This window comes from Schistocerca serialis, chromosome 3, assembly GCF_023864345.2.
Source record: "Schistocerca serialis cubense isolate TAMUIC-IGC-003099 chromosome 3, iqSchSeri2.2, whole genome shotgun sequence".
NCBI classification, from domain to species: domain Eukaryota; kingdom Metazoa; phylum Arthropoda; class Insecta; order Orthoptera; family Acrididae; genus Schistocerca; species Schistocerca serialis.
In genome coordinates, this window is record NC_064640.1 from 941,289,820 (window position 1) to 941,433,998 (window position 144,179).

Sequence of the window (144,179 nt, forward strand, 5' to 3'; positions counted from 1 at the left end):
CTGGAACTGCGTGACCGCCACGGTCGCAGGTTCGCATCCTGCCTCGCGCATGGATGTATCTGATGTCCTTACGTTAGTTAGGTTTAAGTAGTTCTAAGTTCTAGGGGACTGATGACCACAGATGTTAAGTCCCATAGTGCTCAGAGCCATTTGAACCATTTTGACTTCCTGACACTTAAATCTATACTAGATGTTAACAAATTTCTCTTCTTCAGAAACGCTTTCCTTGCCATTGCCAGTCTACTTTTTATATCCTCTCTACTTCGACCATCATCAGTTATTTTGCTTCCCAAATAGCAAAACTCTTTTACTACTTTAAGTGTCTCATTTCCTAATCTAATTCCCTCAGCATCACCCGACTTAATTCCACTACTATCCATTATCCTCGTTTTTCTTTTGTTAATGTTCATCTTATATCCTCCTTTCAAAACACTGCAGAATATTAAATGTATCTTGGTAAAAATCCTGCCGCCTTGCAATGTAAACACATAATATGCTGACGGTAAAAAAAAATCGCAGCACCTAGAAGGACTTGTGCGACATAAACGAAAGCTGGTAGGCGTTGTACCGTCTCCTGGCCAGTCGTCATAAAAAGCGTGTGATGGAATTTTTTCCGTGTGTGTAAGACCAGTTAACATGTATCGACATGGTGCCACGCACACGGCGAAAGAGAAATAATTTAAACACGAATAAGCATGACCAAGAGAATCAATAAAGTAAGACTGTGTAAACATTTCACGAATGTATTATGTGTGTATGTAGAACATTCATAATCATTTGACGTTGTAAGCATTTTTTAACTTTGAATCCATGACATATTATTATCTTTGAAAATCGTATTCTTGTTAAATGAATTAATGATTATGATCTGTGCCTCAGATAAAAAGGACAATTCAGTACATGTATAAATAGTAAAAAGCATTGTAATAATCTCTCTGTTCTCTTTGGGTTTCGTTACGAGTAACACTAGCGTGTTAAGCAACTGTATATGCTGGCCGTGAGTCTTTTGTTCATGAAGCTTGAGATCCGCCATTAGGCGAGTTGTGTAAAAAGGTGTGTAAAATTAATGCATTTTTGTTTGAATATATAGAGTTCGAGGAAATATGTTTTTAAAATAATTTGTAAAAGTTGCCAGCCATTCGTCCCGTAAATAATTTAGACATTTTCAGCATTTAATTTAGCGGAAGCCGCTGTATCAATCTGCGAGGGCAACGGCCTCAGACGCGGCACATTTAAAAAATATTTATTTCAGGCATCGCAGTCGCCTCGCCGGTAACGAGAGGTAACATAATAATATTTAACTTTTTCTTACAGCTTCCAGCAGTGCCGGCAGACTATATTATGTTATTCAGTGCGTTTCTCAGTTTGATTTGGAAGGTACTGTGCGACATGTTCTATGCGGGCACAAAAATATAACGAATAACTGTGTTATGACTTTATCATTTGCACATTTTGTGGCAAGGTCTGCTCTGTGAAACTAAATAAATATTTTACATTTTTTTCCCTGAGATTAAGAGAACGCGGGCTAGCCGCGCGCCTATTCTAATTAACAGTATTCAAAAATCCACTGCATAACGTAACCAACATTCAGTGCTGTAACGATCATTTGAATTTCATTACTGACTTTTCTGAATACTATGCAAGGTAGTGAGTTCAGATACAGTTTTCTTTCTTTCTTGATTACGTTACAGTAGCAAGTGAATGTTCCCTACATGATTATCCAGAGCAGATGTGGAAAAGGAATAATTTGAATGTGATTTGAGACTTTCTCGGCGTATTCCATTCGTGAAATCTTCTCGGGTGATCAGCCGAGTAAAGGCGTCGTCTTCTCGCAACGTTTCGAAGGGTTTCGTACCCATCATCTTCGCTTCGCTTGAAGATGATGGGTACGAAACCCTTCGAAACGTTGCGAGAAGACGACGCCTTTACTCGGCTGATCACCCGAGAAGATTTCACGAAAGGAATAATTTGATCCATTGTGGGCCACATTTATGATAAAAGTGTTTATTCCCTCTCCCACTCCATATCTGAACTTAACATATGTGTGCTAGTGTGACTCATACAGCCAAAGTGAAATATTTATTCAACATTACTCAAAGTTACTTGCTTTTATGAAGAAAGAATTACTAAGTAAAGACAGTGTAATAACATTGAATCAAAACCATAGCAACTTGTTACAAATAATTTTGTGTACTGCCATCAGCTCTCAGTTTCAGTTTTATATCAGTCTGAACATTGCAAGTGCAAACTTTAATATCGTAAAGCAAAGTTACTAGTTACCATGTACCAACTTACTTGCTGCTACACATATTTAACCATATCTAAATAAATAAAACCACAAGCCGAATAAAATTAACTCCAGTAGTAAAAAAGTGAGAGGTGGAGTAAGGGAGACGGAACAGCGTCTTTAGAAGATGTCTACTCCAGTTTCTCGCCAATTGTATAAGAGTGACGCTAGTAGCACCACTATGAGAATGCAAATCAAATTTGCTATAAATACACGGTGTAACGGTCATAAGCGTTAGTTACCTTTGAGATTGGAAATGTTGAGTCAATGTTAGTCAATAATGCCTTTAAGGTGTCAAAGACACCATTGGCCACACATCACTGAGTTTGAATGAAGTGGTGTAATATGGTATTTAGAAGCTGGATGCTCCTTCTGCTATATTGGAGAAAGACTTGGTGGAAATGTAGGCACCGTACATGACTGCTGACAGCGGTGGTAACGTGAATGTGAGGTCGCTAGAATTCCGGGCTCTGGATGGCCATCTGCCTCTACCGAGAGGGAAGAGCACAGTGTTCGGCGTATGGCTCTGTCATAGCATGCAGCAATCTGAGCAGCAGTTGGCACCGCTTTGGCACAACTAAATGTTACAAATCGGTTACTTCAAGGAGGTCTCCTAGCCAGGTACCCTGCACCGTACATTTCTCGGACACCAAACCACCGTCATTTGCAACTTTTGTGGTGTCAGGCGAGAGCTCATTGGAGGGCAGGATGCAGGTCTGTTGCGTTTTCCGATGAAAGGTGCTTCTGCCTCGGTGTCAGTGATGACGGTGTGTTGTTTAGGAGGTGGCCAGGTGAGGGCCTGCAACCAAGCTGTCTGTGTGCTAGACACACATGGCCTACACCGGGAGCTGTGGTCTGGGGTGCGATTTCGTATGACAGCAGGAGCGCTATCGCAATTATTCCACGCAAATTCGTACGTCAATCTGATGATTCGATCTGTTGTGCTGACATTCATGAACAACATTCCAGGAGTTTTATTCGAACAGGATAACGCTAGCCCGTATACTGCTGTTGGAACCCAACATACTCTACAGAGTGTCGACATGTTGCCTTGGCCTGCTCGATCACCAGATCTGGCTCCAATCGAGCACGTATGGGACGTCATCGGACGACAACTCCAGCATTAACCGTCTCTGTATTGACCGACCAAGTGCTACAGGCATGAAATTCCATCCCACAAACTGACATCTGGCACATGGACAACACAATGCATGCACGTTTGCATGCTTGCATCAACATTCTGGCGGTTACACCGGTTATTAATGTACCAGCTTTTCACACTTGCAATGGCTTATCTCCCGCTTACATTAACATGTTATCTTGCAATGTTAATCACCTAAATATGTCACCCAGACAAAATTAGTTATTATTTGGTGTTGCAATTTTTTCTCATTAGTCTATAAATGGTACGGGTAATTAAATAAAATAAATAGTACAAAGAAAATGAAACGATCGTGTGGCACTGATGGCCGGGAGACCCATCTGGGGAAGTACGTCCGCCGGGTGCAAGTCTTATTTCAGGTGACGCCACACAGGGCAACAGGCATGGTGGTGATGATGATGAGAACACAACACCCAGTCCACGAGCGGAAAAAAATCTTTAACCCAACCGGGAATCGAACTCGGCCCACTACATAGGAGGCAAACACATTTCCACACACCTAAGCAGGATGACATAATATTACATATTCTGTATGATGCAAGATGAAGGTTACTGATTACAAATAATTACATGAGTGACAGTTCACCAAGCATGTACAATGTGTCCTGGTAGAATCAATGTTTTGTAAATCGTATCATATTCTTGTCCCTGTGGCACTAAGATGGTTCAGGGTTCTCCATCCTATGGTCCACTTCTGTTCTGAGCCGAGATGTAGCTTCTCTGAAGGTTTCATCACCTGCCGACCATTTCACCTGATCGCTGAATATGTTGATGTTGTGAGAAGGCTCTTTCTGGATCAGACTCTTTCTTGCTAGCAGGTGACTGGCGCGTTCAGAATGAGTTCGTCGGTGGCCTCCAGTTCAGTTGGAATTTCCATTCTCATCGATGGTGGTGCTATTACATATGACTACTATTTGTCGTTTTCGCTTTTCTTAAGCACCTTGCGATGTTGCCTTAGGTCTCGCTTAATAGAATGTTCACCAGTTTCCCACGCGGAGAGCAACGCTACACTTGGGAAGCACGTTCTACTACCTCAGAGTGTAGTGCGAGAGCACCTGTTCTTAGGGTGGAGATGCAGGGTGACAATTATTGAACTATATGGAAAAAAAGTAAATTAGCTACCAACTACGGCGTGCACACACTTTATCCAACATCTAAATGTCACTACAGATATTCAGATTAAGGTTATGACATGTTCGATATGCCTGCCATCATTGGCGATGATGTGGCGCAGATGAATAACGAAATTCTGCATGACCCGCTGCAGTGTCGAAACATCAATGCTATAAATGACCTCCTGAAGGCTTTTTTCAGCTCAGCAATGGTTTTGGGGTTATTGCTATACATCTTGTCTTGAATATAGCCCCATAAAAAGGAGTCGCATGTGTTCAGATTCGTGGAACATGGCAGCGAATCGCGGCCCATGCCAGTGGCCTCTGTGTTCCCCAGAGCCAGAATGCGGTCCCCTAAGTGCTCCTTCAAGACATGAAATACTCTTCTGCTTCGGTGGTGTCGAGCTCCGTCTTTGCATGAACCACATCTTGTCGATATCAGGATCACTTTGGATAATGAGGATGAAATCATCTTCCAGAACCTTCACGTACCTTTCAGTAGTCACTGTGCCATCAAGGAATATCGCACAGATTATTCCGTGTCTGGACATTACACACCACACAGTCACCCGTGTAGGGTGAAGAGACTTCTCGATCGGAAAATGCGGATTCTCAGTCCCCTAATTGCTCCAATTCTAATTATTAACGAATCCAAACAAATGACAGTGGGCTTCGTCGCTTGCTTTTATACAATGTGGCTGAGCTGCACCGAGGTACCTAGCGTGCAGGTGATGTCCCACACCCCGTAAGTATTCTTTAGAAACGCGTAATTCGAAACTGCGAAGAGGTGATGATAACATAATTCTTTGTTTGCTATCGGTTTCCATAATCAGTTCATCTTCAGACATCGTAAAATTATTTACAATAGCATACTTAGCAACATTCTTACTGTGGCATCACATAAAATAAAAAGTCATCCTCTGTCACTGTTGACAACACAAAATACAATGAAGTGGGATAGCTATATGAAAATAGAGGAGAACCTCGATTATTCGACCTTCAATTAGCCGACTTCTCATATTATTCGACCATGTGTCCATACCATTCGTCTGCGCTCCGAGCCTTACAGAATGAAAGCGTTATTGCTCAATTTTACTCCTGTCACAATAGATGTCGGTCTGAGTCACGCTCCTCATGCATGCTCAGTTGGGATTAAGATGTTTAAGGTGTTCTAAATGGCTAAAAGTAGCTACAAAAGGGGAAAGAAAACTTGTTGTGTGCACAAGTAAAGAGAAACTACGTGACTTGACAAAGGTGAGTCATGTACTAGGTTAGACGCTGAAATGGGTGTTGTGGTGTCGACTATTAAAGGTTTTAAAAGGAATCGAAAAGATTTGAAGCTTTTTTGTGAACTGTAGATGGTGAAAATGCTTTAAAAACTAGAAAACTATTGAAAAAAATCAAAACTTGAGCTCTCACATAAAGCTGTGTTGGTTTGGCTTTGTCAGGACAGACGTAAATGGACCCTACTATCAGGCGCCTTTATAAAAGGAAACGCTGTTCATTTGCACCAAAAACTGCGTGGTGGAGCCGTAGTCCAAGCAAGTAAAGATTGATTTCACAGGTGGAAAAGAAGACACGACGTTAGGCAAGTTGCTATTACAGTTGAAAAACGTTCTAATGTGTGTGTGTGTGAATTTCTAAGGGACCAAACACCCATGCCCGAGGGAGGACTCCGGCGGCAGGAGCCGCGCAGTCCGTGACATGGCGCCCCAAACCGCACGGCCACTCCGCGCGGCGGAAAAAAAAATTCTGATGATGATGATGCAAGTTCTGAGTTTGTTGGAAAACTGAAAAAAATAATCTCAGAAAATAAATTGTTAGCTAATCAGTTATACAACATGGTCGAGACTGGACTAAACTATAAAATATAAAACACCCCCTCAAAAACAGTCACACGAACCAGCAAGAAACAGGCTGACCATCGCAACACGCAGCAACACAAGCGTTGTTTGTATTCGGCAGATCTAAGAAACCAAGAACGTTCAAATACATAAACACGGCGACACTTCCTGTTTATTACAATGCTAAAAAAGGTAATGAATGGTAATTTGTTTAAAGAATAGCGTTTTGATGCGTTTGTTCCGCTTGTTGAAAAATACTTAAAAACAATAAACATAACACCCTTCGAATTTTTATTGCTAGACAACGCCCCAAGCCACCCCTCAGTGTCTGTACTTCAACAAAGTGACATGAAAGTTACGTTTTTGTTCCCCCACATAACTTCAGTAATCCAACCAATAAATAAGAGTGTTACGGAGTAGTCAATTCGTTTTTACAGAAGGAAATACGTCAGTGCTTTGTTAGAGAAACCAGAAGACAACTGTGTTTTTTTTTAGGCAATGAAAAGTCTCAACGTAAAAGATGCAGTTTACGCACTCTCTCAAGCTTGGGAAGAACTTAATAAAACCACTATAAAAATCATGGATAAAGTTTTTTCTAGACTAAACAAAGAACAGAATCTTCAGAATCTAATGACTCAGAGGCTGCAGCTTTAGTCGCTGATTTGCAAACCCTTAAAATGGTATCCAGCATATTGACGTAGAGGAATGAGTAGCAGAAGCTGGTGTTGCTGCTGTTGCCAATGAAGAACTTAAAAATGATTAGGTAATCGACCATGCTTTGCAGCAGCATAATGTTGAATAAGAGGAGTCAGATAATGTAGAAAAGGAAGGAGACGAAGAATCAGACACTTTGCAGGAAAGCATGCGCTGGAGACCGCCCTCAAATATGTACATCAATCGCTACAGCTACGAACGTATTGTGGGCAAAAAAGTGGCGTGATGCAGCCACAAAATCAAAAACATTACACTTCTTAAAACAGATTTTCCGTTCAAAAAATTTTCTGTTTCCCTTTCATTTGGTATGTCATGTACTGTAGGAACCAATTGACGAGCAGGTTCCATGGTCATGGAACGAGTCAGTACAAAGAATAATAATAGATTTAAAAAACCTATATGAATCCTATGTAGACATAAGTTTAAACAAACATAATCAACAACGTAACACAGGAATTAGCTGAATTGTTTTAATCGTCCAGTAGTTCTTCGACAGAGCAGAAGGAGTTAACCATGGAGAAACTCTTCTGTTTATACTTAAAAGTGCGTGGATTACTGCTAAGAGTTTCGAATTCTTCTGGTAGTTTATTAAAAATGGATGCAGCGGAAAACTGCACGCCTTTCTACACAAGAGTCAAGGATGTGCGTTCCACCCCCGACTGGATTTGTGCATACTATTAACTGAGTGAAAGCTGCTAACTCTTCAGAATAAGCTGTTATTGGTAAGACCAAACGACATCAAAGAAAATATATATTGAGAGGACAACGTCAGAATTCCCAGACTACTGAACAGGGATCGAAGAGAGGTTCGCGAACTTACACGACATAATGCTCGAGCTGCCCATTTCTGATCCAAAAATACCGTTTCTGAACCAGAAGAGTTACCTCCAAAAATAATACGATACGCCATAAGCGAATGAAAACAAGGAAAGCAGACTACTTTTCGTGTTGAACTATCACTTATTTCTGATACTGTTCTCATGGTAAATAAAGCAACAATTTGTTTCTGAACAAGATTGTGAACATGGGCTTTCCACGACCGCTTACTATCTGAACGCCTATGAATTTGAAGTGTCCACTTTCATTAATCATATGCCCATTCTGTGTAATCAAAATGTGTGTGTGTGTCCTTTCGTATGTAAAAGGAAACGAATGTGGACAAAGTTAGGAAAATTGTTATTACCAGTGAATAGGAAACCTAAAAAACGACACTCTTGCACTCACTACCTCCTCACTCACATTCACTCTCACAATCATTCTATCGCATATGGCTTATTCACTCACACAATCACTCTATCGCACACGCATTAAGACAACGGAGATGCTACATCTGGGATTAGTAAACCACAGAAGACCTAAAAGAACGGCACAGGGAAATGTGACCGACTGACTACTTTCAAAAAATATGGGAGAGCCAGTGACCCCGTTAAGAAGTTGAATACTTTATGCTCTATGTGATGAAATGCGTGGACGGTTCTTTTGAAAAATTTACAACATTCTTCAGGGTGAGCCGCTAACTATTGCCATCTAGAATAATTCCGAAAGTATGATAGAAGCTGAAAAGTTTGTGGGACAAAAGTTGCATGGGACAACTAGGATCATATTATGACGTTGGTTTTTTGTTGCTACGTGGGGTCGCTTTAGAGATATGAAGGTCAACTTTGTTTCTTTAATTGCGATGCTGTAGTTTGGTAATTATTTTCTGATAGCGGCTATCAAGACAGATCCAATGATGTGTAACAGTAAAGTCTTTGAAGGTCAACGAAGGTCAAAAAGGTGGCATGAGCGTCCATTTATAGAAGGTGTTCGAAGTGATGACCATTGCTATCAATGCAGTGCTGCTATCTTCTTATCATAGATCGGGTGGTATTCCTTATCACATCGGCATTTATCGAAGCACATGCTCTAACAGGTGTAGCTGGAACGTCTTTATAAACAATGTCTTTTACGAGTCCCCACAAGAAAAACTCCAGAGGCGTCGAGTCTGGCGAAAGAGGCGGACACGAAACATCCCCTTCGCGTCCAACCAACTATTTGGGAATTGTCTCTGCAACTCATTTCTACCCATCAGCGAAAAATGTGCCGGACACGCATCGTGTTGATACCATATTCTTTTCCTTGTACCTAATGGTATTTCATCCAATAACAGACCTAATGTTTCTTGCAGGAATGTGGTGTACTTCCTACCATTAAGATTTTCTTCGATGAAATAGGGGCCTACAATTCTGTCCTCCAGAAACCCACACCATACATTCACCGACCATTGTTTTTGGTGTGCAACTTGCCACAGCCAACATGGATCTTCAGTTACCCAATAATGTATGTTAGGCAAATTAACATTTCCATGGTACGTGAATATAGCCTCGTCAGTAAATAAAATCAAATTAATAAATGTGTCATTCCTCTGAATGTTAAGCTGAGTTCATCGGTTGAATTCAATGCGACTCATACAGTCCTACCAGTTAATTCTTGGTGGAGACTGATATGGTAAGGATGATATTTATGGCTATGCAGAATACGCGTGGCTCATGCCAGAATCCCTTGCGATTTGACGCGAACTAACACAAGGACCTCGAACCACATAGGCAAGAGTTCCAATTTCCATTTTCTCATTATTAACTTTCCTTTGCCGGATATGTTTCCGATGCGTTAAAGATCCAGTTGTTCTCAGTTTATTATTCACATATTTACATGTACGACGTGTAGGATGAGTACGTCAGGATATCTTTCAGCGTATATGTCTCTAGCTATCACTGAATTTCGTTGGCATTCTCCGTAAATGAGAAGCATATCGACTTGTTCTTCGAAGGAATACATCATTCACATTCGCTTGATTCGACGATACTAGTCTTACCGTTCCTATTAGTGTTCTATTACGAAACCGTCGAATGGTGTTTACGTGTCAATGGCACGTTAGAGGGATATGCCGTATTCGGTTAATATTTACTATTTGCACGATATACGAGAGAGAATTATCGGAGCATGTGCTTCGGTAAGAACCGAAGTGATAAAGAATACCACTCAATCCATGATAAGAAGATTGCAGCACTGCATTGATACCAATGGCCATCACTTCGAACACCTTCTGTATATGGACGTTCATGCCACCTTTTTGACCTTCGTTGACCTTCAAAGACCTTACTGTTACACATCATTGGATTCGTCTCGATAGCCGCTATCAGAAAATAACTGCCAAACTACAGCATTGCAATTAAAGAAACAAAGCTGACCTTCATATCTCTAAAGTGACCCCACCTAGCAACAAAAAACCAACGGCATATTATGATCCTCGTTGTCCCATGCAACTTTTGTCCCACAACTTTTCAGCTTCTATCATGCTTTCGGAGTTATTCTAGATCGCAATAGTTAGTCACTCACCCTGTAGAACGGCGTAAATTTTTCAAAAGAACCGTCCACATATTTCATCACAACGGAAACGTTATTGACCACAGGATGTGGTACGTTACTCTGATTACTGTAGTTGATAGAGATAAGCCAGGTGGACTAACCACACAAGGCCTCTTATGATTTTGGGTGGTCCGCAGCTCGTGGTAGTGCGGTAGCGTTCTCGCTTCCCACGCCCGGGTTCCCGGGTTCGATTCCCGGCGGTGTCTGGGATTTTCTCTGCCTCGTGATGACTGGGTGTTGTGTGATGTCCATAGGTTAGTTAGGTTTAAGTAGTTCTAAGTTCTAGGGGACTGATGACCATAGATGTTAAGTCCCATAGTGCTCAGAGCCATTTGAACCATTTTGATTTTGGGTGTCAATACTGCCCAACGGCCTACTCCACGTCTGGGAGTTAAAATATGTCATTTCGGCTTATTGGTGTTCCCAGAAACACCTAGAGATGAAAGTCCACCCATACAGAGCACCACTAGCCTGAGTAAACCTTGTACAACTGAGGTGCGGCAGGTTACCTGCTAGTGCCTGCTCCTCTTCAACAGCCATGCATCTCATCAGCGCGCAGCACACCATGAGACTGAGGGTTTTGTTTATAGTTTTACCATCCTCGCGATCTGGACAGTTAAGCCCGTCCACTGTTACACGCAACGTTCCACCGTCGCGCCACACCGAGTTCGCTGAAGCATGCCCAGAGCTTACAGTAACAGAGAACTGCCAAGGCTCATAATTCTCCAGCTCAGGAGCCCCGGGGTCGCCAAACCCATACCCAGCAAACGAGTGTTAGAGACTGTAAACGCTGAGTCTTACTATGATTCAGTATCAATTTATTTTCTACAAGCCATGGATTTGAACTACGATATTTGATACTGTGTCAGTATTACGTACAGTATCCTCCACTACCAAGCTGGTGTCATCAGTAAACAGAAGTATTTCTGAATGATTGATAATACTAGAAGACGTATCATTTATATAGATAAGAAGCTCTAGCGGTCCCAGGACCAACTACTGGGGACCCGAATCTACCTTTGCCCAACTGGAACACGTCATTTAGAGCTCTCTAAACGACCTGTTTCATTCTCTTCCGATTATACGAAATTTTTGGCTTTCCGACCACCAAGTGGTCCCAAAAGTGATGTTCAATAGAGTTTTACTGAACACAGAGGACGGTAGTATCTCGTACACAAACTATAAAAGGGCAGTTCATTGATGGAGGTGTCATTTGTGTTCAGGTGATTGATATGAAAAGGTTTCCAACTTGACTATGGTTGCGCGACAGGAATTAACAGACTTTGAACTAGTTGGAGCTAGATGCATCGAATACTCCATTTCGGAAATCCTTAGAGAATTAAATATTCCAGGATCCACAGCGTCAAGAGTGTGCCTAGAATACCAAATTTCTGGCATTACCTCTCACCATAGCCAACGCAGTGGCCGACGACATTCACTTAAAGACAGAGAGCAGCGGCGTTTGTGTAGCGTTGTCACGGCTAAAAGACAAGCGACATTGCGTGAAATAAACGCAGAAGTCAAAGTGGGACGTGTGGCGAAAGCATCCGTTAGGACATGCGGGAATAATGCCGTTAATGGACCATGGCAGCAGACGACCGACGCGAGTGTCTTCGTTAACAGAATGACATCGCCTGCAGTGCCTCTCCTGGGCGCGTGACTATATCATTTGGATCCTAGGACCCTAGACGACTGGCAAATCGTGGCCTTGTCAGATGGGTCAAGATTTCAGCTAGTAACAACTGATGGTAGGTGGCGAGTGTGGCGCATACCCCACAAAGCCATAGACTCCAGTTGTCACCTGTCAGTGTGCAAGCTGGTGGTGGCCCCATAATGGCGTGGGCTGTGTTTACATGGAATGGACTGGGTCCTCTGGTCCACCTGAACCGACCAATAGCTGCACGTGGCTTTCAAACCCCAGAAGTCCACTGCAAGATTTATTATTGAATGACCAAACTGCCTGCCTGTTTGCAACTCCAGAAAAATACTATTCGAAGAGAGCCACTATAAAGATCGCACATGCATTAACAATATACATGCTTTCATCAATGCCTCCTCATGCTGATAACTTCCTGTCGTCCCATTAACATTACGTCTTGCATGAAAAAGCAACATTAATTTCTACCCTTTAGTACAGAGAAAAGTGAGAGAGTGACCCGTCCTTTCTGTCTAAGTAGTTTTTTAGATCACACTCTGCTGACACGTTGCCAGATCGTTTTGAGCAGGAGAATAGTGCACCTTAGGACAGTGTTTTATGTTTCCCCTTTCTTCTATGCCGTAAGTAGAATCAGATGTACAGAAAGGAGTCGTGTACAGTGCCCCTTATTTGTGGACGAGTCTACTGTTTTCTGTTCCTAAACTTATGGTGTAGAGATTAGAGGAGTGAGCTGTGAATAAGGCTTTTCAGTTTTTGGCTGATAAGTGTGAGTGTATTCATTTTAATCGGTTTCATTATATTTTAAATTTAGCTGACCTCATCGTTCTATGTTTTAAAGTCTCAGTGAGGTTTCTGTGCCTCATTTTTGTCTCTAAATTGTCGTAGTTGCAAAACCTAAGAAATCTGAAAGCCAGAATCCTGAATGCACTGAGTATCATAAAGTTCCTTATCCACAGGTCCTGAGGAGCGGACAGGACACGTCTGCTCCAACTTTATAGGGGTTACGTGCATTCAAGGCTAGCCTATGGGTGCACAGTGTATGGATCAGCGTGGCCTTCTTACCTGAAGATCACTTACGCTATCCACCATGAGGGGAATAGGCTGGCCACAGGTGCTTATAGGACCAGCCTCATAATCAGACTGTGTACTAAGACTGGTGAACCGCCACCTACAATCAGATGGCATTTCCTCATAGTACGTCAGGCATGTAAGTACCTCACAGCTCCGAATCCACCCGCATGCTATACTGTTGCTCGTCCGCCTCTGGAACACGTTTTCTCCAATCGTCCACGAGCAACAAAGCCGTTTGTGAGCCGCATTCGGCGCGTGCTGTAGCCACTTGGTGTGGAGCAAGTACAACCCCAAATTCAGGGTTTTAACCGTCTGCCACCCTAAGAACTGCAGAGGCCCAGTGCAGCATAGGAGAGGCTGCACTTTTGCATATGTTTTTAATACAATATTTAAAGACATTTTAACTGAGCTTACAACTCTGCAGCTGTCTTTATGGATGGGTCGAAACAGGGGTCTCCGTTTGTTGGTCTGTTGTTTTCCCTGATTGTTTCCTCAACGTCTGACTAACTCAAGACTTTACTGTCTTTGATGGGGAATTATATACGATCTAGAAGGCACTGGAGCATATGAGATGTGATTCGAGTACTAAGTGCCTTGTCGGCTCCGAATCCCTTAGTGCCCCGCAGCCTCTGCAATGCTTGTATCCAACTGATAATGTAGTTCAGGACATTCAGGGTGCCCTGCTCCGACTACAACGGCTGAGGATGGGAGTGTCCTTTTGCTGGGTTGGGTAACGGAGCACATTGGTATTGCGGGGAATCGAAGGGTGGATGTAGCAGCCAAGGAGGCGTGTAGCGATCCTCGTCTAGTTCAGTGTGCCATTCTCCTCTACGCTCTCGTCTCGCTGTTGAGGAACAGCGTCATGTGTCGATTGCTAGATGACTGGCTGGATGTGACAGACAATAAGCTCCGTCTAGTAAAGCCCATAATGCGGTCGTGGCGTACCTCCTTCCAGCCACGTCGATGGGACGAGGTCCCTCTTACTCATCTTCACATAGCCACAGGTCTATGACGCATGGCTTCTGGCTCTGGTGAGAAGAAACTCCAATGTGTGATGCTCGTGGCATACAAATCACTATGCACCACATTTTATTAGATCTGGATCTGGATCCGGATCTGGATCTTGATCTGTATCTGGCAGTTTTAGAATAGCAACTCGAATGTGTGCATCTGACACGTTTTGAGTAATTGCATCAAGTAACATAACATCACGGGTACTTAATCTATAGGAACACCTGAGGCTGCAATCTTTGTAAGCCCACTAAGTGCAGCGATCTACTGTTTTAAAGACTGATCTGGCTGCTTCTTAAGACAGAAAAACTTAAATCGCCCTGCAGTAATGCCAGTTTGAACATCATAATGTTTCTCTGGCTTACGGATGAGGTCTCCGTTAAGGAATTTCTTGAGACGGGAGTCTGAGCACAACTTGAGACAGAGTCTATACATGTTGGCTCCTATTGTGGGCAGTAAATAAGCAATACGAGCCATGCTTTTAGTGTTGCAAGCTGTGAAGTGGGCTTCCAGTTGCTTGCGATATACAGGCAAGTCCTCTGCTTTCGCATTAAACTGGCGAAACTTGTGAGCAGCAACCGGTTGTGATGCTGCCTCTTGGGACAACAACGCCGTCACTGTTGAACGCTGAGCAGCAGTCGTTCAATCTGCTCCGAATGAAACTGAACAACAAACATTTCCCGCGATGTGGAGGGCAGTCTGAGACATAGTTAAACGCTTTGTTGGATACAATAAACAAAGGCGCAAATGAATGCTGCTGTAAGTAGCGGTTCTTAGTGAGCCACATGGAAGCGTGAGAAAGACTATTCACTGAAACTTGCATCCTTCAGGTGGCCACTATGCGGCGGACGGAAAACTCGGAAAGATCAACCCCGTCATCATAGTGGCGTATTTGAGCAAGTCTCGTTCAGGAGGAGGCTGAGCAGATACTACCACACGCACATAAATTATCAGTATTTTTTTCGTAAATAGTTAACTTTGGAAACATATAGTGTTCACACAGACGACATGAAACTGATTGTGTCGCTGACATTTATAACATATAGCACTTCATTGCAGAATGATGGTTCCACAACAGAGTTGAATCCTTTAACTGACGTAAGGTTGAGAATAACTGTTCTGCAAACACTCAATCGGATCTGTACTACGACGATAGTGTCGTCGTAAGCAATAACTGGAGTTGGTCGCTGATTACATAGAGAATGTGCTGAGTGTCACTGTGCTCGGACATTAATAACTTTCCGACTGCAGCAGTGCAACGAAACACTTCGGGCGTGTCCAAACCGATGTTGCAGCGTTTGGAGGCGACTGTCTTTACTTGTGGTGCCATCTTGTGGTATCAACTTTTCCATACGACCTCGTTCTGCGGACAGCACCACTTGTACAGGGAAAGCTCTCACTAGAATCGTGAACGGGCCACGCTTCATTTCATAAATCCACTGTCCAGTCACATTACTGTGACCACCTGTCAGAAGCCTGAAGCGTGGACCGCTGAGAGAAGTTCAGGAAGAGCGTCAATGAGGTTCTGGAAGTTACAGACAGGGATGTGGAGCCATGCTGACTCAAGCGCCGTGGCCAGCTGCGCGCGGCTTCTCAGTTGAGGATCCTTGGCGCGAAAAGCCCAATCGAGGTAGTCATTCATATTCTCAATTTGAGTTTAAATCCGGAGAGTTTGGTGGGCAGGGGAGTATGATGAACTCATCTTGGTGCTTTTCGATCTGCACACGTACACTGAGAGCTCTGTGATACGTTACACCGTCCTGCAGGTTATGGTGGTCGTGGTCCCGAATAATAGATGCATACTTGTGTTGATCCATTGTGCCCTTCAGAATGACGAGGTCGTCCATCGAATACTACGAAAACGTTCGCCAGAGTATAACGCTACCTCCTCTGGCCGAGACTTTTCCTACGATTACTGCAGAGTGTTTGCTTTCAGAGATTTTACGCCGTACACGCCAACTGCTGTCTGTCCGATGGAGTATAAAATGCGATTCATCTGAAAAGGCCACCTATCGCCACTCAGTGGACGTCCAATTGTATTGGCGCCCGAATTCCAGCCTTTATCGCCGATGAGCAGCAGTCGAAATGGGTGCACGAACCAGACGCCTGCTGCGGAGGCCCACATGCAGCAGACACCTTGTTGGTAGCCCCTTGGTTCACCCGGGCGAAAAGTTGCTCAACAGTTGCACGTCTGTTCGCCATACATATATCCACAGCCATTGTTCACCTCTGTCATCTATGGCCCGTGGTGCACCACTTTTGCCGCAGTGCCGGTTTTAGGTAACGCCACTTTGCCATGAGTAGTATACTGTAACCACGGCGGCATGCGAACCGTTTACAAACCTAACCATTTTGGAAATGCTTCCTCCCTTGGCCCGAAAGACAATCACGATGCCCTATTAGACGTCAGATAAATCACTCTATTTCCGATTTACAACAATGATTGCACCGTATGTCCCGTCTCCCCGACACATTTTGTACACCCTCCACTGCTAGTGTTGCCACCTTTCGTCTGTGAGTGGTTATTGCACATTTACGTCGAACATAGCGGTGGTTACGTTAATGTGATTGGACTGTGTATTTCTTGTGATATTTTCTGTGTGTTCTTACACTAATATTTTGTTGTTCTTCATATTACAGAACTAATGAAATAAAAACGGTTCAGATGGCTCTGAGCAATATGGGACTTAACATCTGAGGTCATCAGTCCCCTAGAATTTAGAACTACACACTTCCATGCCCGAGGCAGGATTCGAACCTGCGACCGTAGTAGTAGCGCGATTCCAGACTGTAGCGCCTACAACCGCTCGGTCACACCGGCCGGCAGCTAATGGAATACAGTTAATAATGGGTAATACAGATTTCATTATAATGTATCAAAGCTCTCTATTCCGGTCTAACAGGAATACTACAAATGGACGAAGCTTTTAGTAAATCTATTAAACTCTCCTCAATGCTAGGGATATGTTGGTTCTTCCGTTGCTGTAGAAACATTATCAACCTTACGTAGCAACTTGTGCGGGGGGTGGGGACGGGAGGGAATTGACTTTCTTTGGTGTGGATATTGAACGGTGTGGGAGGAGTCTGTAGCTCGTGGTCTGGTGGCTAGCGTTACTGCCTCTGGATCACAGGGTCCCGTGTTCGATTCCCGGCCGGGTTGGGGATTTTTCTCTGCCCGGGGACTGGGTGGTTGTGTTGTCATCATCATTCGTGACAATGGCTGGATTGGATTGAGTAAAAACTCCACTGTGTAAAAATTGGGACTTCGTACGGGCGTTGATGATCGCGCAATTGAGCGCCCCACGAACCAAACATAATCATCGGTGTAGGAGGAGAAATATTTCATTATGGATTGCACGTGTTTTTTCCAGAAACTTGCATGACGAAGGGAGTTGTAAGAAAAGGCCATAGTTTTATTTCCACCCAAGACGTCTCTCTGGAAATATTACAGACGGCAGTGAAGGAGAAGGAGGAGGAGGAGGAGGAGGAGGAGGAAGTTAGAGTTTAACGTCCCGTCGACAACGGGGTCATCAGAGACGGAGCACAAACTCGGGTTGGGGAGGGATGAATAAGGAAATCGGCCGTGCTCTTTAAGAGGAACCATTCCGCCATTTGCTTCAAGCGATTTACGGAAATCACGGAAAACCTAAATCAGGATGGCCGCACACGGATTTGATCCGTCGTCCTCTCAAATGTGAGTCCAGTGTGCTAACCACAGCACTTTCTCTCTCGGTGACAGCAATGGATACCAATAGATTACCACATACAGGGTGGTCAAAACCAGTCTAGAAAGCTAGTAAGGGTGTTGCAAGTAGGTTGTCCTGAGAAATAAATATTAAGAAAAGAAATTCGACACGTTGCGTCGTTTCAGCGTTAATCTGCATTGATCTTAGCCCATCAGGACGGTACGCGCGCTAATTCAAGCGGCCCACCAAAGACAGTGTCGCCAAAGGTGTTCTTCGTTTCATTTCCTAAAACCGACCGTGAGAGCGATACAAAAATTGGACACGGGACTTTAGCAAGGGTCGAACCCGAGTCAGAGGTTGAGCAGTCTCGTCATCCGCTAATTTCAAATCTAATTAACTCGGAAACAGTGCAACGTATCGATTTTTTTTCCTTAACGGTTATTCTAAGCAAAATCTACCCCGCAACATCCTTACCAGCTTTTCAGACCATTTCTGACCATCTCACTGTGTAGAGACGTAACGAAGCACTGAACAAATTTACTGTAATGGAATTAGTTTCACTGGACCACGCCAAAGCTATGATGTAACGATATGATCTTGGAAGTATCTTGTTCAATATAACGGGAGCGGGAGTGAGAAAGAAAAATAGACGACAGTTTCTGGAGAAGTTCGCAGTATAAGTGCGACGCCAGAACGTGAAGTAGAAGACAGACATGAGCGTCTTAAAACGACGAGAGCCAGCCTCAGCAGTAAGGGTGCAAGATTTATCGGGGCAGTCGTAGCTGCGTCTTGATGAAGGGGCATTTCCGAAGCAAGCCGGCAGTGTGGCCTTGATGTCCGCTGTTTCCTGCCATCATTTGTATCAGCTGGCGAGCGGAAGTCATCAAGGCGAGCCTCCGCCGCGCGGATCTCACAAATCGTAACCTGATCGCAGGCTCGCTCTTACTACTACCTTTCTCGTCTTTCGGTGGTGGAAGGGTCGAAATAAATTTTGCGCTGACTCATGAAAGTGTTAGGCATCCGTTACAGTACGGCTCTCCCTCACAAACTTACATCAGTAAGAGTTACGGCTGATGCAAACAAAAAACACTATTCATAACAACTAAAGGTCCTTGAAGATGTCTTGTGTATGCTGTTCTGCAGACTCAGCAAGTTCTGTGAAATGCATACCACTGCAATAATAATACATCAGAGCTGCTTTTTTAATACCTTTTTTACCACTAACGGTTTCGAGCGATGGCTCATTCTGAAGCGGTATCGTAAAGGATCTTAAATCTTGTCTTTCATTTTTTTTAAAAAATACTTTATTTAATACAACACAAGATAATTACACAAATGCAAAACAAAGGTAATGATACAATAGTTTAAAACAACAACCTTGATAATCATACACAATAACCCACCACCTTATTTAATTAGTGGGTCCTTTTATCATACAATAACAAAAGCAGCTTATACTTGGTTGGTTACTGGCACAGGCTATGGACAAGGTTAATCCATCTTGTTAACTACACTAGACTACACTGAGACTAATCTACCCTGCAGCGTTACAGTTGTGCCAGATGATCTACAAACCTACTTTTAAGGCCTGCTCACCGAGCTAATCCCAGTGAGCTTGCCCCTGGCACTGGGCTGGCCATCTACTTAAAAAATCGCTGCAGTCCGTACCTGTGTTAATAGTGTTAGTGTTCTAATTTTTACGTTATTACTAGTATAACTACTTTCTAAAATCTAGTGCGAAATTTCAAGGTCGGGGATGATACACCTGCCTTTCTGGTCCTACAGCACGGCGGGCTCCGGTCGTGAGAGCGGCCGGCCAGTTCCGCGCTCGGCTGCATTTGCAGGTGTACCTGTGTCTAGATCGGCTTATCTCTGGTCTCTAACTATTTTGGTTCCCGATAAAATCCCTCGTAATCTACTTTCGTTTGTATAATGTAGCCTTTCCCAACGATTACTAATGACGAAAAGCTGTCACGTTTCCAGCTGGATGGCCGCGGTAAAATACTGCGACGTTTCGAAGAGTGGCAAATTCATCATATTGTGACGGATTGTCGAGAGATTTTTTTATCGCTTTTATTTTTACTTTTATTGTTTATAAATTTAATTTTTTTAAATTTTTTTTTATTTTTATGGTTGGGGTACAGCGTCACAGGTGGCTCTCGGTCTTACTGTCCCGATGTAAAGGTAAAATTTTGCCATCCTACAATGACATCATTCCAATGATATTATCGGATTGCGCGCTGAAGATGTGGCGTTGGGACCTGAAGTCCGTACCACCTTCCATTGGTGGAAGTTCAAGGTAGCAGGCAGTAGGGAACACAGTTACATAGGTACTGAGATTGGTGGTCGTATTATGGACGTCAAATATAGAGTGGTCGTATCAAGACTGACACTTTATTAGTGACCGTAACAGGGTTATCCGTTAGCCATGGTCCGAATCTGATTTCTCGAGTATGGTAAGAGGAACAGGGTGGCGGTGCCAGTGCCGTTGCGGATACCATAATATTAATATATTTATACTAGCCGTGGGCCTCCCCGCACCTGGCTATGGGTGGCTGGTTGCAGCCCGGCTGGCAGGCGGGAGGGGGGGGGGGGTGGGGTAGGCGGTTACAGTGGTGAGGGTAGGGGGTTTTCCAGAGGCTGTGCTCTCTTCTCTGTCTGGTCATTCCGGATGCGTCTTGCGCGTTGGCCGGTGCTGTGCGTGATCTCGCCGTATTGTCGCTACTGTGGGACTTCATACCTCACTAAATTTGTATCCTGCGTCCCTACTGTCCAGATAGTTATGAATTGTTATTTCTATGGATTCCATTACGATGCTGTCCCAGTAGACAGTTGCTCGTCATAGTGCATTGACGCTCTGAAAGTCGAAGGTGTGATGTTCCCTGCTGCTGTGCTCTGCTATCGTTGATTGTTCTATGTACCCCAGTCACAGGCCTATATGTCTGATGCGTTTCATGCAGCATTTCGAAACGATTTATTGGTGGCCACATTCGCAGACGACTCTGTATATCCCAGTTTAAGTGGGTCTTTCGCAGAGCCAAGGTACTATTTGTCTTACGATTATGCCATAGGTGGTAAATCATTGGAAGCGGTAACGACCGTAAAATACTTAGGAGTTACTATCCGGAGCGATCTGAAGTGGAATGATCACATAAAACAAATAGTGGGAAAAGCAGGCGCCAGGTTGAGATTCATAGGAAGAATTCTAAGAAAATGTGACTCATCGACGAAAGAAGTAGCTTACAAAACGCTTGTTCGTCCGATTCTTGAGTATTGCTCATCAGTATGGGACCCTTACCAGGTTGGATTAATAGAAGAGATAGACATGATCCAGCGAAAAGCAGCGCGATTCGTCATGGGGACATTTAGTCAGCGCGAGAGCGTTACGGAGATGCTGAACAAGCTCCAGTGGCGGACACTTCAAGAAAGGCGTTACGCAATACGGAGAGGTTTACTATCGAAATTACGAGAGAGCACATTCCGGGAAGAGATGGGCAACATATTACTACCGCCCACATATATCTCGCGTAACGATCACAACGAAAAGATCCGAGAAATTAGAGCAAATACGGAGACTTACAAGCAGTCGTTCTTCCCACGCACAATTCGTGAATGGAACAGGGAAGGGGGGATCAGATAGTGGTACAATAAGTACCCTCCGCCACACACCGTAAGGTGGCTCGCGGAGTATAAATGTAGATGTAGATGTAGATGTAGATGTAGGTGGTCGGTAAACGGTTTTTACGTTGTGTTTTTAAAATAGCCTCAGAAATTTGGCTGAGAGCGGTCCCAGGTACGGAAAGAAAGCGAATTCTTGTCTTCTTCCTCCTCTTCCCGCCTTACTCCATATTTTCGCTTCTTAAATACCCCATTAACCTGTGCTTCACTGCGGAACACTTCGTTCAGGTATCGTAGTTCTCCTGGGAGACTTTCTCTATCACAGATAAGGGGCACCCTATGTACTTAGCACTGCCTGCCGTTGCTGTGTGTTGTGTGCATCACCTTCGTATATACTGTATGGCCTTGTGAACCATCTGCCACCTGAAAACCAAAGTGCTTACGGACATTCGATTAAAATGGATGACCTGCTGGTGGACTTCAACATTACGGCACTGTTTACGAAAGTATCTCTCCAAGATTCCTTGGCGTTACTGACTCAACATTTCGAGGCGTAAATTGTCAAACTCTTTGAACATGTACTTACAACAATCTGCTTCAAGTGCGAGGTATAGTTTTATTAACAGTCGGATGAAATGGTGATGATATCTCCACTGGCTTCTGGGATAGGAAATTTGCACATGGAACGCTTAGATGAGATGGCTCTTCAAACGGTTCGCCATAAACCCAAACGCTTGTTCCGCCATGTCGACGAACCTATCGTAGACAGGCGCTTCATCAGTTTCTGGACTACCTCTACAGCACTCTTCAAAATATTGCAGTCAGTCTGAAAATAGAATAGTTTTCTCCCCCTTTGCTGAACATACTGCTAAAAAAAGACGCACCCAGAATGCCGAAACTGTGATGCAAACACAGCCTCCGGCACAGGTGCAACCCCCATCGCTCATCCACCTTACCTCCCCATTCCCCGGCGACACAGCAACCAAGGAGGGGAGGCACACCGTTAGTATAAATACACTACTGACCATTAAAATTGCTACACCAAGAGGAAATGCAGATGATAATCGGGTATTCATTGGACAAATATATTATACTAGAACTGACATGTCAATACATTTTCACGCAATTTGGGTGCATAGATCCTGAGAAATCAGTACCCAGAACAACCACCTCTGGCCGTAATAGCGGCCTTGATACGCCTGGGCATTCAGTCAAACAGAGCCTGGATGGCGTGTACAAGTACAGCTGCCCATTCAGCTTCAACACGATACCACAGTTCATCAAGAGTAGTGACTGGCGTATTGTGACGAGCCAGTTGCTCGGCCACCATTGACCAGACGTTTTCAATTGGTGAGAGATCTGGAGAATGTGCTGGCCAGGGCAGCAGAAGAAACATTTTCTGTATCCAGGCAACGCCTGTCAACTGCTGTTTGTGTATGAGAAATCGGTTGGAAACTTTCCCCATGTCAGTACGTTGTAGGTGTCGCCACCGGCGCCAACCTTGTGTGACTGCTCTGAAAAGCTAATTATTGGCATATCACAGCATCGTCTTCCTGTCGGTTAAATTTCGCGTCTTTGGCATGTCATCTTCGTGGGGTAGCAATTTTAATGGCCAGAAGCGTATAAGACCTCTGCAGTATCTCGAAATTTCGTCAGAAGATGATGAATATGACCATTTGTTTTGTCATATTGATATCATTACTTGTAACAGTCATGCAAAAACACACGCCTCAGAACACGACGTATTGCGATTGCTGCATCCAGTGATGATGCCGGGTTCATCTTCGTCTGCGCATCTGTCTGCCCTGTCTTCAACGGAAGCAGAAACGATTTTCAACGTGATGTTTGTTTGTGGTGCTCCAGACGTCGTCGCACAGCCGTGAATATACTCGTCTTGCTGCAAACAAAGCCAGTTCCTAACTCAATGCACGTGACGTGGATTATACGATCTGTCACGGCCGAGTGAACAATATTCGGGTCCTCTCGAGCACTAGTTTCTAGTTTGGTGGGGCCGTTGAGAACTTGCATTACGATGAGTGTGGCTCTCCTGAACTCATCGATCCATAGTCGGATGACGTTCATGGTATCCCGAGCATTGATAGCAGCAACATAGCGGATCAGTTTAGCTGTGGTCTCGATATGCCACGCTCCTACAGCTGTCGAATTCCGAGATATGTTGGAAGTCGTCTCTCCCACTTACAGGAGATACAATGAAGCGCCAAAGAAACTGGTATAAGAATGCGTATTCAAATACAGAGACATGTAAACAGGCAGAATACGGCGCTGCCGTCGGCAACGCATGTATACGACAGCAACTGTCTGGCGCAGTTGTTAAATCGGTTACTGCTGTTATAATGACAGATTTAAGTGAGTCTGAACGTGGTGTTATAGTCGGCGCACGAGCGATGGGACACAGCATCTCCAAGGCAGTGACGAAGTGGGGCTTTTCCCGTGCGACCCTTTCACGAGTGTACCATGAGTGTCAGGAATCCGGTAAACATCAAATCTTCGACATCGCTTCGGACGGAAAAAGATCCTGCAAGAACGAGACCAACGACGACTGAAGAGAATTGTTCAGCGTGACAGAAGTGCAACCCTACCGCAAATTCCTGCGGGTTTCAATACTGGGCCATCAACAAGCGCAAGCGGACCATTCAGCGAAACATCGTCGGTATGGGCCCTCGGAGTCGAATGCCCACTCGTGTACGATTGATGACTGCACGACACTAAGCTTTATGCCTCGCCTGAACCTGTCAACACCGACATTGGACTATTGATGACTGGAAACATGTTGCCTGGTCGGACGGGTCTCGTTTCAAATTTTATCGAGCGACTGGACGTGCACAAGTATGGAGACAACTTCATGAGTCCATGGACCCTGTATGTCTGCAGGGGACTGTTCAAGTTGGTGGAGGCTCTGTAATGGTGTGGTGCGTGTGCAGATGGAGTGATGTGGGACCCCTGATACCTCTAGATACGACTCTGACAGGTGACACGTACGTAAGCATCCTGTTCGATCACCTTCATTCATTCATGTCGATTCTGCATTCCGCCGGACTTGGGCAATTCTAGCTGGACAATGCGACACCTCACACTTCCTGAACTGGTACAGCATGGCTTCTGGAACTGTCTTCTGAGTTTAAACACTTACGCTGGCCACCGAACTCTCCGGAAATGAACATCATTGAGCATAGTTTTATCTTGGAACTCTTCCGTGTGGTCCGTGTTTGCATAGAAAAACATCAATATCAGAAACTGAGTCCCCCTTGATGCAAAACACTCTGTTATCCGTTTATTCTCCCAAACTAGTTTCGGCGACAAATATCACTATCATCAGTGAATTTTTTAAATATAAAACATGCAGAAAATAGTATGGTTATATAAATACAGTGGCACATTATTACATTTTTAATATTCGTTTTTTGAAACATAGTTTTCTGTGGATACTTTCATACTTCCTTATTTATTGTATGTTACAGCATGTTTTTGAGATTTATTATGACTGTTTGCGACATATTTTCTGTGCGCTTTTTTCTGTTGCCATTTGCAACTGTGTGAGCGGCTGTTAGTAAACAAATTACTAAAAGGTGAACTTCGTATGTCAGCAATATACACTTGGGGTTGCGGTAGTGTTGTGGAATACAGTTATTTGGTGTGTAATGAGCTGTTACTTAGCTATTCGTGTACTCACGTTCGTTGGATGGTATGTAGCTGATTCTATACACATACCATTCGCATTCTCCATGATTATACTTCATTTTGTGCAGAAGTCCATGCGATCCTGAAAGCACTGGAACAGATAAATTGTCTCCAGGACAGACAGTTTGTCATCTGTTCTGGTTCCCTTAGTACCCGAAGGCTTTGCCTACAGTCGTTGCGGCACAAGCAAAGAAAATGGTCCAGTTAATACACGACCAACTATGAGTTTATGTATATTAATAATCAGGCAAATCTGCCATGGAGGCTTGCAAGGAACATGACGTTACACTCTAAGCCAGTCCCTGCAGGTTGTCAATTCGCTGGTTTGCTGGCTCATCGCTTTTATTCCAGCGCCCAGCCAAACGTAGCTGCGCAACTAAATGCTGTATTATTTTAGATTTTATATCTGCCTTAGTGTTTCGATCTGACGACGTGATGTTCGTTTTGTGTGTGTGTGTGTGTGTGTGTGTGTGTGTGTGTGTGTGTGTGCGCCGGCCGAAGTGGCCGTGCGGTTAAAGGCCCTGCAGTCTGGAACCGCAAGACCGCTACGGTCGCAGGTTCGAATCCTGCCTCGGGCATGGATGTTTGTGATGTCCTTAGGTTAGTTAGGTTTAACTAGTTCTAAGTTTTAGGGGACTAATAACCTCAGCAGTTGAGTCCCATAGTGCTCAGAGCCATTTGAACCATTTTTTGTGTGTGGGAGCGCGCGCGCGCTCCATATTTCAGAATGGGTTTATGTTTTTATTTGCAGTACCCCTTTTGAATTATTAAACGCCTTTTATGCACACTCGTCTCATTAAATTTTAGTATGAGTGCGAAAGACCTTGCTGTCTTATGCTGACACCACCATATCATATACATAATCATGTGAAAAGATTTTTTTAAACAAATTCTTTGTGAATGCAAAGACTTGCCCCAAAATACGATACCATAAGCGTGGAATGAAATAAGCAAAGTAAACAATATTTCGCGTATTACCTGAATTCAGAAACTGAATTATCACCACGTTAACTTAGCCATTTTAGTTGTTGGTAAGCAGCGTGAGTACGGATTATATTACTTTAAGAAATGTAGCAACCACCCATTTTATATATTTTTTTATTTGTACCAATACGCGTTTCGGTCTTTCATCCCTATTCAGTTGGCGTAATGCATATTTAATCTTCAGTTACTACATCGCTACAGCTGCCCTTTGAAACTTAACAGTTCGTTTAACTACTGCTCTTCGCGAGTTGCAGGCTTATATTAATGATATATTATATGTTACACGTACTTACATTCTATTCTGCTTATTGTTGCTCCAGTATTTCGCAGTTGCAATCGTGGTACAAACACTTCTTCCTTGCATATTGCACAAAAACAGAGCAGTATTCGCAGTGTTGCCGACAAACAAGTTTGTTTACGTTTTTAAATCTAAACAAGAACAATAAATCTAAACAAGAACAGTTAACCAATTAGAGTACCCAACCTGTTTGCATCTATCATTTCATTCGTTTTTTTAATTTTTTAAATATGTTTCAAAACGAGATGTGTCCACTAGTCCGCAGCTCGTGGTCGTGCGGTAGCGCTCTCGCTTCCCCCGCCCGGGTTCCCGGGTTCGATTCCCGGCGGGGTCAGGGATTTTCCCTGCCTCGTGATGACTGGGTGTTCTGTGGCGTCCTTAGGTTAGTTAGGTTTAAGTAGTTCTAAGTTCTAGGCGACTGATGACCATAGATGTTAAGTCCCATAGTGCTCAGAACCATTTGAACCAATTTTTTGTATCCACTACTACACCTCTCTTAAATGAACATCCTAAATGCACTTTCAAATGTGTGGACATGGGTATTCCTAGGAAATTACATACTAACATAAATCAGAAATAGGTTTCTCTGGCCAATAATGGATGGCAGTCAAAAATGACTTAAGTCTAACGATCCAACCAATCTGAGAAACAATATTTTTAATTTTATCATATACTATGCGTCACTGTTTTTTCCGTGCTGAGGATACGAACGAATGACTATAGATATCCGTAAGTGGACGCTGTTACAGCCTAGTAGCAAGGAAATTTTCTTCAACTGGGAAAAGTGAAACTTATTCTAGCTCGTTCTGTTGCTTAAAATGTTTCGTTTTCATTGAATTGTACTACAGAGTTCTTCATCTATTCGTAAACGTTCAAGACCAAATAACAGATAGCAGTCTATTTGTATTCATAGATTATGTTAACAATTTTTTGTGCCAATAGTTCATTTTTCAATGATAAATCTTTTAATTACACTTAGATAATAAGAGGAAACGGTGTTTTTAAGTGGAAGTTTTTTCCCGACGAGAACTCAGTGTTTCAGTCACTAATATTAATACTTTTACAGGGAAACGAGGCGGCCGCTGCACTGGTGTGTAAAACTTAAGGACGAAAGCAGAATTCACTAGATGTGTCACTGCCAACTAACGTAGTTCGACGAAACTTGGACCATACATAGAAAATACTGCAACAGTATAGTACAGAAGGCAACTTAAAGAAATGCGCAACGAGGCGAACAGAAATGATACTTTTACTTAAAGACAACTATTACACTGAAGTCATCGGGATTTATCATGGTCCCCTAGACATTGCAACAGGTGGAACATGGTTGCTAATAGGGTGTGTGATCAGTAAGGAAGTCAGTGCATCCTCTGCAACGTGTTCCCATGGTGGTCACAAGGTTAGTAAGGAGTGCCTGTGGTACGGCGTTCCACTCCTCCACTAGGGTGCTGGAGGGACGTTGGTGCATATGGACGCGCTGCAATACTTGTCCCAAACGCATCCCACACATTCTCGTTGGGATATAAGTCGGAGGAACCGGCAGGTCGGTTTATTTGCCGAATATCCTCTTCTTGCAATAGCTCCTGCACTTGTACGGTTCGATGCGGTCACGTATTGTCATCCACAAAAATGAAGTCAGAATCGAATGCACTGATGAGAGCATCGTTTTCAAAGGTTTCGAGGTCAGTGTGTCTATGCAACATTATGCCTCCCCATACCATAACACCTGGACCAGCAAAACGATTACCTTCGACAATGTTCGTGGGTCCATTACATGCCCTCATATGGCGAGAGATAGGAATAATTAATGTATCCAGGAACTTTATCGAAATGGATCATTTTGGTGGTCCAAGTACAACCGCACCATATAGTGCACGTGCGGTAGATTTTGGACGAGAGGATATTCGGTGAATAGACTGCCCTGTCCGTTCCCGCCGACTTAAAGGAGGTTGGACGAAAATATGGACACTCCGTGAGAAATGCATCCTTAAACAACATAAGTGCAGATGCTAGCCAAGCTTTGGGGTTGCTCTGTTGTATTTGACCACTACTGGCACCTGCGCAGCGTCCTCAGTACGTTGCAAATGTCACTCGTGGTCAGAACAGAGCTCTGTGGAGCTGTGAGCGCGTTATGTCGGAGATAAACGAATTTGAACGTAGGTAAATTGTTCATGTGAGCATGATGGGCACTTCCGTAACCAAGGTAGCCGATATGTTTGGTATTACAATAGCCGCCATATCGAAGATTTATACTGCATGAAAGGAAAGCGAGAAACATCATCCGCTATGTCATCACAGTGCGGACGAAAGTGTATGTTATGTGATCGTGACTGACGGTTATTGAACAAAACTATGACGAAAAATAAGAGGACGACAGTTGAAAGAGCCACTGCCCAATAGAATGACGTACTCGTGAAACCTGTGAGCACCAGAACAACATGAAGAGAGCTCCATAAGCGGGGAATAGCATGGCGACGTGGAATTCCAAAATCACTCATCAGTGATGCAAACGCCCGTAGCAGGAAAACTTGGCTTCGAGGCCATAAAACTTGCGCTATGGAGCAATGGACGACTGTCATGAGGTCGGATGAGTCTTGTTTCCACTATTTTCAACTTGTGGCCGAGTTTACGTCCCAAAAGTGAAACTTGACAGAGTTCGTTGACGATTTGGCAGCTATATCGCGGTATTCCAAGGGGCCCATGGTTGCAATGCAAGGTCGCATTACTGCCAAGGATTTCCAGCCCTTGGTACAATGTTCGTTTCTCAATGGTGGTGTTGTGTTCCAAGACCACAGAGCCTCTGTCCACACAACGAGCACGAGAAAGAACTGCCGCATCTCCCCTAGTCACGACAGTCACCAGATCCCAATATTATTGAGACATCGTGTTCCACTTTGGACAGCAGGGTGCATGATCGCTATACAGCTCCATAATCCGTCACCTGAACTTATAACACTCCTGTCCGCTACTGCTATACCATAACCTTAAAGTTGGAGGCAGGTCGTGAAATAAAAACTATCTTGTTAAAGTAATTATGGTATAAAGCAACAGAACAGTGTTACCCTCTGAGAGGAATTTTGTTATGTCGACCGTGTTGTACCTAACGGAAATAAAAGTCAGAATTACGTAAATATTTAAACAGTAATGAACAATATTTTACCTATCTACACTGTTCTAAGAGTAAGGAAAACGGTCGCCAGCCTAATTAGGCAAGAGAATTATTGACATTCTTGTTTATGAAAATAAGTATGAGTAACTTCAACGGACAATCACAACCTATATTTTGCCATACACGAGTCTGGCACCTGCATTTGTTCACGTTAAAGAAAATGCTAACATTTATAAGATAACATGGCTATTTGCATAATGGCAACAGAAAACGACATATACGTTTGCCTTCAAGGCTTGTTGAAACTGACTCGTCTCAATAATATTACTATCAATATTCACTGTAGAATCATAAAATAGGCATAGGTTCAATATTACTTTTCAAATATTTTCCTATCTTACAAAAAAAAATTGTAAATTTTGTAAATGTAGTTCACCGCAAAATTATGAACTGGTCATAAGTTAAGTCTCTCTCTCGCACCTAAATACTTTTATATTTAGAATGAAAGTTCAATGTATTTCACTAACAAAAAATTTCTCACTGAATTTTGAATAAGTTACTGTTTTCATAGATAGTGGTCTTTCTATTAATTGTTATTTAGCATGAGCACAATAGACAAACTATAAATCCTTTTATAACATTAATATGTACTTTTAATACACAAGTGGAGCCCAATATTGTACAGAAGTTCACTTGAATAGGAAGAGTAATTGAAACTGGCTATAATTAAGTATCTTTGTGCAACTTAACTATTTTTATTGGAGGGGGGGCCCTTAATCTTGACCACTGTAACAGAGCATACAAAACACACTTTCAATACACTAAAGAAACGAGGTATTAGTTCTCAACTCTTACTGCAGTAAAACACAACTTGACATATCTGTAAGAAACTGACTCACCTTTTGCGATTTGCAACAAGCAGCAATGTGATCATTTATTAAGCAAAACTTTACCATCCTCAGTTTTAAGAACTTTTAATTTTGAAATTGGCAACATCATATTAATAAGCAGTTTTAATAGAAAAATTATTTTCAGCAAGCATCATGTACTTTAGCTCACTCTCTTGCCAAATTAACTTTAACTTTCTTTCAATAAAGGACACTCGGTAAGCACTTTAGCGTGGGAGGGACCCTAAGTGGATATGTCACTGAGGATAAATCACGGTAGGTACAAGAGTTCAGTTAAATTTTACCTTGTATTTGAGTACACTAAACATCCAATGCGCTGATCCTTCACTGTACATTATTATAGTGTTCCATTACAGTGATTGCATGTTGGTAAGTGGATTTGCAGGTAGAATTGCTGAACTCTGTCATTTCTTAGTGGCGATGATAAACATCAATTTCAGAATAGCTCCAGCTCTTTATCCATCCATCCGAGGCATTGGAAAGCGCCAGGAAAAGCCTCTCTCAGAACTAACACAATACACAACTTTTACATGAATAGTTGACAGTTTGGTAGCTCGTCCCCGACTGACTCTCAACTCCACCTTTTCTACCTAGGCAAAACACAATTTGCGCGTGCTACACAGTTCCGTTTCCGAGGGGAACCACAACACCTTTTGCATATGAAATAATTAAGAACCATAAGTGAGGATCAGCAATTACACAACAACAGCCAAACATTTTAAATAAAACAGAACCTTTGCACATATTGACATTTCTATAAAAAAAATTATTTAAACAAATTCCAAATATATACAGTAAGTTTTGTCTCCCTCCAATTGGGACAAAATTTAAATGACAGATACACTACATTGCATAGAATCAAAGCATGACATCAAAGCTTTAACAAAGAAAGGTGTATACAATTTTGTGTTATCGATTCAAACACATTTACAGAAGCTCAACGTTGTAACATTAAATAAAACAAATGGCAAAATAAATCAGTAGAGCATTAGAGCTATGGTGTTACAAACTTACCTCTGTTTTGCAGAAAGAAAGGTAAACGTACCCTTTAAACACATACATTCATTCCAAGAATATTGGAAGCTGTTTTGAATGCCAACGGTTTCCTACGTCTAAGTAGACATGTTAATAGGCTGTATTTTAGTGTTCCCATGTATTTGTCCACCTCCTGTAAATCACCTCAGGCATGTCTGGGATCTGTTGGGAAGACGTATTGCAGCACATGTACATGCGCCAACGAACAACTAGAAGTTGTCAGCACTGTAGGAGGTGGAATATAACGCTCCAACACAAGAACTCCTTGCCAATCTTGTGGCCGGCTTGGGAGCACATTGCAGTGTACGCACTGTGGACCATGGTGGTCTCACAATCTATTAGCCGGCCGTTGTGGCCGACTGGTTATAGGCGCTTCAGTCTGGAACTGCGCGACCACTACGGTCGCAGGTTCGAATCCTGCCTCAGGCATGGATGTGCGTGACGTCCTTAGGTTAGTTAGGTTTAAGTAGTTCTAAGTTCTAAGTGACTGATGACCTCAGATGTTAAGTCCTATAGTGTTCAGAGCTATTTGAACCATTTTCACACCCTATTAGCATCCCCGTCCCACCTTTTGTGAGGTCCAGGGGACCATAATAAACGGTGGCTGCAGTATAATTATTGTCTTTGAATAAAAGTGACATTTCTGTTCGTCTCATTGCTTATGTCTGTCAGTTATCTTCTGTACTATACTGTAGCAGTTCTTTCTATATATGATCAAAGTTACATCGGGCAATTTTACTTCGCAGTGACACATAATGCGTAAGTTCGGTTTGTCCTGAACTTCGCACACCAGTGTATTTCACAAAAATATTGAATTAAGTTTGTTATTTGTGTCACAGTACTAGTTTACAGAAATATAAAAAAAAGACTCATGGTCTGCATACTGACAAATCAGCTGTACAACTAACAAATGATGACTAATCTAGCTTCTAAATTTAAACTGAGCTCAATGATATATTCGTAATTATTGTTTTTACTATTCCATTAGCAAAAAATTGTTTTAAAAATTAAACCCCGTGTTGCACAGCAGTACCAGGAAGCGTCATTCATGTCTGTTTATGCTCTCTTCATGGCATAAACGAATCTCTGCTAGTAACCTAGACATTACGACATCGCAACGTATACAACCCACTTCAATAGTGATGGAGAACACTTCAATAAAGCAACATCGTCCCCGTTTACTGTCAATGTGGGGGTAGTTTATTGACATTCAGATAGCTAATTCTCATTTTACGGCACGGAACGCAATTACTAGTATTGTAATTACATCGTATCTCCGCGCAGTAACCAACCACAGATCAATAATGGTAGAGCTGCGTACGTATTTGTAATTTACGTCTACGATTATCTAGCTTTACGATGCAAAAGCAGTATTCAGCAAATGGTTCGCTATTGACGACCAGGGCACTAACTCCTCCGGACAACATTCGTCGTTGCAAATCACGTCAGAACACCAGCTCTATAGTGCTGATAGGATAGTATCAAATAATATGGACACGTATTCTACAAGCACTGATGCAGGCATTGCAATGATAAATGGGATTCCTTACGAACTGGTACAAAAATACCGATTCTCTATCAAATTACAATTAAAGCTACTTGGAGTTGAGTCGGTACTTTCGATATTAAAACGAAGTTACAAAGAAACATTGTATTAGATACAGGATGCTAAAAAAGAATTCCATGTTTTGAGTGGTGGCAGTATGGACAAAACAGGGGAAAAAATGTTCATGAAGACGAAATCCGGCCGAGCGGTTCTAGGCGCTTCAGTCTGTAACCGCGCCACCGCGCAGGTTCGAATCCTGCCTCGGGCATGGATGTTTGTGATGTCCTTAGGTTAGTTAGGTTTAAGTAGTTCTAAGTTCTAGGGGACTGATGACCTCAGATGTTAAGTCCCATAGTGCTCACAGCATTTGAACCATTGAAGACGCAATCAGTACCTTCACTGCGCGATAAGAACGGTGAAGTCACTGATGACAGTGCCACTACAGCGGATTCATCAAACACGCTTTTCCGAAACTCCTTCACGAAAGAAGACAAAGTAAATATTCCTAAATTCCAATCAAGAACAACTGCTAAGATGAGAAACATAGAAGTAGATATCCTCGGTGTAGCAAAGCAGCTTAAATCACATAATAAAGGCAAGGCCTCGGGTCCAGATTGTTTATCAGTCAGGTTCCTTTCAGAGTAAGATGATAAAATTGCTCCATATACAGCAACTATATACAAGCACCCGCTCACAGAAAGATCCGTACCTAAAGAATGGAAAATTGCTCAAGTCACGCCAGTACCCAAAATGGGAAGTAGGAGTAATCTGCTGAATTACAGGCCTATATCACTAACACCGATTTGCAATAGGGTTTTGGAACATATGCTTTATTCGAACATTATGAAGTACCTAGAAGAAAACGATTTATTGACACATACTAAGCATGGATTTAGAAAACACAACTAACTCTTTATACTCATGAAGTAATGACTGCTATCAATAAGGGATGTCGAATTGATTCCATATTTTTATATTTCCAGAAGGCTTTCGACACCGTTCCCCACAAACATATTCTAACCGAACTGCGTGCTTATGGAATATCGCTTCAGTTGTGCAACTGTATTCGTGATTTTTCTGTCAGAAAGGTCACAGTTCGTAGTAATAGACGAAAAGTCATCGACTAAAACTGAAGTAATATCCGGCGTTCCCCAAGGAAGTGCTACAGGCCCTGTATTGTTCCCGATCTATATTAACTAGATAGGAGACAATCTGAGTAGCCCTCATCGATTATTTGCAGATGATGATCTTATTTACCATCTCGTTAAGTCATCAGATGACCAAAACGAATTGCAAAATGATTTACATGAGATATCTGTGTGGTGTGAATAGTGTCAATTGACCATGAATAAAGAAAAGTGTGAAGTTGTTCAAATGAGCACTAAAAGAAATCCGCTAAATTGCGATTACGCGATAAGTCACACAAATCTGAAGGCTGTAAATTCCACTAAATAGTTAGGGGTTACAATTAAAAAACAACCTAAATTGGAACGATTACATAGATAATGTTGTGGGTAGATTGAATCAAAGACTGCGATTCATTGGCAGAACACTTAGAAGGTGTAACAGGTCTACAAAGGAGACTGCTTACACCACGCTGGAGTACTGGAGTATTGCTGTGCGGTGTGGGATCGGAATCATGTTGGACTGACGAATGAGATCGAAAAAGTTCAAAGAAAGGCGGCTCGTTGTGTATTATCGCGAAATAGAGGAGATAGTGCCACAGACAAGATACATGAATTGGAGTGGCAATCATTAAAACAAAACCGTTTTCCGCTGCGACGGGATGTTCTCATGAAATTTCAATTACCAGTTTATCATCCGATTGCGAAAACATTCTGTTGGCATCACCTACATAGAGGGAAATGATCATCACGATAAAATAAGAGAAATCAGGACACGTACAGAAAAATTTAAGTGCTCGTTTTCCACGCGTGCCGTTAGAGAGTGGAACGGTAGAGAGACAGCTTGAAGGTGGTCCATTGCACCCTCTGCCAGGCACTTAATTGTGAATAGCAGAGTAATCACGTAGATGTGGAAGTAGATGAAACATGGATCCCAAAATGCATATACTTGGGTACTGTGAAACACATCTCTTCTGCTGCAAACTCTTTGTTATTATCAACGACCTACGGGATGCAGTAAACACATGAAATCACATTACTCTGTTATAGTACATGGATACAAGATGCAGTAAACATTTATTTGTGTTGTTGGTATAAATAGTATTCAAAGACCTGAGTAAGTTCAGTAAATACGTTATTTCTATGTCTGCCTCAGTATCTGCAAACAATAGCGAGAAACTGCTAAGCGAAGGGGATCGGGATCGATTCATTGTCGGCTGGAGATTTTCTCTGCTCGTGGACTCGTTGTTGTGTTGTCCTTACCTTCATATCATCATAACTGGCCAAAAAATCGTCTGTGTGGGGTCACATGACAAGTCCAAACCTACACTACTGGCCATTAAAATTGCTACACCACGAAGATCACGTGCTACAGACGCGAAATTTAACCGACAGGAATAAGATGCTGTGATATGCAAGTGATTAGCTTTTCAGAGCATTCACACAAGGTTGGCGCCGGTGGCGACACCTACAACGTGCTGACAGGAGGAAAGTTTCCAACCGATTTCTCATACATAAACAGCAGTTGACCGGCATTGCCTGGTGAAACGTTGTTGTGATGCCTCGTTTAAGGAGGAGAAATGCGTACCATCACGTTTCCGACTTTGATAAAGGTCGGATTGTAGCCTATCGCGATTGCGGTTTATTGTATCGTGACATTGCTGCTTGCGTTGGTCGAGATCCAATGACTTATAGCAGAATATGGAATCGGTGGGTTCAGGAGGGTAATACGGAACGCCGTGCTGGATCCCAACGGCCTCGTATCACTAACAGTCGAGATGACAGGCATCTTATCCACATGGCTGTAACGGATGGTGCAGCCACGTCTCGATCCCTGAGTTAACAGATGGGGACGTTTGCAAGACAACAACCATCTGCACGAACAGTTCGACGACGTTTGCAGCAGCATGGACTATCAGCTCAGAGGCAATGGCTGCGGCTACCCTTGACGCTGCATCACAGACAGGAGCGCCTGCGATGGTGTACTCAACGACGAACCGGGGTGCACGAATGACAAAACGTCATTTTTTCGGATGAATCCCGGTTCTGTTCACAGCCTCATGATGGTCGCATCCGTGTTTGGCGACATCGCGGTGAACGCACATTGGAAGCGCGTATTCGTCATCGCCATACTGGCGTATCACCCGGCGTGATGGTATGGGGTGCCATTGGTTACACGTCTCGGTCACCTCTTGTTCGCATTGACGGCACTTTGAACAGTGGACGTTACATTTCAGATGTGTTACAACCCGTGGCTCTACCCTTCATTGCCGGCCGCGGTGGCCGAGTGGTTCTAGACGCTTCAGAACGAAACCGCGCGACTGCTACGATCGCAGGTTCGAATCCTGCCTCGGGCATGGATGTGTGTGACGTCGTTAGGTTGGTTGTGTTTAACTAGTTCTAAGTTCTAGGGGACTGACGACCTCCGACATTATGTCTCATAGTGCTCAGCGCCATTTGAACCATTTTTTTCTACCCTTAATTCGATCCCTGCGAAACCCTACATTTCAGCAGGATAATGCACGACCGCATGTTTCAGGTCCTGTACGGGCCTTTCTGGATACAGGAAATGTTCGACTGGTGCCCTGGCCAGCACATTCTCCAGATCTCTCACCAATTGAAAACGTCTGGTCAATGGTGACCGAGCAACGGGCTCGTCACAATACGCCAGTCACAGCTCTTGATGAACTGTGGTATCGTGTTAAAGCTGAATGGGCAGCTGTACCTGTACGCGCCATCCAAGCTCTGTTTGACTGAATGCCCATGCGTATAAAGGCCGCTATTTCGGCCAGAGGTGGTTGTTCTGGGTACTGATTTTTCAGGATCTATGCACCCAAATTGCGTGAAAATGTAATCACATGTCAGTTCTAGTATAAAATATTTGTCCAATGAATACCCGTTTATCATCTGCATTTCTTATTGGTGTAGCAATTTTAATGGCCAGTAGTGTATGTAGCTTCGTACCAGGGCACGACTTGACCCTAATGAATATTCCGAATCGTCGAAGAGCACTTTCTTATTGTCGTTCCACTGTTGACGTGGCTGTATGGTCACTTGCCAAAGACAGTACATTAAAAAAATGTATACGTTCTAATGGAACCAGTTTGTGTTTTGATGAGTTAGTGAAATGCTTTTACGTTGTAGTGTTATCTATTCACTAACCATCGTAATGGAAGCCTGTTATTCATTTGTTATGGTCTGGAAATGGAAGCAACGTTCACCCCGTGACCCGTACGCGGAGAAATATCCACAAGGCAGGGTACCATCTGCCCAATCATTGAGCCTTTCTTCCAGTGACAACTAGACTCTGGTTTCGTGGATCCGACAACTACGAATCGTAGCAGACCTCTGAGCATTGGTACTCCTTTAGGAGTTTTCTCGAAAAATATTTTGTACATTAATGATACGATATACACATCATCATCGTCATAACCAAGATTTCCTTCAAACGAGCTGGGTAGGATCATTGTGAACGATACGCCTCCATTGATTTATGTTCTGGTATAGCTTCTCTCTCCCCACTGCAACACACATTTCTCCTCTCGTCTTGAGATCTTCTTTAACCTGGTCTACCCATTCTTCTTAGGCTCCCCAATGGGTCTTTTTCCTGATATCTTCATCTCCAAATGCTGACGTGGAGTTCGAGTCAGGTGCATTCGCTTCACATGACCTTATCACTTCAGTCTCGCAGCGTTCGTTGTTTCCTTCGTGGTCAACGTCACCTGCAGGTCTCTCTTTACGTATTTGTTCCTGACTCTGTACCTCCTCGTTTTTTGTAGAGCTGACCTAAGGACCTTCATTTCGCGTCCTCGTGTTTAACTCTCATGTTTGTGACACAGGTCTTCAGACTATACGTCATTATTGGCAAAAGATTTACGTGGTCTATTTAGCTCTTAGATGGACTTCCTTGTCTCAGATTACGTTTCGTACTTGGTGGAAGAAGCTATTGCTACTCTGGTTAAAACGTCTAGTTTGGCACCTTCATCATCTGACATGACGCTACACAGATTACTGAAGGTTTTAATACATTCAACCTTCTCTCCTTCCAGTATGATGTTACAAGTTGTGGGTGTACTATTTACCTTCACTGCCACTTGCCACTGTCTTGCTCTTCCCCACAGTTAAATTAAATTCTTTAGATTTTTAGTCCAGTAATACAGTTTGCTCTGAAACTCCATTTCAGTCTCTCCCAAAGTGACTAAGTCGTCAGCAAAAGCAAGAGCACTGAGATATTCATTTCCTACTTCTTTGATTTCTTTCCAGATTGTGTCCGTAATTGTAAAGAAGAGTAACGACGTAAGAGAACTGCCTTGCTGAACACCGTTCTTTGTGTTAAACCATTCTGATCTTCCTACTCCTTGTACACTGCTTTCATAGAGTATCTGAACTTTTTTGAGTAATAAATCAGGAATATTATGTTTTCACGAGCATTTCTAAATCTTATCCCTTGGTATACCGTCGTATGTTTGCCCATTTACCGACGGAGAGAAAAATGAGGTCCATTGTTACCCTATTACTTCCGAATCCACGCTGTTATTCCTCAAATTGATGCTCTAGGATTTTCCTCAGTCTCTTTTCTATTATCTTTTTCATTATCTTAAGGCAATGTGAAATCAATGTGATTCGTCGGTAGTTGATGTACTTCTTTTCACTTCCTTCCTTAAACAATGGTATTATAACCCCCATTTCCAGTCATTCAGCTCTTTGTTCTCTTTCCATACCACCCCCAGCACATGCAGTAGCCATGGCATCCCTTGGATGCCAGCTGCCTTAATCACATCCGCTGTTAGTTCGTCTACTCCTATCGCCTTACCACCTTTCGTCTGTTTCAGAGCATTTACAGTTTCTGCTCAAGAAACTGGATGCTGTTCTTCCTCTAGGTCAATGAGTTCCGTGTCACTTTCTTGTTCATTTTCCCCATTCAGTAACATTTCAAAATAGTTTTTCATCACCTCCCGGATGCCTTCCATGTTCCTGTTTCAATCGCTTCTATATCTTCTCTTAGATCTTTTACTTTCCAACAAGCCATATAACAGTTTTTGGTTCTCCTTGTTGTCTTCCGCCACTTTCTGGGTGAATATTTCCCAACTCTTCTCATTTTCTTCTTTCACTTCTCTCTTTGCTTGGACTTTCTTTTGTCAGTATCCCTGCTCCACTGTTGTCAGCTTGTGCACATATTTGACACCAGTTCTTGATTCTGATCTCCTCTTTCAATCTCCATGTTGTTTGATTGTATCTTTTGCTCTATCGTTCCGCCAACTAGTTTCTTTCTATTTTAATTTACCTTTAGTTATTTCGCATATTTTCAAAGCACTACTGAATACTCATGTTCTAAACAGGTTCCATTCCTCTTCCACACTACCGGTCTCAGTTCATCTTGTGCTACTAACTATTGGAAACCTTACTTATTTTCTTCTTCTTTCAAGTTTCATTGCTTAATTTTATGCATTCTTTGAATAGCAACCACTAATTTAATCTTATTATTTAGATCAGTTACTAGTAACCTGTGATCACTTTTAAGTAGCCCACTTTTCTCCTCTTTTTTCCTTTGCGTGTGTGTGTGTATGACATTGTATATCTGGGATAATGTGAGTGATCCGAAACATGCTCCACAGGGTATCGTACAGTTGTAGCCCTCTAATGCTAGCATAACATTTCAGTTGCTTGGGGTGGCACCAGACACATAGCTCAGTAACAGGAATCGGATGCTCTGCTAAAGAACACAGGTACAAGGAAATGGTAGGGCAGCTTCAGACATTTCTTTAAACTATATTTTATTACAATCTGAGAATGTGATACCATGCTATACTAAGTTCCTCCCATGAATTAATTTAATTAAACATCGCAAACAGCATCAAGCATACAACATATATAATGATCAGATTATGAGCAAGTCTTTTAATTTAATAGATGATTGATGCACACAACAATAGTGAAAAATTAATACATAACTCTAAGGACAAAAGGAAGTAGACAAGAAACAATACAGTTGTAAAGTTTGTGAGTTGTGGGTATCTAAAGCTCAAAAAAGGACGTATGACACTCAACATGGAATGTCAGTTACGTACACACATCAAAAAAAATTTTGCATCACCCCGGTTCCCAGAACTCCTGAAGACAGACGTTGACTGTGGATATTGAATCTCAGACACAGTCCTTTGACTGTTCAGAGATGTCACTAAACCTGGCCAAAGATGTAAACAACCATGCATGAGCAACACCTATTAGACGGAGGGGGTCCGACAGCCGATCAGTTCCAGTCATTCCATCAGGAAGGAGGTACATGGCCCGTGTTGTCTGTAGTTCAGTCATGCTTAGACGGTCAGTACTGCGGTTTGATCGCGTCCGCATTGTTACTTTGTACCAGGAAGGGCTCTCAACAAGGGAAGTGTCCAGGTGTCTCGGAGTGAACCAAACCGATGTTGTTCGGACATGGAGCAGATGCAGAGAGACAGGAACTGTCGATGACATGCCTCGCTCAGGCCGCGCAAGGGATACTACTGTAATGGATGACCGCTACCTACGGATTATGGCACGGAGGAACCGTGATAGCAACGCCATCATGTTCAATAATGTTTTTCGTGCAGCCACAGGACGTCGTGTTACGACTCAAACTGTGCGCAATAGCCTGCATGATGTGCAACTTCCCTCCCGACGTCAATGGCGAGATCCATATTTGCAACCACGACACCATGCAACGCTGTAGAGATGGGTCCAACAACATACCGAATGGACCGCTCGGGATTGGCATCACGTTCTCTTCACCGATGAGTGTCGCATATGCTTTCAACCAGACAATCGTCGGAGACGTGTTTGGAGGTAGTTCCGTCAGGCTGAACGCCTTAGACACGCTGTCCAACGAGTACAGCAAGGTGGAGGTTCCTTGCTGTTTTGGGGTGGCGTTATGTGGGTCGACGTACGCCACTGGTGGTCACGGAAGGCGCCATAAAGGCTGTACGATACGTGAATGCCATCCTCCGACCGAAAGTGCAACCATATTGGCGAGACATATTTCTTCATGGACGACAATTCGCCTCCCCCCCCCCTCCAATCGTGCACGTCTTGTGAATGACTTCCTTCAGGATAACGAAATCGCTCGACTACAGCCGCCAGTAGGTTCTCCAGACATGAATCCTATCGAACATGCCTGAGATAGATTGAAAAGGGCTGTTCATGGACGACCTGACCCACCAACCAATCTGAGGGATCTACGCCGAATCGCCGTTGAGGAATGGGACAATCTGGACCAACAGTGCCTTGATGAACTTGTAGATAGTATGCCACGACGAATACAGGCATGCATCAATGCAAGGGGACGTGCTACTGGATATTAGAGGTACCGGTGTGTACAGCAGTCTGGACCACCACCTCTGAAGGTCTCGTTGTATGGTGGTGCAACACGCAATGTGTGGTATTCATGTTCAATAAAAAGGGCGGAAATGTTTATGTTGTTCTCTATTCCAGTTTTCTGTACTGGTTCGGGAACTCTCGGAACCGAGGTGATGCAAAACTTTTTTTGATGTGTGTATTTATTTCTCAATAGTTCAGGGAAGATTGGAACGTTGTGAAGACGACATAAGAACGCTCTAAAGGACGCTTTTTCATAGCTCATGGGATGGTTGAAGGAAGACTGGATGACCCAGTCAGTCGCAGAGAGCTTCATATAAATCTCAAAATAAAAAATTCTTTATTTCAAAGTGATTTCCAGATCTAGGTAAGAGATAGCACCATCAGTATTCAGTGTGTTGCTAACGCAATAACGCGTAGTTCTATTTGACGCATGCCACTATATTTTAGTATGTTGGCGGCTCCTAAGGATTGTGTGTGTAGTGACGTAACAAGACTGTTACGCCACTTGAGGTAGCCGAAAGAAAGGCACGCGTAGCGCTAGCGCCGACGGGCGTGAATTCTGGAACAGGATAACTATTGAATGGTAGCCAGAAAAGTACGTAGCTGCTTTATACTTAACTTTTATTATGTGATGAATACAGCGTTCTTCTTGAGACATTTATACTATAACTCTCAAAGTAGGTAAGGCTAATGGCGTCTTGCTAGGTCGTAGCCATGGACTTAGCAGAAGGCTATTCTAACTGTCTCTCGGCAAATGAGAGGAAGGCTTCGTCCGTATGGTCGCTAGCAATGTCGTCGTACAACTGGGGCGAGTGCTCTCTCGTATCTCGAGACCTGCCTTGTGGTGGCGCTAGGTCTGCGATCACACAGTGGCGACACGCGGGTCCGACATGTACTAAATGGACCGCGGCCGATTTAAGCTACCACCTAGCAAGTGTGGTGTCTGGCGGTGACACCACATTCCTCCCCCGCAAATCGGCGAACGGTCGTGTTATAAGGCTTCCGCCCGCCGTGGGGAGGACCCCATGTTGACGTATGCGATGAGGTGGGGAGCCTAACAACAGGCGAGGCTGTGCCACCCGCACCCGGCCATTTGGTCCGAGGGGAGCTAGGAAACGCCTGAAAACCTAGTCCAGGGTGCACGTCAACATGCGGTGTGATGTGTCGGCAGCTGGGCCAACACCTTGTAGATCGAGATGGCTGAAAATGCACGCTAGACTAACGCAGACGGGCGTGAAGTACTGGAACAGGCTACGTAATTAATGCTATGAAGAAAAGTACGTAGCTGGATTTATACTTATCTTTAATCAATCATTGTGGTACATCGCTCTTGACGATACACAGGAGACTTTAATTACAATCACTAGAAACACCGGCTGAAGGCACAGTTTGATTCACTGATAGGACCTGATTTACTATAGACATGTTAAACAACTGAAATAAATCTAAACCAAACAAGTTCACTGCAGTAGAAGAACGAAGAACATAAAATGACACAAGTTTTGTTTGTCCCTTGTATGTTGCAAAAAGGCTGCACTGTCCTAACACAGGAATTTTCTGTCCTGAATATGTGGTTAGCTTAACATTTGCGGAACGCAACGGAGGTTTGCCCAGTTGTTTGTACGTGTCTTGATTGAGCAATAAAACTGCAGCTCCAGTATCGAGCTGGAATGGTATGACCTTGCCATTAAAGTCCAAATCTACAAAAAGTTTATTGTCCTGCTGACGACAAGAGCGACTGTCTCGTGCAATTTGAACAGACACTGGTACAGAATCACTTGCTAATGGACGTGATTTCCGGCGACGTTGACGCACTCTTTTTGCGGGACGAACACAGTCACTGTTAGAGAAAGTGTCACTGGACGAAGTGGAATTAACGACATGAATGTCCATGGGCGAAGGTCCACGAGCCTGAGTGTCCTTGGTTCGATTCCGGCGCGAAGCAAAGGGCCAGGAATGGTTGTGATTGTCTGATCTGAGCTTTTTCTGGCAAACACTTTGAACATGTCCTTTCCTATTGCAGAAAAAGCAAATAGCTTGGCGTGACGGGCAATGTTCACGCGAATGTCTAGTAGCACACCGCGGGCATGATTTCATTGCATTTGTGTACTGGCGCGGCACACGTGGCTTAGAGCGCGGCGGCAGCTGCGTTCGTTTGCGCGAGGGCAGTTGACCGGGCCGCGCAGCTCGCCCGGCGGGCCGGGTAATGTTACACACTGCTGGCGAAGTTTCAAAAGATTCCTGAGCACAGTCAAGTGTGTCCTGTCTATCCAATATGTCTATCACTTGTTGAAGGGAGGGATTAACTAGTTTCAAAATGTGCTCCCGTATGCGAACATCAGAAACGTTCTGTGCAATTGCATCACGCACCATTGTATCTGAATAAGAAAGACCACAGTCACATTCAAAGGCACAGTCCCTAGTAAGTCCTTGCAACGTTGCTACCCACTCCCGATTAGTTTGACCGGCATACGTTTTGTACGAAAAAACGTATACCGCTTGGCAACCACATTAACTGTTTCTTTGAAATAGGCATCTAAAGCAGACAAAATTTCCTCGTAGGACAGAGTTGCTACGTCGCGCCGGGGAAACAACTTCACTATCACACGGTATGTGGACACACCGACACAAGAAAGCAAAAACGGCTGCCGCTCATTACCTTGAATTCTGTAGGCGGCGAGATGGAAGGCGAATTGACGCGACCACTCTTGCCAAGTCTCGTGGGTTTCATCAAAGGGTCGGAATTGAGGTGCAACAGCATGTTGTGGCTGCGGTAGCGATGAAGCGGCGGCGGCCGCATCGGTGTGCAGTGCACGTTGACCCTGGACGAGCTGTCCAAGAGCATCCAATAACGCTTGCGTCTGCTGATTCTGCAAGCGATAAAATTCGGACAGTACATCTGGAGATTGTGGCGAAGCCATGACACAAATAAATGTAAGCAAAGTAACACACAAGATCCTTTGTAGACTCGTCGCCAATCTGTTGTGACGTAACAAGACTGTTACGCCACACTGAAGTAGCCGATTTAAAGGCACACGTAGCGCGAGCGCCGACGGGCGTGAATTCTGGAACAGGATAACTATTGAATGGTAGCCAGAAAAGTACGTAGCTGCTTTATACTTAACTTTTATTATGTGATGAATACAGCGTTCTTCTTGAGACATTTATACTATAACTCTCAAAGTAGGTAAGGCTAATGGCGCCTTGCTAGGTCGTAGCCATGGACTTAGCAGAAGGCTATTCTAACTGTCTCTCGGCAAATGAGAGGAAGGCTTCGTCCGTATGGTCGCTAGCAATGTCGTCGTACAACTGGGGCGAGTGCTCTCTCGTATCTCGAGACCTGCCTTGTGGTGGCGCTAGGTCTGCGATCACACAGTGGCGACACGCGGGTCCGACATGTACTAAATGGACTGCGGCCGATTTAAGCTACCACCTAGCAAGTGTGGTGTCTGGCGGTGACACCACAGTGTGTCTTGTAATTCTTCGTTTCTCCCGCAGATTTCGACGATGGTAAAACCTTATCTTATATACGTTACCAACACCGAGAGCTATGTTTTAATTTACATTGCGTGCAGTCTGCTATGTGTTTGTGCTCCTAGTTTTCATCCTATCATACGTGGACTGTCATGTGCTGTCCGGGCACGTCTTTTGATTGTGTTTTGGGGATGTGTTGGTGATCATGTATGGTTCGGATCGGGTGGCCAAAGGGTGACATGGTTTTACCTTGGTATTAGTGGTATTCATGGCACATTACGTATTAGTTTTGTGGGTACATCGCTTTACTTTCTACATTGTTCGGTAGGTTATGTTTACTACTAGTGCTTTTACTTATGAAACGCTATTCTATATGCACATATGACCTGACGATATACCTCCAGGTTATGGAAATGGTCGTCATACAGTGAAATCACAATAAACAGCTATTTTGGATTTGAACTTTCACTTAGTTTTAATATTGACTATGTTATCATCTCTGATATTAAACTTTTTGATTGTCCTTCACATGAAATACAAATATGGCCTTATTCGTAAACATGTGAACAATAACAGAACTAATTTTCTCGAGAATCCACACACTACGATACACATAACAACGTATGTGAACGGTGTAACTGGATGATCTTGAGAAAGGGCCAGTCAGCGCTGCTCCGCGCTTGTCTATGCGCGAATTGCTGGCAGACGGCACTGCTGAGACCGTGTCGCTCGCTGCCTCCCACAAGCGTCCTCCAGCGGCCTGCCAGCGCTGTTGTTGCTGGTGATCGATTCAAACACACACAGCCCTCTCGGCGCACTCCCACTCACACGCGCTAGCACCAGGATACAGCACCCAGGAACTGTGGAATGTCAGCAGGTTCTTGCGGCCTATACAACGTCACTTTCAAGTTCATATGCACATCCTTCCGACTCAGTATGGCCAACAAAATTTGGCCACTCACCGCACTGCATAGGGACAGATGTCGATGGCTGCTGATGGTCAAGTATGCCTCTTAGAACGTAGCGACAGTCACATAAATTAATAAGTGATGGTTATGGTCCCACATGGTACACAAAACGGGTCAAATCACTATTGCAGAAGCAACGAAAAAACCATGCCAAATTTAAAAGAACGCAAAATCCCCAAGATTGGTAAAGTTTTGCAGAAATTCGAAATATAGCGCGTACTTCAATGCGAAATGCTTTTAATAATTTCCACAACGAAACTCTGTCTCGGCATATGGCAGAAAACCTGAAGAGATTCTGGTCATACATAAAGCACACCACCAGTGGCAAGACGCAGTCAATAAAATGGTTCAAATGGCTCTGAGCACTATGGGACTTAACATCTGTGGTCATCAGTCCCCTAGAACTTAGAACTACTTAAACCTAACTAACCTAAGGACATCACACACATCCATGCCCGAGGCAGGATTCGAACCTGCGACCGTAGCGGTCACGCGGTTCCAGACTGAAGCGCCTAGAAACGCACGGCCACACCGGCCGGCTCGCAGTCAATACCTTCACTGTGTGATAACAACGGTGAAGTCATTGATGACAGTGCCACTAAAGCAGAAATATTAAACATGGTTTTGCGCAGCTCCTTCACTAAAGAAGACGAGGTAAATATTCCTGAATTCCAATCAAGAACAACTGCTAAGACGAGAAACAGAAGTAGATATCCTCGGTGAAGGAACGCAGCTTAAATCACTAAATATAGGCAAAGCCTCCGGTCCAGATTGTCTACCAGTCAGGTTCCTTTCAGAGTATGAGGATGCAACAGCTACATATTTAGCAATTATATACAACCGCTCGCTCACAGAAAGTTCCGTACCTAAAGAATGGAAAATTGCTCAAGTCACACCAGTACCAAAAAGAGAAACAGGAGTACTCCGGTGAATTACAGGCCCATATCATTAACGTAGATCTGCAGTAGGGTTTTGGAACATATACTGTGTTCGAACATTATGAATTACCTCGAAGAAAACAATTTATTGACACATAGTAAGCACGGATTCAGAAAATATCGATCTTGTGAAACCCAACTAGCTCTTTATAATCATGAAGTAATGAGTGCTATCGACAAGGGATGTCAAATTGATTTCATATTTTTAGATTTCCAGAAGGCTTTCGACACCGTTCCTCACAAATGTCTTCTAACCAAACTGCGTGCCTATGGAATATCGCCTCAGTTGTGCGACAGGATTCGTGATTTCCTGTCCGAAAACACACAGTTCGTAGTAATAGACGGAAGGTCATCATGTAAGACAGAAGTAATATCCAGCGCTCTCCAAGGAAATGTTATAGGCCCTCTGTTGTTCCTAATCTATATTAACGACATAGGAAACGATCTAAGTAGCACTATTAGACTGCATGCAGATGGTGCTGTCATTTACCGACTTGTGAAGTCATCAGATGACCAAAACGAATTGCAAAATGATGTAGATAAGTTATCTACATGGTGCGAAATGTAACAGTTGACCCTGAATAAAGAAAAGTGTGAAGTTATTCACATGAGTACTAAAAGAAATCCCCTAAATTTCGATTACGCGTTAAGTCACAAAAATCTGAAGGCTATAATTCAACTAAATACTTAGGGATTACAATTACAAATAACCTAATTTGGAGCTATTACATAGATAATGTTGGGGGTAGACCAAACCAAAGACTGCGATTCATTGGCAGAACACTTAGAAAGTGCAACAGGTCTACTAAAGAGACTGCTTACACCAAGCTTGTGCGCCCTATTCTGGAGTATTTCTGTGCGGTGTGGGATCCGAATCAGGTTGGACTAACGGGTGACATCGAAAAAGTTCAAAGAAGATCGGCTCTTTTTTTACTATCGCGAAATAGAGGTGATAGTGCCACAGATGTGATACCTGAATTGGAGTGGCAATCATTAAAACAAAGCCGTTTATCTTTACGACGGCATCTTCTCATGAAATTTCAATCATCAGTTTTCTCCTCGGATTGTGAAAAAATTCTGTTGGCACCCCCCAACATATGGAAAAATGATCATCATGATAGAATAAGAGAAATCAGGGCTCGCACAGAAAAATTTAAGTGCTCGTTTTTCCAGAGCGCCGTTCGAGAGTGGAACGGTAGAACGACAGCTTGAAGGTGATTCATTGAACCCTCTGCGAGGCACTTTATTGTGAATAGCAGAGTAATCACGTAGACGTGGACGTAGACAGTCGACGTCAGTACCTCTGGCACCCAACGTATAGGATTGTAGAGTATTTCAGAGTGCCAGAACCACTTCTTGACGCCAGATTTGTAGGAGACCACCAGATGCAGCCTCCTATGTGAGTGTAGGATAGAAGAGTGGAGGTGCTGTGGTGGAGTCCTGCGGAGCACTGGGGCGCTAATGGGAAATCATTAAGTTGACAATCACTTATTAGCAAGAATTTTACTAGACTGTCTTCTTCCCCGAATGCTGTGCCGAGCCCACGTTGCCCGAAGCTGCAGAGTAGCACGTCATCCCACTGTGAGCAATTTGCAGATGCAAGCTCTGATGTTGTTGGGAGTCAGCGTTGCGGCCCTGTCGTAGGAAGGTCCAGCAGCCAGCGCGTCACTGCAGTGTGGCATAAATATGGGCGTCTGTCGGAGCCTCAGCGCTATCGTTGAGTGAAGCTGCACTTAGGCTTCGCTCCAGAAATCTGCATGTTTGCGTTGTCAGTTGCCGAGGTGGCATGTAGGCGGAAGACAATGTCCCGAATGACAGCCGGCTCTCAAATGGACGCGTCGGTTCTTCACTCACGGGGGGCTGGACTGACCGTCATCTTCCATCAGTCTATTGCGACCGGCAATTGTACAGCTCGTCGAGTCGACGTTCCCTCCACTGCCAGATGGCTGCGGACTCATAGCAGGAGACTTCAAAGTGGCGGTGACTTTTTCGTATTCACCAGGGCATGCTGCAACCAGTACAGCTGACCTTTCATTGGTGCTTGTGATGCAGACTGAGTAACATAACTCTGACAGTGAGTGAAAAGAAGATGAGTTTTTTATAGTAGTTGATGACATGTTCCCCCACCCTGTCCCCGCACAGGTCAACGATGCTCCCATTTTCTGAACCTGTCAGTGCTCTCGGCGGACCTAACTTCAACTCTTCAGACCGTTCCTTTATGCGAAGTTTGCATTCTGAAAGGCATTCTTGTGCCATCCCTAGGTGGAGTTCCCGCATGTAGTCTCCTTACAGAAATGTGTTTTGTCTGCTCTGCGACTTTTCTCGCTCGCTATGAGGCAATAAACTGCCTGTGTGTTATTTCTTCAGTTCTTTCGAGTGTTGTCATTGGTACACCATCTTTGCGAACCTGGTGGTCATGTTCCACAGCGTTGTCCCAGCCAATACAAACAAAATTGTGTTGTTGCATTTAATTACTATTCTACTGTGCAACAGTTCGCAGCAAATACAACAAGGTCTCAGAATTTTGTGTGTTTATTTCAGTTCTATTCTACTTGAACGTAAGGAGTGATTGTACCTCATCACTGTCCCCTAGAGCAGTCGGTTGGGAACGCTCCGAATCATTGTCGTTACGTAACGATGGCTGACCATTGTGAGTAATGTGCATTCCTAACGTATCTGTTAGTCTGAGGATGTTGTCGTCCTCCTGCTTCACTTATTCGGTTACAATTTCTAGCGCCTTCTTTTGCCTGTTATGCGAGGGATATCCAGAAAGTAAGTTCCGATCGGTCAATAAATGGAAACCACTGTGAAAATCTAATAAATCTTTGCACATATCTCTTCGACAGTATCTCTAGTATGCCTGTCATTTGCATCACTTCGCTATTTTCAGTTCTGAGCACATGGTGAGCACATAAAATGCGTAGAAAATAGTGTCTCCCACCAAGTATGAGGTCCTGGTGAGAGATTTCGCCTGATGTAATGCAGCCCACACTACAGAATTGTCATACGGTTCCCACTAAGTGACAATTCTCGGTCGCAATCTGCAGGGACAATGAAAATGCTCCTGCAGCGTTTTCGATGGGAAGTGTTTGATCATCCGCACTACAACCTATAATTAGCTCCCTGTGTGTTTCATCTCTGATAACATTAACTACTGGCTATGAAGACAACATTTTCGCACATACAACGAGCTATAGATGAGCGTAGGGAATTGGCGGGAAGCACAGGCGGCTGCCTTCAGTGATGAGGGTATTGGAAAGTTGGTACAACGCCACGACTAATGTCTAAGTCGGAGTGGTGACTATGCAGAGTAGTGGCTGGAAGCTGTAGCTAACTCTTGCAGGTAAAATATTTCTGATTTTCACAGTGGTTTCCATTTCTTGACCGATCGGAACTTACTTTCTGGATATCCCTCGTATGTCTTTCCTGTACTCTCACAAACGACAGCAGTGTCAGCTGGTGCTCCATCCTAGTGCTGAACTACCTCACATTCCATCACTGTTACTCTCATTTCAACCTGAGATAGTGTTGCCTCCTGGTTTCTACGTACGTCATTGACTGCATTAGCGGTTTCAGTTTTCCAGAGGTTAACTTCTTCCACTTCAGCCCGAACTTCTTCAGACTCACTGCGCAATGACACTGCCATTGGCTGACATTCAGAATAATCCCATCTATCCTCTTATTCTGATCTCGAAACGTTCACCAGTTTCCATGTTCTAGTCACAAAATAGTTCCGCGAATTCTTTACTATTTTTTTTTGTAAATCTTGTGCCCGGTGAAGACCGGTTTCGGTGCAACGTTTATTGCCATTGCGGTGACTGTTTCTTGCACAATATCCAATTCTGGTTCTACTGTCACTTCCTCATTTCCAGCACTTAATGTCGAGATCGATTCACATGCTTCTGCATTGATTAATTTATTTCCTAAAATGTTGTTTCCATAGTTAAGTGCGTATTGCAGCAAAATATTGTCACAGTATCCAACCTAGCGATCTGACTGATCTAATTTCAAGATCACATGCCTCATTGGTGATTTCATTCATCGTAACTATAACCTGGACCATGTGGTCACATTCATTTCTGCCAAAATTTTGTCATCCCACAGATAACTAATATTGCGAAAACACTGCGTTACTCTGTGTATTAACTATCCCAAAAATATGAACTCATTTTACACGAACATATCATACATTGGCAGAATAAATTACATACATCCCCCAAAAGAAAAAGAAAGAAAATAACAAACACAACATGTAGTCAAACAACAACACAGCACCGATGAGTAACGGTGATTCAGGACACAAGAGTAAATGAATGACTTCTGGAAATCAATAACACAAATTAGTAAACAGCATTCTGCAATAAGACTGTTTCATGGATGCTCGCAAGGAACAGACAATCCTCAATCTTGGCAGGTCGGCCACGTGGAAGGCACCTACTCATGTGGTGTGAGTTTGATTGTCCAGTATAAATTAATCTTGTCGGTTCTTGTTACTTATTCAGACATCCTGAGTTCTGTTTCAGTAGCTAAGTCTCTCTCACAGGCGTGAACATCACTACCTTTGTATGAGAATTGGTGGAATGTAAATTATGAAAATGGCATAAACAGCGCAAACGAACCAATAAATAAAACGGATTTAATCCTGTAGCACAATGGATAACGATATCAGAAGTCAGTTAAGCACATGGTAGGCGTGCGAGCATAAGAGAATGATGATGTCACCAGCAGTGTAAATGACGGATTAGAGTGTGAACGGACTAACCTTGCTTGAATGTTGATATTGTTCTTTTTTCTGGCTCCAGCAAAAATGGCTGGGAGAGGCAGATGGTAGTGAAATGCTGGGTGTGATTACTCACTCCAAAGTTAACCGATTACAAAGTACATTTGTTATATAAAATTACCAACAGAACCCTCCTGACAACCCGCAACCATATGTCACAAATTTCAGTATAAATCTAACATTTCCCATTGGGAAGCTGACCCATTAATTAATATAATCCAAGACAAAACAATGAAATTGGGAGGAATGAGACTTGGTAAATACAAGGGATAAAATAGAAATACTGCTGAAAATTTTTGAGATGTGACGTCTTAAAGTGTGCCATCTTCACATCAGTAGGTACGTTTTAGCGTTTGTCAGAACATGATACGTTACATTGTGGACGTTTCTTTACTTGGTTAATAGAAACTATTACGTGCGTGGTAGTATTACGATTATATTAATTTCATTGCGACAGAGCTTGCGATACAGCCCCACTAACATTATATGTGCTGTGGTAAGGACAAGGTATGATGGAACACTCGAACATACCATATGTTACCCGTAAATGAAGAAGGGAAAATTTAAACTTATTTATATAACAGTTTTAAGTTAAGAGGCCAGAAAACTTGCTTCTAACAAGAAACTGAGTGAGATGAATCGTAACAATTTAAAACACAGAGAGATAAATCGGCGGAATAATAATTATTTGGTTTATATACCTCTGAAGTAGCCTTATTTGAAGAAAGAATTGTTAGAAACTTATATTCATCTATATTTTCAGTGCATCGGTGCCATCAGGAGTGGGTCTTTGTTTTTATTACACCGTGCAAAATATTGGACAACAGTGATAACTGGAATGTAGAGCTAAAATTTTTACATGAGTTTTCTTTTTATCTTAGTTATTAGCTAAAAATTCAGTCGTTTTCATTGATATAATTGTTTGGGAAAGGTAGCAATTCAAGATCAAAATTAGACATCTCAGTGTAGATCTTGAACTCCCTAACATGTTTATGTGAAATATATTTTCATACGTTACTGATACTAATGATCTGTTTTTATTTAGTTTAATAGTCGCAAGGATCTTACAAAAAACGCACCCGATATTTTCGTAATCTTATAAAGCACCGAGATAGACATAAATTTGGTTTTTTGAAACGGAATTAGATTTTTGTTCCAGAATAACATTACTCGGTGAGACAGTTAGAGTCGAATGACTGTTTCATATAATGGCCGGGAAAATGCGACGTAGAAACGGATTTTAAAATTATACTATTCTGACGTTCTCGTAGAGAGATGAAAGCGCGTCATGCCGAAGTTAATTTCTCAATCATTCGAAATATGCGTCATTAAGATGAGAGTATATTCTCCACAAAATACTTTCCTTTCTGATTTAGTGAGATATGCAAAGTGTTTTTTTTATTTTCGCAGAACATTTCTTTTATGTGTAGGAATCACTCTTGCCACAACTGCACAAGTTGAAGAACTGCTACTTCGGTTGCTAGGTCGGTAATATTCTTCCTTCGCACATATATCCCTAGAGAAAAATTTTCTATTCTTGTGTAGATTTCCGACAGCATTGTTGAAAGTGGAATGAGCTGTCTAACATTCTGCGTGGTGTCTGTTTGTCCTATATCGTGTCTCCCTACCACTTTCGCGCAACGACGCTCTGAGCGTGATTTTTAGGGAATTGACTAATTTGAACCTGGGACCTGTTGCTGGTAAGGAGACGCCAGACCACACATGACATGTAGAGTTCAGAAGAGTTCAGTGAGACTAGCGATGATATAACCAAATACTTAATGATTTCAGCGTCAGCTCCACTGCACTCCCTGTAAAAGAATCTTAATACTAACTAAATTTAGTGGTTCCTATTTTTAGCTAGCTGGTAAAATAACGTCGAAAAATCAGTTAAGTTTACCATTGGAAATTTTAGTCTACTCACAAAACATTTTTTATAAATTGCACTCTTGATAAAAGGAAATGTTTTAATACAGGATGATAAAAACCAACTGTGTTCAACAAAAATGTGAACGAATATTCCCTGAGTGGGTTTCCAAGTTCTACAATGGATCGAAGGATGACCTATGCCATGTCACATCTATAATCTAGGTTTAAATTCAGTTTCACAAGAGAGAAAACTATCAAAATGGTCTACAGTGACCCTCAATTATCTATAATTACTCATCTAACTTGTCGTAAATTACAGTGGCTGATGTGGCTTCTCAATAACTATATAACAGAAAAATCATCGCGTTTCAGATTTTTACTTCAAGTGGCAAATGTGAACACCATGAGCTTTAATTGACGATCGACACTAGTATTACGCAAAAAGGGGGTGTAACAGATGAGACTTCTGCAGTTCTGAGTGAAGCTTTATGCGCTGTTATGCGGCATCGCGTGCGTTCATTACCTTGTCGGTGTTCGTCAGGGGGCGGCGGACAGCACAGCTCCGCTCACCTCGCCGTCTCGGAAGCAACTCGCTCCTAACTTCTCCTTACTACAATTTACCGAAGTTGGTTTAAAAAAACTATCTGGCTGTGTTTTCATCTCACCAATCAGGGTCTCAATGTTAACCTTAAGCTCTGCCTACAAAAATTCTGTCTATCCAATGAGAAACGTTATACTTTTCGTGGTGGGGCAATGTTTTTAAAGTTTGCAACGTAACAGAGACGCGAGAAAGTCTCACGCGAAAACTTGCGACTGGGGTGGCCCTTTTAGCGTTATCGTAAGATCTATGCTGTTCTTCTGGAGGGCTCTAGCTTTTAACATGGGCTTGGCGGGTGGTCCTAGCGGTTACCTGGCGACGTGGGTGTCCGTCCCTTATCGTAGGGCCTTCCAGCTTAACACAGTTCTGCTCTCGGCGTCTGTTCTCGTTTCTCCCCTCGAATTGCTACCTTTCCCAAACAATTATATCAATGAAAACGACTGAATTTTTAGCTAATAACTAAGATAAAAAGAAAACTCATGTCTCGGCAAATGAGAGCGTATTTTGTCAGTGAACCATCGCTAGCAAAGTCGGTTGTACAACTGGGGCGAGTGCTAGGAAGTCTAGACCTGCCGCGTGGCGGCGCTCGGTCTGCAGCCACAGATAGTGGCGACACGTGGGTCCGACGTATACTAACGGACCGCGACCGATTTAAAGGCTACCACCTAGCAAGTGTGGTGTCTGGCGGTGACACCACATTCCTCCCCCGCAAATCGGCGTACGGTTGTGTTATAAGGCTTCCGCCCGCCGTGGGGAGGACCCCATGTGGACGTATGCGACGAGGTGGGGAGCCTAACAACAGGCGAGGCTGTGCCACCCGCACCCTGCGATTCGGACCGCGGGGAGCTAGGAAACGCCTGAAAACCTGCTCCAGGGTGCACGCCAACATGCGGTGTATGTGCCCGCAGAGAGACAGGAGGGGCCGAAGGGTCGACCTCCATCGTGCCGGGGCACCCGACGGGCGAAGACGACATGTGGTCCGGAACGGGCAAGAGTTCCATGTCGGAGGACAACTGGTCCCGGGAAGCGATCGGCAGCGCGTGACCCAGGGAGGCGCCCGGCGGTTGCAGCGACGCGTCCACGGCGGGCGTCGCCGGCGGGAGAACAGGCGGCGGCGGCGCGTCGCCATGGGGCAAAATGGAAGGCAGCGTCGGTAACACCTGGGGATGAGGCGATCCAGTAGATGGGTCCCCAGGGCGCTGACCGGACGGCACCGTCGCTGAAAGCAGACGGCGAGCGGCAGATCCCATGCGACGACAGAGGCGCAGCTGGTTGAGATGCCGGCGCACCTCACCAGAGGCCCCCAAAACCAGATACGTAGCGCGTCCGAGGCAGCGAAGAATGCGCCCTTCGAGCCAACTCCGTGAACCTCGGTAGTGACGATAATAGACAACGCCGCCTGGAGCAAAAGCAGGTGTGCCGCTGCCGGCGGATGTAGCAAAGACATCAAGGTTCGATGAGGACGACCGTGGAGCAACTCAGCTGGCAAGCCATCATCTCGGGGCTGAGAGTGATACGAGGACAAAAAGAGCAATAACGCGTCCTCCCGAGAATGCGACTCTTTCAACTTCCACATCTGTGACTTGAAAGTCCTGACCAATCGTTCAGCTGCACCGTTTGACTGTGGCGAAAAAGGCGCGGACGTCAGATGTTGAATACCATTGGCCTTGCAGAATGACAAATTCTGCGGACATGAATTGTGGGCCATTGTCGGAAACAATAGTCTGTGGAAGACCTTCAATGCAAAAGATAGCAGATAACGCTTGGATGGTGGCAGACGACGTCGTGGAAGACATCCGGACAACAAAAGGAAAATTACTGAATGAATCTACCACAACCAACCATCGAGCATTCCAGAATGGACCAGCAAAATCTATGTGTAAGCGTTGCCAAGGGAAAGTGGCTTTTGGCCATGCAAAGAATTTCCGCGGTGGTGCTGATTGCCGTTCGGCACACACCATGCAAGAAGAGGACATATTCGTAATCGCGGCATCGATTCCGAACCAAGTACAGTGCTGACGAGCAAGTTGTTTCGTTCTCACTATACCCCAATGTCCTCGGTGGAGAAGCTGTAAGACAGAGGACTGTAAGGAACGTGGTATCACGACCCTGTTCTGATCATTATCAGAACGCAACAGCAAAACATCACGTCGTACAAAAAGTCTCTCCTTGTGAGCAAAAAATCGGCGAACCAAAGGGTCCCCGATCCGTGACTTTGGCAAGGGCCATTGCGTAGCAACAAAACGCAGAACGGTAGCAAGGACAGGGTCAGCAGCTGTGGCTGTAGCTACACGACGAAAATCAATCGGAAACGATTCGACCATGTTACCGGTTTCCGAATCAATGAACATGCAAGCAAGTTCGGAAGAATCGAATGCTCTATCCTCAGCAACAGGCAAACGGGACAACGCATCGGCGTTTCCGTGCTTAGCAGTGGACCGATACGAGATATCGTAGCGGTACTGCGAGAGGAAAATAGACCAATGAATGAATTTCTGCGCTGTACGTGGAGGTACAGGCTTGTTCCGATGAAAAAGCGATGTCAGAGGTTTGTGGTCTGTGATGATGGTAAAGTGACGATCATACAAGAAATCATGAAACTTTGTAACACTAAATACGAGAGCCAATGCTTCTTTCTCGATCTGTGAATAGTTTCTTTGCGCAGACGAGAGGAATTTGGACGCAAAGCAATAGGGCGATCGTGCGATCCATCTTTGTGCGCAAGAATAGCACCGATCCCGAAATCCGATGCATCCACCATCAACAAAAGGGGCTTCTGAGGTCTGAGGATCGAATGGCGTAAGGCAAGTATTGGAAAGCAACACCGATTTCAACTAGCGAAAGGAGCGTTCGAATTCCGTCGTCCAGACGAACGGAACACCTTTACGGCGGAAGCGATGAAGCGGAGCTGAAATGGAAGAGGCGTGTAAGATATATTCATGATAATAGTTGATTTTTCCCAGCACACACTGTAGCTGCTTCAAATTCTGCGGCGAAGGCAAGTCTTGTATGGCACAGAGGTGCTCAGGACTAAGATATATGCCTTGGGCATTGAGTACATGCCCCAGGTAGGGTAACCGAGCGAGGTGGCGCAGTGGTTAGACACTGGACTCGCATTCGGGAGGACGACGGTTCAATCCCGCGTCCGGCCATGCTGATTTAGGTTTTCCGTGATTTCCCTAAATCACTCCAGGCAAATGCCGGGATGGTTCCTCTGAAAGGGCACGGCCGACTTCCTTCCCCATCCTTCCCTAATCCGATGAGACCGATGACCACGCTGTCTGGTCTCCTTCCCCAAACCAACCAACCAACCCAGGTAGGGTAAGTCACGAGCAAAAAACACACATTTGTCCTTCCGCAAGCGAAGACCATTTTGTCGCAAGACCTGAAATAATGTTCTGAGATTGGCTAAATGTTCTTCTTCCGTCTTTCCAGAGATCACAATATCGTCCAGATAGTTTGCTGCAGTAGGGACCGACGCACAAACAGTTTGTAGATATTGCTGAAACAATGCAGGGGCGGATGAACACCCGAATGGCAGTCGTTTCAATCGATACAAACCAAGATGCGTGTTAACCACCAAAACGCGCTGGGATTCTTCATCCACCGGTATTTGCAAGCATGCATCGGGTAGGTCCAACTTCGAAAAATATTTTCCAGGTCACAGTTTGTCAAAAAGATCTTCCGGGCAGGGTAAAGGAAAAGTTGCAATCACTAGTTGTGGATTCACTGTTGCCTTGAAGTCCACACAATGTCTCAATTTTCCAGAAGGTTTTTGGCAAAATTACTAAGGGTGATGCCCAGAGAGAAGCCTGCACACGTTCAATTACACATTGTGATTCCAAATCGTGTAATGTTTTTGCGACCTCATCACGTAATGCATGGGGAACATTGCGCGTTCTGAAAAATTGCGGTTGCGTGTTTACCTTCAGTTCCAAATGTGCTTTATAGTTTATACCGCAACCAAGGCCCGGTGCAAAAATGTCTGCAAATTCTTCACATAGACGAGAAACGCTGTCTGAAAGCACAGTCTGGTTCACTGATAGGACCTGATTTACTATAGACAAGTTAAACAACTGAAATTAATCTAAACCAAACAAGTTCACTGCAGAAGAAGAATGAAGGACGTAAAATGACACAAGTTTTGTTTGTCCTTTGTATGTTGCAAGAAGGCTGTACTGTCCTAACACAGGGATATCCTGACCGGAATAACTAGTTAACATTTGCGGCACGAAACAGAGGTGTGCCCAGCTGTTTGTACATGTCTTGATTGATCAGTGAAACTGCAGCCACGGTACCGAGCTGGAATGGCATCAATTTGCCGTTAATGTCCAAGTCTACAAAAAGTTTATTGTCCTGCTGACGACAAGAGCGACTGTCTCGTGCAACGTGAACTGACACTGGTACATAATCACTTGCGACTTGACGAGATTTCCGACGATGTCGACGCACACTATTTGTGAGAAGAACACAGTCACTGTTAGAGAGAGTGGCACTGTGCGGAGTGGAATGAACTACATGAATTTCCATGGGCGAAGTTTTGCGGGCCTGAGTATCCTTGGTTCGAATTCGGCGTGAAGCAAAGGGTCTGGAATGGTTGTGAGTGTCCGATCTGAGCTTTTTCTGGCAAACACTCTGAACATGTCCTTTTTTATTACAGAAAAAGCAAATAGCCTGGCGTGACGGGAAATTCTCACGCGAATGTCTAGTAGCACACCGCAGGCATGATTTTAGCACTGCATTTGCGTGTCTGCGCGGCACACGTGGCTGAGAGCCTGGCGGCAGTGGCATGGCCGGGCGCGAGGGCTGTTTTCTGCTCCGTGCAGCTCGCCCGACGGGCCGGTTAACCTGACACACGGCTGTTGAAGTTTCAAAGATTCCTGAGCAAAGTCAAGTGTGTCCTGCAGATCCAATATGTCCATCACTTGTTGAAGGGAGGGATTGACTAGTTTCAAAATCTGTTCCCTTATACGAACATCAGAAACGTTCTGTGCAATTGCATCACGTACCATAGTATCTGAATAATGGAGTCCACATTGACACTTAAAAGCACAATCCCTAGTAAGGCGTTGCAAAGTTGCAACCCACTCCTGATTAGTCTGACCTGCCGTACGTTTTGTACGAAAGAAGGTATACCTTTTTGCAACTACATTGACTGATTCTTTGAAATATGCATCTAATGCAGACAAAATTTCGTCATAGGACAGAGTTGCTACGTCACGTGGGGGAAATTTGACTATCACATGGTACGTGGTCACCCCTACTGAGGACAACAAAAAAGGCTGCCGCTCGTTACCTTGAATTCTGTAGGCGGCGAGATGGAATGCAAATTGGCGTGACCACTCCGTCCAGCTTTCCAGTGCAGCATCAAAAGGTCGAAAAGTTGGTGCAACAGCGTGTTGTGGCTGCGTTAGCGGTGGAGCGGCGACTGCCGCATCGTTTTGCATTGCACGTTGACCCTGGATGAGCTGTCCAAGGACATCCAGTAAGGCCTGCGTCTGCTGATTCTGTAAGCGATAAAATTCGGACAGTACATCTGGAGATGGTGGCGAAGCCATTACACAAGTAAATCGGGGCAGTATACTTAAGAACACGGTATTGCCTCGTCGCCAAATGTTGTGGGTTGGCAGGAGAGCCAACACCGGGTTACAAGAGGAAGCCAAAAGGCACGCGTTTTGGCTCACGCAGGCTGGCGTGAGATCTGGAACAGGACAAGGAAATTAGAATTTAGAAAAACGGACGTAGATGGTGGAATACTTAATTTTAATCCGTTAATGAAGGACGTCGGTCTTCACGGTACATTATTACAGTATCAATAGTAACTGGTACTGGCGCCTTGCTAGGTCGTATCAAATGACGTAGCTGAAGACTATGCTAACTATCGGCTCGGCAAATGAGAGCGTATTTTGTCAGTGAACCATCGCTAGCAAAGTCGGTTGTACAACTGGGGCGAGTGCTAGGAAGTCTCTCTAGACCTGCCGTGTGGCGGCGCTCGGTCTGCAATCACTGATAGTGGCGACATGCGAGTCCGACGTATACTAACGGATCGCGGCCGATTTAAAGGCTACCACCTAGCAAGTGTGGTGTCTGTCGGTGACACCACAGAGCTGAATACGAAATAGAAGCAAATTTGAAGTTATCATACAGAGCACGGCTGATGTTATGCTCGTCAAAAATAGCTTATCAATGCCGCGGATGTACCTTTCCGTACAGCAATTACCTATAACTATTTGCGCTATAATTTCAGTTTCTCTGTTTATGCAATCCCTCTCCAGGTTTAGCTTTGCTAATTTATGAAAGACTGTATGAAGAAATGCCCATTTGTGTGTGTGTGTATCTGTGTGTGTGCGTGCGTGTGTGTGTGTGGGGGGGGGGGGGGGACATGGGGTGGCACGAATCCGCTCCAGTTATTGTCTTTGAAGTAGTAGGTTTTAGAAAAATACATGAACCAAAGCTGGTGCCTTCCCTTGTTAGTTTCAAATCAAGGTAGTTGCGGCATCATAAACTGAATATTACTATGCAATTGATTGTCAGCAAGCTTAATTACATCACGCGCATCACCTCGAAGTTGGACCAGCACATCATCAACACATCTGCTATAAATGAAAGTACTATTCGCAGCTGGTGTATTATTCTTGAAAAAATTCCTCTCTAAATTGTTTTTGAAAATGTCAGTCAAATGACTTAGCAGATAGTACTCCATAGTAAGGGCATGTTTTTGAAGGTATGTTCTGTTATTAAAAGTAAAGTAATTGAAAGAAAGAGACAGACGTACTAATTCCAACAGTACAAGTATTTTACCAGGGCGCATTTTTCTATACAACAAAACATTTGTACGTCTTATCTGCAGGGTCTGCTAAGTCGGAATGTCCGTATATAGACTGGTGATATCCAGCGAGTCCACAACAGCATAACAGCCTCGCAAATATCGTAAAGGCTGAAACACACATAGACTTCCACACGCGGAAGAAACGTAAGTCCGTCCTACGCTCGTCAGTAGACCAGGAAGTGCAAAAATTTTCAACATCATGCGTTTACGAAATTAAATGTGGGTTATGTGCCATATGTATAGAATAGATAGGTCATGATTTCAGAACCAGGTGTTTTAGGATTTTAAGTGCGATGGCTTTATGGAACAAAGTTTTTATGTATGAGTTTAGGCAATTAGTTATGAGAACTTTCCCATTTTAAAGGTCGTATCGCAAAAAGATTACTGTAACAAAAATCTGTTAACAGATACTCTCCCATTGAAACTGAAATTGTTAATTGGCAGTCAGATGCTACATGAAACTGTCAACCCTCCACTAATATTCACATGCCGTAATTTGCGATCTTTTGTTTGCTTCGCCACGCAGAAGGAGAAATCGGAGATGTTAAGGAATTCGGCCACACACTATACGGTGCCTTGCGGCGTGCTTAACGTAGATGCATCAGGATTCGAGTATTTAGAGTAGCTGTGTCCACAATAAATTTCAAACCTAAAGTCTGCGAAAAAGAAATAATAAGTGTTCTTTTAAGAATCTTTAATGTCACACGGACGTCGATAGAACGCGCCTTACATGCTTTAAGGAAAATATAATAATTCTAAAACAACATCGCTAACCTGGGTTTGAGGCAAGCTCCTCTTATTTGGAATTCGAACGTATTTCGTCTGCTCCTTTTTGCTCAGGATAGAGAAAGGAAATGATCTTGCAGATAGAGACGAAGATGATAACCGGTCTCAGGGTAAATACGTAAGGAATGAACTGCATTTTCCACAGATTCTTCCAGTGTGTCAGCTTGTCATCTGATAGGAAGAGTAGGTGGATAAATTGTCCCTGCGCAGTTCATTTTTTTATTTTCATCTCGACTGGAGTGATTATATTATTAGAATTAAATTACGGAAGTTAATTAGCAACTCGCCAACGGGTGTACACTGTGCCATTTGTTTCAGAGTCGATATGCGTAACAACAACATTTTGAAAATGAAATACTGTTATCTAAAAAGGCCTTGATGCGCAATACGTCTGTAATTGTCAAAATGAAACGGATTTTTAATTAACGAAAATAAAAAGCAGTAGAGAAAATTTTAATGTCGTTACTGTTCTCACATCACATCCCCGTCGAAGGCCATGTTTCACAGTTAAACGAAAAGATCTAACATTATTTCAGCTCATCTATCCAAAAAAATTTAGAATTATTTTTCGGACACATTGCTAACATTCTCATACATGCTATTCCGCAGCTTCAATAAATTGTACAAAACGCATTTTTTAAATTATTCCATCAGAGTAGTATTTTATTCTTTTTTTGTGTTACGCTATTTTCCGCTGGTGGTTTTGAGCATGGTTCATATTCAAGCACTACCACGATCGAAACTAATAGTATTAAAATGGATATGTTGAGTTTCAGTGGCCGGCAGCGGTGGCCGAGCGGTTCTAGGCTCTGCAGTCTGGAACCGCGCGATTGCTACGGTCGCAGGTTCGAATCCTGTTTCGGGCATGGATGTGTGTGATGTCATTAGGTTAGTTAGGTCTAAGTAGTTCTAAGTTGTAGGGGACTGATGACCTTAGATGTTAAGTGCTCAGAGCCATTTGAACGATTTTTATTATTTATTTATTTATTTATTTATTTTTTTTTTTTGGAGTTTCTGTGGAAAATACATCTAAAAGTTTGTATCGCCTGAAAATCAGCCATGCTTGAAACTGGATGTAGAAAGTAAAATGACATACAAAAGAATAAATTGCAACTCTGTTAGAATAGACGAAATTAATGAAATAAATGTCGACAAAATGTGTACGTGTGCTGGTTTTCGCGCGCAACAGTGGCAGATTTGTGCACGACGGAATTGCAATTTGTAAAGCAGTTGTGTGGGAAAGGATCATCGAAAGACAAAGTGGAGGGCGTACAAAGAGCGGCCGGGACGTTCGCACGCTCCTCGTTTGCCGGGCGAGCGGACGGCTCCGTCAACAAGCCCTTTCATGCGCCGCCACCGCACTCTCCAGCCGAATTTTGACGTCCTCTCTGTCGTTAAAGGCAAAAGCAATAAGCCGGAGAAACGCTCGTTACCGCTGGCTGACTTGTCCACTCGAGCGGCGGGCTGTGTTTTACTGGAGACCAGATGTCGCCCGCCGGCTCGGGGCACAATGGGCGCGCCACACGTGACCCGCAATCGAGCGTGTAATTGTGTCGCATGGGAATAACAGACAGCCGAGGGCGCGCTCCTGATTGTTTCTGCGTATTCCCATCTCGAGCGCCGGAGGGGTGCGGCGCGGTAGGTGACAAGCCCGCGGCTAACTGACCTAGCTGAAGCGTCCGCTCCCGATCGGCTTCCGTTAATGAGGAACCTGTAGCCGGAGCCGAAGCAAATTAATAGGCAGCTGCCAGCCGAGTTGTAACGCTGAATACAGCTGCCAGCGCGGCGTACACAATATTCAATATTTGAACGGAATACGGCGCGCTGACGCTAAGCCCTTCGGGAAATCGCGTTGAGCAGCAGGGATTTCTGAAAGTGTTTGTGTGTTTCAGTTGTATTTCGCACCTGCAGCGTTTAATGAGGACAGTAATTTTTCGCACGTAGATTCTTATATTTTTAAGGACGACCATAAAACAACTGATCTTTTCAGTAGTTTGATGTCACTGGGTCCACAACCTCCACGTGATTAATAAACATGGTAGTTTCCGTTTACAGTTTTTGGCAGCTATTTTATGTTTTGTTTATTGCGATTTCAGTTTCGAGTATTCGTCATTTCAAGCACCTGGAACTATACTACATACAAGTACATACAGCGATTCAGAAAAATAAGCATATTTTCTATATAATATACCATAAACGGTGTTCGAGCGGTACTTACAAATATCTGATGCAGTTTTTTTCTTTACTGCTATTTCGTCTCCCTCGCCCCAAATGGACAGGTGCGTGGGCTGCTAGCGGTACAACATTCCGCTCTTCAGCCAAACGCTTTGAAAATATAAAGACGAAAAAATATGATTAAAAAGTGAAACATTTTACAGAGGTTTTAAAATCTATAAAAAAAAATTTTTTGTGCTTACATTACATTAAAATTGTTGATTTCCTTTGTAATTTAAATTAAAATCGAAGGAGTGTAAAGATAAAAATACTTTGCAGAATCGGTGATGATCCTCTAAAAAGGAACACTGTATTTTCACTAGAGAGCTGAAGGATCTTTACAGCCATGAAAACAGTCATTAATCCGAACAATAATCTAGCATGAATGGTATCCAACTCGTGGCGCACACAAACAAACACTAAAGTAGATAAAAACCACGGCAGTAACATAAAATCTTTGCAAAACTTAAGGTTGAGGCAGATATAGTAACACAAGGTATTAACTACTTGGTGGAAATGAATGAAAGGACGAGAGCATGTTGTCAAAAGTCTCCTAGTTGTGCACAGAAAGCTGGATGTCACTTTTCGTGAGGTGAGCGTGATGATAGCACCAGATGGGGATAGCCACATAACACTAGGCAGCTGATGGAAATGGAAAAGATTGGGCGTGAATCAGCGAGTAGTTACGTTGCTCTTTGGTGGTGTTCTTCAGTACAAAAAAATGGTTCAAATGGCTCTGAGCACTATGGGATTTAACATCTATGGTCATCAGTCCCCTAGAACTTAGAACTACTTAAACCTAACTAACCTAAGGACAGCACACAACACCCAGCCATCACGAGGCAGAGAAAATCCCTGACCCCGCCGGGAATCGAACCCGGGAACCCGGGTGTGGGAAGCGAGAACGCTACCGCACGACCACGAGATGCGGGCTCAGTACAATATGGCCCAGATTCTACATCTGGATAATTTCACACGGGGAAGAATCATTGGTAAATTGGAATAACGGAAAGATGTGACGAGCCTAGCCTACGAGTTTTTATTGCTCACAGCATAGTTTCACGTAGCTGGTGAGCGTTCCGAAACACGGGCATTGCTGCACGAAGGAGAGGAGGTGGTCGACCACGGTCGACTACAGCAGCCACAATGAACAGAGCTGCAAGGCGCGTAATTTCCTGTTCCACTGTGGCACGCCAATTGCATGGGCGGTGATGTCTCTGGCCGACGATCGGTACGTTGTGTTTCGTTGACAGCTATACATCGGCCACATCGTTTGTAATGGTGCCAAGAGCATAGGAACTCGACCAACGAGGAACAGGGTCACGTGCTGTTCTCGGATGAGAACGGATTCAGTGTGAGTATTGATTCTCGACGTACCGTCATATGACGAGAGGTGCAAACAGGGAAACCACCCAGGAACATGATCGTCTTAGTAGTCCAGGTGTTATGGTTTGGGGAGTAATTACGTTGACTGGGCACGTTGACCCCCATATCTTTGAACACAACACACTCACCTGCCAACCTGAGTAGGCCATGAGCATTCTGGACGAGATAACGGCGTCATCTCTTGGTCAATGGTAAAATAAGGGCAGTATCAGCTTACACATGTAGTGTAAGATTACCCTCTGGGCCACTTATATTCAAGGTCACCCCAATTCCCCTCACCCCTGGGGAGCCACTGTCAATCGATCAAGGTCATCCAGGGGGATCTCCATACACCTTAGATGAGCGGTATATTCTCGATATTGGTTGTGTGATATAAAATTAGAGGGCTCCCATCACATTATCTCTCTCAGCCACTGGGATCACAATAAATTGGGGGTGAACCGAATGGACAAATATGATTCAACCTTCCCATTCTCTCCCTTATCATCCTTTATAACTAGTTCAACTGTGTAGACCTCTTTATTGGAGGTTGTGAGATCGTGGGGGAGAGGTTCAGGTTCGTTACAAACAACAATTTAACTTCTGGATTATCAACAATTATTTACTCTCTGTAGTTCAACAACATATGCCTCGTCAGTTGCACTTTGTACTGAAAGGGTTATATAAATAATATAAAATACATATATTAAAATGACTTATGGTTTGTCTGCAGTATTTTTTTTCTTTTTCTCAACAACTTTTATGTGTATTTATTAATAATAACATTTTCTTCATTTATAGATTATTTACAAAATTGTTTTGCAGAATATTGCCCTACGCCCATGTCCCATCTTCGCTTGGCTGTATCAGCTAAAATTCAAGCTGCAGCATGACGTTCTGCCAAACGTTGATTTGCAGCGTACGCCAAATCACCTTCCTTGCATGCCTCGTCTAGTAGATTAATCCCCTTAACAACACTAGCCAGATCCTTTTCCATTTATAATCCAAGTCCACATAAAATGCTTCTATGTATATGGACTTCAACTGGCAGTTTACTGAGAATATCACTACCAACTCCGCCGGTTCCTAGCACTTACGGTCCGCTACTGCAATCTCTGAGGTTTGTGCACCTTCTTACATAGCAAATCGCAAGTGTTCACACAAATGCTTCGTGATGCTGGAACTGTAAGACATTTCACTAAAGCCCTGTTTCTGTAATGCCTTACGGTGTACTCTATGAGAGACATGTTATGTTTTGAACTTTGCTATAATTTTTCTGTGTAAAACCTCCCTGGGATTTCTTCACCATCGCTGGCCTGTATCATGTAAGTTTCCAGTTTTGTCCTCTGTACTTTAGATGCAGCAAATATATCCACTGACCATTTAGGAAGATAAGACTTCTCAAATGCGGATTTGTATTTCGAAATACACATCAAATCATCTACACTGAACTTCTGCTTGCACCACATTAATGTGATTTTATGCTGTATTTATAAGTCAATTGTCATGTGCATTGATAAGTTGAGAGGTGGCATGCATTTACAATGCACACAGTGACTTGCCCCCTCTCATATTTATATCTTAATATGAGTGATTCGATTTAGGGAAGTATAGCCGAGTATGGTCATTACAAGGCTAGTATTGAGAACTCAGAAGATATAAATATTTTCCTCTCTAATTGCATGCAGTGAAAAGTTGCTATTCCTTCACACACGGACTTCCCACACAGCGTCTCTCGTCACCCGGGTGGTCCCGTGACAGGCAGGTTCGGCTGAACCTGAAAGGGTTACGCCGACGGGTACGAGGAAGTCGAGTAGATGCTGTCCAGACACCGACAATGTCATAAGAGCGGGGGCGACACGCCTACAGGGGCCTGAAGGAGCGGCTGGGGTCAGAGATTCCTTTACTTCGCAGAAACTTAGTGAAAACACTTTCTGACGGGCTACCAGAGAGGCGTGGGAATGACTTGGGTTCCCAGACAGTCTTGGCGGGCAAATTCCCACGTTTTCTGCAAAATCATAACTGTGATTGGCTTTCCCAGGAGATAGCTCCGTGACGTAGCAAAATCGGCGCAGAAATTGGCGCCAAGTATCCCCATTGGTGGAATAGCAGTGCTTCGGCAATAGATTGAAATTTTCCACCAGTTTTCGAGTTGCTGATTGGCACGTTTAACCATGGCCACTGTGGTGGGGGCGGTAATGTTCTGTGTTCGGCTTGTACGGGTGCTCTTGGTAAGGTCTGCTCTCGCCTTTCGGTCGGAGTAGGTTACAAGACTGAGCTCTCGCTGCTCTGGACAGCCTACCTTCCGTTGGCTGTCTAATATAATTTCATTAAATTGTAACGGTTTGACGAAGTTGCTGAAGTTTCGACTTCAACGTAACTTTCCGAGTACAGTTGGCAATTGAGCGTTCTGCGTACAAGTGGCCTATGTTGTCCGTCTTGAGCAGTTTTGGATAAAGTTGGCTGTATCGGAGTTACTGTGTGACTTCGCTTGTTAAAATCAGTCACTGTACCATCAGTGATTATATGGCGAGCCTTCTAAGTTTCCCTCAGAGGCGCATTTGTATTACTAGGAAGTCTTTAGTCTGGAACAACCAGACCTGGATAATTTGTTTCGGGCTATACTCGCGACATTATCATCACCATGACGGGACGTCGAAGAAACCAGCCATCGCCTCCGGTACGCCAATCGTGTCCTTGCAGTTACGAAGACAGCTTGTTAATGTAAGTCCGTAACACCGGCATATTGGGGAATTTTGTTATGTGATAATCAGAGCTCAGCAGAGTGCGCCTGTTCCCGCCTTTTCTACCGTGGTTCTGTCTTGGGTGTTCATTATCTGAGCTCTCACTACTGTAGCAGCAATTAATGTTGGGTTGGATGGGTGTTTCTCTTAAAATTTGAGTTGCAAGAAATTGGCTCCACATACCACCTGGATATCAATGTTACAAGCTAGTTTATGGACAACTTCACTTTCACAACATTTATTTTAGTATCCAATTTGACGTATTGCAAATGTTTCACGTGTTTTGTTTATTATTCTGCGTTTAGCAATAATAAATGAAACTGTTATTTTGGACAGAACTTTCATTCTGTAGATCGGTAGAGCAACCCTTTCATTTCTCATCACGTTAATGAAACTTTTTATTAAATTAATTTCTATCAAATTAAATTACTGCAGGTGCCAAACTCTTTTCTGCTCTACTTACAGGGTCTATTACAGTCAGTTCGCGTTTCTTCTTAATCCATGTGCAACAGCAAAAGTCGGAGTTAGAAAAAGGGGGGCTTAGAGCATCATTTGCATATGAAGATTCTAGACGAATTTAGTGTTAAATACACTGCTAGCCCCGGCACCTCGCAAGGTCTCGTTTTAATCATACAATGTTCAGTTGGATTATACTCCCGAATAATTTGTGGGAGAATGTCTAGCCATACGTATGAACCATGAAGATGAAATTGTCTCCACTTATGGGTTTTAATGAACCTGTTCACACTCTCTACAATACTCGCTTTCATGTGGAAGAATGTCGAGTAGTTGTTTATTCCCTGTCACTCCATTATCGGCTTAAAATCCTTGTTGTAAAATTCACAATCATGGTCGGTCTGCAGGTTGAACCCTTTATTCAATCATGAGTATTGTCTCATATCCACGAAATCGGCCTGCCATAAATCCTACTAACCATGTATCACTGCTCGTCTGTACTTGAATTTTACAAGCAGGCCAGTGGAGTTCACAGACCACCGAATCCACTGTTCTTCAGTAATGCTTCTCTCCTGAAGCTCCAAGATAATTCACTTGGGCTTTATTCCCTGCTGTGACTGATACTGTCAGTACCCACAGCCGGTCTATGATTTCATCAGAACCAACATAAAATATATATACACACTCCTTTGAATGTGAATATCGATCTCTTGGCCTTCGCTATGTTCGCCACGTAACACTGGTCTTATAATGTTAACGTATTTCCTACTGTTTGTGCTTTTAAATCGTCCTGTTACAGCATTCTGTCACATATGTGGTTAGTTATATATAATATTTCAGCATATGGTCTCTTTTGGGTGATATATTTTGAAGTTAGACGTTTTTAGAAATATTGTCTCCGCTAAATCATGTGTCCACTCAAACTCCCTTTCTTCACCGTGTATGGTGTACTTCGTTAGCTTTCCCAGAATATGCAGCTAATCTCAACTGACCCTATACGTCATATCTAATTCGCTACCACTGCGACGGTTGGTGTAATCGATGCTATTATATCCTTCCTCGCCCTCTTCTTCTTCTTCTACTACTACTACTACTACTACTACTACTATCTGACACCGCCACAGTCTCTGAGAGCACTTTAATATCTTCTGTAACTCCTCTAAATGCTTAAGAGAGAGAGACAGTTCTCAATGCCGTTGTCCCAGTTTTAAGAGTTGCAGATTGCAACGTATGGCTCTCCGTGCCTCTATGACCTCGCATTTTATCGAATATACTACCTTTTATGCAGAACCTCATGTAAATTTCATTTATATCGGCCCTCATTTAAATTACTACTTTTATCAATAATCAGGAAACTATTTCAGCAATCCTCACATATGGTGAGGAATTCATTGAATCACGTATCGGTTCCTTTATGAGCTCCGTAAATATACTTTAAATTCAGATTTTCCTGTCTGAAAGCTATTATAAGGTTCACAATATCCTGAACCAATTGCTTTGGCATCCTTAAGTATGACTGGCTCTTTGCATATGGCGGCCAAAGGAAAAGACTTTCAGATCTCATCGTGGTTTCCCACTGCAACGTCGTCAAATATTAATACACTACTTGGCTTCTATTTTTCAGGCTGTGGAATATCTCGTACGTTACTCCCTCAGTACCGTGCAATATCTCCTACAATAGCTGATATTCTTGCTGAAATAGAGTATCTGAAAAAACATATACATGTGTGAAGCGGACTTCCTGAGGATGTGTTGAGAGTGACAGAGCAAGATTAGTCTTCATACAATGTGAAAGCCTTATATTAAACTGTGTATGCTATTCCGACGTAATGTGTCATTCTTCTTCTTCCTCGGATTTCCAGCATCACCATTGCAGAACAAGTCGGTTACTTCAAGATTCTTGTGAAGGGGATGTTCCGTCCATTCCGTCATGATGATGACTGTAGAGACCGCACACAAGTAGCTACTGAACGTTTTATTTATAAACACATAAATATTGCACGGTATGTGAACAGATGTAAATGTGATCGAAGTTCTGTGTCTATATCTGGCATACTTTGCTCATACATTTCTACCTGTACCATGGCGCAGCATGAAGCGTAGAGCTGAGTGACAGTTTCTTCCGATGGACGCAGAGTTTGGCGAGCAGACTCCATCAGTTCACTCCACAATGTCTCGTAGAATCGGTGGAAATATGATTGCCACCTTACTTGACAGTCTACAATAAAGTTTCCAGACCAACTTGTCTACATTAGTTTCTTAAACGTCTGTTCCTGCAGATTTACACACTCTCTGCAGTTAAATATTTTAATTTTTCCAGGGAAGTGCCTTACGGTGGCGAATGTACGTTGTCGTGGAACAATGCTGAAATACGCATTGATTTATCACATAGTCTATATCATTGATCTATGGATAATATCACTTTATTATCACAAAAATGTGAATTTTCAAATGCAACCACTGGGTGCAGCTCCCAGTCAGATATCATGTCGACTCTGATGCGTTTACAGCCTGTGTCATTTAAACTGTAGCTAACGTTAAACAACATAATTACCACGTCATGTGGGTTTTTCACCTCACCTGCTGCTCCTGTTGCTACTGTGGGTCTCAACATTTTAGCTCTTAGCTGGTTCTCCCACGACTAGGTGAAATATTCATTGATCACTGTTCATATACATTATTTGCAGCAGTGTATGTAACTTTTAAAAAGTAAAACTCAGCGTAGAAAAGCCGAATACACTGGCTTCTGTTGCCAGTTCATCATCAGAGCGAACAAGGTTATAATCATTTGTGAAGCCACTAATGCGCCCACCGTTTCCTTGCAGATTACGTTGACAGTGAGTGCGCAACTTAAGTATATTCCATAAAACGACATGACATAGACATTCTGGATATTCCTAAATATGTTGCGACAATTCAGCTGGAGGACTGTGGCTTCCAAGATAGTGACAACCAACCAACTGCTGCCTATACCACGTTCGAGTTTCTGAAATCACGAAATATTTGTAAAGTGCTTCTGTACATACAGAGGAAACTGACTGTTACAGTTTACTACTGTTTCCTACTCGGCTTATACAATGAAGCGCCAAAGAAACTGATATAAGCAAGTGTTTTCAAATACAGAGGTATGTGAACAGGCAGAATACTCTTTCTACCCTGAACACCTTTTTTTTTTTAAATGGTGAATAAAGTTGAATTCTCTGTATACCTGGGCGTAGTAGACACTGGGAAAAATAATAAAAAAACTCTTCTATAAAAAATGTAGTGGGAAAGCAACTAGCACAATTGTGAGGGTCAGGTTTTATTTCACCAAAATTATTCTCTGACTTCCTGCTATTTGTTTGATATTATAAGTTACCTGAGGAACAGTTATGAATAAAAAATTATTCTTTCATTACTTTTATTTATTACTTGTTATAAAAAATCTTACATAGATTGAAAATCACATTCTGTGGCAAAAAAAAATTGATAAAAATTTTTTTTATTTATTTTGTAACACAAAGTCATGGTTCAGACTGCTTCCCTTTTCGTGAAATAATTTGAAACAATCCTTTCCTTTTGCAAGACATTAATACTTTGTACACTCCTGGAAATGGAAAAAAGAACACATTGACACCGGTGTGTCAGACCCACCATACTTGCTCCGGACACTGCGAGAGGGCTGTACAAGCAATGATCACACGCACGGCACAGCGGACACACCAGGAACCGGGGTGTTGGCCGTCGAATGGCGCTAGCTGCGCAGCATTTGTGCACCGCCGCCGTCAGTGTCAGCCAGTTTGCCGTGGCATACGGAGCTCCATCGCAGTCTTTAACACTGGTAGCATGCCGGGACAGCGTGGACGTGAATCGTATGTGCAGTTGACGGACTTTGAGCGAGGGCGTATAGTGGGCATGCGGGAGGCCGGGTGGACGTACCGCCGAATTGCTCAACACGTGGGGCGTGAGGTCTCCACAGTACATCGATGTTGTCGCCAGTTGTCGGCGGAAGGTGCACGTGCCCGTCGACCTGGGACCGGACCGCAGCGACGCACGGATGCACGCCAAGACCGTAGGATCCTACGCAGTGCCTTAGGGGACCGCACCGCCACTTCCCAGCAAATTAGGGACACTGTTGCTCCTGGGGTATCGGCGAGGACCATTCGCAACCATCTCCATGAAGCTGGGCTACGGTCCCGCACACCGTTAGGCCGTCTTCCGCTCACGCCCCAACATCGTGCAGCCCGCCTCCAGTGGTGTCGCGACAGGCGTGAATGGAGGGACGAATGGAGACGTGTCGTCTTCAGCGATGAGAGTCGCTTCTGCCTTGGTGCCAATGATGGTCGTATGCGTGTTTGGCGCCGTGCAGGTGAGCGCCACAATCAGGACTGCATACGACCGAGGCACACAGGGCCAACACCCGGCATCATGGTGTGGAGAGCTATCTCCTACACTGGCCGTACACCACTGGTGATCGTCGAGGGGACACTGAATAGTGCACGGTACATCCAAACCGTCATCGAACCCATCGTTCTACCATTCCTAGACCGGCAAGGGAACTTGCTGTTCCAACAGGACAATGCACGTCCGCATGTATCCCGTGCCACCCAACGTGCTCTAGAAGGTGTAAGTCAACTACTCTGGCCAGCAAGATCTCCGGATCTGTCCCCCATTGAGCATGTTTGGGACTGGATGAAGCGTCGTCTCACGCGGTCTGCACGTCCAGCACGAACGCTGGTCCAACTGAGGCGGCAGGTGGAAATGGCATGGCAAGCCGTTCCACAGGACTACATCCAGCATCTCTACGATCGTCTCCATGGGAGAATAGCAGCCTGCATTGCTGCGAAAGGTGGATATACACTGTACTAGTGCCGACATTGTGCATGCTCTGTTGCCTGTGTGTATGTGTCTGTGGTTCTGTCAGTGTGATCATGTGATGTATCTGATCCCAGGAATGTGTCAATAAAGTTTCCCCTTCCTGGGACAATGAATTCACGGTGTTCTTATTTCAATTTCCAGGAGTGTATTTGTTCTGGAACGGCAGCGCTCATACTGACATGTTCGTGGTGACAAAATATCATCCACTGTCGGCCAGTGATCATACTCAACATATCGTTTTTCCAAACCTGGTTGCGGATGGGGTTTGTAAACTTTTGCCTTTGTGGAGGTACTTAACGTATCATCTAACGGTGTTTCAAACTCTTCAGCTCTCCTCTTTCTGTCTAGACATGACAGAAGAGCCTCAGCTAGAGATATTCTAAATTTCAATAGATCCATAATGTTCTTTTTGGCAGTCTGGTTTTCACTACAGTGCTCTCTCTAGAGAAACCAGCAGTTGACCACTAAAAGGTCTATGAAATGCAGCAAGCCCTTGAGTGTCGCTTTTATGGTTCTGAACCACGTTCGATAACACTCAACCTGCTGGTCATGACGTCTACGCCACCTATATTGGCATTGTACTGCTGAATTACTCAAGGGCAATCTACATCAAGATAGTGACCCTCCTGCTTACACCACCTTTGAACTTCACATTTTGGCTCAATGCCAGCACCAGTGAAACCTATCACTACACTCTGGCTGCCCTGCCACTCAGTAATTAATACAGCTTCATCTGCTCTAACATATGAATGACCCTCTCCTCTTTTCATTCTTCCCTCTTTCAAATTAACATTCTTATTTCTGTTTGCCATTATTGTGCCAGTAGCGTCAATTCCTTTCTCCTTAAGCTTTGCTAAGAGAGGAATTGTGATAAAGTACCTATCAAAATAAAACAAAACTTCCTTGTGAGAGAGTCTGTGTTGGTCGTAAAATAACAGAAGGGCCTAATCCTAATGACTTATCACCCAGAGGTGTAGTAGCCCCCGGATAAATTTCAAAATCCAACACTATACCTGATACTGAGGTCATTACAAAGTTTTTAAGACTTACAGGCCTTGGTTTTCCTTTAACATATTGCTTCAGTTTGCAACGCCCAGTAAAAGGGATCAGATGGTGCAAATGGCTCTGAGCACTATGGGACTTAACTACTGTGGTCATCAGTCCCCTAGAACTTAGTACTACTTAAACCTAACTAACCTAAGGACATCACACACATCCATGCCCGAGGCAGGATTCGAACCTGCGACCGTAGCAGTCGCGCGGTTCCGGACTGCGCGCCTACAACCGCTAGACCACCGCGGCCGGCAGTAAAAGGGATCATATGCTCATCAACACTGTAGTAGTTAAAGATACGAGGCAAACTGTGACATCTTCTTCTTACTGTGTCGATCACTGGCTGAACTTCCCACAGTCTATTAGTTTTAGCGTCTTCAGGTGGTTTTATAGTGCAAGGAACCGGTCTCTAGACATAGTGTCACTAATAGCTGATAAAGAAATAGATTTCTTCCAGTACATGGGTAGCCTAGGATATCTATCATTAAATTTATCCCAAAAAACACATTCAGTTCAAGAGCTGTAGTCCCTAGGGATTTCCCTGTCTTGCAACACTAAACATATTTGTATATTTCGCTGCCTCTTCAAAAAACATTTCACTGAAATATTCACAGAAATATTCAGCAAGAGTTCCGATTGGTGAAGGACTCTAGAATTAAAAAGAAGATATTTTAGTAAGAAAATGGGAATGATACACGAAATAGGTAACTCAGATCGCACCTCTTTGTCACTGACCTCAACAGCACTGTAATTAATATCTGGTGGATGAAACTTCTGAACAAAATTTGATCTCCGAAAAAGCAGTGGTCTCACACGTTCTGTGACTATGTGTGAACTCCTGCGCTCTTCAGGAACTTCTTCGGCACTCAAATCATCATCAAAAAGGTCGTCTGCCTGCTGAATATTTGAAGGAGAAGGAACAAACTCGTCGTCTTCATCTGACGAAATGCCACTGAAATCCGAATCCTCTAATAGAGAACGGATTTGATTGTCTGATAAACCTGCATACAATAACGGGAATGTGCATAAAAACTTTCCCATTCAAAAATGTATAAAAAGCAGTAATATAGTGAGGTCAATGACACAATCAACAACACCCACTCGAGGATGAAGTTACACAGTCAACACCTAACTCGCACAATCGTGCTAGTACAAATTTAACGCACAATTACTGTGCAAAGATATGAAGTTACTAACAGTTATCAATATCACAAAGTTGTACACACTCTTACAAATAACCAGATCCAGCAAATCGCCGAAACAATTCAATTTAACTTAATTATGAGCTACTAGCCAGGCGCCGGCATAATGCTCACTTCTCTGTCAACTTAAACAACATGTGCTGCAATCTGTTGGCGCCGAATGGCAACATAAACATGAGGACGGGACCAATGACGACTGAAGAGAATCGTTCAACGTGACAGAAGGGCAATCTTTCCGCAGAGTGCTGCAGATTTCAGTGCTGGGCCAACAGCAAGTGTCAACGTGCGAACTATTCGGTGAAACATCATCGATACGAGCTTTCGAAGCCGAAGGCGCACTCGTGTACCCTCCATGACCGCACGTCACAAAGCTTTATGCCCAACCTGGGCCCGCCAGCACCGACGTTGGGCTATTGATGACTGGATACATGTTGCCTGATCCGACGACTTTTGTTTCAAGTTGTATCGAGCATATGGACGTGTACGGGTATAGAGACAACCTCATGAATCCATGGACCCCGCATGTCAGAAGGGGACTGTTCAAGGTAAGTACAGGATCTGTAGTGGTGTGGGGCGTGTGCAGGTAGAGTGTTATGGGTCCCCTGATACGTCTAGATACGACTGTGACAGGTGACACGTACGTAAGCATCCTTTCTGATTACCTGCATCCACCCGTGTGCATTGTGCATTTCGTCTGACTTGGACAATTCCAGCAGGACATTGCAACACTCCACAGAATTGCTACAAAGTAGTTCCAGGAACACTCTTCCGAATTTAAACACTTCCGCTGGCCACCAAACCCCCCAGACATGAATATTATTGAGCATATCTGGGATTCCTTGCAACGTGCTATTTAGAAGAGATTTCCACTGCCTTGTACTCTTTCCGATTTATGGACAGCCCTGCAGGATTCATGGTGTCAGTTCCGTGTAGCACTACACGTCGTGTTGCGGCACTTCTGCGTACTCACGGGGGCTCTCCACGAAATTGAGGCAGGTGTATCAGTTTCAAATGGCTGTGAGCACTATGGGACTTAACTGCTGAGGTCATCAGTCCCCTAGAACTTAGAACTACTTAAACCTAACTAACCTAAGGACATCACACACATCCATGCCATGCCCGAGGCAGGATTCGAACCTGCGACCGTAGCGGTCGCGCGGTTCCGGACTGTAGCGCCTAGAACCGCTCGGCCACTCCGGCCGGCTGTATCAGTTTCTTTGGGTGTTCGTGTACCTCAGCTATGTGATATTTCACACAGACTTAAGTTACTGCCTCGAGTGTTTAAAAATGATGTACCGCTTTCTGCGTATGACCCTTGCTGTAAACATTACGATGTGAATGCACGATGCCATATTGATGGGTCTCCTCCCATTAAACCGCACCGCGTTTGTTGTACAATGTAAAACAATAATAAAAGATTCTTCCTACTCAAGATAATTTTTTTAATAATATGTGTGTGTGTAGACACGGTGGTTTAGCAAGTATGTAACATTACACCGACTAAGCCGCAATTGTTATTTGAACAAGACACATTTGTGTCTCACAAGGCAGCTAGACTGCGGATAGGCGGGGCTGGGTGATGAAGGAAACAGCACTGTAGGAAACACACTGTGCTTTACTAATCATTTATATACAAATTTTATTGCATTGTGGTTGTACAAAATTTGGAAAAATGTTGCCATCTCTATTTCGGCCTGTTTGGCGTTCAAGCCAAAGGCGTCATTATCCACATAGGATTTCCCCTTGTGAACTCACCATCTACAGCCTTGACTGGTCCTATAGTTACACACTTTGGCACAAGGGCTATACAATAATTCATACACTGCTCCACTTGGTTCATCATTACACTGTTTTGATCAACAGTCTATGAACTCATAGCAACTGGCTGCCAATGGCGTAGTCTTTCTGTAGCGATTGATATTGCACAGTTCATATCACCTAATTTCACAACACCTGATTATTCTGATCCCATGAAGTTAACTCGTAGATGGTCCCACCAAATATGTCAGCTATGGCGACTTTACATCCTAACACTTGAACTTCAATAGGTGTATGGGATGGATCATATTCGTCCATCATCTTATTCTTTATACAGCCCATCATAATACTCCTGTATTCTTACTCATACCATGAATATTGGACTTCAGAATCAACACACTGAGCGGTTTTAAATTTTAGCAACCACAACAGAGTCATTATCCAGATCCAGTCCCACATTTACACGTATAGGTCTACACGTAGTGGCGTTATATATGCTAGCAAACAGACGTACTCTTGATGGTTGACGTGTCTGCAGTTCTGTGAGCTGTGGCAGCTCCAACGGCAGCGGTTGCTACTGCTGCTGCTGCAGCTGTGCCAGAGGTACAGTAAAGTTGAACGACGGTGGCTGCTGCAGTGGTAAAGTGCAGCTGATTAACACCAGGTTGGAAAAGTCAGGAAGACCGCCTGCAGGCTACTATTGTGACATTGCATCCAGTAGAATGCCAGTGTTCTCATCCATCAGTCCTGTTACTATTAGTTCGGAATCACGGTGCTCTGCTGGAACAATAACAAACCATAAGTATATACACTCCTGGAAATGGAAAAAAGAACTCATTGACACCGGTGTGTCAGACCCACCATACTTGCTCCGGACACTGCGAGAGGGCTGTACAAGCAATGATCACACGCACGGCACAGCGGACACACCAGGAACCGCGGTGTTGGCCGTCGAATGGCGCTAGCTGCGCAGCATTTGTGCACCGCCGCCGTCAGTGTCAGCCAGTTTGCCGTGGCATACGGAGCTCCATCGCAGTCTTTAACACTGGTAGCATGCCGCGACAGCGTGGACGTGAACCGTATGTGCAGTTGACGGACTTTGAGCGAGGGCGTATAGTGGCCATGCGGGAGGCCGGGTGGACGTACCGCCGAATTGCTCAACACGTGGGGCGTGAGGTCTCCACAGTACATCGATGTTGTCGCCAGTTGTCGGCGGAAGGTGCACGTGCCCGTCGACCTGGGACCGGACCGCAGCGACGCACGGATGCACGCCAAGACCGTAGGATCCTACGCAGTGCCGTAGGGGACCGCACCGCCACTTCCCAGCAAATTAGGGACACTGTTGCTCCTGGGGTATCGGCGAGGACCATTCGCAACCGTCTCCATGAAGCTGGGCTACGGTCCCGCACACCGTTAGGCCGTCTTCCGCTCACGCCCCAACATCGTGCAGCCCGCCTCCAGTGGTGTCGCGACAGGCGTGAATGGAGGGACGAATGGAGACGTGTCGTCTTCAGCGATGAGAGTCGCTTCTGCCTTGGTGCCAATGATGGTCGTATGCGTGTTTGGCGCCGTGCAGGTGAGCGCCACAATCAGGACTGCATACGACCGAGGCACACAGGGCCAACACCCGGCATCATGGTGTGGGGAGCGATCTCCTACACTGGCCGTACACCACTGGTGATCGTCGAGGGGACACTGAATAGTGCACGGTACATCCAAACCGTCATCGAACCCATCGTTCTACCATTCCTAGACCGGCAAGGGAACTTGCTGTTCCAACAAGACAATGCACGTCCGCATGTATCCCGTGCCACCCAACGTGCTCTAGAAGGTCTAAGTCAACTACCCTGGCCAGCAAGATCTCCGGATCTGTCCCCCATTGAGCATGTTTGGGACTGGATGAAGCGTCGTCTCACGAGGTCTGCACGTCCAGCACGAACGCTGGTCCAACTGAGGCGCCAGGTGGAAATGGCATGGCAAGCCGTTCCACAGGACTACATCCAGCATCTCTACGATCGTCTCCATGGGAGAATAGCAGCCTGCATTGCTGCGAAAGGTGGATATACACTGTACTAGTGCCGACATTGTGCATGCTCTGTTGCCTGTGTCTATGTGCCTGTGGTTCTGTCAGTGTGATCATGTGATGTATCTGACCCCAGGAATGTGTCAATAAAGTTTCCCCTTCCTGGGACAATGATTTCACGGTGTTCTTATTTCAATTTCCAGGAGTGTATTTGGATACATATTTGTTTATAGCAATAATAGTTATTTTATTATTAGATACTTACTTTCAAATATATTAGTAATTCCTTTCGAACCTGGTGGAACTAATTGTCCCTGCTGCTGTTGCTGCCTCTTCATCGTCCTCTCACTATGTACATCGCCTAGAATGAGGGAAGGGGCTTGGGGAGCTGGATTCATTGTATAATAAAGGTAAGAGTGGGAATATCTCGTTTGCTACTGGATCAGTCTTCCTGTTGGGCAGAGGGAGGCGTGGGGTAGGGAACGGAGTTCCCCTGGACGACATTGATCAATACCCAGTGGCTCCTCAGGGGGAGAGGGGTCGGGGTGATCTTAAATATATCACTGATGTGGGTAGCCTAATACTGCCTTATCTTATCAGTGATCTTGAGGTTAGGCTGTTACCTCATCCAAAATGCATACTGATCTTAGAAACTTGATTTGACACTGTACTTCGTTCGCATGAGAGTCTTTTCGGGTGCGGATACAGCTCCGACTTCATTTTTACGGATATCAATGGCAACCGCATCGAGCCGCGCAGGTGGAGCAGCGAATTGACTAGCCTGCCCGTTCCGCCTGACTTGAATTCCATCGAACACGTTGAAGGTGACGTATTGTAACACGTGCACTTGCACCAACGACCAGCCGGCCGCGTCGATCGTGTAGACGGAGGAATGGAACGCCCTACCACATCAGCTCCTTACCAACCTTGTGGCCAGCTTGAGAGTACGTTGCACAACAGCATACATTGCTGTCCGTGGTGATCACACACCCTATTAATAATCATGTCCCGCCTTTTGTAATGCCCAGGGAACCCAAATAAATCGCTGTGACTTCTTTGTAATTATTGTCTGCGACTAACAGTGCCATTTCTATTCGTCTCTTTGCGCATTTATTTCAGTTATCTTCTATACTGTAGTAGCAGTTCTTTCTATGTATGGTCCAAGTTTCATCGAGCTATGTTACTTGACAGGACTCATCGTGTGAAACTTTTGTACATCAGTGATTTTCTTCACGTTACTATTGTCCCGTTTGGCAACTGAATAACAAACGTGACAGATGGTGACTATATAGACGACTTCAAAAACAGTGTGACCCTAGCGATGCAGTGATAGTATACCGAGAGGATATACAGCCTCACATGTCTAAAAAAAAGATTCGAAGCGGATAAATAAAAAATATAGAAACGTTAAGACGGTGCTTTTACTGCTTCAGGCATTCTACATAGTATCCCCCCACTCGAGCAAAGAACGTTCATACAGCCTTGTGAAACAGCCAGAAAAGTCCTTCTTTGGAATGTTGTCCTATTTCTGAGTCATATTGGCTTGAATGTCGGTTATGTTGCCAAGCGCTGAGACTTCTCCTTTCTGCTCTTTGACGTTTTGTGGGAAGTTCGTATTGATAATACCAAGTATTGACATCCGTAATGATTTTTCCAAGAAAAGAAAGTAGCGGTAGGGATCTACGCGTCATCATTTCTTTTCGGGAGTCTAAGTGTGCAGGAAAAACTTTGCACGTATTTTTCTCTTCTTCAAAATATTCTGGAGATTTTTTTTTATATCCATCCTTGTGACTGGAGGTCTGGAGATTTCGGCCGTTCACTTATGTAAGAAAATGAAACACCTCTAGCCATCGTTATGATATTATTTACTGTATGGCTACTAGTTTCGGTGCTTCAATGCACCATCTTCAGGCCTTAGCTGATACTGAAGGGTTAACGCCATCCGTATGCACGATGCACCAGTGGCCAACCTCTGTAACTGATTTTCGCAGACTACCTGTAACAGCGATGCTGATAGTTTATGCTTGGCTAGACAACATCGCGGTTCTCATCTTATGTAGCTTTCTATCTTCCCAATCTTCTTCCTGAAGGCCCCTTGAATTCATCTCATCATTAACATTTTGCATCCATCTTCTAGGTGTCTTTAAAGTCTTCTTCGCTCAGTTGGTTTACACTCGATGATTCCTCTTCGCCATGTGTTGCAGATTTCGATACCTAGTTAATATTTTGCTATCTATGGCATAGAGAATAATGCCTTTTCCTCCTATAATTTCAGGTAATGTTTAATTTCTGACGTGTTCTAGTCTGAAGATGCGACAACTTCACCAAAATTCATCTCAAGGCACTTCGATTTAGATTTCCTCCCTTTTGGTTAGCCTCTATATGTCAGTTCCTTATGTAGTGATACTCCTTACGACTGACTTGTTCAGCAAGACCTTTGTTTTCCTTGTAATTTTTTCACTCCATAAAATGGAGATAAGTAGACCCATTACCCTTTAACCTTGCTTAATTTTATTTTTGATATCTTGTGTCCTTCTTCCATTTGTTGTAAAAGTAAGGTCCAAGTATTTAAATATACACACATTTTTAATTTTTCAGAATCCCACATATTAAGTCTTCTTGTTAATCTTCAGCCACAACCATGCATTGCTTCTATTTTGTGTTTATTGACAGCTCCCATTTTGAGTATTCTTCGTGCAGTTTCCTGAACAAATAAATGGTGTCTTTCTCTCTTGCTGTCTGGACTTCGTCATCGACGAAGAGTAAAGTATACAGTATTTCTTGTCCTACAGGGATTCCTATCCATCGATAATTTACAAGGCTTCTTCTAAGTATGCTTTAAATAAAGTCGATGTTAATGAGCGCCCTTGTCTTAGACCCCTACTTATGGATATTTCTTGGGAAATTTTGTGAGACATTTTCACCGTACCCTCGTAAAACTCTTATTACCTCGGACATACCTACTACCGACACCAAAATTTTGCTCTACTACCCACAGCTCACGTATTTGAACAGTATCGTACGCATTCTCCAGATCAAGAAATGTTAAGTGAACCGCTATTCCCCTTTCTAGCCTCTTTTTAATGAGGTGTTTAAGAATTAATATGCCGTCTGTACATTAGGGACCCTCTCTGAACCAGCTTTCATCTTCTGATTCCGTTATTTTTGCTTCTATTTTATGCTGGATGACTAGTGAATTATTGACAGGTAGTGCTATAACAACAGGCAAACATTATTTTTTCAGTCTGAGAACTTGCAATTAAAATGACATCGATCAGTGTCAGAAAGTCTTACGGTACCAAAGATGTAAAAATTCCTACTGAAATTTGACTATAACAGCCAGACAGTATTTCCAGTTCAATATTTTCTCGCCAGAAAATACACTAAAATCTCGATCAACAATTAAATGTTCTTTTTTTCAGACAAGTAGCTCAAGAAGAGAACTAGGTTTCTACTAAATAACTGGAAGTTCCCTAGTGAGAACCTGCAGACTTTCACAAGTACAGGATAAATATTCTGTAATAAGAAAGTAAAAAATATATTTCTAGGTTCTGCACACAAAAACTCCTTAATATTTTTGTCTTTGTATTCAACTCTTACATATTCCACAATTTATCTCTTTTCCATGTTGACTCTACATGAAAATGATGTGAGCCTATCACAACTTCTATTCAGTTTCTCTATTCATGTCGTTTCGTGGTTTTCAATGAAATGCAAAACATGTCTCTCTTTATAATTCTCCAGATCATCTGAAAATACAAGAAGCTCCTATAACTTTCCTTCACTTCCAGTGTTCTTATGAAAAAATATGTATTGTGCTCTTGTTCTGTATCATTTTAGACTGCCTGTCTATAACCAGAGTCTCTCGTATGGAAATGTACCCTTCTTACTCCAGTAATCACAGCCTCGTCTCCTTGCGGCCCCCTTACACATCATGTAACAAACTCAGTTGATGTTCACTTCCCCTTCAATCCACGTGCAGCCAATCCAATTGCAATGACAGACAGATATGAGATAGATATAAGACTTCGCTATAATCAACACAAGTAGCCCTATATTTATGCTAATGACAGCTGTCTCTGCCCAGTGCCCTTCACAGTGCTGCAAAGTCGTCCACAAAGTTCTCTCGTGTCGCGTATTCTTTTCCACCCAATACATCTTTAATGTCACAGTGTAAGTCGTTAGCTAGACTGTTTCATACTCCTCTCACTATGATCACCTGATCTTTGTTATCAAAATTTTTGGACGAGGCCCCTATGTTATCTGTTACCTGGCGAAGTTTGGCATTAGATTTCACTGAGCTTGTGATCGGATATTATACACCTATCTTTTCTACAGCATCTGACCAACGCCATAACCATGACAGCTAACGTTCCAGAGATATCGTTACAAGGACAATGTTTCCCGAATTCGATTCATTTTAGAACGATACAATGACAACTATAACAATTAAATGAACATTACGTACTCCTGCAGCAAACAGAAAGAGGTTGCGGCAGAAAAACTTTTACCTTGGGCTTTAAAACAAGAAGTTTGTTACTGGTCGTCTCCATTTCTACCGAGAGCTTGCGTAAATGTGTGCTGCAGAGTTACATAAACTTATATGAAGGTAGAAAAAGACAAGCTCCCCAAAGCAAACATTTCTCTATATTCTGCCACTAGATGGGTTGAACCGTTGCTTTCAAACAAGGTAAACGACGAATTTCGAGAGATATTTAATGTAATGTGACGTCAAAGTTACAACGCCAACTTTACGAAAGAGTAGCCTAAGTGAGGTTCGTGAATTAACTCCATACCCTGCGCAGATGGTGTGGTTCAAAATACAATTATACGAGTGTGAAGCCACAGTAATAAGATGGGGAATGGACGGCGTGTCACATCCCCGTCTGCTCATCCAGATTTAAGTTTCCCGTGATTTTAATAATTGGGGACGGTTCCTTTGAAAGAACACGGTCGATTTCCTTCCCCATCTTTTCCCAGTCCGAGTCTGCGCTCCGTCTTCTAATGGTCTTGTCTTCGACAGTTCAAATACTCTTCGCGACTGAGCGAAGTATTATTCCTGTAACAGCAATGAATGAAAGTACCAAAAGTTGTGTGTGTCGAAAAATCTGTTCAACTAAATGAGGATCGCAACGAAAAAAGAAGAGAGAGAGAGAGAGTGAGCCTCACAGAAAATCGAATGAACAATTGTTCCTGAAGCGTGGATATTGAATACGAAAAGAAATGGAAGGAGGGGTGGTAGTTTTGTTATTACCAAATAGCCCCCGTAGCACTTTGGAGATATCTTCTTCAGTACAAACGTAATTGTAAATCCAGAAACCTCGCAGTACGTCTCAGGGGTTAGACTTCTTTTCGTCGTGCTACTTCTCGGTGTACGCTACATTCGCGTGTAGTCGTTAAGCCTTCTTCTCATCGGAAAGGCCCTAAAGATTTATTCACTTCGCTTCCCTAGGTCGCTGAAAACAGTCGAGATTCAATAAATATTGGGCAGCAAAGAAAGGCAACGCGATCTCGTCTTTTCTTCGATTAACGATTGACGTGTAGAGAAAGAGTAACTGCGGCATACACAAAGCAGGAAGCTGCTTGGGTTATTGAGTGCCGCGTCGCTTTCTGTCGTCTGCTCGCCGAGTGTCGGTATAGAAATCGCTACTTACTCCTCTCTCTTCGTGGGTCATTTCACAGCGACTGCCTTTGTTATTGAAATGTCGGAGTGGGGACCCAGCGCCACAGTTCTAAAATGGGGCTGTTTCTTAAGCGATTTATGGCCGAAATGAGGATATTGTGATATATCTGCTAGCGGGAATGCGCGAAGTGCGTTTGTGCGTTTAAAGTAATGTATGAAACATCTTGACAGGAAAACGCGAAAGCAGCGGATTCTTGTAGTAAAAGCATTCGCAATTTTTTTAGAAAAACTGTCGTTCCGGCTGTTCGTGACGTTTTTACGGCTTTTATACATTTTTGTACCTCGCATTTTAACGAAAATCGCTTTTCTTCGTAAGGGAACCGACTTTCAAGCCAGCTTGTGGTTTTATGGTGCCTCAAACCGGTAGCTCTCTTTGTTCTTTGCCAGTTGCCAGTATCAAGAGTTACTAAAAGGCAGTTAGATATAGTACAAACAGAGACATGGTTGAAGCATTTACATAATACAGGCCATAGCATAAGTAATGGCGGAAACTCATACAGTTGAAAGTGCACGATACTAGAAGGTTAAATGTGTAGTGGAAAACTGAACTATGCAGATGAATGGACTATCGGCACGTGCTGCGCAACTCTGCTGCAGACCCTGACGAAAACACAGGAACTGTGTCTAATAAATTAGATTAATACGCAGATTCAAAAACTTAACTACCGAAGCACTCGGGTGAAACTAAATAATTCGCCCCTGATTAGGAACTTGTAATATGTCACAAAATTGGTTTACTTTCCGACGCAAACAAAAACGCGAGAACTGTGGCTATTAGATATTAAATTAACGCGCAGAAACTCAAGAAACTAAACTATTAAAGCACACAGATGATATTATAAAATTCGCTTCTGATTAGGAACTCGTTAAAGCCACAAAATTGGTTACATTCCTGTTGCTTCTTGTGTCCCAGCCGACTTCTGATACCTGACTGACTGGCTGACTAACGCCAACAAGCGTTCACTTCTTTCCATGATCAAGAATTTTCTTCAATTCGATCTCCGTCCTCTTACCTTCATCGTGGATGCCATGAGCTTTGTATTCCTTTTATAGTCCACCTTGGATTATGCTGATTATAAGGTGAAAAACGCCTTTGTCTATTACTTCAACCCCAAAGTATCACAGTTGAATATGTATCTCCTGACTGCATCCAATTTGGGGGGAATTCACTTCTCCTTACACTCGATGCTCCTTGTCGTAAACTGTGCTTTACCGCCAAACCTACAAGTTTCACAAATTACTGGCACTGCCTTAGTACACAGGAACTCGTGTTGTAACAAATTACAATATTGGCACCTACTCGGCCATAAGTTTAACAGGTTCAAAGGGCTCTAGGCACTATGGGACTTAACATCTGAGGTCATCAATCCCCTAGACTTAGAATTGCTTAAACCTAACTAACCTAAGGACATCACACACATTCATGCCCGAGGCAGGATTCGAACCTGCGACCGTAGCAGCAGCGTGGTTCCGGACTCAAGCGCCTAGAACCGCTCGGCCACAGCGGCTGGCAACAAGTAAAACTTGGCCACTAAGCATGGACGCTAAAACGAGTACCCTAAAAGTTATAAGCACCTGTTCAGTAGTAGAGATGTGTTTCGCCGCAGCGAAGATGAATAAGTGCTTTTAAGGTACGCATTTCAGAGTTCCAGTTTACTGATTTTTTTTTCTTGTTTCGGTCTATACTACAACCTCTCAAAATACTGAAAGCAAACAGCTTGCTGTAGATGGGATTTCTTTCACAGTACCGACGATGAAGAAATGCCCGTAGCTCTTCAGGCACACATTTTAGAGCCCATATTTACTAGACATTTTTGCTTCTATTGTCTTATACATTTAACCATATGATATTTGCTATTAACTATGATACACCCTGTGTAAAAGAGCACAGACAAATCACACTTCAAAATAATTAAGTTGAACATGCAAGTACATACATTCGTGGCCACAAAGTAGAGAAAATATTACATAAAAGTATTTTAGCGCGTGAGAAAATTGTAGTGATGATAACCACTACCGATTGCCTGACCAATATAGCAAGGTAAAACTGAAATATGTCGATATAATTTCTCATTTTAACTCTGTGATCGTCAGTGGCTATTTTAAAATATATCTGCGAGGCAGATATACTTCGTGCAGCGATTTCCTTACGTAAGTTATATCCGTAGCCGTAAGTGATCCTTTACACGTGTCGTGGAAATCCCAGAATTTTCTTAAACGATTCGATACAATGTAACAAGGCCTTCTGGAAGTGATCGGCTGCACGCGAATCTGTAGGTTTACTACAAACAGATACAATACTCGTAACTTTCTTATTTGTCGAATTTTTGTAACAAGAACGACTTTTCAACCGAACTACCGCAGGTACTGCTTAATACTTTTGTACAGCTCTTTAATAGTGGATTATAGTGATAGAACGCCTTTTAATGCTTACAGCAGTACATTTAGTAAGAACATCCAGGAAATGTGCGTCTCTTGAGGACGCAATGTGCCGGTAAAGTGTGGTTTCAGCGGCGTTATCCTACATGTATTTTGCAGTGGTTTGTCGGCACAAATAGCACAGTTCTAAGGAATTTTTTAAAGAAATGTTCAACTACAAATTCTGACAAGCTTTAAATCACTCAAAACCTCCTTAACGACCTTGGAGTATCGTTAAGAAACGCATTTTCATTTTTTAAGATACGTTTTTTTATATATCTTTTCGATGATGTTTGGTTCATGGGGCTCTCAACTGCGCGGTCATCAGCACCCGTACAAGATCTCAGTCTTTACATAGTCTAATCTAGCCACTTTCACGAATGATGATGAAATGATGAGGACAACAAAAATACCCAGTTCCCGTGCAGAGAAAAAGCACCAACCCGGCTGGGAATCCAACCCGGGACCCCCTGAGACAGAGGCAGCAACGCTAGCCACTATACCTCGAGCTGCGGACTCTACATCTTTTCGATGAACGACAAAAACTGCTGAATGAATTGTGCAGCACCTATTTTATGCTTAATAAAATAATATTTGTATAGCGTATGCAGCGTCTGGTATAAAGAGATGAAAAAAAAAACAGTGTAACCGTAACTTTTTATGTTACGAAATAATTTGTTTTGAAGAGTGTAATAGCAAAACAGTGTTGTACATTAGGGACGAAGCGAATGAGGTTGCCCTGTTTTAAACTGAATGACTGAATGATCTCTTATTCGGGAGGGTGGAGGCTGTAATCTTTATCCGACGATCCACTTGAAATAATTTATCGAGAGCCTGGTTTCTATGTCTCTATCGTTTGTCGAGTATTATCGGTCTTTACGTCCTTTGAATCATCCCAGTATTCGTTCTGAGAAATTTAGGGAAACTATGGAAGGCCGCCCACCTCAACACGAATGGAGTGCGTTACCTGCACTAACTGACTAACTGCTGGCTGCTTACGCTTGCTCTGCAGAGAACTTTCGAAATAGAGAGGCGTACGCAGCGGGTTTAGCAGATGCACGTTAATTACGCGACTTCCGCTAAAAGGCGTCACGCCCGACGTGACTCGACTCCACTTGGAGATTGGAATACCGACGCGCAAGCCACCAGTGTTCTTTGCAGTCTCACTCTCACTCTCATCCCTGCGAGAGGTGACCAGCTCCATTAGTTTCAGCTCAGAAACGTTCTATCGGATCATACGCGTAAAGTGGACTAGCACTGCTAACTTTAGCGAATCGGTGTCATCCTTCTTAGCACTGCACTATCTCGGTCATAACCACTTCGCAAAACAGCTTACAGCCCAGCTAGTTCACGTTGTCACTTACATAAGGAGTCATTACAACTAAGGATAAAACATATGTACGGTCGTTCATTAGTAGGTCTGTTATTTGCTTTTGTGCCAAAGCTACGCTAAACTGCAATGAAAATTCGAATGAAAGAAAGGAGAGAAATAACTAGTGAGAATGGAGCGTGATATATGTATACGAGGAAGAGGGCACGCGACATGGGAGACGAAAAAAAAACAGCGAGGAGAGAAAGAGAAGTCTAGCATCTCGCATTTGAAACCTCCATAACGCGATTTTCTTTTTTTTATAGCGTAATTTTTGGCTTAACCAAGTCATGAGTCCATATCACAGCTGGTTGTCTAAATTAGAAACTTTATAGTGTGCCATATACCTGCTCGATGTATTGAGGTAGCGAAGAATAAACTAGCTGATGTTACTTTAACGTCTAAGAGAAATTAATTGAAAAGGAGATCTTTTTGTGCTCTCCTAAAATTGTTTCTCTTTACCGTATTTGGGACCATCCAAAAGCATTTCTTTAATTTATACAGCTATCCAGCAATTTTACTGACCATTGTTACATATAAATATAGTAATTATCTCACTAATAGTTCTATTTATGAACATAGAACAGCAGAACGATAAATATCCTTCATATTCGACTGAGGAAAATTTGTATCATCGGAGAATACTGTAAATTTGGTAAAAGTTCAGATAAATTTATTTATGTGCTGCGTTCTTTATGAACCTGGCAACATTCATGTCAAACCTAGCTCATCGAGTTGAACAGAGCATGACACTATAGTTCATGAGGTGGGCTAATAATTAGGAAAAATTGACCGGTTTTGCGCCATCTAATTATTTTGATGACCATCTGGTATAAAAACATGAACACGCATTCTAAGACTTGCCCAAAGAAATATTCGGTGTCTAATAAATATAATTTACCAAAAAGTTTACGCTACGTTGTAAAAAAATGAGGATACTAATTATGTTTATTATGTATCATGGTTGCAAATATTTACAGTTCTATTACTGTCCGCTACTGCTTCATAAACATAATTAAGTATCAACACAAGAAGAATGGTTGCAGAAATGAACAATATGAAAATACTAACATAAACGAATCACAAGAAAAGACACTGTAGCTAGTTCTGGATTGCAAAAAACTGTCTTCAGATCGCTTCTAAAGGCTCCTTTCTTCCACTTGTGGACGTTTCGTCCGTTGGTCTCCAACCATATGATACTACAGGAAGAAGAATAATTTATTTATGGTCATAAATTTAAATATGGAGGGAATATGTGTGTTAAATGGGGAAATCCATAGCAAATTGTATTGCACTTGTTAACTAAGTAGTTTGGTGAGTTACTTACGAGGCGTAATTTCTTGAGTGACGTAATTTTTGTACATCACAAAACTAAAGTACAGTAGATGGACCGCTAAGAGGTGCTCAGTCGTCTGGTTTATAATTTTAACAATGACGTATTTTGTTATTTCTTCTGTAAAACAGTATGGAGCAAGTACAATGATAATATTACGCACCAGGGCTCTAAAAATCATGAAAATGGTAAAGAATTTTTTTTTAAAAAAAGTTAGCAGGCATAGGGTATAGATGAACTGCCAATGAATGTAAATCATACTAACACCATTAACTAACAGAATAATTTATTCCTGCTGCTCAAGTAACTTTCAAATGGTTCAAATGGCTCTGAGCACTATGGGACTTAACTTCTGAAGTCGTCAGTCCCCTAGAACTTAGAACTACTTAAACTTAACGAACCTAAGGATATCACACACACCCATGCCCGAGGTAGGATTCGAACCTGCGACCGTAGGGGTCGCGCGGTTCCAGACTGTAGCGCCTAGAACCGTTCGGCCACTCTGGCCAGCAAGTAACTTTCCAAGATGTCTAAAACCAGAAACTATAGTACTTATATTAATGAAAGGTAGTGTTGAAGACATAAGAAATTCCAGACCTTCTACCCGCTGCTATTTTTATACAGGAAGTTGTGAAAAACATACTAATGAATTACCTGAACAATTACGACTTCATCAACAAAACAGTATTAGTTTTCCGAAAACGTGTAAGTTCAGATTAGCCACAGCAGTGTTTACAAAAGATGTACTTCACGAACATAAAATTCTAGTAGACAAACTACAAAAATTAGGAATAATACGATCATATACCATAAACAGTGTACGAAAGCTATAAATAGTATATGCCACAAATGAAGCGCATAAATTAAAACAGGAGTCACTAAAGGTAGTACCTTACGACTATTACTGTCCCTTATACTCATCAGTGACTTCCCACACAGTGCTAGGCACAATGAAAAATTCTCTGTGTGGCTGATAGCAACACAGGAATATCAGGCAAAACACAGGAACTGCTGGTAGAGAAAGCAGATAAAACCCTCTGGGCTATTTGCAATTGTGCAACATCCAATAAACCAACTCTGAACGTAAGGAAAAGTGAAAGTATTAATTTTAGTTTGAAGAGGATAACTAATACATCAACATTAAATTTAAATGGCAGTCCCACAGATTCTGTAACAGAAATTAAATTAATTGGATGAATATTGGCTGTTGGTTGATGGGAAACGATTACACACATATACTAGGAAAAATAATTTCATCATCATGTTACGCTCTTAGAGTCCTGTCGTCAAGGTGTGAGAGCAAGTTCCTCACAGTTCACAAACCATTCATATGTAAATATCATTTCTATGTATTCTGCTACTATGATATCAGTGTTTGGGGCTGAAGTGCACAAAATACGGCCACAAAAATGGTTCAAATGGCTTTAAGCACTATGGGACTTAACATGTGAGGTCATCAGTCCCATAGACTTAGAACTACTTAAACCTAACTAACCTAAGGACATCACACACATCCATGACCGAGGCAGGATTCGAACCTGCGACTGTAGCAGCAGCGCGGCTCCGGACTGAAGCAACATGGCCACAATATTCAAACTACAGATAAGAGCAGTAGAAGTAACACCTAAAAATAATCAAGCTCACTGTTTAAAGCGTTGGGCATTGTAACTGCTCTCTCTGAATTCATCTACCAACCCACTACGTACAATAGAAAAATATTAGTAATTATCATACTAACAGTTCTATTTGTGAACCTGAAGCCAAAGCCAGACTTATCTTACACGTACTACAAAGAATTGAAATAAAAACTTATAAAATTTTCTACCAGTCAATTAAACTCCACAAAAAATTACCTAATTAAATGAAGCAATTATTAAAATCAGTAGTTTTAAAATGGCTGTTAACGCAAATCTCTTAAATAATACATACTACAAAGTAAAGGGTTATTTAAATAACACAACGAAGAAGTTGGTTAAAATGTTAGATCTGGCCGGCCGGTGTGGCCGTGCGGTTAAAGGCGCTTCAGTCTAGAACCGCATGACCGCTACGGTCGCAGGTTCGAATCCTGCCTCGGGCATGGATGTGTGTGATGTCCTTAGGTTAGTTAGGTTTAATTAGTTCTAAGTTCTAGGCGACTGATGACCTCAGAAGTTAAGTCGCATAGTGCTCAGAGCCATTTGAACCATTTGTTAGATCTGGTAAAAAATAAGAAAATGAAACATCTCTCTCATTCCTTAAAATACTTTCAGATTATAATGAACGTTATTGGAAAACGGCATGCAAAAGGTCTGAGGTGGAAAAAGCTAACATCCTTTCATCCTCGTGAGGCCATCGGCTCTTTCACTACGGAGGAATGCAGACCCAAATGGGCATGCACAAAGAATGTAATGGAGAGGCTGTGGTACTGTCGTGCTCCTCATGTCATCAGAAATAATGTGTAGGTGGTGTGTGCTATGAATGTAACTGGTGCAAGGACTTCTTTTGGGTGTGAATAATCTATGTAGTACTAATTTTGGAATTAACTAAATCTGTAAGTAATTTTACATCTGAAAGTTTGATAACGCTTATTTATATTTTATTGTTTTAATAAGCTAACGTGCCTAATACCGTTGCAAAATTATTTGTGAACAACTAAACAACAAAACAGCCGTGTCTTCGTCTTTTACGTAGTTCCGTCATTTGATGTCTGAAGTATATCAGTGTCTTTGAGATTGTTGTTTTCATTTGTCCTGAGAAGTTGTAACAAGTGTAGTGAATAACCAAGTTACAGTGTTTAACAAATTGTTATGCAGCTCATCCAGAGACTATAAGAAACGATACGTGAAGCACAAAGGACAATTATATTTTCTGTAAGATATTGTTTTAATCTGTTGTTTATGATTCAGGAGCATGAGACTTTCAGGAGGTTCTCAGAATGAGTATTTATACTAGCATTAAAATAAATTCCACTAATGGCGTGATCGAAAGAATTTACGACCATGTTCAAATAGTGAGCCCCGGGTCTGATAAGTCGCTTGATACGTTAGCAGAAAAGTCTGCCCAACTCTTTCGAACGTGGCAGGAATCTGTTTCACGTCGTGAAACGCGTGACTGGTTCAGTTAATCAACTCAGCTCTGGTAGCACGTGTAGGAATGTACACGACATTCTTGACATAATCCTAAAGGGAGAACTATCGTTATCTTTAGTATGGGCATCAACACTAAGGCCGTCAGGCTTATTTCGGCTCCCTGTTGAACTTGTCCTCTTTTTCAGTGGCGTCTTTGTCTTCGTTAACTTGCTGGTTAGTGTTTCAAAGCTGTTTTTACTGTCCTATATGCAGGCAAGTCTTCTTACTAGTTTTTCCTGTATAGCATTGCATCTTACTGATGACCTAAACTCACGTGTATTCTCGTATGTATTACGCTTTTAGTACTCAAACAGTGAGTAACCCACTATATATTACAGAAACTTCGTTTAAGCTAGCTATATTTGTTTTTCCTGAGCAGATCTTAGACTCTTGTTTTCACTCCCATGCCGCACTAATGATACTTCAGATACCCTAACCAATGTTTGTTTTCTTACTGTGAGATTCAGCGTTCATTCTGCTGTTCGCAAGAAACTTATAAATCCCATAAGTTTGATGTAAGGATTCTGCAGTTTAAGACATGACATGTGAAAGCTGAAATACGTTAACTCTGAGGCTTCCTCAATTATTTTCTTCTCAATAACAATTTTTGAAGTGAATGGTCACTGTTTTGGTTCTTTGGTAGAAGTAGTGTATTCATTGGAAACAAGCTTTAATTTGCAAAGAACATTTAGTTGTCTGAAATACATTGGATAAACTGAGTGTTGGTAAATAAGACTAGCGTAAAGTATTATGAAAAGTTTTATTAAATTGTTTGTCACCTTGAGATGATTTCATACGTATCTTTCTCTCGCTCTCTCTCTCTGTGTGTGTGTGTGTGTGTGTGTGTGTGTGTGTGTGTGTGGTGTGTGTGTGTATGTGTGTGTGTGTGTGTGTGCGTGCGTGTGCGCGCGCGTGTATATGTGTATGTTTTTATATCGTCTTGTTAAAATATCCCACACTAAGTCAATAAGTGAACAGTACTTGCGTTGGCCGAATTTTCTTCGTTTCTCCGTCAGCTAAATAAAAGAAAAATTGTGTAAGATCTTTCGTCTCCAAATACATACTGATCTTCCGTTGCCAATGCAAACAAAGAGTAAAGTGCTAGTTGTGTTCATACACCAGTGCTGAACTGTAATGGTGTTCCACCATACTGGCGCCACAAGTTAACAGCTTGCCGTATTCCGTCCGACAGTTTCATTAGCTTGGTGTGCAGAAACCGACGGTAAGCTGCTCCAGACAAATGCGATGACTCTAAGGCAAGTCCTGGAAAATGATTACCTACCGTTATGTTTCAAATGCCCATGAAAAAATCCTTTTCGGTGAAACAGAAAAGTAATCACATGTGGGCTCTCATAATCGTAAATGTGACTATTCTGACTTCAGAACAATCGGTGAGTGAAAAATAGGCCTCATCACTTCATAATCAGTGTGTGTGTAAGACAGCATCAAAATTATTTTGATTAACAAACAATTACACAAATTTCATATGAGGTGCCAAATCTAATGAAGCCAGGGCCTGCGTCCGAGTAGGTTGCAACACTACAATATACAAAAATTGTGGCGCGCTATATTTCCATTACATGTGCCACATACTGATTGAGGATGCATAATTAAACCTCTCTATCTCAACAACTTCCCTCACATTTCGTCTTCCACTGCCAACATGATCGTGACGAAATAATTCATGTTTCTCTAAGACATCGATAAAGTACGAGGACAGTTCAATAAGTAATGCAACACTTTTTTTTCTCGGCCAATTTTGGTTGAAAAAACCGGAAATTTCTTGTGGAATATTTTCAAACATTCCCGCTTCGTCTCGTATAGTTTCATTGACTTCCGACAGGTGGCAGCGCTGTACGGAGCTGTTAAAATGGCGTCTGTAACGGATGTGCGTTGCAAACAACGGGCAGTGATCGAGTTTCTTTTGGCGGAAAACCAGGGCATCTCAGATATTCATAGGCGCTTGCAGAATGCCTACGGTGATCTGGCAGTGGACAAAAGCACGGTGAGTCGTTGGGCAAAGCGTGTGTCATCATCGCCGCAAGGTCAAGCAAGACTGTCTGATCTCCCGCGTGCGGGCCGGCCGTGCACAGCTGTGACTCCTGCAATGGCGGAGCGTGCGAACACACTCGTTCGAGATGATCGACGGATCACAATCAAACAACTCAGTGCTCAACTTGACATCTCTGTTGGTAGTGCTGTCACAATTGTTCACCAGTTGGGATATTCAAAGGTTTGTTCCCGCTGGGTCCCTCGTTGTCTAACCGAACACCATAAAGAGCAAAGGAGAACCATGTGTGCGGAATTGCTTGCTCGTCATGTGGCTGAGGGTGACAATTTCTTGTCAAAGATTGTTACAGGCGATGAAACATGGGTTCATCACTTCGAACCTGAAACAAAACTGCAATCAATGGAGTGGCGCCACACCCACTCCCCTACCAAGAAAAAGTTTAAAGCCATACCCTCAGCCGGTAAAGTCATGGTTACAGTCTTCTGGGACGCTGAAGGGGTTATTCTGTTCGATGTCCTTCCCCATGGTCAAACGATCAACTCTGAAGTGTATTGTGCTACTCTTCAGAAATTGAAGAAACGACTTCAGCGTGTTCGTAGGCACAAAAATCTGAACGAACTTCTCCTTCTTCATGACAACGCAAGACCTCACACAAGTCTTCGCACCCGAGAGGAGCTCACAAAACTTCAGTGGACTGTTCTTCCTCATGCACCCTACAGCCCCGATCTCGCACCGTCGGATTTCCATATGTTTGGCCCAATGAAGGACGCAATCCGTGGGAGGCACTACGCGGATGATGAAGAAGTTATTGATGCAGTACGACGTTGGCTCCGACATCGACCAGTGGAATGGTACCGTGCCGGCATACAGGCCCTCATTTCAAGGTGGCGTAAGGCCGTAGCATTGAATGGAGATTACGTTGAAAAATAGTGTTGTGTAGCTAAAAGATTAGGGAATAACCTGGTGTATTTCAATGCTGAATAAAACAACCCCGGTTTCAGAAAAAAAATGTGTTGCATTACTTATTGAACTGCCCTCGTACATCAAAACCACCGCAGACTTCTTGTCTGTTGTAGGGAAAATGATGCTTGCATATATAGCTTCAGCACAGCACATAGTCCCCTCCTTCAGGTAAAGCAATTTGGTAGAGCAGAGAGGCGTATTTCTTTGTTTTATTTGTGACTCAAGATTTACATAAAAACGCAGATACTCAGCTTTATAATGCTATTGGAAGTAGACACTCATTCACTTGAAAGCAGTAACAACTCTTCAATAACCGCTCAAAACTGTCAGCACATCACGGTTAATTGTACGGATTGATGCGCTGCGAACTGTGCGGACAGCCCATTAGTTAAGGCTTAAAGAATCCCCAGTCGGAAACGACATTTTTATCCGCTCTTTCGCTGCAGCCGGCATGTAATTAAATTGCATACCTGTTACGCGTGCGGGCCCCTAAAATCCCACGCGTGTGGAAACGAGACAAACAACGGGCTGCCAACTCGATAAATAGGGTGGCACCGGTAAATACATGCGAAAACAATTATGTGAATTGGCCGGCGCGCGTTCATCAGCGCAGGGAGGGCGCGGTAATTAGGCACGATAATCCTGTCAGAGGCGGGGATCGAACCCGCGCCGCGGGATTAGCAGGACTTTAATTAACAGCCGCCAGGTGGCCGTAATGCCCAGCTGCGCCTGCATCTCCCATCAATCTCACACCTTGAAAGGCAGCACGTTCGCTGCAGGGATTAGCATATCGTCTCTGTAGCCCACAAGTTTTTGGGATACATTTCTTATCACAAGCTTGTGAAGTGCATTTACAAGATTTACAAATTCCCGGTGACAGATTATTATTTGCTTTCCCTAAAATCGCATAGGTAATATATTCATCTTGAGGTTAAAGCTGACATTTTGTGTCTGTGTTTGCTTTGAAATAAATATGTTTAGGATATGCCTTGAGCAAACACAATCTTCCTCTTTATTCATCCTTACCAGCTTACAAAACACATCACGAGTAACATGTCTCCCTAATCAACAAGCAGAAACATTTTCGAAAACAATTACAAATAACCAAACAGACACACTTTACAAGATAATTGAAATAACAATATTGCGAGCTGAAAGGAACTTGAATAGTAATAATAACATAATATAACATCAACAAAGCATAAAATAACCCAAACGACAACAGTTTAATTTTTGGCCTAACGTTCTCGTTTATCACAGGAAAAATTCTTATTACTTGCGGACATCAAATTATCGAAATAGCAGTGACATTACAGACAATAGACAACTTCATGAACACTTGTATGAGCTATTACGGTATACATTTTGTTAAAGTGTAATGAATATAATGGCCATAATCCCTAAACGTTATGTCATTTGTAGGAAAATTAAGGGCTCTTACTGATGATGGTGAAGCATCACTGAAATGTTTATGAGGATGAAAATAAGAAAACAGTTTTTGCTTAGGCAGAATCCTTTTCCAAAACTTACAGTTTAATTATTTGTTCTTCATTTCCTTTTGCAGCGAAATGCCACTAACTATAGTAAGAAAAAGAAGATGTTTAGGGTCTCGTTGACTTTTAAGCAATTAATAACAAAGGACAATGATGAGGCAGAAAATTAGACACAGCGATTTTGAAGGAACCTTTCCAGCAAATGGTTCAAATGGCTCTGAGCACTATGCGACTTAACTTCTGAGGTCATCAGTCGCCTAGAACTTAGAACTAATTAAACCTAACTAACCTAAGGACATCACACACATCCATGCCCGAGGCAGGATTCGAACCTGCGACAGTAGCAGTCGCTCGGTTCCAGACTGTAGCGCCTAGAACCGCACTGCCACTCTGGCCGGCGAGCCTTTCCATCATTCAGGTAAACCAGGAAAAACCTGAATCACCGTCGTCACGCAGGAGATTGAACAACTTCCCTCACACACTACGGCCCCTCACTCGACAGTGTTGTCCCTTCCACTTGGGTCGCAGCCAGATAATTTATCTGGTACAGGTAACCGGCTAGAAAATACGGTCACTGACGTTGTAGAATGACGAAAAGTATCCAGACACACCTTTTGAAAAAAATGTGTGTGAAATCTTATGGGACTCAACTGCTAAGCTTACACACTACTTACCTAAATTATCCTAAGGACAAACACACACACCCATACCCGAGGGATGACTCGAACCTCCACTGGGGCCAGCCACACATTTCATGACTGCATCGCCTTAGACCGCTTGGCTAATCCCGTGCGGCTACACCTTCTGAAGATGAAGACTGGCTTTCTTCAGGTCGCACCGTGCACACAGACAAGCCCAAGGAAACCGATCACACGGGTTAGTAGAAACAGCCTTTGCAACATATGGGCGGGCCCACACTTTGCCAAAACTATTTCTATTACGCACCAGAAGTTTCGCTGGGAAGTCCTCGGAAGAGGCCCGATCTCTCCCCACGTTATTTCCATATGTTTGGAGCCCTGAGGAAAGACATTCGTGGCCGTCAATATAATTCAGGTGAAGAGGAGTACGCCTGGGTACTATCGTGGATACGTAGCCAACTGCAAACATTTTTCCAAGATGGCATTAACCGTATTGTCTCACATGAGATATATGTATTAACAGTCGCGGTGATTACTTTTTAAATAATAAACAGTTTACTTACTTTTTTCCATCTATCTCGTTTTCATTTGACTTCCCTTTATACATTTACGTAGGAAATACGCAAACAGCTACAGTACTCATCACTAACAGCTAGAGCATTTCATTGTAAAATCAGTAAATAAATACGCACATGCAACATGTGTTAAGATGTGTGTTGTTTCAAAAGATTGCACAGCTACTCATACAGCTTAAAACTTCCGACTTCATTCAGATAACATCGTTATGCGTACAAGACGTACGTTAGAATTTACGATGTATAAAGAAAAAATAAGTTTTGAAATAGTATGAGCCAATAATAATAGTCGTGAAACAACAGTAATTTTCAAATTCGTGAGTTATTACGACAAAACTTTATAAATGTAATCATTAAAGATAGACGTGTAGCTCGGATTGGACAAGGAATAAAGAAGAAAGCCGCCATGACCCTGTTTAAAGATCCATCCCAGCATTCGCTTAAGGTGGGTTGGGATAAAACGTAATCTGGATGAATGCACGGGGATTTGAAATCGACTCCTCTCTGATACGAGTCCACTGCACTAGCTCGCTCCGTTTGGCCGAAAAGAGATTATGCGGCAGTTCGGCCTCTGCTTAGAAGCTTCGTGTATCTGTCCTCAACAAAAGAGGAGTTTCAGCGTATTAACATGGGACCAGGTAGAAGCCAGTACCAATGCTTGACGGTCTTTTCTGATCGTCAGCATACAATCAAGTAGCCTCAACAAGTACACTTACAATTCATTTGCACTACTTCTGTTGCATCGGCAACTTCTTTTGTGAGCTTCTGTCCTTGTGTGGTACGGAGGACACAAAATTTCGCCCTAGTGGACCTTATGCATACAGTTTCCCTGTGAGTTAATTAAAAGCTATTAAATACAGTCAACAGTGTCTATTGGTGCCATATACTTCGATGTTGTGGAAATAAAACACATATCTCCCTGATCTGTAGGTGAATACGTACGTGGCGAAAGTTTAAGTTTAGTTTACATCATATGTGCAATTATGCCCAAGAATTGGTGGTATTCTGTTCAGTTTCTGTATCAATTAAGGCTTGTTGTATCGTACTGTTCACACATTCACCACTTTTCTCCGTTGTATTACAACTTCAAGGTGTGGGTATTTTCTTTTTTTATTAATTTTTGGTAAAGTTAAATTGCTTTCTCTGAGGATCTGCAGGTCAGTTTCCACACAGTTGAGAGTCTTTATTTACCTTAACATGCTCCCCAATTTTGGAGGAGTTTGTTATTGCATATTAATGTACATGTCTGTTATTACATGTTAATGTACAGCTTTTGCTGTAGCGTTGCTCTGCACAGACGTTACGTTGATGTGGGATGGTCTTCTCTCGTCTGTTTATTTATTTTATTTTCTTATTTTTGCTTAATTTCTCTATCGCCTTCATCTTATATCTATTTTCTGTACTCGTTTGTTGTATTTTGTTCTTGCGTGTATGTAAGTTTCTAGTGGGAATTTCTGTTAAATGTACGTACATGTACACGAAACTTAAATACTTGAGCATTAGTAAATAGTTACATTGGTGGTTAGTGTTTAAGCTTATGGCTGTTACTTCCCTGCATATTGGAAATTTGTATTCGCTTCTTCCGTGCAACGTGACTCCCAGGATATTTGCTTTCATGTCTTATGCTACCTCCGTGCTGTAATAGAGTTGTGGATTAATTGTGTTTATAATACTGTGTTACTGTTGTACCTCTGTCTGTTATATCCAGAAAGCTAAGAGCTGCCCTGAACACTCTGATTTTTGCACTACATTCCTCTCTTCCCGTGAGCTGTATTATCCATTTGAATTGTATGTGCAGCTACTTTACCGGCCTACCTCAAGAGTTAATCGCGAAAAGGTGCTCAGATGTTAGATCAAAATCCACAGTTCTCTTGAATGTTTACTTTTTTCCTCCCCTGCCTCTTCCGTTCCTACTCTTGAGACGCGCCACCTACATATTCATACGTCATGTTGACGCACGCAGCGGTAGATGTACCCCTCGTCATCTAACTCTTCTGACAGGGACCTTAACTGTTATTTCACAGCAAGTTGAAGCGTCTCAGTGGTTTCGAAAAGCTTTAACAATAACGATTAATTTATTTTGAAGAAGGAGTGATAAAGCTGGGAATTTAATCTGCGCCGTATCGAGCGTGTTCAACTTGTCAAGAGTACGGCAGTTTTCATGGAAGTGTTTCAAGGAATGTATCGTGCAGCAAAACCGCACTGGCTCTCGATATGCCACATCATTTGTTTTGGATAGCTCTTCGTGTACTTTTAACATGTTTGTGTAAACTGTACAACTGATAGACGCGTCTCGTTGAGTAAACTGAGTCAAGAGTACGCCATTAATTTCTCAAAGGTAGAAACAATTCCCTTCTTTCAAGAAAGCATCGGCTTTTTGTTGTGACCGATTGGGAGTCCATTTGATAAACAAGCGTTTTGTCACCATGTTCACGAACGGAACCCATACCTTATCCCCAACGACAATATTTGTGTGAAAATGCTATTTATTTCATTACAATTCAAACAAGTACAAGTCACAGACACGTAATTAATCACATTTCCAATGAGCAGTATGAAATTTCTGAGACAATGTGCAACTCAAATTTGTAGCTTCCAGTCCTCATATAAAACACTACAGTGAGTCAAAATCGGATAACCAGAAGTAAGTCTGCAATCGATAACAAGTCGCTGATTCCAGCAGTAGTAGTCAGTAAGGTAGGTAGTTGGACTAGGATAGATAGAAACTGATACGTCAGAATTTTTAATAGTTATTGGTCAATGAACCATCGAGCCACAAACGATGTTCAAAAAGCGAAACTTAAATATGAAGTAAAACATCACTTTAGGCATAAAATACGTCCTATTTTACACATTAACATGACATAATTACAAATCAAAATTCTCAGCTCGTCAGAAATAAATGAAAATAACACACATTAGGATTTATCGAGGCACAACTGAATAATCATGGAAAATATATGGCAAAAGAACACCTTTGCGTACATTTATTCCAGCATTGGATCTCCAGAATGTGTGTGTACCACGATTAGTGCTAAATCAGTTAAGTTCACTTACAAACACATGGGATTTTCCAAGTGTTAAGCAGGAGTTGAAAGACAGGTTTTAGAGTTTCGAATGCTCTCTGAGACAACAATAGTTTACTCAAAGAAAACAGACGTTTATCCTGGTAGACACTCTAACCGATTATTTCGAGACTATGGTCGAAAGAACACGCATCCTTGGTAATGTACCTCTTCAGCTGCGGAGTATTCAAGCCACGTCACTGCTCACAGGATTGAACGACGCATAGTATCCATACATTATGGCATTCTGTAGCTGCTACACAAGAAATGAAAACTTTAGTCTCCCTGCCATAGTAAAAACGAGAGAGCCGAGTCCATTCTGTTTCTTAACGTTGTCAGCAGAAAATCTAGACGTCCAGCGAGCGTGAAACTTGTGGCATCCTAACGCGCTAGTACATGTTGTAGTGAGCTGTTGACGAAACATGAAAAAGGATCCAATAATTCTGTAATTTCGATTCAACCGTTTTCCCTATTAGTAAGTGCACAGTTCACTTTTCACGGGAGCTCATCAGTAACTACAGACGGCCTGCCACTGCTGGCCTAATAATGCACAACACTTGGTCAATTCTGAATCACAATTATTGTATTACTTCACTGGCATTCATAACATTCTCTCTACTAACTTGACACATCTCACGAGGAATGTCTGCGTATGTTTTCATTGAAAGAGAGTATCCGTGGGCACTTCACAGTCGTTGGAATTTGCAGTTACTATGGTCATTCACATCCTCATCACAGATATCTACCCTCTTGGACTACAAGATGCGTGCTGATCGATGCGACATATTGATTTATAGTAGATATCACTATGTTACCTCTACCCTGTGCAGTCCACTAACAAACCTCTCTTTTTGAATTTCTCTAGTTCTTAATACTATGATTGAAAACAATAACACGGTGTGAACTGAAAATTAAGATACTTGAAAACTTAAGGTTTGTTGCGACCCCGACACCAGTGTTATGGCATCACAGTGCTGCGATCGCGTTTTGATCAGGAGATCGAGCGCAGAGTTAGGTTGAGTGGTCCAGTGCACACCCAGAGGTTTTAGTGTTACAGAAAGACCTGTATTAACATTTATTGGTCGAGAAGCGTGTATAAAGGTATAACTGTCTTCATGGGAGCAGTTGATGGCCGGGCGCAAGTGCACGTCACACAAAGGAGTGCCGAACCTCGTCTGACAGCCGTGACGTCGCCGCTGCACTATTCAGTACCTCCTCAATAGTCACGTGATCTGCCCATCTGATCTTCGGCGTTCTTTTGTAGCACCACATTTCAAAAGCTTCTATTCGCTTCTGTTTATCTTTCATGTTCCAGTTCCATACATGGCTACATTCCATACAAACACTATCAGAAGATTTTTCCTGACACTTAAAACTGTATTCGATGTTAACAAATTTCTTTTCCTCAGAAATTCCTTTCTTGCCATTGCCAGTCTACATTTTGTATCCTCTCTACTCCTGCCGTCATAATGTATTTTGCTGCTCAAATAGCAAAACTCATCTTCTACTTTAAGTGTCTCGTTTCCCACTCTAATTCCCTCAGTTAATTCGACTTCATTCCATTATCATTGTATTGCTTTTGCTGATGTTCGTCTTATATCCTTCTTTCGAGACACTTTCCATTCCATTTAACTGCTCTTCGAAGTCATTTACTGTATCTGGCAGAATTAGAGTGTCATCGGCAAAGCTCAAAGTAATTATTTCTTCTCCCTGAACTTTAAATCTAAATTTTTCTTTGGTTTCCTTTAATGCTTGCTCAATGTAGAGATTGAATAACATCGGGGATAGGCTACAAAACTGTCTCACGTCCTTCTCAACCACTTCTTTCCTGTCATGCCCCTCGACTCGTATGACTGTAGTCTGGTTCCTGTAAAGTTGTAAATAGTCTTTCGCTCCTTGTATTTTACCCCTGCTACCTTCAGAATTTCAAAGAGAATATTCCAGTAGGCGCTGTGAAAATCGTTCTCTAAGTCTACAAATGCTATAAACGTAGATCTTATTTTCCTTAACATATCTTCTACGCTGTAGGATCAGTATTGGCTCTCGTGTTCCTATATTTTTCCGGAATCCAAACTGACCTTCCCCGGGGTCGGCTTCTATCAGTTTTTCCACTCATTAGTAAGGAGTTCGTTTTAGTATTTTGCAACCACGACTTATTAAATTGATAGCTCGGTAATATTCACATCTGCCAGCTCCTAATCTGTTTGGAATTGGAATACTTACATTCTTCTCGAAGTCTGAAGGTATTTCACCTGCCTCATACTTCTTGCACATCAGATGGAAGAGTTCTGTCATGGCTGGCTCTCTGAAGCCTATCTGTAGTTCTGACGGAATTTCGTCTGTCCCTGGCGCCCTTTTTCAAAGTTAGATCTTCCAGTACTCTGTCAAATTCTTTTCGCAGTGTCGTATCTCCCATCTCATCTTCTCCCAGGTCCCCTTTCATTTCTATATTATTGCTTTCAAGTTCATCTTCCTCGTATAGACCTTCTGTTACTGCTTCCACCTTTCTCCATAAATAAATATGTAACATTAAATAAGAGGAATAAGAATAATCAATTAGGGCAAGGACGTACTCTGACACTAGGATTACGTTCAATGTTTATTTTATTTGTGTCAAGATGACAAGTTCTCTTCAACAATAGTCCTCCAATGACGATAATACATTCAAGATTTAATTATGATTTTGGAATACTAGTGCAGTCAAGGCAAGCACAGCGTATACAGGAAATGTTTAATTTTTTTGTGCCAAGGCATTGTCCAGTGCACTGATTACTTAATCTAAGGAAATTCCCCACACCTAACCAGTTCACTGAAGTCTACTGAAAAAGTGATTGTCAAATTAAGTTAATTGTAACTGTTTATACTAATACACTACGAAAACACATCACCAGAATTAGAAATTGTTGCGTTGAAGTGACTAAGCGCAACTAAGTGCACACCAAGACGTCAAACTAAACTGAATATATTTATTGTTACGTATATAAAATGAACTGTTTGAATATATTAAAATTTTATAGTTAATCATCTAAAGCTGCGAGAAAATAAATAAAAAGAAAAGATAAAGGTGATGGCAGCATCAGGAATCGAACCCGAGTCGACAAACTGCCAGGCCACGTAGTGAACAATTTTTTTTTAGAGAAAAAATTATTTTTTAGCCTGGACCGTAAGCATACATAGCTGGAATCATTCCAACAATTTTTTTGTTTACTTAAGAAGTCAACCGAAATGCGATATAACAATATAACTATAGAGTGGACTCGAACTCGAGACTTTATATCGAAATTGTCTTTTCTTTTCTCCTTTCTTTAACAAAAAATGCTTGTGATTCCAGGAAATGAAGGACACAGTCAGATTCAAACAGGATGGAGACGAGGTAGGCAGGGTTCGAATCCCGAGGCCCGGCCATGATGCCTCCTTCGCCGCCAGACACTGTGCTTGACCCTCACGTCTGGCCCCTCACGTGGTACTGGCCAGCTTTCCCCCCCCCCCCCCCCCCCCCTTTCCCCTCTAGGAAGAACGCGGTGAGGGAAGGCTCCAGAACAAGGGGGAAAATTACCTAATACGTTGAAGATTAAAGAGAAGGTGGATCGTATTTGCAAATAATGCACAATAACGTAGGAGCGCTTCCACAGCGCGTTCACCATATATTGGAGAAAAACCCGGGGGTCGGAATCGTTGTCACTTCCGACTACATCGTGGGCGCAGTGTCCGAGGAGCCATACGATCGTATTAGTCTTCGTCCGAGGAAAAATGGAAAAGTCTGAACAGAGAAGAAGTTCAACCGAGAAAGCAGCTGTAGCTGATCGGTTAAGGAAAGCCAGCTGTCAGGGAATCCAGCTCTAGTGTCCTCGTCCGCAATAGACAAGCCTGTGTAGTACAGTATCAGATTGATGAAATGTGTCGCAAACACCAGACGGATGATGACCAATGCGATGGATATGTTCCTCGGTACGCATCGGATTATGAAAGACCTTCTACCGCGATGAGTCGAGTTGGGTTGTTTGGAGGAAGAGACCAAACAGCGGGGTCATCGGTCTCATCGGATTAGGGAAGGACGGGGAAGGAAGTCGGCCGTGCCTTTTCAAAGGAACAATCTCGGCATTTGTCTGGAGAGATTTAGGGAAATCACGGAAAACATAAATCAGGATGGCCGGACACGAGTTTGAACCGTCTTCCTCCCGAATGCGTGTCCATTGTGCTAACCACTGCGATGAGGTGACTTCCATCGGTAGGATAGCAAGACTAACGTGAAACCACATTGTTTTCGAGGATATGAATGGTGCGGAAATTTCTGCAGGTGTGAGGGATGATTGTATGTCCCAACAGGGTAGCAAAGATCTAGTGGTAACGTGTGCTACTGTTAAAATGTTGGCCCCCATAAAACTTATTATAATATAAAATTCATGTATGTACCGCAATTTAGATTCGATCCGGCCAACATCTGAAGGGGGAGTCAGACTGGCCTGTGGAAACAAATAAATAAGGGAGATGTAATGCAATGAGTAAGTCGAGCACATATTAAGACTTTACGCCGTATAAGTAATACTGAAGCCTTTACATTGATATCGGGAAATCCCAAACCTCCATGGGGACGTGGCATCACTACCACTTCGTACTGCAGTCGAAAAATATGACTTTTCCATAGGAAACGACCGGGTAATTACATCAAGTTGCACGCCATCATCGCGAGCAGCGGGAATGTTTGTGCAACATAATGCACTCTACCGAAAATGTAGGAATCTAAGATCGGTATTTTGTGAAGAAGGCTAAGGAAACGGCGTTCGTGTTCACAAACTGCCCCTTGAATTCGATCCGTCACCTCTCCCAACTGAGTGGAGCCATTTTCATCTGGCAGCGATCCACAGTAATCCCCAAACATTTTTGCAAGCAACCACCGTTGCCCATGGAATGATTTATTGATGAAAACCTCGCAGTGGTTACAGGGTGTATTTCCTTTCGTTGATGCGGGTTCCAGAGAGAGGACAAAAGGAATGCAATATGTCCTTGAGCAAGAATATGTCATCGATATGATGTACCAACACCGTAACACCATCCGCATTCGCTCGCACCTAGAGGTTTCTACCAATATCTTCCAGCCACTTAGTTGAGCAGAAATACGGCGAAGCAGAGGTTCTAGTCGCTAAATAAAAAGCGATGTGGAGAGGGGGCTCTGGTGCTGTAAGCCCCGTAGGATTGTAATCTGGAGACTAAGTTGTCCATGCGCTACGAAAGGCGTTTGAATACCAGTAGAAACATCGGATAATACCTGACACGCAGGAGACTGGTCACCTCGAACACATGCATCAAGAAACTGTGACTGACCCGCTGAAATGCCTTATTAAAATTAATAAAAAGTAGAGCTCCAGAAACAGAAGTCGCTGCAGGCACTGAGACAATGTCCAGCTTTGGACTACAGAAGTCAGGATAGTGCGAACAGGCACACTGCTGTGGTGAACTGCAAGCATTTCTCTAGCAATATCGACTAAACGTTATCAACCAGCAATGCAACAGTTTTGGAATCGAAATTAAGGAGAGTGAGAGGGCTGAATTTATCAGTGTCTGGACGTAAGGTTGTCTTCGGAAGTAGAACGACTTTACCAACCTTCAAAGGGGCAGAAATCAACCTCCCCTCCCTCCATCCCCCGTATCACCATATTTATCAGTAACGTAAAGATATCACCTATAACAGGCTGGAAATGTACATTACATTCCTTGGGAATACTGTCGAGTCCCAGCGATATTTTCAATGGTGAACCAATGATAAGGCAATATATATCATCTCGAGTAAAGCTACTTAGACATCCATCATTTAATGCAGGAGTAACCACAGTCTTGGATACGGATCGTTTACATCTCCCGCAAACTTTATCCCCCTCACCCGCTTGTCTCTCCCATCCTTTCCCACACCCATCCGCTGGCGCGCCTGTACTACCACATCCCAACCGCTCCCCATCTCTCCACGCTTGCCCAAGGTGGCTTCCACCAGCTCCCCCTCCTTGATGATGCCCTCATCCCCTCCATCTACCCCTCCTACCAACGTTGATCCTCCCCTTCCACCCCCTGTGTTTTTCCCCCAGGGCACCCTCTCTCCCCTCTCTCCCTCCTCCCTTCCTCCCTCCCTCCTCTACCCCTCCCACCTGGGCTTCCACTATACCCCTAGCTTCTCCACTCTCCCTCTCTTCTCCTCTGCCACTGGCATCAACACCCTCCCCCTCGCCCTCCTACCCGCACCTCTTCCCTTTGGCAGATCCATGGCTTTGTGCGTGAACAGTGAATCTTCATGCACCGTAGATCGTCGCAAGTGCTTGTGTGAGTCTTCACGTCAGTGCTTTAGTGTCTCTCCAGTTGTGCTCCTTCGTTCACGTAATTTCTGTCTCCTCCTTTCGTGTACAGTGAAGTTTTTTATTCGGACAGTGCGCCTGTAAACGGCTTCATGTATTTTAATGTGTCTGTCTACCGATTTATCCACCGTGTTTGTTTTGTTTTTCTGTCTTTGTTTATACTGTCTGTGTTATCTGTGCCCGAAGAGCGGCGTAGATAGGATGCTGCCAGCCTACCTTCATTGTAAAGGTGTCTAAATGACAACAAGGAAAAAAAAACACAGCCCAGGAGAGGAATAAACACATCAGGGAAAATCGTATCAGTAGCACGGACGTCATGAAGTTCAGTAAAGCAATTACAGATCGCTCTGGAATTGTCACATTCGGACGTCAGTACGTTACCATCAGTTTGAGTGAAGGACGCAATACATGCTCTTTTACGACGTACCAGCAACCGGTAAGATGATATAAGGTGGTCAATTCACCCTACAGGTATGATAAAGAAGCTTTCTTTCACAAGGCGAACGCCATAATTCGTAAGGGAGCCTGTCTGGCGTCTTCATAAAGTTGTCGTAAGACGGAATAACAAAATTTGTCGATCTGCCGGAGATCCCTCGTTCTCTCTTAATACTTTTCCTGATCACCATTCGATAAGAGAATGGTGACGGTCCTGGGAATGCAAGCTACGGGTCCAAACATCTCGAAAGACCGTTACGAGGGAAGGGTCCTTTAAGAGAGAAAGGGGAAGCGAAACAGTTTTGCTGGCTGCGGCATACGATTTAAGATTATAGTTACGGCGCAGTGATCATTGAAACAAGTGGGTATCACGCCTATCGTTAACAGTTGCCCAGCAGCAGGAACACAAAAGATCGACTCTGCTGCTGGAAGTGGCTTCAAAATGCTTATACCTGATGAGAGTGGGACAGTGACAGATGCATGCATCGCGAATTAGCGAAGAGCGCACCAAATTAACTGTAGGCATGTTATTTTAAATTGTGAGCAACTGCAGCCAAATTTTGACATTCCTAATGAAACGGTCCACACTGGCTGTAAAATACTTTTATTGAAAGTCACGATTGGTTTCGAGTCACGTGAAGACACATCTTCAGCTGATCTGTAGAAAATTATAGAGAAAAATTTTTACCAAGTATTCTCAACAATGATCTAAAGAACAAAGGGTTACTGAAAAATAGTATCATATAGCAGTACTTGAAGTTTACTCACAGAGATTCTATTTGACAACTCACATCGGAGTGGTAAATACCTTAGAGCCACTCCCCAGCAATCACGTCCAGTTATGAAAAGAAGCGCGGTGAAAGCGGTAGTCCATGGTTAAAATGAAGGGGACGGCATAGAGCCTGTTGAAATATAACCCGGATCATGTCCGTGTTGAACAAACAAAGATGTAGCCAAGTAACGTACCTGGACAAATTCAATGTGTGAACCACATAAACCAGAAGAGCCTTAGCGTGCCCCGAGCAGGAAATGGTTGAGCGGCGGCAGGCAAGGCGGTGACGGCGGGGAGGGGGGGGGGGGGGGGGCTATTGAAATGTAAAATATTAATAAAGCCTGAGTGATAACACAAATTCCGTCTATCACAAATATAATACCATATTAATGGAAAAACGCAACAGGCTAATCTGGAAAATTAGAAACCCGTGTAGTCTGGAAATCTAAAGACCCGTGACAATAAAATACGAGTACTGGCTATAGGAGTAATGCCTACCTGCTTAAACAGTCAAAATTTGTTAAAGGACCATTGTGTTACAGATCTGTCAGCGAATTCATGGTAGACTCAGCTAATCTTTTTAGAACACGATCAGTTTCAACCTCCTTGAAAAAATCGAGGGTGTTCCCTTTCCTTTCGAAATATAGTCCCTGCATATTCTTTCCGATGTCGGTGACCTGGTACCCAGTCTCGCGCAAACGCGCACTTAGTGCCGGTTTTGAGGTGGAATCGTTGATGTGAGGCCCAAGGCGGTTCTGTCACCTCTGGAGTAATGGTTATTCTTCGTGTTTTACTGTTTTTGTTAACATATCTCGATAAAACGATTATCCCACTATACTAATTTAGGGCCGCTGTGGGGAATGGGTACGTAAAATTCTGACTTAAAAATAATTTCCTTTGTAATGGGATACGAAGCGACACTGGACGTCGCACGAGCAGTATTTTTTTGAGCCGTCTCCAGTTACACTTCACAAAAATGAAACTGCAAATATCTGTCCAACTGCCAGATAAACTGGGCCGGACGACTCTTACGAGAGACACCATGTACACATACAATATATATACCGGATGTCTGTGCCTCCTAAAAGTCTTTAGGACTTCAGTTTTGCAATGTGTTGCTGTACTCATCTCAAACAGATACTGCTCATCACGTCTTTCATGTGATGCCCAGTGCTGACGGAGAGCGCCGGTTTGTTTCCCGTTACAAACAAAATGGTATTTACAGCGGAATTTCAGATGCACATTCGACAGAGCGGTTCCAAATTAGTCTAGTGTGATATATTTTATATCTTTATGTGTTAACAGGACACAACTAAGACACGAAGAATAAACAGTACTTCAATTGCGACTGAGCGGCACTTGCCAGGGTGGTACTGAGGCTGTCAGAATATCGGTTATTCTTCGTTTTTTACTGACTCTGTTAAACGTAACGATAAAACGGATATCGCAATAGACTAATCTGGAACCGCGCCATCAAATGGGCACGTAAAATTCATGTTTAAAAATAATTTTGTTTGTAACGGGAAACAAACCGACGCTCTCGGTCAACAGACGTTGCATTAAAGACGTGATGAGCAGTATTTTTTTGGTTGATTCCCGCAACACATTACAAAAATGAAATTATATGTCTGCTGGAAGAAATGCTATTGATGATTCGAAGGGTTATGTGGCTGCTACATGATGGTTCTCCAGCCCACTTTGCCGTTAATAATCGCACTCTCCTCAATCGTGTCTTCCCTGGTCGATGGATCGGACGAAGAGGCCCAGTTGCATGGCCTGCTCGTTCGCCGGATCTCAACCCGTGTGACTTCTGGTTATGGGGCCTTTGACTCTGTTCGGATGCAGTTTGGCCGATTTGAACGTATGAGACAGAATATGCTACGGTGTGTATACGCATGCGTTGAGGCACGTGGAAACCATTTTCAACACATACTGTAACTGTGGCTGTATGGTACAGCGCGTAATAGACCGCAGTCTCTGTAACAAAGTGCTATTGATTAATTGGTCTCTAGCACGGAAATCCTGCGATTCCGGGCATAAGTTCATGAGACCTTTTTGTTTCGTACCCTCTCAACAATCTATCCCTAGAGTTTGTACACTGTGGAAAAAAAATCGCCGGCCGGCCGGAGTGGCTGAGCGGTTCTAGGCGCTTCGGTCTGGAACCGCGTGACCGCTACGGTCGCAGGTTCGAATCCTGCCTCGGGCATGGATGTGTGTAATGTACTTAGGTTAGTTAGGTTTAAGTAGTTCTAAGTTCTAGGGGACTAATGACCTCAGAAGTTAAGTCCCATAGTGCTCAGGGCAATTTGAACCATTTTTGAATAAAATCACCCTATATACACAATGCGATAGGGTCTGCAGCTACGATAAGTTTTTTGAATGATTTCGTGATGCCTTTACTGGCATTCTCTTTATTTCATGTACGATTCGTTAGAGCCCTGTGGTCGATTTTATATATAAGATATTTGTAACAACTACTGAAAAATGACGTGCTCCCACAATAAGAGGACAAATATTTGCAAGTTATTTTTAAAAAATTATACACGGTCATATTTGCTCCAATGATGGCATATGCAGTATAATTAACAAATTTCTATAAAATAATTATAACATGCACCCTATATACACGAGCTCTGCGACAACTGCTCGAAAGTAACGTGCTCCTAAAATAGCGTTTAAACTCTCTTATTTATTTTGTGTGCATAACATGGAGTCATCGGAGCAAAACCGTACATGCTATAATTTACTACTATAAAATCACCCATAGCCGGCCGAAGTGGCCGTGCGGTTAAAGGCGCTACAGTCTGGAACCGCGAGACCGCTACGGTCACAGGTTCGAATCCTGCCTCGGGCATGGATGTTTGTGATGTCCTTAGGTTAGTTAGGTTTAACTAGTTCTAAGTTCTAGGGGACTAATGACCTCAGCAGTTGAGTCCCATAGTGCTCAGAGCCAAAATCACCCATAAAGTAAGTTATAATGCGCCTAGTATATCTACCGATATGACTCCTTCCTATGACAAAATCGGAAGTGCAACTAACACACCCAATGTATAATGCTTCCGTTTTAGATACTTGAAAATGGCCTATGGCCAAAATTGTACTATCGTACAGCATCAGGCGGCAGCATTAACAGTGGAGGGTATGCAAAGCGTGTCGGACAGAAAAGGAATGGAGGGTCTCGGCAAACAGCGCAGTCCTTGTCGTAATGAGGAAACTGAGCGATGTGTTTGAAGTCCAAAAGGACATCATCACTGGCTTTCGGGTCGAGGGTGGAAGCGTCTCCGAAAAGGCTAAGTTTGTAAACTGTTCGTCTGCCGCTGTGGCTGGAGCATACCGTGGGTGCCAAAATGGCGCTACACAAAACCAGCTACGAGGTAACTGTGATGCACTATGGGCCATAGATGACAGGGGTGAACGACGGATGTAGAGGTGATTACGGGCGAGTAGATGTGCAACTGTTGAGCAACTGACCGCCCAGATGAACCAAGGGGCTACCAACAGTCTCTCCTCAACGAGCGTTCAGCGAACGTTGCTACGTGTGGGCCTCTGCAGCAGGCGTGTGACTGGACGTTCACCGAGTGGCGACAGATGGCCTTCCCAGATGAATCACGTTTCGTGCTTCATCGGATAGATGGCAGTTGGCATGTACGGCGTGAAACGTCTGAGAGCAAACACCATGCAACAACCATCAGAAGGGTCCAAACCAGAGGAGGGAGCGTTATTACCTGGAAATGTTTTCGTGGCATTTCCTGAGTGATATCGTCATTCTGGAAGGCATAATATATTATCTTTGGGGACCATGTTCGTCCCTACAGTGTTTTACCTCGGCACGATGACATCTACCAGCAGGACAATGCAATTTGTAACACAACTCACAGCGTATGTGCTTGATTCGAAGAGTGCAAGGATGAGTTTACCTACTCCCTGGCCACCAAACTCTCAGGATTTAAACTCAATAGAGAATCTGTGTGATCACCTCGATCGGGCTGCACGCGCCATGGATCCTCAAGCAAGAAACCAAGAGCACATCGTCCACTCCTGCACTTCCAGAGAATATTTGCTTAATTATTGCGCTATATGCTAATGTGCAAAGACTGGTAACATACAAAGTGAAAGAGTTCCTCTTTATTAAATCATGTGTAGCCATCTGAAGACAGGCGTAACAGATCAAAACTGGTACTGGCAATTAAACATAACTTTTTTAGATGTATTTCTGCCTGGTTGCGTTCTCCATCAACAATCCGATGTTATATTTCTTGTTAGGTAGGCGATGAGTGAAATTGGGCCAAATTACATAGGGAACTAACCGAAAAGTTTATAATTCAAACGTAGCTGTACGAACTGGGACAATATTTCATACTGAAATCAGATGCAGAATGTAACTAAACATTAGCAAATATTTCACGAACTGCTGGTTTGCAGAACCTAGCTTATGGGAACGTTTTTTTGTTATCATGTTCTTTCACCAGTGTCAGTTGTATATTGTTAATTATGATACACCCTGACCACAACTGAACCGTCTGGTATGAAACATAAACGTAATAAAAGCAAGCTTCCAACGACTTCGTGCAGCCCAGTACCGTTATCGGATAACAGCAGTTTTAACAACAGTTTTAATCCTAAAAATTTTTAGCGTGAGGCATAGTAACAGCAGTTTATGGTAAACAGTGAAAGGGGATGACGGTGGAATATCAGTGTGTCACAACTGGCAGAAATCGAATCGTTGAGTGTAGGGCGAGTTGTGTGCTTGCTGACCCGATGGCGCAGAGAGAGGAAAACAAAAAGCGTGAAATTGGCAGCAGAGCACACGTGCTTCTGCGTCCCACGCACGGACATCGTTTTATAGCCGACTTTGTCTTTTTGTTAGACTGAGTGCATTCACTGGTTGTAATTGAAATTGCTGCACGGCAAAAAGGGAGGCAGCGATTATGAAACAAAGGAATGAAAACGTAAAGTGCATGGGTTAATGGCGGCGGATGACAACGCTTTCTGTAATAACTGTTCTGTTCAATCGTGCGTGCCATCTACTCCATAGAAACTCACTGATGAAAACACCGTAAAAAGCCTCACATCACATACGCAGTCATTCTCGTAACTACATGAAAACTGTTAATGCAACTGCCCATTCACAACACACGGATAAATTACCCACCCGTCCGTTGTGTCTCGTCGTGACGTTTGGTGATAGCACAGATACACAATTCAGTGTGAGATGAGATGTTAAATACCAGGGTTAAATCTGTGTGAACAATCATTTACTGTTAATGTACACTCTCATTCGGAACGGACGCAACTTCTGTTCCTATTATACATTAGTGTTCTGTACTTGCATAGCATTACTATTTTTTAAATTTTATTTTCAAGCGACTTCCTTCAGAAATTAAAAATCTGAATTATAAACTCCATAACTTGATATATAAGCTGAAAGGCTTTCTTACTGCTAACTCTCTTCATTCTGCACAGCTTCAATTGAGTTTCACTCTATTGTGTTATTTGTTAGTACACATTGTCACTAATCCCTCGTTTCTGTTCTCCGTTCTTTTAACACCGTACTGTGGATTATGCATTCGATAATTTGTTCCATAAAAGAAGTAAAATATTTTTGCCATTTTAAACAAAAGAATTCTGTGACAGTACTGTACTGAAGCCTTGTAGGGATAACAGCAATCAGTTACACGCGTAAACAGAAATTTATTTATTTTTTTTAACCGCTATCGTTATAAGGTATTTATTGCCCGAAGTTATACAGAATTCTTTCAATCACTTTAAGATTATCTCAAAAATTTTGACAAGAGTGTACAATTCCCTGCTCCAGTTTTTCAGACGTATCAACACATTTCTGTACACACCACTTTTGAGAGACGATCCCAGACTAAAAGAATCCACAGGACTGACTCGGCATAACCATTTTTGATCCTATTGACTCACTAGACATCTTACGTAACCAGTAAAATGTGTCGGTTTCTAATTGTGCATGTATTATATCTCCTAAAAATTAACAATGGGTGAAATTTGAACCCAATTATAATTAATCGGAAGGTTTATATTTGAAATGCATTCGTACTAATTACGATAATATTTCATACTGAAGTCAGTGGTGGCTCTAACTGTCTCTTCGAAATTACCTCGTTTGCGAACTAATATTTAAAGGAATGTTTTTGGTTCTATCATCGTACGATTTTAGACGTGACCGTTTCCACTACGGCGGATGGAGCCGCGCGAAGTGGCTGCGCGGTTTGAGGCGTTATGTCACTGACAGCGTGGCCCCTCACGTCGGAGGTTCGAGTCCTCCCTCGGGCATGGCCGTGTGTTTTGTTCTTAGCATAAGTTAGTAGTGTGTAAGTCTAGAGGCCGATGACCTAAGCAGTTTGGTCCCTTAGGAATTCGCACACACATTTGAGGATGGCACACACCGAATACTCTGAAAACTGCTGTAGATGAGTGTGTGTTTGTGCATGTGTATGTGATGGGCTTATGCACACACCATAAAAGTCTTGTCTTAATCTCATATTTTCCACTTAACACATGCGATGAAGGCAGCGAATTGTTGAACAACGTTTTTCGAAAACCGATGTCTAAGTTCGCTCAACGAAGTTTTTCGAGAACATTTTTATTCTAAAAATGGACATTTGATTTCTCTAAGCGCTTCAGTTGTAGTTCCGTTTGTCTATACCAGCTCATGACGATCTAAACACTGGGCTTTTTAATTCGTTCGATATCTGCTGTCAGCCCTTCTTCATAAATATTCCAAAGACAAAACATTTCTTATCACGAATATAACCTCGCAATACTGTGATCGATGCATGCACTGCGTTCTCTTGTATATTCCTGTGTGAAATAGCAGTATATGTTTTTATTATTTGTTAATTCTCTAAAGGAAGGCCGTCGTATATTGTGCACTTACCAGTCACATATAATGTCATGTTGGGAAAACATCGGCTCATTAATACGTGTTGCACCAATTGCACATTAAACTCTTATTTGCACATCATGCAGAAGATACTGAATTAACTGCATCAACGTTTCCATCATGCACAGACTGCAACAGCCTGTTTTAGTAGTGCTACGGTATCAGAATTGGACAATATACTGTAAAGAATACCATTACTTCGCAAGGCTTTAGTCTGTACATGGGTGTGAAAGGAGGTATCGCTGACACCGTAGTTCAAAGTGCTAAATTGTGCAACTTCTTTTCTTTTTTTTTTTTTCAGCCTTCTTTGCAAGGCTGCTTCTAACTCGTGTACCGTTTCTTGGTTAAAACCGGTATACCATCTACCACAACATCGGAGCACAGGCTGCAGCGTCTTGCGATAATCGCTGCGTTCTGACAGGAGTATTGATTTCGTCGTAAACACCATACAGGGTGTTACAAAAAGGTACGGCCAAACTTTCAGGAAACATTCCTCACACACAAATAACGGAAAATAACAAAAGATGTTATGTGGACATGTGTCCGGAAACGCTTAATTTGCATGTTAGAGCTCATTTTAGTTTCGTCAGTATGTACTGTACTTCCTCGATTCACCGCCAAAACGCTTAATTTCCATGTTAGAGCTCATTATAGTTTCGTCAGTATGTACTGCACTTCCTCGATTCACCGCCAGTTGGCCCAATTGAAGGAAGGTAATGTTGACTTCTGTGCTTGTGTTGACATGCGATTCATTGCTCTACAGTACTAGCATCAAGCACATCAGTACGTAGCATCAACAGGTTAGAGTTCATCACGAACGTGGTTTTGCGGTCAGTGCAATGTTTACAAATGCGGAGTTGGCAGATGCCCATTTGATGTATGGATTAGCACGGGGCAATAGCCGTGGCGCAGTACCTTTGTATCGAGACAGATTTCCAGAACGAAGGTGTCCCGACAGGAAGACGTTCGAAGCAATTGATCGGAGTCCTAGGGAGCACGGAACATTCCAGCCTATGACTCGCGACTTGGGAAGACCTAGAACGACGAGGACACCTGCAATGGACGAGGCAATTCTTCGTGCAGTTGACGATAACCCTAACGTCAGCGTCAGAGAAGTTGCTGCTGTACAAGTTCAGTTGACCACGTCACCGTATGGAGAGTGCTACGGGAGAACCAGTTGTTTCCGTACCATCTACAGCTTGTGCAGGCACTATCAGCAGCTGATTGACCTCTACGGGTACACTTCTGCTAATGGTTCATCCAACAATGTGTCAATCCTCACTTCAGTGCAAATGTTCTCTTTACGTATGAGGCTTCATTCCAACGTGATCAAATTGTAAATTTTCACAATCAACATGTGTAGGCTGACGAGAATCCGCACGCAATTGTGCAATCACGTCATCAACACAGATTTTCTGTGAACGTTTGGGCAGGCATTGTTGGTGATGTCTTGAATGGGCCCCATGTTCTTCCACCTATGCTCAATGGAGCACGTTATCATGATTTCATACGGGATACTCTACCTGTGCTGCTAGAACATGTGCCTTTACAAGTACGACACAACATGTGGTTCATACACGATGGAGCTCCTGCACATTTCAGTCGAAGTGTTCGTACGCTTCTCAACAACAGATTCGGTGACCGATGGATTGGTAGAGGCGGACCAATTCCATGGCCTCCACGCTCTCCTGAACTCAACCCTCTTGACTTTCATTTAGGGGGGCATTTGAAAGCTCTTGTCTACGCAACCCCGGTACCAAATGTAGATACTCTTCGTGCTCGTATTGTGGACGGCTGTGATGCAATACGCCATTCTCCAGGGCTGCATCAGCGCATCAGGGATTCCATGCGACGGAGGGTGGATGCATGTATCCTCGCTAACGGAGGACATTTTGAACATTTCCTGTAACAAAGTGTTTGAAATCACGCTGGTACGTTCTGTTACTGTGTGTTTCCATTCCATGATTAATGTAATTTGAAGAGAAGTAATAAAATGAGCGTTTCCGGACACATGTCCACATAACATTTTTTCTTTCTTTGTGTGTGAGGAATGTTTCCTGAAAGTTTGGCCGTACCTTTTTGTAACACCCTGTATACGCCCTTGTCCAAGACAATTTTCGCCAGAGTGGTGTCTCTGCCGATAGATAGAAAATTGGAAATACTTCCAAAAACACGGAAACAAGAATTTTTTTATTCGTAAGCGAGAAGTCAAATGCAAATTTTCATAGACGTAACTTTGAAATCACTTTAGTAGTTCCTTTATAAAGAATTATACTAAAAAAAAATTTCACCCCCATAGTGGTTAAATTTCCAAAAAGGCTAAAATACGTATTGCTTTACTTCTGATCGAAAAAACAAATACCAATTTTCGTATGTATGGCTTCAAAATTGCCTTAATAGCGACATATTTTCAAAACATCATTACATCCCCTGTTTCACCCCTTAGGAGTGAGTCATTCAGTTGGGACATTGTCTTTCGTATATACAGATAAAAATTACTGCTCATTTCAGAATTCCATTCAAATATCGAAAGTCTCTGAAGCGTTAGATAATGTGGATAAAGGACTCGTATATTATTCCAAGTACATGACTTCATTAGTTGCGGCGGTTGTACCAGTTGAGACTTGAAATTATTTGCCAGTGATGTACACTGAATAGTTACAGCGTTGATTAGGCCGCGATGTATGATACGACGATGTACAACAGGAGGTTTGGTATTTATGCGATGCATGACTGCAGGAAACTTGGTAAGATTTTTTGAACAGATTGACGCAGTGGATACAGGTAGTCCTTTATCGCCCATAGGCGCCAATTCGTTTATGGAGGACTTCGAGGGTAGTGCAATGACGACTTAAGCATTGCAACCAACGTCTTTCTGGAGATATGTAGAGGATATTTTTTGTGTAGCCTCATGAACGTGATGCTCCCAACTGGTTTTTGGACCACTTCAACTCTCTTCATTACAGCTTTAAATTTACCACGGAGTTCGAAAGGTATGTGCATGCTAAGAGTTGCGATCCACCGTCCCAATGCAATGGCGTCTTTAGGACTCTGATATGTAGAGCGTATGCCATTTAGGATCTTGCACAATTAACGTCTGTGGTTAAGGAAAATGGATACTCTGAGAAGCTGATTCTACGGACTGTGGAGCTTGGGCCATTGCCGAAGGTGCATGAAGTTGGTGGCGGTGTTCTACTAAGGGCAGGGCAATCAGCCCAATATTTGATGGCAGCAACTGCGGTGGGTGATGCATGCGCCGTGTATGGCATGAAGTCCAATGGAGAATGACGATTTTCAGCCTTGGCATCAGTTTTCATTGGGACTCAGCATCAGCAGGGTTATTCTAAAGATTGCGGACAGATGGATGGCCGAACTGCTAACACTGCTGCAGTAGTCAGACATGCAGTATGTCCTGTAATTTCGGTTTTTCAGTTTTTAGCGGCAGTCAGCCCAAACAAATGCTGCTCAGCGCATGTTTAATGCAATGCCCAGTGTCGACGGAGGCCGTCGGTTTGTTTACCATTACGAATAAAATGATTTTAAGGCGGAATTTTATGTGGTCACTCGATACAGTGATCCCAGATTAGTCTAGTGCGAATGATTTTGCTCAACACTGCATTACTGTAACATATATGCATATAATTTTTACTATGAACTGATTCGTTTTAGTGAACAGATATTATGGGTCTAAGGACTGCGTACATGTAACAAAATCACTAGTGATTTCCCCTCTCTGCAGTAAGATAGGATAGAAAACAAGCTGAAATCTGTATCAGATATCCAGCACCATGAACATGATGGGTACACTGTTGAATGATGGACAAATTGTGATGTAACAATTACAGAAAGAGAATTGCTGACAACAATAAGTAAATTACATTTCGAAAAGAGGGATGCGAAATGGACGTCTATGTCAAAGATTATAGTTTTTAAGGTGAGAATATAGAGGAGAGCAAATTAGTAGTTCTCCAGAGCAATGAGCAAACAAAGCTTGCTGCTGCACCTTTAATTATACATTGCTTAGTTTCCTCTTGCTGTCACACATTATCCTTCTCAAGTGGTAGAAATGGTATTTTTACCGTGAAATCAACTTTCTCAGAGAGAAGTCAAACAGTTCCACTTGACTCTATGAACCGCTATTCCACTGCTTTTGCAATATCACCACCTGAAAGACACACGCAGATCATTGTAAATAGACGACCTTTCAGGATGCTTTTTGGCAGCGAAGCGAATAAGAGAACAAATATATGGTTGAAAAGCTTTATTAATTTTTGCATATACAGTTACACACAGAAAGCAACTATTTCTTTATGTTTGTCTGGTATTTTCTTAATAACATCCAGCTTAATTTTTAGCTTATACCCTAATTTAAACCTGTACGCGAATCACTTAATTCTCTCTACGAACAGTAATTTGACAAACACAAAGCGGGTATAATCTCGAATTCTAGTACAAGTCTTAGTTTTAGCTGTATGTGTCTCCATACAGGGTAGTTCATTGATCGTGACGGGGCTAAATATCTCACGAAATAAGCGTCAAACGAAACAACTACAAAGAACAAAACTTGTCTAGCTTGAAGGGGGAAATCAGATGGCGCTATGGTTGGCCCGCTATATGGCGCTGCCATAGGTCAAACGGATATCAACTGCGTTTTTTTTAAATAGGAACCCCCATTTTTATTACATATTCGTGTAGTACGTAAAGAAATATGAATGTTATAGTTGGACCACTCTTTTCGCTTTTTTATAGATGGCGCTGTAGTAGTCACAAACATATGGCTCACAATTTTAGACGAACAGTTGGTAACAGGTAAGTTTTCTAAATAAAAATATAGAACGTAGGTATGTTTGAACATTTTATTTCGGTTGTTCCAATGTGATACATGTACCTTTGTGAACTTATCATTTCTGAGAACGCGTGCTGTTACAGCGTGATTACCTGTAAATACCACATGAATGCAATAAATGCTCAAAGCGATGTCCGTTAACCTCAATGCATTTGGCAACGACATTCCTCTCAACAGCGAGTAGTTCGCCTTCCGTAATGTTTGCATATTTCGTAATGTTCGCATATTTCGTAATGTTCGCATATGCATTGACAATGCGCTGACGTATGTTGTCAGGCGTTGTCGGTGGATCACGATAGCAAATATCTTTCAACTTTCCCCACAGAAAGAAATCCGGGGACGTCAGACCCGGTGAACGTGCGCGCCATGGTATGGTACTTCGACGACCAATCCATCTTTCATAAAAAATGCTGTTCAATACCGCTTCAACCGCACGCCAGCTATGTGCCGGACACCCATAATGTTGGAAATACATCGCCATTCTGTTATGCAGTGAAACATCTTGTGGTAACATTGGTAGAATATTACGTAGGAATTCAGCATACATTGCACCATTTGGATTGCCATCGATAAAATGGGGGCCAGTTACTCTCCCTCCCATCATGCCGCACCATACATTAATCAGCCAAGGTCGCTGATGTTCCACTTGTTGCAGCCATCGTGGATTTTACGTTGCCCAATAGTGCATATTACGCCGGTTTACGTCATCGCTGTTGGTGAATGACGCTTCGTCGCTAAATACAACGCGTGCAAAAAATCTGACGTTGTCCCGTAATTTCTCTTGTGCCCAGTGGCAGAACTGTACACGACGTTCAAAGTCGTCGCCATGCAATTCCTGGTGCATAGAAGTGTGGTACGGGTGCAATCGATGTTGATGTACCATTCTCAACACCGACGTTTTTGAGATTCCCGATTCTCGCGCAATTTGTCTGCTATTGATGTGCGGATTAGCCGCGACAGCAGCTATAACACCTACCTGGGCATCATCATTTGTTGCAGGTCGTGGTTGACGTTTCACATGTGGCTGAACACTTCCTGTTTCCTTAAATAACGTAACTATCCGGCGAACGGTCTGGACATTTGGATGATGTCGTCCAGGATTCCGAGCAGCATACATCGCATACGCCCGTTAGGCATTTTCATCACAATAGCAATACATCAACACGATATCGACCTTTTCAGCAATTGGTAAACGGTCTATATTAACACGGGTAATGTATCACGAAGCAAATACCGTCCGCACTGGCGGAATGTTACGAGATACCACCTACTTATACGTTTGTGACTATTACAGCACCATCTATCACAAAGCGAAAAAAGTGGTCCAACTAAAACATTCATATTTCTTTACGTACTACACGAATATGTAATAAAAATGGAGGTTTCTATTTAACATCTAGTTTCCCCCTTCAAGGTAGACGAGTTTCATTCTTTGTAGTTTTTTCGTTTGATGCTTATTTCGTGAGATATTTGGCCCGGTCACTATCAATGGACCGCCCTGTATATCCTAATTTCTTTGATCTGATTCTTACGATCATTATGCTACGTGAATGGCAGTGGCTGCTAGTGCTTCGAACACTATCCATTGGATCATTCATACTTTCATGTCCTTGCTATTCGAGAGATTGGGAAGAGTGATATTAACTCTACTTTCCCGTTATGGTCATTTTGCGGCACGTATGTGGGAGGACGTAATATATTGGCCACAACATACTCCCTCCGCTTTTCGCAACAATAAAAGAACTCCTTGGTGCACAGCGCCTCTTGTGCTGACTGAATGATCCCTTGATAAAACGCATCGCTCTCCGCTGGATGCTCCATTAGTCTGAGCTGGTAAGGGTCCCATGATGAGCAGTACTTAAATATCAGTCCGATAAGGCTGTGTAAACTGCTTCTTTCGTGTATAACACTCCCTTCAGCATGACATGTGCTTTTTCTACTGTTTGCTTTATGTGCTCATTCCACTTCAGATAGCTCCGGATAGTTACCTCCAAATATTTTACAATTGCCACTGTTTCTAGTGACTTATCATCATTAGTGTAATAGCAGAATAGCGGGTCTCCTCCCCTATTTGTACGCAGTGCACAACATTTATTTACATTCAGCGCGAATCGTCAATCCTATGCAGGTCTTCCTGTAAATCGTTACAGCCTACTGGTGTTGCAGCCATCTACAGAGAACAGCTTGCAACTACATCCAAACAAACACAACGAAAATTACTGTGCAGTGCATGGTGGGAGTACATCGTAACAACTTATGACTAATTTTAATGGAACATTACTTGGTGCAAGGCGAAACTGGATACTGGCCTTACGGCTGATCCTTTAAACCTCAAAAACAGTTTTGAAGTATTGCCCGTTGGTGAAAGTGCATATGAGACAGCACGGGATGCCTCGCCAGTTGGGACCATGGCCTGTCTTCCTGAGAAGTCCGGACGAGCACACAGAGGTTGGGACTGCATGTCATTGGGAGCTCCAGTTTTTCCCTCGGGGAAATAAGCGGGCAGGTCGGGAAAGACGGCCAATGTTTACATGTTTACTTGCCGGGGGTCTCGTCCGAGGGAAGGGGGATGATCTGCCGTCAGTGACCGAGCGTACTGGGTGCACCCAGTTGCAAATCTTGGCTCATGTCAGCACGAATGATACCTAATGCCTGCGTTCAGAGGCCATCCTCGGCTCCTACAGGTGGCTGGCCGATTTTGTGAACACAGCTATCCTCGCTTGCATGGTGGCAGCAGAGCTATTGTCCTCAGAACTAATCACGGTTCTCTGGTTTGCAGAAGAGTGAAAGTGTTAAGCTGGACGTTCAGACGACTCTGTGATGACCTTGGGTGCGGATTTCTCGATCTTCGTTATTGGATGGAGAAACGTAAGACTTCCCCCCTTTTTTTAATAAGCAGCATTTGTCATAGCAGATCGAAGAGAGAAAATGTAAACATAGTGTTAGTCAATTACAACAGCGTCTACGAAAAGGTCCCGGAACTAATATAGTTAATAAATGGTAACGGACATAATTCTGGCTGAAAGCAGATATCAATAACAATGAAAATTCTAAACTTGGACTGGAATGTAGGAGTGTATCACAAACGTAGCATGAACGATGATGGTTTAGGCGTGTTTATAACAATTAAAAGTACGACGTGAAGTTAGTATAGCCGGCCGGTGTGGCCGTGCGGTTATAGGCGCTTCAGTCTGGAACCGCGTGACCGCTACGGTCGCAGGTTCGATTCCTGCCTCGGGCATGGATGTGTGTGATGTCCTTAGGTTAGTTAGGTTTACGTAGTTCTAAGTTCTAGCGGACTGATGACCACAGATGTTAAGTCCCATAGTGCTCAGAGCCATTTCAACCATTTTTTGAAGTTAGTACAGATTTAGAATGCGAAATAATGTGGATGAAGGTAAGTGTCAAAGGTTGACCACAAATAGTCATCGGATACTTTTACAGGCCCCGTACCTCAGCAGCAATAGTGGTGGAACATCTGCAGGGAAGCCTGGAGTTCGCGTAAATTTCGTGATCGTGTTACAGTATTAGGTGGAGATTGAAGCTTACCGGCTGTAGACTGGGAGACGAATGTGACTAGGAAGGGTACCAGGAACACGGAATCGAGTGAAGTTATTCTAAGGGCTTCCTCTGGAAATTACCTTGAACAGTTAATAAGAGAGTAGACTCGGGATGATAACATTTTTGACCTGGTGATGACAAACAGACCCGAACTTTTGGAGTCAGTCAGCGTAGAACAGGGAATGAGTAATCATAATTCGTTTACAGCATCGCTAAATACGGCTGCATGTAGGAATACGAAAACAGGCAGGAAGATCTTTCTGAGTAGCCAGAGCGACAAGAGACAGATGTGACATTACGTGACAAGTCAACACAAAAATTTCAGCTCAAACACTGAAATTGTTGAGCATCAATAGATAAAGTTCAAGAGCGTCGTACTATACGCTCTAGACAGGTTTGTGTTTAGCAGAGTTGGGAGGGATGGAAAAGATACAAAGTGGTTGGACCACCATGTTAGAAAGCTGCTGAGAAAGCAAAGAAAGCTTCACTGCAAATTTGTATGCAGCCAAAGCCTCACAGGGAAATAAAAAGTAAACGAAGCCAAAATTTGCGCAAGGAGCTCTGTGCCAGAAACGTTCAAGGAATTCGAAAGCAAAATTCTGTCTACTAACGTGACAGAAAATTCAGAGAAGTTCTGATCTTATGTTAAATCAGTTAACGGAACTAAGCCATCTGTCCAGACACTATGTGATCATAATTGCACTGAAACGGAGAACGACACAGAAAATGCCGAAATACTGAACGTATTTACCCAAAACCGTTTCGCAGAAGAAAATCTCACTTCCTTTAAATCATCGCACCAACGACAAAACGACACATATGGAAATTAGTGACCATGGGATAGAAAAGCAACTGAAATCCCTCAACACGGGAAAAGCCACTGGGTTTGACGGGATACCAGTTCGATTCTACACAGAGTATGTGAAATAACTTGCCCCTTTTGTAGGAGCACTGTGCCGCAGGTCTCCTGAGGAGCGAAGTATTGGGCACGCTGATTCTTACTTTCTTAATGTGACACTCTGCTCCCTCATTGTTAGATAAGATAATAATAAGCTACGACGCTAGTGCGACGACATAGGCTTTGGGAAGACGAAGGTATATAGAGAAGAGAGAACTGCGGCTGGGCGCACACCGCAAGTTCATCAGAAGACAATTCGAGCGTTGTTCCATTGTATTAGTCCGCTCGACCCGTTGACGAGGGATGTTCAGTTTAGTAGTTTGTTTATCGCTGCACGAGGCTCGAATGACACGGCCGACTGCGATGCAGTGGGGGCACCCAGCGCGCGGGGTTCCCACGCCGCGATGAAAGCGGCCAGCTTCCTTGTGCGCCGCCGCCACCGCCGACCCCATGCCGAGGCCGCACTGGTCAAATCGATCGCGAGTAATACGCTAAAAGCATTTGTTTGGCGCGCTGACGCCTGATCCTCTTTCCTCGCAGCGCAGCTATCCGGTCGAGCGCAATATTTTAATGAGTACGCTAATTAGCTGAGATTAATTGGGGCAGCGGTACGTGCTACCCCGCCTAGTGCAGGCAGCCCCGCTGCCAATCCCCGCTCTATCTGGCACACAGCCACGCTCGCCGCTAACTAGGCGATGCACTTTAGAAAATACTACGCCTCGCTGAACTGTTTCAGTATTGCATTTCGAAACAATAACCCAGATACATTCTACAGCATAAACCCGAATTCCGCCGACAAAAATTAGTAGGTTGTTCAGCTATATGAACTGAGTAAATCGATACAAGGTACACGTGCTTATCAATAGCTCGTTAGAGAATAACGGCATTTCGCGCCTTCTACAGTTTTCTGTATTACAATGTCTCTTCGCCATGTCATTAGAACTAAAATATACACTACTGACCATTAAAATTGCTACACCAAGAAGAAATGTAGATGATAAACGTGTATTCATTGGACAAATATATTATACTATAACTGACATGTGATTACATTTTCACGCAGTTTGGGTGCACAGATCCTGAGAAATCAGTACCCAGAACAACCACCTCTGGCCGTTATAACGACCTTGATACGACTAGGCATTGAATCAAACAGAGCTTGGATGGCGTGTACACGTACAGCTGCCCATGTAGCTTCAACACGATACCACAGTTCATCAAGAGTAGTGACTGGCGTATTGTGACGAGCCAGTTGCTCGCCCACCATTGACCAGACGTTTTCAATTGGTGAGAGATCTGGAGAATGTGCTGGCCAGGGCAGCAGTCGAACATTTTCTGTGTCCAGAAAGGCCCGTACAGGACCTGCAACATGCGGTCGTGCATTATTCTGCTGAAATGTAGGGTTTCGCAGGGATCGAATGAAGGGTAGAGCCACGGGTCGTAACACATCTGAAATGTAACGTCCACTGTTCAAAGTGCCGTCAATGTGAACAAGAGGTGACCGAGAAGTGTAATCAATGGCACCCCATACTGTCACGCCGGGTGATACGCCAGTATGTCGATGACGAATACACGCTTGCAATGTGCGTTCACCGCGATGTCGCCAAACACGGATGCGACCATCATGATTCTGTAAACAGAACCCGGATTCATAAGAAAAAGTGACGTTCTGCCATTCGTGCACCCAGGCGCACCTGTCAGTGATGCAGCGTCGAGGGTAACTGCAGCCATGATTTCAGAGCTGATAGTCCATGCTACTGCAAACGTCGTCGAACTGTTCGTGCAGATGGTTGTTGTGCCGGCCGGAGTGGCCGTGCGGTTCTAGGCGCTACAGTCTGGAGCAGAGCGACCACTAAGGTCGCAGGTTCGAATCCTGCCTCGGGCATGGATGTGTGTGGTGTCCTTAGGTTAGTTAGGTTTACTTAGTTCTAAGTTCTAGGCGACTGATGACCTCAGAAGTTAAGTCGCATAGTGCTCAGAGCCATGGTTGTTGTCTTGCAAACGTCCCCATCTGTTGACTCAGGAATCGAGACGTGGCAGTCCGTTACAGCCATGCGGATAAGATGCTTGTCATCTCGACTGCCAGTGATGCGAGGCCGTTGGGATCCAGCACGACGTTCCGTATTACCCTTCTGAACCCACCGATTCCATGTTCTGCTAACAGTCTTTGGATCTCGACCAACGCGAGCAGCAATGTCGCTATACGATAAACAGCAATCGCGATAGGCTACAATCCGACCTTTATCAAAGTTGGAAACGTGTTGGTACGCATTTCTCCTCCTTACACGAGGCATCACAACAACGTTGCACCAGACAACGCCAGTCAATTGCTGTTTGTATATGAGAAATCGGATGGAAACATTTCTCATGTCAGCACGTTGTAGGTGTCTCCACCGGCGCCAACCTTGTGTGAATGCTCTGAAAAGCTAATCATTTGCATATCACAGCACCTTGTTCCTGTCAGTTAAATTTCGCGTCTGTAGCACGTCATCTTCGTGGTGTAGCAATTTTAACGGCCAGTAGTGTATTAAGAGCCCACACTTAGTTGAATTAATACTCTTCTCCCGTTGGTGTGTAATACCTCGTCACTTTCTAAAAAAAGAAAAAGAACTCCGAAGTAGAAGCTGATTCCGTCATGGTTCTACGAACTGCCAGAGATGATGGAGAAGGGTAAATGTATGAAGTTGTAGTTGGGGTTCGTGGTCCAGAAACTACCGAGTCGGACGTTATACCCGAAAATCGTCAGATACCTCTGACAGTGGAATATGTGTACCGATTCTGTTGTTGCTAATACCGAATGATAGACAACTTGCAGGGCTGATAGTGTTACCAAAACAAGAAAAAGAAGTCTAGGAAACATGGGCTTCAAAATACATACCTTACAAGCTATGAGCATTTGTTCACCTTCATTAGTGTGAAACACATCTATTCTACCGTCCAAGTGTCCACAGCTCTAGAGAGATGCATTTAAGAGCTCACATTTACTGAATTTTTGTTTTGTTTTGAACATATTGTGGTGTCACCGCCAGACACCACACTTGCTAGGTGGTAGCTTAAATCGGCCGCGGTCCATTTAGTACATGTCGGACCCGCGTGTCGCCACTGTGTGATCGCAGACCGAGCGCCACCACAAGGCAGGTCTCGAGATACGGACTAGCACTCGACCCCAGTTGTACGACGACTTTGCTAGCGACTACACTGACGAAGCCTTTCTCTCATTTGCCGAGAGATAGTTAGAATAGCCTTCAGCTAAGTCCATGGCTACGAGCTAGCAAGGCGCCATTAGCCTTACATAGTTTGATAGTTATCGTATGAAATGTCTCATCAAGAACGATGTATACAACAAGGACGATTAAAAGTTAATAGTTGATAGTTATCGTATGATATGTCTCATCAAGAACGATGTATACAACAAGGACGATTAAAAGTTAAGTATTAAAACAGCTACGTACTTTTCTTGTTACCACTTATTACGTATCCTGTTTCACACCTCGATCTAGCCTAAGTGAGATTACGCGTGCCTATCGGTCCCCTCAAAATAACACTGTGTCGGCACTTCTGTCGACACATCACATATTACCACCTCTGAATGTTACCTAACTTACAACAGTTGTGGTACACGTTTTCCACTGACAGAAGTATCAGAACCATTTTCGCTTATAACTTTCGACTCGGTCGTTTCCGGACGATGATCTCTCATCACAAATTGATACGTTTACCCTTTCCATCATCCCTGAAAGTTTGCAACATCATCACAGAACACACTGGAGGGCAGATTGTTGTAAATGGACGATAGTGTACCTAGTAACACGTGAAGTGCTTTGGTCTTTACTTTAGTCTAGCGATTGATCTTAGAATCACATGGCGGAAAACACACTAGATCATAAGCAATTTCCATCATTTTCTTCAGTTTTTGTTGTTAGACAGGAGGTTGTGTTTGAGCAACATTTGTACATATTTCGAACTTTACTTACACATTTAAGTACTGTATAAAATGTTAAAACAATTTGGAATACACTCTAAAGCAAAAAGAAAAAAAACCGACGCCTTACGAAGGAATGGTCCGTATGGAACGGAAATAGATGTGATGTACTCGTACATTTACAGACAAACAAATAATAACAATTTCAGAAAAACTGAATGATTTATTCAAGGGAAAGTGCTTCACAAATGGAGCAAGTCCATATTGAGTTGTTCCACCCGTGGCCCTTATACAAGCAGTTATTCGGTTTGGTACTGATTCACAGAGTCGTTGGATGTCGTCCTGAGGGATGTCATGCAAAATTCTAACCAATTGATGTGTTCTATCGTCAAAATCCGGAGATGATTGGACGGTCCTGGCCATAACGCTCCAAACGTTCTCAACTGTAGAGAGATCCGACGACCTTGTTGGTCAATGATAGGTTTGGCAAGCACGAAGACAAGCGCCAGAAACTCTTGCAGAGAGCGAGTGGGTGTTATCTTGCTGGAAAATCTAGGATGGCATGCCATGAAGAGCAGCAAAACGGGGCGAGAATATCGTTGACGCAACGCTGTAGCTGAAGGATGTCGCGAAGGACAACCAAAGGGGTCCTGCTATGAAGAGGTATGGCATCCCAGAACCCCACTCCTGGTTGTCGGGCCCTATTTTGGGCGACAGTGAGGTTGATGTCCCATCCTTGTCCATGGCGTCTCCAGACACGTCTTCGGTCTGGAATCAGATTGACTGGAATAGAATTGTCTCCCGTCATGAGTCCCGCTTCGAATGGAGCCCCGATAACCAGCAAAGATGAGTAATCTATTTCTTCTGAAATTATAATTATTTGTTTACCTGTACCGATTTCTTTTCCATTCGGATAATTCCTTCGTGGTACGTTGGTTTTCACTTGTTTGTATATTGTTAATTCTTCAGTTACAGTTGTTACGATCAGTAAAATTCTATATATTTTTAAAATTATTTATATAATATATTGACAGTTAATCCATACTTCGTCGGTCATGGACTATCTTGTATCTTGAAACAAAAGAAGATCCTTTACCATGGGACATGTGATATTTGCAAAATTAACCGGGTTTCGTTAATGTAAAAGGATTGTGATATTTACAAATCATCTAGGTTTCGTTAATGTCAAAACCATTTTACCTGTCTTGAGAATGGAAATTTGTATCAGTTTCTAATAGCTTCAGTTTCCAAATATATTTAACTTGTAACGGGTTTTTGTAAAATTTCTCTTTGTTTCATTTTCGCTTACTGATTATTCGTGGTTACTAGAGCAATAATATAACAGATTAACCATTAAATACAGTTTTAACAAGATTTTCTCGACTGCAAGGCATTTGAATTTCAATACAATGATTGTTGTAGGTTCATGACCATGTAATACATTGGAACATCTTTCCATATTTGGAAAAACTTTAAACTTCCGAAATAATTTTTGTTATTTTAAAAAAATACTGCAGCACATGAAAAGTGAATGCCATCATTTGAAAATGAAATACGAAAATATACTAAACTCCTATCACAGGACTGGGTAGAGGCGGAAGTCTGAAAAGTGTTCCAGGGTACAAGATTCCTGCCTCTATAAAAAAAAAAATCGTCGTCATGTTGAGCATCACACCTTAACTGACACAATTTTACTGATTAATAAAACCCAACTCAGACGTATTATTAAATATTTATTGTGTTACGACCGGTTTCGTTTAAAAACATCATTGTTTCTGGATTCGGTTTTTAACATTGCACACGACAACCAGAACATTTATATCATGACTTCAGCACAACTCGGCAACGCGAAGCTGTTCTAAGAACGAAACCTGTCGTAACATAATAAATGTGTAATAACACAGCAGAAACCATTATAAGCAAGCATGAAAATGCCACATGGAAGGTTCTGGTGAAGGTCTCGAATTATTTATCAGACATTCGTAAACAGTTTTCCAATCACTTACAGTGTTCGAGACATAACAGTGAGCGTGCCATGCAGAATTGTAGTTCGGGCAGGCTATGTTGCTGTAGCGCTTTCGTAACTGAAACCGTTAGATACATTTGGGCACATGGAACTGTTTACATTTTTTCTTGATACCATGCTCCGTCGTTCTATCTATGAAGTATGTCACAAGTCCACCGCGACCGACAGTGAAGACTTGAACCTTTTTTAACTAAGACTGGAATTTTACTCTAACAGTGGTTCTTTCGGAATCTCCCACCGTCTGCTACGGTTACCGTTAGAAAATTGGATTATGATGGTAAAAGGACTTATTTTCAGCTTTTGAAGTTTCCCCATACTGGGTAAATACGGTAGTGGATAACTCATCATCTAGTGCTCAGACTGAGAAATCATTATTCCCTATCGTTGTAATTGAAAAATGAGTCACGTAGCCGGCCGCGGTGGTCTCGCGGTTCATGGCGAGCAGTCCGGAACCGTGCGACTGCTACGGTCGCAGGTTCGAATCCTGCCTCGGGCATGGATGTGTGTGATGTTCTTAGGTTAGTTAGGTTTAAGTAGTTCTAAGTTCTAGGGGACTGATGACCACAGCAGTTGAGTCCCATAGTGCTCAGAGCCATTTTTGAGTCACGTATGAAGTAACAGTCCTACGTTCTCGCCTAAACAGATGGAGATGGAACTGTCTTAGGTGGATGGATTCCGTAGATTGCTCCAAACGATATCTAAATGCACTAAATTGTCTAAATATGTTGACTGTTGTTGATGACCAAACCTACCAACATTAGAAAAAAATATACTGCAATGCAGCAATTACTCTCAAACATGTCCACGACCTCTGTAAACTTCTAGAAGAAGTAGAACTTACGGCTGAAAAGTTATTAACTCAAGAGAATGCCTGTGTTTCTTAGAAGTCTAGGGTGGAAAATGATTTGTTTCTTGTCAGAGAAATTGGTGTGGTATTCTTTACTACATTTCAAGAAATCACCCGTCCAAACGAGAGGACACATTAGTTGTGATACGGGACTCGCAATCACGACGACGGCAGCTCAAATATCCGTATGGTATTCCAAATTTAAGTTTGTCGCAGTTTTCTTAAATTTTTTAAGAGAAATGCAAGGCTGCCTCCTTTGAAATTGACACTATCGATTTCCTTCCAAAACTTTTCTCCACCCCGAGCTTCTACTGCGTCTCTAATGATCTCGTCGTTGATGGTTCGTTAAAATGTAATCTTGTTTCCTTTTTTTCACACACTTACTTCCCCTTCGCTTTATTTCTTACCAGACTGTGGGAGTAGTCGAAGTATCAACAGAAGATCTTGAATAGTTTTCGGATGACTGATCGTAGTTTCGTCCATTTGGAACAATTTCAGCCTGTTAGGACGATTAATTTGAAATAATTTACTCGCAGCATTTCGAACGTATGAGTGAAAAACACAGCTCATTGTCGGCGGGAGGAAGGAAAAAGGAAGAAAGATCGGGTTTAACGTCCCGTCGACATCGATGTCGTTAGAGACGGAGCACAAGATCGTATTGTGTCAAGGATGGGGAAGGAAATCGGTCGTACCCTTTCAAAGGAACCATCCCGGCATTTTCCTGCGGTGATGTAGGGAAATCACATAAAACCTAAATACGGATGGTCGGACGCGGGTTTGAACTGCCGTCCTCCCGAATGCGAGTCCAGAGTGCTAACCACAGCGCCACTCGCTCGGAATTTATTTATTTATTTTTGCAGTCAGGGCTTGTCTGTTACACTGATGCCATTTTACTTTAGAAGAGCAAGAACCATCACGTTGCTATGATCTTCAGTTGGGCGAATATCCTAATGATACGAGAAATTAAAACAAACTTGCATATTTTCTACTTTTACGTTCCTCAAATAACTACCTTCGGAGAAGATTATTCAAGTCTATTGTCTGTGTTTCACAAACATTATGAGCCGGCCGGGGTGGCCGAGCGGTTCTAGGCGCTACAGTCTGGAACCGCGCGACCGCTACGGTCGCAGGTTCGAATCCTGCCTCGAGCATGGATGTGTGTGATATCCTTAGGTTAGTTAGGTTTAAGTAGTTCTAAGTTCTAGGGGACTGATGTCCTCAGAAGTTAAGTCCCATAGTGCTCAGAGCCATTTGAACCATTTGAACAAACATGATGAACAACAAAGTAATCTGCCAATTTGCTATTTTTACTTTCCTGTTGCTGTGTGCCTTCTGGACATATTGGAAATTTGTGGTAAGGACTATGGGACAAAACTGCTGAGGTCATCAGTTCCTAGGCTTACGCACTACTTAATCTAACTTAAACTAACTTATGCTAAGAACAACACACACACCCATGCCCGAGGGAGGACTCGAACCTCCGAACCGTGACAATACGCCCTAGACCGCACGTCTACCTCTCGTGGCTTGCTGAACATAATTTTTCTTCTTGGTCAGTACTCACTTTCTAAGCAGATATTTCCATTAAAACGATCAGTTTGTTTTCTTCTTTCGTATAAATCGTCCATCGTATTAATCAACAAAATACTGCGAATTCTCTGTGACTATCCCCGCCTTAATTTAAGAAAAATACCTAAAGTACGAAGAAAAGCTTTAATTGAATAGGCACATTGCTGAGAATATGTCACCTACGACACGTGTTCTGTTTTATTTAACGTGTTCCTCGTTCGAGAGACTTAACCTTAAGCCGAAGAGCGTTTCTGATGCAACACACGTCTGTAAAGGCCGACGATCTACTGAAATTTTCGTAGGACCTCATATCGTGGTCGATCTTCAGTCCCTTTCATGTTATGCGCGGCAATAATTTTCAAACGGTTTCTGTACGCTACAGGAAAGTAATATTACTTTCCGCCACTGAGAGTGACACAGTACCATTAACGTGTACGACTTACGGAAGCACAATTTAGAGCCGTGGGCTAGGAAAGCCGACGGAGCTGTCCCTCGTATACGGCGCAGCGGGGTGAGGTTTCGGAGCAAAGCTATCGCCGGCCATTCAGTCGCAAATGGCGGTGCCAAGACGTACGGCTGGCCATCGGAAATTACGGGCGACTTCTCGGTCGGGCGCGGCCATTACCGTGGCTGGCGCCGGCGCCGCTGCTAACGCTTCTCTGCCCTCCTGCTCTTCTGCCCTTTAATTCTTCTCGCCTTGTTTCCCTTCGCACCCGCCTTCGCCACTGTCAGAGACTAAATACCGGCCACAGCATGGAGGTAAGAATAAGGGGAGATGGCGCTACGTATCCCAGCCGTACTACGTTTTGAAGCCATGGGGGCGTGGCTCGCTGCCATGACACTGACCAAAACATTGCCAGTGTGCTATAGCGCTGCGTGTATTGCAGTCGCTAATTGCACCATATACGCATGTAACGTCATCAGATTGGTTGTTTCAAAGTTTTTGTTTAAAATAAAATCTCGTAAAGGCGAAATTCCGCGGTTCTTATGATTAAAAATAGTTTTTAATGTAATATTACGAATAGCTAGCCTTCAATGTAAACGATACAATTTTGTTAATTCAGTAATAAACGTGTATCACAAACAAAATAATAGAAACTGAAAACTAAGTTAGCTATACCCTCCCTCCAAAGCCCCATAAATACATCTTGTTTGTAATACGTACTGGAACATTTCAGTTACGTTACACTACTGGGAAACACTGTTCATTACCACCAATATTTACTGAAATACGGTACATAGAATGGCAAATCTACACAGTGTCCTGTTTAGGCCTATACTTTACGCCAATTAATGTAGTGTTAGCTTTTAATTTGGTACATGATGAAGACAAAGTGAGTTACTCAACACTTCGATTATCGACGATACGTACGTATTATACTGAAACGTGAACTTGAAGACTAAGAATTTAATTCTTTGAATTAAAATACCTTTTGCAAATGTTTTGGGTGTGTAGGGAAAACTGATGGTACAGCATTTTCTCGGAGCCTTACTGTTGAAAGGGAAGTTTGGTCTATGTCCTCTTCTCGGAAATGCTGAGAACATATAGTGCTCCATTTAGACGCACGCCAATTCTTCCTCCTCACGGCATTCTCCCACAGAGCTTTCCGACTTTCATTTTTACGAAATCTAAAAATCATACAGGAGAAAAACACGCTACAGTACAAGTACCAATGTAGCACACGTTCATTCACAATGAAGTTGTAAAATTACACTTAACGAGACAACTTACACATGAAATGCTATCCCCTTCGATTTCGCATCACAATCAGAACGATTCGTACATCCGAACACCACACAAGTCACCATAATAGCGCAAAATCCTTCCAAAAGCGAGCGACAAGCCTATGCACACAAGCTTATAGCAGCAATATTTTGGTCGGATTGAGATGGCTACCCTCGGCTTCACATAGCTTCACAGCTGTGACGTCACGGCGTCTCCCTCTATTCTTATCTCCATGGGCCACAGCATACCGACAGCTACGTCCTCTGACGACCAGCGTGTGAAAAACGCCTTCTCTTGCGCGTTAAAAAAGAGTAGATAAAATGCCAGCACATACGTCCATCCACGTTGTAAACTACCATTCCTGTCTCATCGTTAGTTTCTGGCGGTCACACATTTAAGAATTAATATATGTAGTGTCGGGAAGGAACCTTGTCGACAGGTTAGATGTGTGTGTGTGTGAATTCCTAAGGGACCAAACTGCTGACGTCATCTGTCCCTAGACTTACACACTACTTAAACTAACTTATACTAAGAACAACATGCCCGAGCGAGGACTTGAACCTCCGGTGGGAGGGGCCGCGCATTCCGTGACATGGCACCAGTCGCAAATAAGTATGATTACCACTGATAACGTGTTAACTAATAGATTACTTATTTCACGCACCACTTCAAACTTCTACAGATTTCACGTATCACCTCAACCTTCTACAGAATTTTTCCTCGTCATTTTTTAGACTTGTTAGATGTGGCGTGTCACGAATTTCTCTCCTGTACCAACCTCTTCATCCCTGAGTAGCAATTCTTTGTGGAATGAACACTGCCTGACAAATAAGTGAGGTACCCAGAAGACTAGAACGAAAAGGAGTGAACTTCGCGGGTTGAAAGGGTATTTGATGTTCAAATGGCTCTGAGCACTATGTGACTGAACATCTAGGGTCATCAGTCCCGTAGAACTTACAACTACTTACACCTAACTTACCTAAGGACATCAAACACATCCACGCCCAAGGGAGGATTCGAACCTGCGACCGTAGCGGTCGCGCGGTTCCAGACTGAAGCGCCTAGAACCGCTCGGCCACACCGGTCAGCGTATTTGATGTTATTTTGGTTATTGCCATATGGAGTCAAATTTACAAGGAACTTGCCAGCAGCAGTCCATTTATCAGTATGACGTTACAAGTAGTGGAATGGGACAGTTTCTCAAAAATGGTTCAAATGGCTCTGAGCACTATGGGACTTAACAGCTGAGGTCATCAGTCCCCTAGAACTTAGAACTACTTAAACCTAACTAACCTAAGGACATCACACACATCCATGCCCGAGGAAGGATTCGAACCTGCGACCGTAGCAGTCCCGCGGTTCCGGACTGCAGCGCCTAGAACCGCACGGCCACCACGGCCGGCGACAGTTTCTCATGCATGACCCTTATGCAAACAAACAAATCGCGTCTATCATACCTGCCCCCCTACGTCTCCACCCCTTTGACACCCCCTTCCACCCCCTCACCTAGTAGGCCAATTCAGCTGTTATTCCATGTTTACTTAAGATCTAATCCATGACTCTGGATGTTACGATAGTATTTACTGTATTTCCAAATTAATTATCACTATTGCCACCAAGAAGGCCACTACTATAGATAGTGTCACAGAATCAATGGTCAGTAATCAGGGATATGAAAGGAACGCTCCTCTGTAGCAAAAAACTTCGTATGGACATATGGCCTATTCCGAAAAATTTCCAAGGTAGATGATCCTCTGGCCACGCGGACTGCAACGTACTTCCAGCATGACGGAGACCCTCTATATTTTACCAGACATGTGAGAGAACGTCTCAGCCACACTTAATCTACTCGCTGGATTGGACATAGTAGTACAATTAACTACCAACAAGATCGCATGACGTTAGGCATTAGATTTTGGTTTAAGGAATTCGACGACGTCTGTTGGGTACAACTGCGAAAGGTACACACGTGAGATAACTGCAGTACTCATTAGGAGGGGTACTGCAGTACTCATTAGGAGATGTGCAGAGGCACTCACACGTCCAACACAACATGTTCTCTCAAGTGTGCACAAATACACTGAAGTTATTCAATTATTTATTGTCAACAACAGCTGCAGTTTGACATGTACAATAATGCTTGGAGGTAGATGTCTTAAAAATACCTCTCCATGATGCACAATACCTTTCTTATAGCATTCATTATAGTAGTTTGTTTAGCATCTCTGCAACGATCATGTGCAAGTCACACGTGCATTTCCTTACCATTTTTTCCAATCAATATGAGATGGACATATACTTTTCCCTACATTCTGTGTTATACAGTCACTTCACTTTAGATCACTCCACATCTTTACAATCAAGTATTTTGTTGTTGTTGCTACTTCCATTCTCTTATTGCCAATAGCATAATCGAACATTAATGGACCTATCGTCTGTTTATATGCAGTACGTTACATTTACTTGCATCCAGATCCCTGTACCAATCGTCAAACCTCTGCAGTTTGCTACAGTCTTCCAGCATTTCTACCTTCTCATAGACAACAGCATCATCTTTGGCCAGCCTCATGCAGCTTTCAGTATTTCCCATTACTTCATTTATGTTGCTGAAGCTACTTCGTAAGTTAGCCATAACCAAATTTCCTGGCAGATTAAAACTTCCTGGCAGTTTAAAACTGTGTGCCGGACCGAGACTCGAACTCGGGACCTTTGCCTTTCGCGGGCAAGTGCTCTACCAACTGAGCTACCCAAGCACGACTCATGCCCCGTCCTCACAGCTTTACTTCTGCCAGCATCTCGTCTCCTACCTTCCAAACTTTACAGAAGCTCTCCTGCGAACCTTGCAGAACTAGCACTCCTGAAAGAATCTCATTCTAGCCATAACCAGTCAATCTTGTAATGCAATTTACCAGTTGTGGTGCCAATACATGACTCATGTGTCATTTCTTATACTTCTATAGAACAAATAAGCTATGACGGTAGTGTCACACGCGTTTTGTACTGTAAATATTATGTATTTTAATAAATAATTGTACACAAAATTTTCATTTTAACAAAAAATAGAATTTTGTTCATTCACTATCAGATAACTGGAATCATAATTGTGTGTTACAATAAGCAACCTGTGTGTGTTTTGTACACATACTACTACTCTCCACCCCGAAACTCATGCGACAGTAATTTAGCGGTGTATATGTATTAAAGTGAAACTTAAAGTATACTGTAGCTTGATAGTTACTTGCATCGTTTTGCAGTTCTTTATATTAGTATTTAGAGCAAACGCAGATACGTAGATATCCTTTATTCGCTATTTGTATCTGGATTTTTTTCCATATGGTATGTGTAAATGTGTATGGAATAATTAATAAACATTATTGTACAAGAATTTGTACAACTCTGATTTAGATTCCCCCACCCAACCAAAGTACGTAACATGTGTTTGCAGGAGCATTTAATCCTTTTCTTACAAATGTCTACCCAGAAAACAACTTCCGTCAACACAATTCTAGCTGTAAAAAACATCCCTTATATACTCTAAAACACATGGATTGTGGTGGAGGTGAAGCGTATTTCAGTGATATTTAGGGTATCAGAGGCAGATGTGTTGACTTCAGCTGTCTCAAATGGTTCAAATGGTTCAAATGGCTCTGAGCACTATGGGACTCAACTGCTGAGGTCATTAGTCCCCTAGAACTTAGAACTAGTTAAACCTAACTAACCTAAGGACATCACAAACATCCATGCCCGAGGCAGGATTCGAACCTGCAACCGTAGCGGTCTTGCGGTTCCAGACTGCAGCGCCTTTAACCACACGGCCACTTCGGCCGGCAGCTATCTCAAATACTACTCCATGCTTACTGACTCTGATACTATCTGCTGCATGACCGATTTCTAATTTGTCATAGGTTGATAACATAGAATACAGATCAACCACAGCTGCCAAAGCTTAGTATATTCTATAAAGGCCCATGATGTATGTGACAAACGTAAACAATGTTCATGAACTTTACAGGACATTGTTTTGGAAGATAGGAAATGAGGTAGTGGTAGAAGTAAAGCTGTGATGGCAGGTCGTGAGTCATCCTTGAGCAGCCCAGTTGAGGCAGCACTTCCCATTAAAGAAGGTGCTGGCTTCGAGTTCCAGTCCAGCACACAGTTTTAATCGGCCAGGAAATTTCAACCATAGAACATGTTTGGGGGAGCAGTGGAGACTGCCCACTGAACATTGTGTGTAACACATAGCTATTGGAAACTGATACCATTTCTGAGCCCGGATCTCGTGGTCGTGCGGTAGCGTTCTCGCTTCCCACGCCCGGGTTCCTGGGTTCTATTCCCGGCGGGGTCAGGGATTTTTTCTGCTTCGTGATGGCTGGGTGTTGTGTGCTGTCCTTAGGTTAGTTAGGTTTAAGTAGTTCTAAGTTCTAGGGGACTGATGACCATAGCTGTTAAGTCCCATAGTGCTCAGAGCCATTTGAACTATTTCTGACACACTAAGTTTAGATCTAACGCAACATTTCTTATTAGAACACAGAAGCAATTCTAAAATCATAATTGTTTGAAATTATAAGAAAAAATTCAGCTAATTCTTTGTTGAATTCAGTTACTTCTGCTGAAAGCAATGGACTTTGTGTCAAAATGGATTCGTATAAAAGTTTCTTTTAGGAATTCTGATAGTACTCTCGAACACAAATAAGAAAACAAACCTGAGACAATTTACCCTATACATTGTTACGGTACAGAAAAACAACTGCAGCAAAATACTCTGTAGTTCACATCCAAGTCCTTTATATATAATTGACAGATTACTTCTCGACCATTCCAATCCCGAATTGCACGTGGAAAAAATGAGTAAAGCACGTATTAAACAACTAAATACTTGAGCAGGATTTCTGATTTCTGTTATTCTATCACGGTCAGCACTTCTCTACATGTAGAAGGCCACCAAAATATGTTTCTATTGTTTTACTGAATGTTGTCTGATGACAGTCTCTTCCCCTGTATGTGCGGATGTTATTTATACGTGGTCAGGCTGGTTATCATAATACAAAAGTATGATCAGAGATTTATGATCATGGATCACAGTTAACAAACACGCCTCAAATAGACTGAGGCATTGCAGTACGTATCGCTTCACCTTTTAAGGATACAACAAAGCTGCCAAGCTATTGCTGCGAACAATATAAATCTGACAAGGTACATAAATAGGTGTAGAAATACGGTACTGTGCAGATAAACTACCGGCAGCAAATCACTAAAAACAGTAAAAATAGTGTTGCTGTCTGTTGTATATAAAGTACATAGCAGTGGTATGCGTAGTGTTTAAAAAATATGTATAAATATCCAGCAGGAGTAACTGAACAGGACATTTTGGAGAAAGAAGCCCTAAAATCAATATTTAACAGGACGAAAAAGCACTTTATAACGCCAGGGGTGTATATCATAAAAAACAGATATCTGTCAATGTTAAAATCACATCCTACTCTACAGTAATTCGCCTGGTTGAAGTTTATGCAGCAAAATGCTCAACTCTGAACAAAAAGATGATGATGGAAGCACTGGGAGTCACAGAAAGAAAAATACTAAGGAAGATTTTGGAACCAGTTAAAGATCAAACACAATAGAGAAGGTGTCATAAAAGCGAACTTTATACACATACTAAAAAAATTACAGAAGTGATTAGAAAAAGAAAAATAGCTTACTACAGTCCTATCCAATGGATGAATCCCAACAGACTGATAAATAGACTGTTCACTTACGTTAGTAAATTAGAAATTGATATCGCGTGGTGCAAAGAAGTTGGAAGAGAGATGGAAGAACACCATATTACTCCACAAGATATAGAGGAATAACTGCTACCCATAAAGAAATTACAAAACTTCAAATGTTTTCATGAAACACCCAAGAAGAAGACTGGAGCCACTTGGACACAAGAAAGAAAACTGAATCATGAAGAAATGATAAGATAAATGTGGAACAGAAGAGAGGAGAAAAAGTTTAAATAACTGTAATTCACAGCAGCTTATACATATAAGAAGAAGAAGAAATACATAAGTCAGCATCATCCTCTTTCCTTAAAAGGGGGTCAATACTGATTTTATAAGCAAATGAATCAGTGTCAGAGTGGCAGTGCTCCCTAAACTATAAAGTCGGGAATTGCTTTCTTCGATTCTTACAAGGAACAGGTATCCTACAGTTCCTGTTTTTTAATAATGTGTTACATTGTCCAGGACGTAGATCTGTGACCCAGAACTGTGCACAGCGTGCATTTTATAATGGTGGCAGTTTGCTAGTCAGTCAGTGATTCCCCTATGGTATCACAGTCATCAAAAACATTGGAACCAAATTGGGACTTTTGCAATGGCTATAGCTTTACTGCAAAAGGACGTAATATAGATGTCAAGCTACAATATACAGGCAGTGGACAAACCTATAGGAAAACAACAAAAACACATTAACTTGGCTAACTCAGTGCAGGAAAACAACTGGCATTCAAAACACCTTCCAGTCATTCGCAGTGGATAAATAAAGGGCCTGTGCGGTTTTCACGCGAATCTTATACCATTTTTCCTGCAAAACAGTGCAGGTTCGGGCAACGATGACAGAGGTGGATAGAGATCAGTTGTCAAATCGACAACAGAACACAGAGGCTCGATAATAATGAGATATTTTGGCTGTGGTGTCCAGGGAAGATGTGTCAATTCATCCTCGTGCTCAAAAAGCCAGTCTTGGACGGTGCAAGCTGTGCGAACAGGGGTCCTGTCATCTTGGAACGTAGCACCACCATTCAGGAACAATCATTGTACCACAGGGTGGACCTGATCAGCCAAGACGGTCACATAATCCGTGGCAGTAAAGCCACCTTGCAGAGTAATCAGACATTCCATGGAATACTACGATGTGGCTGCAAAAGTCGTTACCAAACTGCCGCTATGTTTCACTCTTGGATTATAAACGCGGCCAGAAACTGGAAACAATGTGAAACAAGACTCATCCGACCAGTTGACATTCTTCTACCGCTCCACAGTCAAGATTTTATGGCTTCGGCACCATATTTTTCTGTTACAGACATTGCGTATGAATCACTGGTGAGTGGTTTTGTAATGACAGCTCGCCCTACATTTTAACTACAGAGGTTCAGCGTCATTTTCGATTTAGTGCAGTACAGGAGAGATTACACTCCTCCTTCTATTTTTAATGAGATATTTACTGACATTTAATATGCTCACTACAACTATGCAGCTATCTCTACAGATGGGTCTATACAGCAAGACCGCTACGGTCGCAGGTTCGAATCCTGCCTCGGGCATGGATGTTTGTGATGTCCTTAGGTTAGTTAGGTTTAACTAGTTCTAAGTTCTAGGGGATTAATGACCTCAGCAGTTGAGTCCCATAGTGCTCAGAGCCATTTGAACCATTTGGGTCTATACAGGGGAACTACGTTGGTTGCTCTGTCGTCTTCCCGGATCGTGTCCTCAAAATCCGACTGTCTCAAGAATTTACTGTCTTCGATGCCGAATTATATTCAGTCTTGTGGGCACTGGAGCAGATGAGACGTTCTTCCAGTGCTAAATTTTTATCTGTTCCGATTCTCTGGGTGCCCTTCGCTCCCAGACACGTTTGCACCCAGCGGATAAAGTAGTTCAGAATATCCAGGATGCCCTTCTCCAACTACAACTACTGGGAAAGAAGGTGTCTTTCTGCTGGGTACCAGGATACATGGTATTGCAGGGAACCAAAGGGCGGATCTAGCAGCCAAGAAGGCTTGTCGTGAACCTCAGTTATCTCAGTGTGCCATTTCCCCTGCATTGTGTCACCCCGCTGTTGAGGTACAAAGTGACTCGTCGATGAGAAGACGAGTGGCTGGAAGTAACTGTCAATAATATCCGTGGAGTAAAGCCTACAACGCGGCAGTGGCATACCTGCTTCCAGCTACGTCGATGGGACGAGGTCCTCCTTAGTCGTCTTCACATAGGCCACAGCCCTATGACGCATGATTTCTTGCTCCGGCGAGAGGGCCCTCCAATGTATGGTGCTTGTGGCATACGAATCACTGGGCCCCACATTTTATTGAATTGTGTTTTATTTTCCGACCATCGGGCCGAGGCGGATTTGCCGACGGATCTGCCCTCTATTT